The sequence below is a fragment of the Macaca mulatta genome, chromosome 13 (genome assembly GCF_049350105.2).
Source record: "Macaca mulatta isolate MMU2019108-1 chromosome 13, T2T-MMU8v2.0, whole genome shotgun sequence".
NCBI classification, from domain to species: domain Eukaryota; kingdom Metazoa; phylum Chordata; class Mammalia; order Primates; family Cercopithecidae; genus Macaca; species Macaca mulatta.
In genome coordinates, this window is record NC_133418.1 from 14,686,939 (window position 1) to 14,831,117 (window position 144,179).

The 144,179-nt window shown below is 41.5% G+C and overlaps 1 protein-coding gene across 3 annotated transcripts; it reads right to left on the minus strand.

Moving 5' to 3' along the window:
• Positions 1-25,964: 25,964 nt before the first annotated feature.
• ST6GAL2 (ST6 beta-galactoside alpha-2,6-sialyltransferase 2) lies at positions 25,965-111,631 on the minus strand. 3 transcript variants are annotated; one of them, XM_077960243.1, is made up of 6 exons: positions 111,422-111,631; positions 67,600-68,599; positions 58,624-58,721; positions 57,130-57,231; positions 54,620-54,794; positions 25,965-31,272 (listed from the first exon to the last, which is right to left on the minus strand). In XM_077960243.1, exons 2-6 carry the CDS (start codon positions 68,540-68,542, stop codon positions 31,001-31,003), a joined length of 1,590 nt encoding a protein of 529 aa, XP_077816369.1. In that variant the 5' UTR covers positions 68,543-68,599; positions 111,422-111,631; the 3' UTR covers positions 25,965-31,000. The 3 variants fall into 3 exon arrangements, with proteins under 3 accessions (XP_077816369.1, XP_014968550.1, XP_014968549.1); XM_015113064.3 differs by lacking the exon at positions 111,422-111,631 and adding an exon at positions 111,177-111,323; XM_015113063.3 differs by lacking the exon at positions 111,422-111,631 and adding an exon at positions 110,535-111,082.
• Between the last annotated feature and the right edge of the window lie 32,548 nt (positions 111,632-144,179).

Sequence of the window (144,179 nt, forward strand, 5' to 3'; positions counted from 1 at the left end):
ATATTGCAGGGGCTCAAGGTATGCCTCCCCAAAATATGCCACTTTGGCCTAAGGATTATTTTGAGCCATAGACAATTGAGAATCAACGGATGCAGGAAGAGTTCTCTTTCTTCCCCTTTTCTGCCAAAAAAGAAGGGCATACATTTCCCTTTGTGAAGTGTTTCTCTGTCCTATACCAGAAAGATGAGAGCAACTCATCACCAGAGACACAGTTGGCACTAACGAGTTTGCATAAACAGACCTAAGGAAAATAACATTCAACTTCCATTAATTTCGCACATAAGTTGGTGCAAAGGTAATTGCAGTTTCTGCCAAAGTAATGACAAAACTGCAATAATTTTTGCACCAACCTAATATTTCCTAGTCACTTTCCCGTAATTTATCACTCCTAGAAGCTCAAACCTTCTTTCCTTGGTTAAAATGGTATATAAGCCCCAAGTCTGCTTCTTTGAGTTTCTCTTCTTTTCTGTGAACTCCCATGTGTGCAAAACATTAAAACATATTGTGTTTCCGTCAATCTGTCTTTTGACATTCTTTGTTGTTGTTGTTTTGCTATTGAGACAGTCTTGCTCTGTTGCTTAGGCTGGAGGGCAGTGGCGTGATCTAGGCTCACTGCCACCTCCACCTCCTGGGTTTTACCAATCCTCCTGCCTCAGGCTCCCAAGTAGCTGGGATTACAGGCATGTGCCACCATGCCAGGCTAATTTTTGTATTTTTAGTAGACACAAGGTTTCTTCATGTTGGCCAGGCTAGTCTCAAACTCCTGACCTCAAGTGACCCACCCACCTCGGCCTCTCAAAATGCTGGGATTACAGACATGAGCCACCGTGTCTGGCCAATCTGTTTTCTTCAGTTAAATTTACAGTCACTGTAAATTTAAAAAAGCAACGACTCTTCTGATTTTTTTTCCTACCATAGGTTAGTTTTGCCCCTTCTCGAAATTCATGTAAATGGAATCCTACCGTGTGTACTCTTTGATAAGGCTTCTTTTACTCAGCATGATATTTTGAGATTCACCCATGTTGTTGCAAAGCACAACATTCAAAGGCTTTCCTCACTCAAACAAGCCAAAACAATTGTATTTCTACTGGACTAAGCATTCAGTATGAAATTTAACATAAAGACATAGACCATCATCAGAGTCCATCTTACCCAATATTATCTTTCTGATATTGATAATAGTAGAAAGAAATATCTGTGGACACCATAGTATCACTTCAAACGTTCATGAAGTACAACAATACTAAAACATTGTGTCTTCCTTTCAAGGACATTGGATAAATTCCTCAACCATAAATAGATCATAATGCTTCATTAATTTAGTGTATTCATTTCTTTTCTAATTTTTTATTGTAGTAAAATGCAAATAACTTAAAGTTTACCACCGTAACCATTTTTAAGTGTACAGTTCAGTAGTATTAAGTACAGTTAGATTGTTATATAACTATTACCATCATTTATCTCTAGAACTTCATCTTCCCAAATCAAAATTCTGCACCCATTAAACAATAACCCCATCTCCGCTTCCTCTAGCCTCTGAAAATCACCATTCTACTTTCTGTATCTATGATTTTGACTACTCTATCTGCCTCATGCAAGTGGAATAATGCAGTCGTTGTCTTTTTTTGACTGGTTTATGTCACTGAGAATAATGTGCTCAAGACTCATTCATGCTGTAGCATATGTTGGAATTTCCTTTCTTCTTAAGGCTAACTGATAGGGAGAGACTTACTTTTGTCATTTTGCTATTCGTTTTCTACATGGCTTATAGCTTTTCTGTCTTTCCTTTCTTGCATTACTGTCCTCTTTTGTGTTTAATTCTTTACAGTGAAATATTTAAATTCCTTTCTTATTTTTGTGTATATTCTATAGCTGTTTTCTTTGTGGTTACTCTTGAGATTATCTTTAATATTATAAAGTTATAGTGCTCTAATTTGTATTTAAACCAGCTTAAGTTCAATAACATATGAAAACACTGCTTCTTTACATCTCTGTCTCTGTCCCCTTTCAGTTGTTAATGTCCCATAATTACATCTGCATACTTTGTATGTTCAACAACATAAACCAATAGTTTTTAAAAGTGAATTAGTCTCTTAGATTATGTAAGAAACAAAATGTGGTTACAACCCAAAGTTACAGTAATTCTAGCTTTTAGACTAATTGTTTCTTATTTTGTTTTTTAAATAGTCTTTTACACACACTGAGGATCTTGTGAAGATGGTCATCTATATACCAAGTTGAATGGCCCTCAGAAGAAACCAACCCTATGGACAATTTGATCTTCAACTTCCAGTTTTCAGACCTGTGAGAAAATAAATTGCTGTTGTTTAAATTCTTTAAAAAAAGTCTTTTAAATCATGTATAAAACAAAGCAGTGTTACAAACCATTGTTATATTACTAGCTTTTGTAATTGCCTATGTGTCGATCTTTACTGAGATGTTTATTTCTTCATATGGCTCTGAGTTACTGAGTAGCGTCCTTTTATTTCAACCTGAAGAACTCCCTTGAGCGTTTCTTGTAGGGTATGTCTAGAGGTAACAAATTACCTTAGCTTTTGTTAATCTGGGAATATTGTAATTCTCCTTCACTTTTGAAGGACAATTTTACCAAATATAGAATTTGGGGTTCATATTTTTATTTCTTTTAGCACTTTGAATATATCAGCCCACTGCCTTTTGGTCTCCAATATTTATGATGAGACTCTCTCTTTTTAATCTCATAATTTATTATTTACTATTTTTAAATGTTTCTAGAGATATACAGTAATTAAACATATTTGTGGGATACATGTGATATTTTGATACAAGAATATACAATGTGTATGCTGTGTATTCAATATACAATCAATGATCAAATCAGGATGCTTAGGATATCCGTCATTTATCATTTCTTTGTGTTGGGAGTATTTTACATCTTCTCTACTAGCTATCATGAAATATGAAATATTTTCTTGTTAACTAGTCACCCTACTGTGTTATCAAACACTAGAACTTATTCCTCCTATCTAACTGTATCTTTGGACCCATAATCTTATTGATGATCATTTTATGTGATGAATCACTTTTCTGTTGCAACTTTCAAGACTCTGTCTTTGGCTTTTGACAGTTTGATTATATTGTGTCTCAGTGTGGATCTTTTTGAGTTCATCGTACTTGGAGTTACTGAGTTTCTTGAATATTTTTACTTACGTTTTTTATCAAATCTATAAAGATTTTGGCCATCAATTCTCCTAATAGCTTATCTTCCCCGTTTTATCTTCTCTTTCTGAGCCTACCACCACACATGTGGTTGTTCTGCTCAGCAGTGTTCCAGAAGTCCCTTAAGCTCTGTTCACTTTTCTTCAATCATTTTACTTTCTGTTCCTCAGATTCAGTGATTTCCTTTGTCCCATTTTCAAATTTGTTCATTCTTCTTCCTTCTCATATCAGCCTTTGAAAAATCCTCTAGTGAATTTTTTATTTCAGTTAGAGCACTTTTTAGCATCAAACTTATTTTTTGTTTCTTCATAGGTTTTCTATATGTCTACAAATATTTCTCTTTTGTCCTTAGGTCATTTTCTTGGCTTTTTCTTCATCTTTCTTTAGCTCTTTGAGTATCTTTAAGATAATTGTTTTTGTTTAGTAGATCTGACATCAGATCTTTTTCGGGAGCAGCTTCTTCTTTTTTCCATTAAAATGGTCCATACATTCCTTTTCTTTTGTATGTCTCTTGATTTTTTTTGTTAAAAATTGACATTTGTAGTTAATGATTTGATAACACTGGAAATTAGGTTCTCTCCCTTCTCTAGGGTTTGCTGGGCTTTTTTTCTTGGTTTTGTTTTTTGTTGTTGTTGTTGCTTACTGTTTTTGTTTTTTTAAATTGTTGCAGGCTGTCTCAGTGCTGAGGGTTAGCCTGAGGTGTAAACTTAAGGTCTTCTCAGGTCTTTCTGAGCCCGTACCTTTCCTTGGGCATGCATAGTCACCTTCCAATGTCCCCCATACATGCAGTCACTTTGGAATGTTCCAGTCTCTAATGGATGTCTCCCAAAAGGGGAAAAGATAAAAATTAAAGGGAGGAAAAATAATGCTGGGCTTTTAAGTACCCTGGAAGTCACTTCAGCCAGAGAGAGGCTAGCAATTATGAGGGTGGGACAACAGCAATGGCCACCTGCCTCTTTGTCTGTACTTCTGTGATGAGAAGTAGCAATCAGTAATCACAACACAGATATTTGGAGGACTGGGTCCTTATTGCCCACCCTGGCTCCCACAAACTGTATACAGGTTTCTTCACGTGATGTGCACAGCCGCCTGCCACAGGGCTGGAGTGGTCAACAGGTAGTTACTACTGTGCTGAGTCCAAGTTGACCAAAATTAACTGAAATTTACTTCTAAGACAGTCCCTGGAGGTTGCAATCCTTCAATAGACTCCAGAATTCCAAAATAGTTACATCAGGCAGATTCTGCCAGTGCAGTTGTTGTCTGGATGGGGAAACAGATTCCTGGAGCTTCCTATTTCAGCATCTTGCCAGAATCCTCTCCCTATGTGTATTTATTTTATCATATCTTGAGACAGTTTTTGTTTCAGAAGTTTGCTATCCACTATGCTAAGTAGAACTTCAATAGCTGCCCCTGTGTCTAATAGACTAGAAGTGGTAGACCGCAGCCCGGAAGTACACACTGTGGACACACCCAACCATATGGCAGGAAATAGTCTACTGAGTTTTTGGCTGTCATAATTCTTTGGCATTTCTGGTTTGGTGGCCATTGATTCCTAAATATTAAAGTGGTTCCTAGCATGTATCAGTTGTTTGTTTGTTAAATGACCTTAAATGTTCTGATACTTGCAGAAATGAAAAAAGCTAGTTTCTCTGTCAATAAGACTCTGATCTGAATGTGAATAAATATGCATGAGCAGTAACTTGATGCACATCTTGAAAATATTCCTTCTTAGAAATCTATCACTATTTTTTCTAATTTGGAGAGTTTTTCTCAAGAACAACTGAATATAATAAAATTTAAGGAAATGCATTTTATAAAAAAGTATGAAAGGCTTTATTAAACATCAACTCTTTACTTGAAGAAATAATGTTGTTTAAAAAAAATCTTGTGAATTGGCTCCTGGGAAGTTTGTCAGTGATTTCTTTCTTTCTTGTTCTTTTTCTCCTTATATAAAGTAGCCAAGCTTCATTCCTATAAGCTGTAAATTTTAATAGAAAGCAGACTCACACATATTTATTAACATTCCTAAATTCTCAACATCATTTATTAATCCCTTAAAAGTCATTCCTTCTTTATATTAAGATAATGGCAGCCATAAAGATATATAGTTTCATTATGATGTTCGTGTTTTGTCTCAAGTCTCTTCTGAAATGCCTCCACTGAGTTGGGTGATAATGACAGCACTCAGACATACAGCACAGAGGCAGGGGACAAAGGAATCCCAGGAAAGAAGTAGGAAAAGGTATTTGGTTAGAATTTAAAGTCAAGTGGAGGAATCAATGAGCCAGAAAACAGACAAGGGAAGCTGCTTGTTCATCTGGAGCCTACAGCAGAGCAGGAGTTGGAATTCACAAAGCAGATGACTGAGATGGGTCTGCCGGGGCGCAGGAGTGACAGACCAAGGTAGGATACAGCAACCTCTACTCTGGGAAGAAGGTGGCAGCCACTACTGGGCACCATCTCCTTTTAAGGGGTGGACCCACAGAGCATTTAAGGAGGAAGCCCAGTAGATCTAGTTAATTAACATGGTATTGGGAGTCCCTAGAATTTAAGTCCAAAGCATGGTGTGATTTTTCTTTGTTGAACTACCATATGTTGAAGTTCAGGAAAGAAACCATCCAGTTGATGTAGCAATAGGATACAAAACCTGCTGGATTATGAGAAATTTCCAACATTCTTTATTCAACAAGCAAACACTTTTAATGCTTACCTGTGATAGGTTTGGAACTTTTTTTCCCAAGTTGTCACACAGAAGGGAAGCAAGAAAGAAAGCATGAAGACCAATTAGAAGGATCCTTTAATATTTCTCAGAAAAGAAGATGATGGTTTAGACCAGTGGTGATGTTCAAAATCTCACAAAGGTAGAAGATTAGCAACATTTGTGACTGAATTGGATACGGGGGTGTGTGTGAAAGAGAAGAGTCAAAGGTGACTTTATTCTTCCTTTTCTGGGCAAATGGAGGAAGGGAGATTGTATTTATGAAGATGGAGGTCTGTGGGAGGTTTTGAGGGGAAAAATTGGGAGCTGAATTTTGGACATGTTAACTTTGAGATCTCTGTTAGAGATCTACAAGTCTCTACAAGTAGAGACGTCAAGAAAGCATTTCGATATAAAATTCTAGAATCCAAAAGGTAAAGAACTGGTTGGTAGTTGTTGGTATGTAGATAGAATTTCAAGCTGTGAGACTGGATTTGACCATCTGAAAAAATATTTAACTTAATATCTGAAATGTCTATTAAGTAGATCCAGAAAAAACGAAAGGACATATTAAAAAAAAATCAGTATTCAAGGAACAATAAAGATAGAATTTATAATTGGGCTTCTAAGAGAGGTGGACAGATTTACAGAAGACTGGAGCTGGGGAACACCTAACCCCAGCTAAGACTCACAGTGCTTGTCTAATTTATGCCTGTACCTCGAATGGGTGGCAGAGTGCCCGAAATATCACAGATGGCCATTCAATATCTGACAAATGATAAATGAATGGATGAATAAAGGAAGGAAAGAAAGCCTGGTGGAAGGGCAGTCAGGCTTCCTGGAGATGGGACTGGGTTGCGGGGGGTACTATGTAGCAACTGGGTGTCCCTGGGTCTTCCTCACACTGGCTGTTTTCTTGGTTATTTATGACTATTCCTTAGGCTATGACTCTTTGACTTTCTTGCCTGTGCTATGAAAATTAACCTTACTATCTACCTTTTCTTTTACAATAGGGATTCATGGATGAGTGCTCAGGAATCACTAGGCTGAGAAAGGGAAGGGTGAATAAACCAGATACCCCCTAGAGAAGCTCAGGGAAAGGCATTATTGTAGGGTTTACTTCCACAGTCACATTCTTTTATCTTGCAGCACAAGTTCTCAGCATAGAATAGCAATGAGCTGAGGCACATTACTAATTTGCCAGATCGACATAACCTCTAGGGAGAAAAGCAAAAAAGCATTCCTATTAACTTCAGCATTGGGATAATTTGAATCTCTCTTCTAAGACATCTTGTCTCTTTTTTGGTTAATTACTGTGGCAAACCTTATTTTCTCTTTAAATTAAACCCTGAGATGCCTTTAATTCAACTAGGCTACTACTAAAATGTGGTCTTCATGGGAAGGAATTAGGAGTCTTTCTTTTGAGAAAAAACGTATATCATGTTGACTGTTGTCTCTTTGCCACTGATCTTGGAGAGGATGACCTTTTGTCGCTAGCTTACACCTGTGGAGTAGCACACTTACTTACAAACCTGCTCCCCACAAGAAGGTAAGGATGCTTTCCCTGCACAGTCATGAACGTCTGCTGTTCTTCTTGAAAACCACCACCTCTTTCTCTTGTAGCATGAAGTGAGTGCTGTTTGGGAATCTCTTTTAACTTAGAGAGCTCTCAGGCACAGTATTGGCCCCTGGGCAGATTTCTGTGGTTGCTGCTCAGCAAAGAATAGACAGACCTCACATGTGTAGAGCATGCATTGTATTATGGCTGCCTCCCAAGCACTTTATCCATGTCCCCTCATCGAACACCACAACACAAAAGGTTGGGGATATGAGTATATCCTCACTGTAATATAAAGGAGAGACAAAGGGAGCTCCAGCAATTTACCAGCTGACTTGCTGCTAGTGGGGAGCAGGACTGGACAATAAACTTACCGTCACTACGGTTTGGTCCTTCCATGCTCTCTAATTGAACGGTTCATTTATTCTGTCATTTCAACTGTACTGCAATCTTGTAGAGGTCAGGGATGTTTCCATGGTGCTCATTCCAGGGCTGCAGGAAACCCCAGTGCTAACACCAAGCCAGAAAGCTGACTGCTGAGCCTGCCCTGTGTACCAGGCTTTGGCCAGGCATCCTACCCTGTGCCCCGTTCACGATGTAACATATATGCACTGTCCTTTCTTAAGGAAATGCTGATGGTACTACAATTCCTTTCTCTCCTCTAGAGAGAGCATTCCGCGAGAGTAGGAAGCATTGCTTTCCATCTACCAGCCCACCTCTTCTCCTAACTGACTCTGGGTGGTTAACAGAACATGCCACTCTTCAGGTTGCTGTACATACTGTGTCCTCTTACTTTTCCTGGATCCATGTTATTAACTAGTATGGGATGAACAAGAGAGAGAGAACAAGCGGTGGTGTCCATTGGGCAACTATTTGCAAATACTTGTCTCTCTCCTATGAGATGCCCAAAGAGAAGAGATCTTGTGCTTCTCTTTGTTGAATGCCCCACCTGCTAGAGTAGTACCTGATACGTAGTACATGCTATTTGAAGGCATCACACAAAAATCCACATAAAATTTTTTGGATGAATTCAGTGCTGATTATTTTCCTTTTCTGGTATTGTCTTTCTCCATTGTGAGTGATGAAAACTAGTATCCTATTCAAGAATTATTTTAAGAGTGTAGTTAGAGTGAAATGATCAAAAATGAATTCAAGACTGATGGTCTTAATTGGAGCACACTTCATAAACAACAGCAAATAAAATCTCCATGGCAATTTTAATTTTTTTTTCTCCTACTGTTAAAAATTGTGGCATGTCTTAATAGGCATGCATAGATGCAATAAGTGCTCATATAAATGCAAAACTTGCTCTGATAATTATATATTACTCAGTCACAGTGATTAGTGAAGTGCACAGAAAGAACACTAAGAACAATGCTATTTCATAATAGAGACTAAAGCTGCTGAACTTTTGCTATAGAACTTCTGATACATGATGAATGATATGAATAGAATTGTACCAATAAACTAAGCCGAGATTCTAGTTTGAGTCTTATTTTAAAACTCAATACACGACAATAAGTACTCATTGTGTACCTTTTGTGTGCCAGGCACTGAAGGTACAAAGTCAGTGAAACACACAAAAGCTAACAAAAAACTCAGAATGCTTAGATGTTTGACTTTCCATGATCATTTTACAGGTTGGAGTTATGTAACATAAAAGAGGCAACTGAACACAGCTCCTTTGGAAACAGCCAGGGCAGTGGTATTGTCTTAGTCTGTTTTGGGCTGCTATTAGAAAATATCACAAACTGAGCAACTTACAAACAATAGAAATTTATTTCTTAAAATTTTGGAGGCTGGGAAGTCTAAGAACAAGGTGCCAATAGATCTGGTATCTGGTGAGGACCCGTTTCCTGGCTCATAGAAGGCATTTTCTCGCTGGGTCCTCACATTGTGGAAGGGACAGGGAGTCTTTCTTAGGCCTCTTTTATAAAGTCTTTAATCATGTTCACACCGATAATTAGGACTTTGTGGGAAGGCACAAACATGCAGATCACAGCAGGCATTTATATGCAAGTAAAGGAGTCAATTTCAATTTCTTTCTGATACTCAGCTTTGTAGGAGCTGGGAGATAATTCTCCAGGGGCAAGGATCTTTTCAAATGTTCTTTAAAAACATGGAGGAAAAAACAAATGAACATTTACTGAGCATCTACTGTTGCCCAGACAAATAGCTCACAATGATAGTGATAAAGATTACTAAAAGACTTGTAAACAGTGCAGATTTCTGGGCTCCACCGCCAGAGGTTCTGACTCAGGGGGTCTAGGAATGTGGCATAAGAACCTGTATTATAATATGAGTGGCCTGAGGGCAGCATTATGAAAAAATGGATCTTGGTGGAGATGAGAAAGATGAATCTGAACCAAATATCTGCTATTTCTGGGCTCTATGAAGCTTGGCTGAGATCAACCAAATGTGGCTTTTCATTTACAAACTAGATAGATGTCTGGTCTCAGACTTCTGTTTCTGGCAATATGGGGAAATAGGTACCCTGGGAACCCTCACCCTACAAAATGCCTCTAAATACTAAGTCAAATAGAACAAACACCACCTACTAGTCTTTTATATGAATATTTAGCTCTTCTCAGTATTGCATAATACTAATGCAGCTTCCAACCTGATTACTGCTCCCAAGCCATTCTTATTTTAAAATTTCAGAGATTCTGGAACTACCTATAGTAGGTCTTTTTGCCTGACTTGACTGATTTACTGACTGGCTTGGTTCTGCCTCAGATGTCACCTCTGACTGTCTCCCACACTCCTTCACTGAGCTTACATGGGTCTTCTTCTGGCTTCAGGCAAAGAACAAATATAGGTTTGTCCCAAGAGAGTGGCTCCTAAGTCTCTAGGTTCCCACAGCTTAGTTATTTACTTTTTAAACTGTTTTCTCCCACATGCCTGCTACTCCTTTATGATTCTGTTTATTCCCAAACCTAGTTTCCTCATCCCCTCAGCTACCAGATGTCTGCTTTAGATGAAGATCAACTGTTAGAAATGACAACTGCCTCACCCCTTACTGGCTCTGCCATCGGATCCTACCACGGGTGCTTTTGCTGTGGTGTTTCCAGGCCCTCTCATGAGTCACAGGTTCAATTCCATGTCTGCTCCTTTACCCCAAACTCTCCCCATCTGGGTCCTCAGCTAGTCTTAAGTCATCCACTCAAGCATGGTGGAATCATACTCTTTTCACCCTTTGAAGGTGTTTACCCTCTTAGAATTCAGACCAGTCGTATTTTCACATGAATATGGGTCTCTTTAAGATAACAATAACAACCACATTTACTGAACATACAGAAAATGTACTGAACACATATGGAGAGGTCCAGAATACGCCACTTCAAAATATGCTACTTTGGGATGAGGATTATTTTGAGCTAAAGGCAGTTGAGAATCAACATGTAAGAAAGCTTCTCTGCCTTCCCCTTTCTGCCTAAAAGCAGAGCATAAATTTCCCTTTGTGCAGTGGCCTAAAATACCCTCAACCCCAGTCCCCATACCAGGATGAGGAGAGTGACTCTTATCACCACAGACAGAGGACTAGAGCTAAGTTTACATAAATGAACCTAACTAAAATAACTCTTATCTTCCATTAGTTTTCCCTACATATTAGCTAGTTCTCTTCCCATAATCTATTGACCCCAGAAGCCCAAACCCTCCTTCCTTTTTCTAGTCACTTCTCCACAATTTCTCACCCTTTGTTAAAATGATATATTAGCCCCCAAGTCTAACATTCTTTGGGTTTTTACTTCTTTTCTGTGAAGCCTCTCTGCACATAACAATATTATAAATATTGTATGTCTTTTCTCTTCTTAATCTTTTGTCAGTTAATTTACAGTCTACAGATTTGAACCTAAGATGGCAGAGAAAAAGCTTTTCCCCATTATGTGTATTGTCTATCAGGCACTGTGCTCAATACGGGCTAGATTTTATTTTAGCCATACCTCACATAGCCATGTAAGGCATTTCTGCTATTATCCACCATGGTTTTAAGACTCAGGAGTTTAACTGCTTTGCCTGAGACCAACAAGAAAGCAAACTGAAGAAAGTATCTCCAATAGAGGAGGTTTGGGTAATGGAGCGCAAAGGGGCTGTGTGGAGGAGAGAGAGAGGCCATTCAACTATTGGTAAAATTGTAATTAAATGCATATTTATATGTTCAATATTGATTAGTGGCCTAGGGAATTGGGAAAACAGAAGGGGACAATCAGTGTATTATTTAGAGTAACGTTAGTTGGAATAATACATCAACCCCAAAATATACATTGGGTTAAGACAAGCCTAAGCTTGTTTCCTGCTCATATTGCAGTTCCTAGTAGTTCGGGTCATTTGGGGAGCTTGGTTCCACGCAGCCATTAAGGAAAGAACCTGGAGCCTCATCACACATGAGAAGTGTTTATAGGCCAGCCCAGTAATTGGTACCTGTCACTTTCAGTCACATTCCATTGGCTAGAACTCAGTCATGTTGCCCCATTTAATTGTAAAGGAGACTAGGAGATACTGTCTTGCTGAATATACAAAAGGCAGAATAGAACATGAAGTCTGGTGTGATGCCAGCAGTCTCTGTCCTAGTCCATCATTCTGTTCCCCAAATATCCATTCATATCCTTTTTTCCATCTCTGCTCACATTCTATTGGCTAAATGCAGTCATGTGACTACCAACAGCTGCAAGGAAGGATGGGAAATGAAGTCTTTGTGTGTATCTTGAGTCAAGGCTCCTGGGAAGAAGGTTGAGAACATACCTTCTTCTCTCCCTAGAGGAGACAATTTAAGACCTACCCAGATACCACATCAAGTTTAAAGTCCAAGTTCTCCTGGTTATGTGCAGTCTATTCTACCAGGTCTGAAGGTAGCTTTGTATAGTTCGACAAACTAAAAGACAAGTTACCCTCTTCCTACCCTGCCTGGCATCTTCCATTACACTCACTCATAATGCCAAAGCAGGAATAAGATAACCACAACAAAAATGTTCCTATTAAAAAAGGGAATGGTTTTGCACATACAGCAGTCATTGGTCCGTAGCAATAATAAAATCCTTACAGGCAGGAATTGCAAGCCTCTGCCCTGGCATGGGGCACAGTTCTTGATACAATCCTGTTGCTTCTGTGTAGCCTAGAAGGAACTTCCCTATCCATCAATTTTTGTGCTTCCGTCCTCTGGGAGGGCTTTCTTGTTCTTTATTTTATGTGTTCACAGCAGAAGGGAACTTCAGAGTATTAGAAAGGATATCCTCTTAGGGACCATGAACTTTCACTGCCCACTTTCTGCTTATGTGAGTTTGAGGAGCCAAGGTTGCAGTAAGACTCAAACCATCAAAGGCGTTTGTTTTTGTTTTCATTTTGTCCGGCCTTCTTGGCAAGGTAATTCTTTCAAACCTCTGAAGGCTTCCGTCTAATCTGTGTGATTCCACTCTGTTCTGTGCGGGAACACAAGACTTTTCCTAGATGTAATTATCAAGCCTGAATTTATTTTCTTCCTGGACTCCATTATAGCCTCAATGTAATGGCAGCTGCTCTGAGGCCATTTGAACCACTGGTAAGGGTAGGGGAGAAAAAGCCCCACCCTTGATCTGATACTTGCCACAGGACAAGTCACTTAACTGAGAAAACTTAATGGGTCATTATTGATGGAAACCTTTTTTAGTCTTTTTCCTAAAAACGTGTGGTCTAGATATTTTCTGCTCCTTTTAACCCTGCCAGACCCTAAATTTATGCACATTCTCTATTCTCTCTCTCTCTTTGATTTTTTTTTTTTTTTGCTTACGAACTTGCCAGAATTTCCCAAATTCATCTCTTTCTTGCATCTTGTTAAATGCACCAGCAGGCAGCATTTCAACTGGTTTCCCTCCTTTCCAAGTTGTATTAAGTAACCATTTTACCAAAGTTTTTGTCTTGACCTAACAGGGATGTGTATCGCTGTAGAACTCAGGCTGATGGAAAGTCTGCCATTTTCAGAGTGGCTTCCCAAGGTTACATGGCCTTTGTCACTTGGTTGCAGGGGGGAAAGAACTTGGACATGCAATGTGGCAGGTTTGTAGAGGCTATGGGCGGATATGGTATGCACCATCTCTGCTCACATTCTACTGGCTAAACTCAGTCATGTGACTACTGACAGTTGCAAGGAAGGCTGGCAAATGAAGTCTTTGTGTGTATCTTGGGTCAAGGCTCCTGGGAAACTAGTCATGCCCAGTAACTTCCCACTCACTCTTACAAAACCCAAGACTGACTGCTTTTTAGCCCCAGGAACACATCCTTCTATTGCAGGATTCTCTCCGTCCTTGCACATTCCCCAATCTGAATATCTCATACTGACCTACTTGCTGGCCTCAGACATGCGAAACTCTATGAGAGCTCTGAGCTCTCACAACCCAGATTACCCAAAGTTCCCATACAATCCCCTCCACCCAGCATTTTCCTTCCTCTAGGATGTAACACCTTGCAAATAAAGACTGAAACGTATGTTTTAGCCTCAGAATAAAATTATTTTGTACTCCAAAAGAAAAGTCTGGATTTTGGAGAGCACTAACAATGTTGACCACAATAAGGAAAGAGAAGCTTGTTCGCAGCACTTTTGGGTAGGGTACAGGATAACAAAGAAGAGATTTTTGATCTCCTGTAGCCTTGGAGTTTTGCTTTTGTTATTTTTCTTTGTGGGGTGAGGACTGGGAAGGGGAGTCGTTTCTCCATCAAGGCTGTTCACATATATCAAGGTATTCCTCTCTGCCATTGAAGTACTGCCTGTAAGTAAAGCCTGGGGAATATAATACACTATCTGCTCACTCCTTTGGGAAAGGAATTATAAACTTGACATTTGGGCTCATGAAGTTTTTAATCTCAAATGCTGCCTTTTAGAAACTCCAGGGTCAGCTGTCCGTGTCACTATTACGCTAAGTCCCCCAGGAGCTGTGGCAGCATATTAACTCTTAACTTTCCCAGTGCTCCTTTCCACTGCCGCTAGCCAACAAAGAGATAAATCAAAATGTCAAGGCTTGATCCTGCATACACATTCCATTAGCACCTGCATCATTCTTGATAAGCATTTAATTGAGCACAATAAATGGTTTAGCACTGAATCATGTCAGACTGTACACTTGGGGTCTCCTTTAAGGTATCTGGGGAGGGAAGAAACATGGGCAAGGCATGGGTCGTGATTATAAGCCTGAAAAATCTTCAGTCACTTCTCAGTAATGTGCTAGAATCCACTGCCAGACTCTCACCTAAGGAGGAAGCATCAAGTCCAAATGGAGATTTGGGTGAACCATCTAGGCTTCTTTTGGTTGTAAGAATAAAGCTTCAGTAACAAAAAAAAATAAATAAATTGTGGCCTTTCCTTTAAATGCAAAATGTCTTTAATCAACAACAAAAAAAATCAGGTTAGAAAAATGCATGACTTGGACATATTCACATCTATGCATGCTCAATCGGCATCAGGAGTCCCATAACCAACGTCCAAGGTCAATGAGGTGGAAATGGGGAGCCAATATTTTGTTGGCGGTTTATGAGAAGTTCCTTGATCCGTGTATTCTAGTTACAGGAAAAATGACAATATATATTGGTCTCTGGTCACATTGCTGTTAGCTTGTTGATGCTACAATTTGTAGTGATAAAGTGTATGGTAAAACCAGTGGATTCCATGGGTATAAGGTCATCACCACACTTCCTGCATTGTAAAATGAGTTACCTGATTGGAAGACTTGTCCTGTGGAATACGACAGAGGATAAGGTCTTCTAAAAGTCCAATAGAGGCACCAGCAGAGGTATTGCAGGCAGGGAATGTGAATCCATATTCAGAGGAAGTGATAATTCCTCTGCCCCCACTTGCTGTGATGGGGGAGGGGGTCCAATGTATCCAACCAGCTGGCCAGCTGACTGCCAGAAAGAAAGTTGCTAAATTAGAGGGCTTGGTGTTACCCTCTGCTGTGGTCAGGATCAGCACTCAGTAGATGCTATGGCCGGGTCAGCCTTGGTGGGGGAAAGCCCATATTGTGGCGCTCATACTTGACCATCAAACCTGCCAGTACAATTACTTCACACATAAGTCTAGTGGGCCCACTTTGGGGAGGTGGCAGAAAGAGTGACTGATAGCCATTCATCAGGCTACCTATTCTGCTGTTTGATAAGAGCCACCTCTACCATAGTTGGGAAGAATTTCCAAGGGGCCCAAGTCCTCATGGTCTGTTACTTCAGAAAGGTCCATTCAAGCACTCTTTTCCCAGAGCATTGATTTTTTCACTTCCAAGTCCCTGAACATCCCATGATGCCATTAGGCGTGACCTCTCACTCAATGTGGTTCCATACCTCTGGCCCCTCTCTTCGCAGGTATAGAGAACAAACCTGGGAGGACCCCCCTTTCCACTGCCCTTGAGGTCACTCCCCTGTGGTGCTGTAGAGCTACAGCTGCTGGCTTTCAAAGATGCCAGTAGAACCATATGAAAATGAAGTCAAGGTTCTTTTGGTTTTTTTTTGTTTTGTTTTTCTTCTTCTTCTTCTTCAATCCAGTGGTGTGGCGTGAGTTGAGGTAAAGGTATCAGTGCAAGAGGACAAGCTGCACAAAAGTTGAAGCCACTTGTTCAAGCAACTTACTTGTGCCTTTAAGCCCAATTTCTCATATAGCAGTTTGACTTGATGATGGACAGCAGCTACCATACCCAGCTTTATGGCTCAGTGACTTACAGCAGGACTCCACAATCCTTGGGCCATGGACTGGTACTGGTCCGTGGCCTGTTAGGAACCAGGTCTCACAGCAGGAGGTGAGTGGTCTGTGAGTGTGCATTATCACCTGAGCTCTGCCTCCTGTCAGATCTGCAGCATCACTAGATTCTCACAGGAGCAGGAATCCTATTGTGAACCATGCAATCAAGGGATCTAGGTTGTGTGCTCCTTATGAGAATCTAATGCCTGATGATCTGAGGTGAAACAGTTTGATCCTGAAACCATCCTACCCCCTACAATCACTGTTTGTGGGAAAATTGTCTTCAACAAAACCGGCCCCTGGTGCCAAAAATGTTGGGGATCACTGACTTAGAGAAGATGCACCTCTCAATGTGCATCTTGAGTTACATAATGCTACCAGGGCCCAGAAGCAAGTCAGGAGTTATTTCTTAAAAGGAGAGGAGTTATACGAAGGAGCGGATGATCTTATTCCAAAATTTTAAGGGATTTTCCACATGTAATCTTCTGTCAGGGCCTGCTAATGCCCACATTGGACCTGCTAGACATATGGCCCCTATGTAAGGCCTCTTGCCCAGTAGGCTAGATCAGCTACAGAGCCTTCTGTAACTATGGCACCCATTCAAATCTGGCAACCTGATGGGTAACTTGGGAAACAGGTTGGAACAGTATGGTCAAATAGAGATTTGACCAGGAATCTATTTCAGAATCTATTTCTATACATATTCCTCAGGTTACACTCAATGTAAACCAATAAAATTTTGTAATTATTTTGATGCATATTGTATTAGTCCATTCTAACACTGCTATAAAGAACTATATGAGACTGAGTAATTCATAAAGCAAAGAGATTTAATTGACTCACAGTTCCACACACTGCACAGGAAGCATGGCTGGGGAAACCTCAGGAAATGTACAATCATGGTGGCAGGTTGAAGGGGAAGCAAGCACATTTTCACATGGTAGCAGGAGAGACAGAGAGAGTGAAGAGGGGAGTGCTACACACTTAAACAACCAGAGTTCATGAGAACTCACTCACTATCATGAGAACAACAAGGGGGAAATCCACCCCCACGATCTAATCACCTCCCAACTGGTGCCCCTCCCAACACTGGGAATTGCAATTTGATATTAGATTTGGGTGGGGACACAGAGCCAAACCATATCACATATAGAATCTCTTTTGAGATCACATTTTATACCTCTCCCCTGATGGTCCACGGTGAATCCATAGCTGTTATTTTATTTTATTTATTTATTTATTTTTTGAGACGGAGTCTCGCTCTGCCACCCAGGCTAGAGTGCAGTGGTGCAACGTTGGCTCATGGCAAGCTCCACTGCCCAGGTTCACGTCATTCTCCTGCCTCAGCCTCTCAAGTAGCTGGGACTACAGGCGCCCGCCGCCAAGTCTGGCTAATTTTTTTGTATTTTTAGTAGAGATGGGGTTTCACTGTGTTAGCCAGGATGGTCTCAATATCCTGACCTCATAATCCACCCACCTCAGTCTCCCAAAGTGCTGGGATTACAGGCGTGAGCCACCACACCTGGCCCATCGCTGTTATTAGACTCTAATTACAGATGTGAAAGCTTTGAGAGTTGGTGAGGTGGGTCTGAGGGAGAATCATCACCCCCTGCAAGCTAACTACTTCAAATGCGGTTATTACACAGTCTTCAAGTAAGAGGAGGCTCACTTACTTTGCTTGGGAAGAAAGGGCTACTTTGGCAGGGTGGGGCGCTTGCTGGGATGTGGGATTCTAGGTCCTCAGAATCACAGGAATAGGATCATATTGATCCCATTCTAATCTCAGGGACGTTCTTTCCTGATCAACACTTCAACTTCACGAAAGACACCAGACAACACTGCAATTTCAATTTGTATTATATTTCAGCTACTCTCAGGATTCAGTTTTGGCTTGGTTAGCTTCCCTGAGTCCTGGTTGTTCAGCTATGAGAAACAAGGGATTTCTTGAGGACAGCTGTAGAACCTCTCTATGCATGCCTTAAGATGAGAATTTAAAGTGACAAGCGTGTCACTGCCTTTTCCCCAAATCTTTGAGAAATAACCATTAAGCCCCACATTAAACCTTGGACTCTTCATTTCCATCAGAACATTCCATGTAGCAGCTGCTCAGTTTCCCATATTTCGCCTTCTATAGGCACTTGGTTCCAGGCAACTAACTGCATTTGAGAACTTCAATGGCTTTGCCACAACATGTCATGGGTGGTAAACATCCCATTTTCCACTGGCAATAAGGTCTCCACTACATTCATATCTGGTCAGATCTGAGGAATCCTTTGGTAAGAAAAACCGTGTCCTTCAACATTCAGATAGCGAACAGAAGCCACACTATGTGCTCAAGGTTTAGAGCTTTTAATGTAAGGAAATAGTGGCTTGCACAAACAGTTGGAAGAGGTATGAGTGAAGGTGGGGGAAGCTGCCACCAGTGATCTCAAGCTGGCACACCTGAGGGTTGTTCTTAAGTGCACCCCAAGAAGCCCCCATAATTCTCCAGAACTTATGGCAAGCTACTGCCATTCTCCCAGTAGAAGCAATGAAGTAGGGGGGTCTTCAGAAGTTGCTGGGAAGCTGCTGTGAATCACGCATCTGCTCACACCTTTGTCCCCAGTTGCCTCTAGAAACTCATGTCCCTTCACTCTCTTTGATCTTTGAAATCTCCTCTGAATGCCTCTGATTGACACTCTTACCCAGACCCACATGGAGTGAGGATTCCGGGGAGATGGGGTGCACAGCTTCTTTTCTGCATTGTAGAGGGGACCCCAGGGTGCAGCATTGGCAATAGCGAGTCAACTGCAGACTGTCCTGTGCGAGAACATCTCTCTGCTTTTCCATGGGTGGGAAATCTTGCTCCCAATTTGGATGAAGTCATGGGAAAATGTAAACACAGTGACTTGGGCAAGGAGCAATTGGCTTGCAGCAGAAGAAGTGAGGGCTCACATTCAAGTGTGGTGAGCTGCTCTACAGCCACAAATTGTCCCATCTTGACATATGTCCCTTTTCCAGGGTCATTTGGCCACCTTCTCCCTTTTACCCTCTTAGAACCCCACTTTGAGGTCTGCCGGAAGGGAGCCGCCCAGGCTGACTGGACCCTGGGCACCTCCATGGAGGAGAGAGGAGGGAATCCAGGCGATGGCCAGTGCCACCTGCTGGACATGTGAATGTGACCATCTCGAACCATCCAGCCCGGCTGCCTTTCCAGCCGAACGTGGCTGCTGGAGCGTGCCAGGAGAAGCGAGCAGAGGAGCTGCCCAGCAAAACCTCGGAAGCATGAGGAATGACACATCACAATTGTTTTGAGCCACTGCAGTCTGTTGTGCCACAAGATAACCAATAACCACAGTGGGAAAGCTCCAGTAAGGCGCAAAGCTGGAAAGAAGAGAGCGCAGAGGGTCGCTGTGCTGTTTACAACACTCCCTCCGTTTGCTAGCTTCATTTGTTTAGTGGGTGTGTGCATTCTGACAAGCATCATTTGAACATGTTTGACCCCGTCCTTGGGGGCCATGAATCGGAGACCTCTCAACAACAGGCGCAGATCCTCTATATGGAAAAAACAAAACAAACAAAAAACACAGGACAAGAAAAAATGTTGAAAAACATTTTTACCTGTATTTCTCATTTCACGAAAAAGGATTCCTGCAGAGTTTTGTTTATAGGACCTTGAAAACAAATCATCACCACAAAGACTTGGTTTTGTTTCACTTTTAAAAATTAAGTAGATGAAACTTCCCTGAAAAAGCAACCATCTGCAACGTCTAGCATTCATCAGTGTTCCCCTCTATTAATTATTTAGATATACTGGACTGGGGAGATCAAAATATAATAATGATAATACCACCACCAATTCATATTCACTAGGTGTCAGACTGTGTTAAATAATTTATATGCAGTGTCTAAATTAATAATTGCAATAAGTCAATGAGTAGGTACTGTCTATTCAGTATCTCTATTTTATGCATGAGGAAACTAAACTCAGAGAAAATAAGTAATATACACAAGGTCACATAGCTAGTTAGGGAGGCAGGGACTGACCCATGCCTTTCTAATCAATAATGCGATCCCAGGTGCTTGCCCCAAGGGCTTGGATATAGATGCAATTCTGGTCACCGTGTGCTATGCAGCCTGTGTTGCTGTGGACATCTGGGGCTCTGGCCCTCATCACGCTTGGATTAAAACAATGTATAAACAAAAATCAGGATGTGAACTTTCTTCTCTGATCAGTCACACCATTTATCAAAGCCCAGTCTCTTTTCACTAGACCCCAAGTCTTCCCTAATGTTTTTTAAACTTGCTTTTTAAAATTTGTGATTGTATTTACTGTCCTTCTAAACATGCGTGTGATATAAGATATTAGGACAAGATAGAAACTACCCTTTTCCCCACTGCCCAAAGATAATAACTATTGTTGTATTTTGACATCTTTAAAGATTTTGGTTTTTTGTTTGTTTGTTTTGAGACGGAGTCTAGCTCTGTCGCCCAGGCTGGAGTGCAGTGGCCTGAGCTCGGCTCACTGCAACCTCCACATCCCAGGTTCAAGCTATTTTCCTGCCTCAGCCTCCCAAGTAGCTGGGACTACAGGTGCCCACCACCATGCCTGGCTAATGTTTGTATTTTTAATAGAGATGGGTTTCACTATGTTGACCAGGTTGGTCTCAAACTCCTGACCTCAGGTGATCTGCCTGTCTTGGCCTCCCAAAGTGCTGGGATTACAGACATGAGCCACTGCACCTGGCCATCTTTAAAGATTTTTAAGTCATAGAAGTATATAGGTATGACTCATATACATATATCTGTGTGTAAATTTATAAGAAATATGTGTGTCTATATGAATAATAAAGAGATTACGATATAGATAGTTTTCTATCATACTTGTTTCCCTTAACATTACATCATATTAGTTCCCACGTCATGCACTTTTGTTTGAAGACATGGTTTTCATGGCCGCATGGAACTCCCCAAGGCTTTGTTGCAGTCATTCTATGATGTTTTCACTGAGTTAAGACATAAAAGAGCTAAAGTCTAAGACAATCTTCTTGGAAATCCCATTCACGGTGGATGTCCCCATGTTTCTGACACAGGCAAGCCCCCATCTTTATACCTGCATTTGCTTTGTTCCTTACGCAAAGAAGTGGGGGTGAACATATTAGAGACTTTGAGCAAAAGGACCTAGGCTGATATCCTGCCCTGCCACAGTGACCTTGATCAAGGAAGAGAGCCTCCTAGAGCCTCTATTTCTTTGTATATCAAATGGGGGTGATGATATCTATCTTCCAAGGATGTTGTGAGAATTAATGAGGCAATGTTGGTGCAGCATCTGCTACATAGTGGGTGTTCAGTCTCAACATGTATGTTATTTTCTACTTTCCAGGCTTATTTTCCTTAGGGAAGGCAGACAGAGGCTAAATTTTAAATACTAATTATTTGTCTCTCATACTGTCCATTAAGTATGGCTGTTTAGTATGTCTGGTGGCTAATAAGGCTTTGTGGCAGGCTCCTTTTAACAGTCGATAACACAGTAATAGCATAACAAAGGGATCAAGGGCTATGGAGCCAGCTACCCGGATTGGCTCTGCCCCTTACCAGCTCTGTAACCTAGGTTATTTCTCCATGTCTCAGTTTTCTCATTTGTCAAATGCAGAATCAATAGTATTTTGTCTATAAGACTAAATACATTCTTTCATGTGGTATGATACGGTAGGACATTAGGCAGAATGAAGTGCTTAATAAATATTAGCTCTTAACTATTCAACATCATCTTCCAAATCAGGTAATATACAAGGTCACATAACTAGCATGTGATTGATTTCAGCACAGTGGGCAGAAGTCCTGCATATCATCCCAGGCTAGGCCTGGAAGTGTCCAAGCGGTCCTGCAGCTCTCTCCCCATCTGGTGGCTCATGCAGAGGCTGCAATGGGGGGCGCTGCAGCCTTCAGGCAGGGGGAAGAGCCTCAAGGTGTAGAAACCTGTATCTGCATTCCCCATGTGGAAGGATGTTGACCAAGCACTCTATTGAACTATCATGGATGCACAACCCAAATTTTATACTTGGGAGTTGTTACAACAACAACTTGCTTTATTAATATAGTAATCATTTCCTAATTTGCAGGTGTAAAAACTACGATAATTGCTAAATTTTTCTCAATGTAAAGTATACCATCCATATTTTTCTCTTAAGCCGTTGGCCCCTACTGTTGTCTGCTAATGATGCCAGGAAATGACAAAACTATTAAGTCACAAATGAAGAAAAACTGTAAATTCGAGGAATAAATTATCATTCTTAGCTCAGAAATTTGCTTTGTTGATCTTCAGGCATACTGATGGTTATAATTACAGAATGTATCAGTAGCTTAGAAGAAAATTCTGGAAACAGTCATGGAGTGCTCTTTAAAAGTAGTGCATTGTCATTGCTTCTGATGGTGCAGAAGACAATTTGGGATAGAAAAAAAATCATAGCAATTGGCTGCGCACGGTGTCTCGTGCCTGTATTCCCAGCACTTTGGGAGGCTGAGGTAGGTGGATCACTTGAGGTCAGGAGTTCAAGACCAGCCGGACCAACATGATGAAACCCTGTTTCTACTAAAAATACAAAATTAACCAGGCATGGTGGCACAAGCCTGTAATCCTAGCTACTCAGGAGGCTGAGGCAGGAGAATCACGTGGACCCAGGAGGCAGAAGTTGTACTGTGCCAAGATTGCACCACTGCCCTCCAGCCTGGGCAAAAAGAGTGAAAACTGTGTCTGAAAAAAAAAAAAAAAAAAAAAGAAAGAGAAAAAGGAAGAAAGCATAGTAATTAATGACTTCTTCAAAAAGTGATTCAGAAGAGAACTACTGTAAGTATAAATGTTTTAGGAAAAATTTAAATCATTAGTTTCACACATATTGTGCTTTCCTTTGTAACCCTTGGTGATATGTAATGAAAAATCTATGCCTAAATAAGTCTAAAATGGTTTTTCAACAAATATGGAAGTTCGAAGCTACTATTGTTTGCTGGAAATACAATGTGAGCAGACAATTTTAAATCTTCTAGTAAGCATGTTCAAAGATATAAAAAGGAACATCAAAATTAATCTTAGTAACGTGTTTTTATTTGAAGAAATATATGGAAAATATCAGTTCAACATGTACTCAATATAACAAAGTTATTGAGGTATTTTACATTCACCTTTTCATACTAAGTCTTGGAAGTCCAGCCTGTATTTTCCACTTCACACCTCAATTCAGGACTGGCCACATTTCAACTACGCCAAATTCACATGTGGCTCATGGCTACTGTGCTTCACAGCACACACCTAAGTGGGACAGGAGACTCGTGTTCTAGTTTGATTACGTTTTTCTTTGTACTGGAGTGCAAAAGAATGGTGCATTTTATACTTTGCGATGTCTTAGATTAGATGAAATAGGGTAGTTTTTACCTTGCATTGAAAAGGGGTTCAAGGTAAGAAATAAATTTAGTTAGGGAAAAATATTTGTTTCTCACACATACCTACTATGTAGTTTTTAGAAGAAAGTCGTCCGAGAATGCAATTACTTGCACAATATTCCTAAAATGAGTTCCGTGAGTCACCATCACAGCTGGCTCTTCCTCTACTTGGGCCCACATGGGTGGCCAAGGTCCCTGGATGCCTTCTTCTAGGTTTTCTAGCACCCACCTCGGCTCTCCCACACCCTCTTTAACCTCTTCATGCCAGCATTGTTTTAAAAACTAAAGAGCATGTTGTTGTTTCTATCACCTTTTTTTCCCCATCCTTGGGACAGTAAGCCAGCAATGACAAGAGAAGACATATTTTCCAAAGTCATTGATTTTTCTTTTGCTTGACTTTTCTGATCAGTTTCTCAGGGGGTTCCTCATTCTTAAGTACTGCCTGTTTCTCCAGCATGATACAATTGAGCTAGGAGAGTGGCTGGGCATAGAGTTTGTGGAATGTCAATCTTTCCTGGCTGCGTTCTCTACACCACATCAGAGGCACTCTTTACATTGGGCTGTGACAATCATAGAGGCTGCCTTCTTATAACAAAATAATTGTACTTGACTGACTCATACAGTTCAGAAAGATTCCGGGGCTCTGGGGATTTAGAGGACTGGAAAAGCCTCTGGAAAAGCCCAATGTTAGTCTCCATAAATTTGAAAGCACAGTTTCTCACAATATTCAAAGTACAATGATCCTCTGTAGAATTTTTGAGTGTTAGGGCAGCATCCCAGGGCAAGGCTGCTGTTAGAAGACTAACACAATGCTTCTCACCAAAGGCTTTGAAGCCAGTCAGAGATTGCATGCCTGGCTCTGTCATTTCCTGGCTGTGTGTCAGAGGCTGACACCTAACCGCTCTGACTTCAACTTTCTTGGGCTAACATAATACCTATTTTAGAAGGTGGTCTTATGATGATTACATGTACATCATCTACCAAAAGACCAGCCTAGAGTTTTCTACAGATTGTATTCACGATCAGAGGTCAGCAAACTATTTCTGTAAAGGGCCAGGTTGGCATGGTGGCTGCAGAGTCTCTGTTGCAACTCAACTCTACCCTTGTAGGGTGAAAGCAACCATAGACATGTGAATGAATGAGTGTGGCTGTGTTCCAATAAAACTTTATTTACAAAAGTAGGTTGTGGGCCAGCCCCTGCTCTAGGCAATGAGGGGCTTGCAGAGATCTAGTGCAGGAGGGCCTTCTCCCTGCCATGCTGTGTGCACCAGCGTGTCTTGAACACAGCGCTTCAGTGCATTCAGTGGGGTTGCCTGGGTATGCCTTTGGTTGTGAGGTAGTTCTGTTTCTGAGTCGTTGATTTTGATATGCAAATGGCATCTGGGACCCCTGGACTTACTTTTCACTCCCTCTCACTTTAGCCGCCTCTCTCTATCCTGCTGTTCACTTCACCTCCTTCCCCTAGCTCCTGCCGTCTGTGAGTGCAACTTATCTTATACAATTCCTTTCTCTTCCTCTGAATCCTCCCAGCAGCATCTAGCGCTGACACCAAGTCTCCTGTATGTGCCCCTCAAAGTCCCTGGGGTTTGCACATGCCTGGCTTCTCCGAGAACATGGAATAGTATTCTTCCAGTGATCTACTCCAGCCCTTCCCGATCAGGGCTGGTGTAGCCAGGTCTACCTTTTAATTACCTGGAAGAAAGTGGTCATCTTGTGGGGAACGAAATATGACAACAGCACGAAGGTGGTGGGAGTTGTCTCTGATTCAGCACAGCTGTTTGAGGTGATGGAAGACTCTGAATTTCCTACCTGCTCACACTGTCCTCACACCAAAAACCCCAAAGACTTCCTTGATTGGAGGATTTCCTCACATTCTAAACAGAAAGCGCAAATGACCGAGAATTTCTTTCCAGGAGCCTAATTAACTGATTTTCCCTTCACGTCACAAGTGTGAAAATATCAAGGCTAATTTGACATTGTGGTGGGTTGCAGGTGACTCAGCTGTCTTTAGACTTTCCTCAAATAACTTATTTATGTTTTCCAAGACTGAATGCCCTGTCAAGCCGAGGAAAAGTCTCCCAAAGCCATGCATTCATCAAAATTCTGGCTTATTAAGTCAACATCAAGATTTCTTAGCCTCAATATGCCTTTTCCACTTGATTTCACCACTTTCATTCTCCTGCATGTGGCAATTAATCCCTGGAAGAAAAAAACTCGCCCACCTGTGGTTTCAGGCCCAGGCTGCGTCCATATTCATGGCTGAAGGCCTGCTGCTGTTCCTTCTGTTGCCACTCAGTCTTCTAATTAGATTTCAGCTTTACCATTTGTTTTCCTAGGGATGGATTGTTACTTTGCCACTTGCTCATTTGTATGTGTAACTTCTATGAATTAAAACAAGAAACTTCTAGACAAATGAAAACATGTTTTATTTACAAGAAAAAAGTCTGTACATTGTGTATACATAAAAATATACAAAACCAAAATAGAAAATATCAAAGTGTTAAAATGTGTACAAACACTTTTAAAATGTGACTCCTGGAAAACTTCAAGCCTTAATTAGTTTGAAGAGTACACATTTCATTTTAAAAATTATTATACAAAAGAATTCCCAAAGCTGTTAAAAAAGTTCACTGGTTTCCACTGGAAGAACTAAGTATTTCATCTAGAGTAAAACAGGATTTGTTATAAATGTTAGATTTTAACACTCCCAGTGCAATTTGTTTCAAATCTACCTAGCAAGAAGACTATTTTCCATAGAACCAGTAAATGTTTCTTCTAGTCTTTGAAAGCCATGAGCTATAGCTAAGCTTCCCTTCAAAGTTCAGTGTTAAATCAGGCTTCTGACTAGGATACAATATTAAGGTAGTGTTCTACCTACATAGTGCCTTTTAAATAATTCTGTCAGACCATTTTAACGTATCCAAGATGTGCAGAGTATGAGTGTGTGGGAAGCGGTTGGCGGAGGACTGAATTTTTTTTTTTAACAGAAGGACATATAACATTTGTTTCCTTCTCTTAAAATATTAGTGGTTACATAATTAAAATAAAATTTATAGTAAAGGTTTCAGTCAAAAACATTGATGAAAAAGCAATATGAAACCAACCATGTTTGTAGATATGTATATACACAATTATATAACTATATCTACTACATGTATGCTTTTTATACTAAGAACTAGATCATTGTCTTTACTCCTTTAAATTTCATTAGCTCAAGTTTGAACAGAAACATGTTAGATTACTTTTTTTTAACCAAAAGGCTTCATTCATTTAATAAAACAAGAACTTACATTTTATTTCCTTGAACCGACAGAGAAATACCTTTCATTTATCAAGTGTGTAAATAATGCCCATGTGACACAAACATGCATAATAATCTCACAATGAGAATATCCAGAGTATAAAAGACAAGTTGAAACTCAGGAACATTTTACCTAAACAATTAATTTCCAGATAGAGTTGCCTTGATCAGTCACGTAACCACTGGGTAAGAGTTCTAAACTATCAGAAAGTCAGAAATCGAAACAGACAATACAATAGAACAGACTTGGAAGCTACCTGGCCAATAGGTTCACTCATGTCTCTCTGATAATTCCCCTGATCCCACCTCACTCCCTTTCTCTGTCTCTTACCACAGCTAAGCAGAAATTCAACCAGGTAACTGACCACATGTACTGCGTGTTGATCGATAAGAAAAATTGGAGAGAGAACTTGAATCATGGCATTTGTGTGTATGAAATTCTTCTATCACATACTGGCACTCATCTAAGACTGATCGCACTTAATGCACCCAAACGGGATCTACCTAATTAATGCAGGAGATGTGTTACTGCTTAGAAGAGTCAATCAGCAGCATAAGTATGATCCGTCCCAGCAGAATGACCTGGCTCATACACATGTAAGAGAGTGACTCAGCTACTTTGATTTCCTAATTTTGAAAATGCGAATGATTATTTTAGCACTTCTTTTTGTGCAGATGCTATGGCTACAATGACTGAGGACTACTGGAGAGTCCGGGGTTGATTAAGTGTCTAGCTGAGAGACCAAGAGGACCAGACACACGGGAAGTGCTGTTCCTCAAAGCTCTGCCGTCAGGCAGACAAGGAAATACCTGGTCATTCAAAGATGTATAAAAGCCCCCCTTGCCCATTTTAATGCACAAGCCTGATGCTGACATGCAACTTTTAATTGACCATCCTTTGGTCCTGAGCACAAAGTTCTCTGTAGGAGCAGCTCTACAAGGACGTAGTGGGAAAGGTCAGCTCCCTGGGACGATCATTGGTATTCCATGAGAACACCAGGTCTGTTAAAGGTTACCTGCCTGCTTGGTGTGACGGGCTGGAGAAATAAGTTAGGGAGAGTCTAGATGTGGTTGAATTGTCACTGCTGGTCAAAATTTATTTCTTTGTGATTACAACAACAACGGGTGAAATTATCTTGAAATACAAAAGAATATTTGTTGGTCCGGAGAGTGCAAAAAGGAATCCTTAACAGCTTTGGCTTGCACCAAGAGGATTTTTTACCAGCTTCCCTTCATAAGAGAGGATGGAGGATTTTGGAAGAGACAGAACCTGGGAGAAATTCAGTGAGCTGCCACTTATTGTTAACTACTCCACAGAAGAACTGTGTGTTTACTGGAATTCAGTAAATGTAAGGATTTAGGCATGTAAAGATTTAGTCAATGTCTGGCAAAATACTGCCATTTAGGACCCATTTGGCTAATACTAGAAGTAGTCATCACGTTAACTATAACTGCCTAACATTTTTTAGAAGTTAAATAACTTAAACTTTTATAGAAGAATGCCCAGTCAATACTATATTAATATGTGTATTACATTTACTGACTGTTGAACAGACCCTGATTCCCAAGAGTCTTTAAGGCTATAATAAAAGCAAAAATTGTAATTAAATTTCCGTCGTACTCTTCAGTCTTTCTTGTAACCTCAGTGAAACTGAAAGTACTATTTTAAAAGTACAGTGATTACAACAAAATTCTATTTAAAAATCTTTTAAGTGTGGGGTTCTGAGGCTTTTGAACTTGAATACTTACACTGACCCCCATAAATTCTCCTCTAACCAAGTTCTCATGTCAGCCAAGGGGGATTGTGCTGGATAGTGAGGATGCCTACAAGTAAATCCACTCGCAAAACTATAAAAGGAGCTTCAATAGTCAGGGGCATTTAATGGCCGGGAAGATCTAGAAAGATCCAAGGATTGTAGGGAGTAATATTCACCCACCAGAGCCACCTCACCCACATTCCAGAGTTGCTGAACTGATTACACACATGTAAACATAAGGACGAGACCAAGTTCTTTCAAGAAATTAGAAAGGAACGGCCGGGCACGGGTGGCTCACGCCTGTAATCCCAGCACTTTGGGAGGCCAAGACAGGCAGATCACAAGGTCAGGAGATCGAGACCATCGTGGCTAACACGGTGAAACCCTGTCTCTACTAAAAATACAAAAAAGTAGCCAGGCATGGTGGCGGGCGCCTGTAGTCCCAGCTACTTGGCAGGCTGAGGCAGAAGAATGGTGTGAACCCAGGAGGTGGAGCTGGCAGTGAGCCAAGATGGCACCACTGCACTCCAGCCTGGGTGACACAACGAGACTCCGTTTCAAAAAAAAAAAAGAAAAATAAATTAGAAAGGAACATGGCTTAACCATGTCTATTTAGACATAAGTTAATACATAGGACAAAGTTATCTATCCCTTCTCATAGACTTAATAACAAAACTCTCAAAATGGGCTTTTATTGGATATTGTTGTGATTAAGACTTTCCAATTTTTCCTTCACTATTATAATAAGCTATAGGAGATGTCTTGTTATTCAGCTCCATATCTGCTGAATAGACTAACCAAACAGAAGCCGCCAGTCTCTGTAAGCCGTTCTTGCTCAAGAAAATAGTCCCGAGAACAGTCTAGAAACCAATCCTGAAACAAGGAAAACTTTTCCACTAAACTCTCCTGACATTCATACACTTTTCAAGGGAGAATGCCTTTAATTAAGCTGCTATTGTCACTGCAACAAGTCTTAACTGTACCATGGAGATACGTTTTGGTTATACATTGAAATCATAGCATGTTTAATTAAGGTATTACAAAATGTTTCTGTTTCACTATATTCTTGGCAGAAAATGTTCCATGTATCAGTGACAGTTGAGATAAAAAAAAAAAAAATCAACCCTGAATATAGCTAACATATTGGGATGAAAATTTCCCTCTAGGTGCCTTTCCCTCTGAAGCATCTAGATATTTTCCTTGTTAATAAGCAATGCTTTCGCATAAATGATTTAATTATATGGCTTTGTCATGCTGCTGACATAAAACATATCTGCGAAAGCAAGGATTGGATTCCTAAATGTCTGTAGGAAGATTTAGTGAAGATTCAGTGCTCATCACTGTTGAGCTCCCCCTGGCTGATGAAACCTGCCAGAAACTCATACAATAAAGACAGGCGTGCATCCCTAGAAGCACAGAGTGACGGCTCCGAAATCTTTCCTTCTAGTTTGGAAGGAGCGAGGTGTCTCCTGTCTTCCCCAGCATGGCTGTGCCAATTGTCAGGTGTGTCACTGACTATGCAAAAGCTGTGGGGTATATCTGCAGGTGAGGAGGTACAAGGCAGAACAGCCGGAACCGGGGAGTGTCCAGGGGCACCTGCAGCCCCGTGATTCTGTGTTACTTGCCAGTGATGTGCCTCCTGGTGGATGTGACACTAATGCTCCTGGTTGAAATTCTGCAGGGAAACAAAGGGCCTCCTCTGTGGTGCTATATGGAATGTGGCTTTTTCTTGGACCTTTCAAGGTGGATGTTTTCTGGTTTTAGAACTCCGTCTTGACGCACAGAAAGCAAAGCATTCAGTGGGCAATGGGAAGCAGAGATGAAGAATGCAACGGTTGGAAACACAAGCATTTACCAGGATGTGCTGGGAATTTTTGCTGTTAAACACATCTGAGTGATAATTTCAGTGTTTGTCATAAAACGTAGGCTATTTAATGATGAAGGCATGTATCAGTGATACACTTGATGCTGTAAATGATGTCCCTCAACTTGGATGTTTCCAAATATAAACCACTTCATGTGGCCAGGAGCATCACCAAAACCTATTACTGAAACCAACCCTGATGAGGGGTACTCATGGCAGAAGAATAAGTTGTTAACATTTCTGGAGGTACCATACCCATGGTCATACACGTTTTCTTTCTAGCTAGCCTTTGTTTTGCATCTTTCTTGTGCCCTACTTTTTAAAAAATCCGTTTCTATATTCAAAGCAGTAATAAATACTCAATGGCTTAGAAAGTGAAGAATTCTCATGACCACCACTAAATTACAGTTTAAAGACTCAAACCTACATTGTCTAAAATCTATCTTCAAGTATTCTTTTGTGACTTTGAGTACAACAGTAGTACCTTATTGCACATTGATTCCCAAGAAACCCTTTTTAAGAGTGTGGAATGACTGGACTCGGTGCAGGGCAGTGCACCGTCTGGAAGCCGGGCAGAACCACCTTGCCCTTGCGATGCAAATCCCCCTGCGTGCCTGTGTTTAGGCGCTGCACCAGAAGCTTCTCATAGAGCAGCGGGTGGTACGCCCCGAGGGTGCAGGCTGCGTCGTAGTACAGCTCGTGGTAGTGGCACAGCTCCGTCTGCCGCACGGACGGGATGTATTCGTACACGTGCACCTCTCTGCACATGGACATCATGATGAGGATTCCTGACATGAAAACGAAAAATTAGAACCTAATGAACAACTCCACGAGAGGGATGATTTTTTTTGTAGGGGGAGGTGGTGGTGATGGGGTATGACCATGGCAAGAGACACTTGCTTTGCATTCACTTTTTTGTTATTGTTACATTTGCAATGTTTATAACTTCCATTAAGTGGTGTGTATGCAGTTCATGGAGTATGGGTGCATATTAAAATGTAATATTATATATATATATATCTATTCACTCATTCAGTTTATCACTGTGGGCCTGGTAAGGAGAGATGAAAAGAAGTCAGTGAACTTAAGGGAACCACACTCTAGTGAACGACAGATTTGCAACCCCCAAATCAGAGTCTCCTATATCACGTTCTACACACATGTCCCATCTGGTTTGCAACAGTCCCATCTGGTGGGACTGTTACGTTCCAAAGAAACAAATGCCATAAAAACTAAATTATAAAATAGTTGCTTGATTATAAATTGACTATAATACAGTTGTTCGAAAAGTTGTAACATAAAACTGTACAATGGACCAGCTCTTATAAAATACTATAGTTCTCTGAATGGAAAGAAATGGAGTTAGAGGGACACAGAGTTTAAGATTCATATTAACAAAATTATTTTTCTCACTACACTATCACTGTTAAAGGTTTAATTTTTTCATGTTTCAAATAAACAGCTATAACAGCTAATCATCACTGAGTACATTTTTTTCTTTTTTTTCTTTTTTTTGAGACAGAGTCTCACTGTGTCACCCAGGCTGGAGTGCAGTGGCGCGATCTCCGCTCACTGCAAGCTCCACCTCCCAGATTCACGCCATTCTCTTCCCTCAGCCTCCTGAGTAGCTAGGACTACAGGTGCCCACCACCACGCCTGGCTAATTTTTTGTATTTTTAATAGAGACAGGATTTCACCGTTTTAGCCAGGATGGTGTCGATCTCCTGACCTTGTGATCCGCCCACCTCGGCCTCTCAAAGTGCTGGGATTACAGGCGCGAGCCACCGCGCCCAGCCTGAGTACATTTTATTCTTGATCTAGACTAATGGCTTTCTTTCTTTTCTCAACACCATCAGTGCCACTATTAACTTGAAAGTTAAAAAAAAAACATGCTTATCTGTTTTCTGAAAGGGATATCCCTTGTTATAAAAAACATAAAGCAGCAGTTATTCTTGTTATATAGCCAATATTTATCTGAAGATGACAGTAATATTCCCTAATTAATCAACCATGTGTGCAACACAAAAATCTCATATCAGAGGAGTCCTGTATAAGGGACACTGGGAGAGAAGAGAGAAGGGGCCTAATTTTGCTGAGGGGATCCAGAAAGGCTGCCCAAAGGTGGAGAAGTGTGAAGCTCAAGGGGCTGCCTGGTAGAAGGAAACAGGAGAAGGGATACTGCTCCAGAGACAGCAAGGATAGCTTGCATAGAAGATGTCAGAGTCATGATACGGTATCATAGTTGAGAGTAAAACACACTCTTAACAAAGAGAAGGGGATTATGCAGTTCAAATTCTATGCAGTCAAGTTGCTCTCAAGAGCGATGGTCAGAACCTCAGGTTACTGGATCAATTCCTCTTTTCTCCCAGGTCCTTCTACCACTTTCCTTCCTTCTTCCACGGCTGCCTGGCCGCTGCCGCTCCCTTAGGTTAGCCCAAAGCATGTGATTCAGGCATTCAGGTGGCACCAATTGAGAAGAAGGAAGCAGCACCCCCCAGATGCTCGGAGTGCCTGCACCCATGGAGAAACATGAATGCAGATGGTCAAAAGTTTGCCTCCTGATTAGTAATGACTGCTCTCAAACATTTTTTCTCCCCTGCATAAAATCATATACAAGGAATTCACATGGTGAATGACATCTGCCCATGGAGAATTAAATTCTTTTATTTCCAGTCACTTGCCGACGTGGTGAAATCCCATCTCTACTAAAAATACAAAAAACTAGCTGGGCATGGTGGCATGCGCTTGTATTCTTAGCTACTTGAGAGGCTGAGGCAGGAGAATCACTTGAGCCTGGGAGGTGGAGGATGCAGTGAGCCAAGACTGCACCACTGCACTCCAGCCTGGGCGACAGAGTGTGACTCCGTCTCAAAACAAAACAAAACAACCCACAGACAAACCTAAACAAACAAGAAACGCTCTGGTGTGAATGTTCTCTGGTGGCTGAAGTTTTCCCAGAGCCTGTGTCTGTGGAGCTGAGGACAGCTTCATGCTTTCTAATCAGGGGCTACAGACCAAGTTGCTGTGCATTGCCCAGCATCGGGGGCTCCCTCTCACCTGGGTGTGACATCTGCTTTGCCAGCTCTGCACAAGGAACCACATTGAAGGAGGTAGACTTCATCATGGGCATCATTAATCAATATATTTATTACAACACTTTCCTTGCACATGGCAGGGAGGTGGCTCCAAGGGTGTCTTTTGCACAAAGTCACTGTATAACCTAGCAGTGGAACTGTACCCAGAAACCACAATTCTTTGCTACTTGGGCATTTCTATGAGCTAATAACACAATGGCATCCATAAGGACTGGAGTCAATTGTGTTGGAGTTGTGACCTTTGCAACTCTGGCTTTTAAACTGGATGGTTTTCAAAAGCCAATCTTATACTTAGGGGAGTATGTTAGCCATGCAGTTGGTCCTCCCCATAAAGCAGTAGTCCTCAAAGTTCAGCATAGAAAAGAACGACACAGGCAGCTTGATCAAATGCAGGTTCCTGGGACTTGTCTTCATTTCCAGAAATTCAGGTTCCATTGGTTTGTGCTGGGGTCCAGGAATCTGAATTTTTAACAAGCATTCCCTTTAGGTGAAAGGCCAGTTAGAGAAAATCTCCAAACTATCACAGACCAATGCTTTTGTAAAACACCATAATGAGGAATTATGAGAAAAATGATCACCTATTTGGATGCCATGGCTATGGGAAATTGCTGTAAGGTGTGTAAATCCTTCCAGTTTCTACAGTAATCTAGTTGCAGAGCATTAAGACACGTTCCTGGACCAGTGCTGGTCTCGTCTCCTGCTTTAAAGAAAAGGTTGTTCGAACACACATTTTTTGAGAACTGCTGAGGAATCCCTAAGTTGTCTCATAGGCAGGAAGACATTCTGTATGTTGACAGCTAATCTAGATTTGAACTGCTACCAAATCCAAGTAACTCTGGGGAGTTTCCCTATACATCCTTGCTATCCTCTTGGACTCAGAGAGCTATCAGATGCTTGAATCTGATTGTTTTTCCAGAGACAAATTTTACTCTTGCTGCTAGTTAACCGTTATATCTTAAATCATGTTATCTGCTAAATATACAATATAGATTTTGTCACAGACTATGCAAATAGTTATGCTTTCAATATATGTAAATAGGTACACTTTTAGTATTTTCTTATATAAGTACTCTATATTTAAAAAGAACTTCTTCAGCTTCAGAAATAGAGGGATTTGTCAGTTAGCTCATGGCAGTCCAAATTGAAAGCCAATAGATGCTATGAGAGTGGGTGTTTGACCTGAGTTTTCTGCACAGTTCTTCCTGATCTTTGCCTATTGGATACAGATTTAGCAACAATGATTTCTCCATCTTGTTTTGTAGTCTCATGAACTTGTGCCTGCCTGAAACTATGAACCATGGCTTGGAGCATCCTAAAATTAAAGTAACAGTAGAATCTACCCTGAGTGTTTAAGTGGCAGCCAGCTGCAGCCACTGATATGGAATTGGTATGGAGGCATCTTCCAAAAAACAATGAAAAAATTAATTTAAAACTCACTACGGAGTAAGGCGTGCAGTGGCTCACGCCTGTAATCCCAGTACTTTGGGAGGTCAAGGCAGGTGGATCACTTGAACCGAGGAGTTTGAGACCAGCCTGGTCAACATGGTGAAACCCTGTCTCTACAAAAAAAAAATAAAATAAAATACAAAAATATCAGCCAGGCATGGTGGCTTGTGCCTTTGGTGCCAGCTACTTAAGAGGCTGAGGTGGCAGGATCACTTCAGTCCAGAGGTTGAGGCTGCAGTGAGCCATGATTGTGCCACTGCACTCCAGCCTGAGTGACAGAGTGACATCCTGTCCAAAAAAAAAAAAAACTAGTAATAAAAATAAAACTCATTGCGTTATGTGAAAGGTAGACAAGGAGATTTATGGTGTCAAAGATGTAGAATATTCTTTAATATTTTTCAGACAGCATGATCAATTCATTTAGCATATGCATACTTTGCTTTTTAATTTTCTTTAAGGCTGTTGTTACACATAAATTTGAGTTTAGATTCAGACTCTGTCATATAATAGTGAAAATTATTAGTATTAAATTTCATTCCATCTACACATCAATTTTCCTAAGAGTTAATAATAGTACTTAGCAATACACAAACACTTGAAGAATAAATTTCTTCATACTTTGCAAAAAAGAACTAGGTAGATGTCAATGTTTGGACATATACAATAATAGCTCTTACATGGTTCAGAATGGGGTATGTGGGGAGTAGATACTGCAGGCAGGCAGAACGGGGACAGGATTAGGGAAGAATAGAGTCTTTAAGTGCTGTTTGAGGCCTCCTCAATTAAATTCAACGTCTATCAAACTTCCCACGTTACTAATCATCAGAGATTTAGAGCACCTTTCTTTAAAAACAAAACGAAGTTAAACAAAACTAAAGATTTCACCTTTAAATTTAATGACAGGTAGAAAGCCCATGACCATTCTCAGGATGGCTTGAAGAAAGTATCCTAAACGTCATACTGAGAAAAATGTTTATGAACTCCCATGAGACCTCTTCCGCAATGCCCCAATGCTGAGCCTTGTCATTCACAAATGACTACCAACAGCACACAGCTCTCAAATGAACTCTGCGTCACCACCATTAAGTTACTGTCAGTTCCCAACACACCCTTAGGTTCAATGATTCAATAGGAAGACCCAGTATCTAGCACAGAGTTTTACTCACGATGATGATTTATACAAAATGATACAAAGCAAAATCAGCACAAGCAAAAGGTGCACGGGGTAAACAGTCCAGGGGGCACCAGGTGCGAGCCTCAAGAATCCTCTCCCAGGGAATGGCACAGGGACTGAATTCCCCCAGCACTGAGTTGTGACAACTGCTATGAACCAAATGCGTCTCCATCCCCCACTCACAGGTTGAGATCCTTCCTAATCCTTAATGTGATGGTGTTAGGAAGCGAGGCCTTGGGAAGTGATTAGGTCATGTGAGTGGAGCCCTCATGAATGGGATTAGTGCCTTTGTAAGAAAAGACGTTGTGGAGATGATTTCTCTCTGCAACACCACCATGTGTGGAACCAGCAAGAAGGCTCAGTCTCCGAACCAGGAAGAGAGTCCACACCCGGAGCCAAACTGACCAGTGCCTGCTCTCTAACTTCTCACCTCCAGAACCATGAGACAGAACTTTCTGTTGTTTAAGACATCCAGTCTATGGTATTTGTTATAGCAGCCAGAAATAATGGAGACAGCAACACAAATGAAATGTTGCCAACCAGGGAATCTTTTCAGAGACTCAGTACTCAGTGTTTTTATTTGAAACTGGTCATGTCAGCAGTCTCTGCCTGGCATGTACTAAAATTCCAGACTCTAGGAAGGAAAGCAAGTATTCAGCATAAAACACATTTCTTGCATAAACAGTACACACACAGTGAACAATGCTTATCAATTAGAGGGGTGGGAACCTTCCCAAAAAATCCAAGTTCCCAGACATCAGCCAAGGGCCAGTCTTGCAAGCACGCCTTCCTAAGGATAAGCAGTCAAGCTGGCCATGTTGTCTTTTCTGCCCTGATACCATATATGCACAAATTCAAAGTCTCACATTACTTCATAATCATTTCCCCATGCCAGATTGATGTGGGGAATTCACATCTGGTTATGCTAAAAATGTTATTGATTCTTTTTTTATTTCCTCTCTTATGTCTGCTCAGGACTACCCAAAATGCAAGAAGAATACAAATCATCTAATAATATGCAATTCAGTAAAGGACAGCTTTTAAAAAGCATTTAAGAAACTTTTATGTTAAGTAATTTTGTTTAAGGACTACCAAAAATTAACAACTTTAATCGCTTATAAAAGTTTCACTGCTTTCAACATGAGGCTGGACTTTTTGATAGGCAGATCAAGATTTAGACACTTTTTAATGTTATTTTTCCAAGCCAATCAAATGGGTGTGGGACCAGCTGTTTAGAATCTTTAAACGGTATGAATGTTAAGTTTCTTATATGGCCAGTTGTTACAAATGAGTCCATATGAGGGATTCATTTGAAGAAAATAAGCATTAGTATTTTCTAGGCAATTATGACTCAAGAAGCATTCATTTGCTAAACTGTATGCTTTTAAACGTTGTATAATGCAAGACAATTATCAAACCAATTAAAAAGCATTTCTACTGGTCTTTATAAAATGTCATGTTATATGATTCAGCATAATAAGCAGAATGAGCACTTATTTGTTCTAAAACCTGGATAAAAGGCAAACTTTGACACATGCTCAGATTATCACAAATTCTAGATGGCTGAGGTTTCCTTTATACATCTTTAATTGGCATATATAGATATATTTGATGTGTTATCAGAGCCTAGTATAATCATTTAGCATTTAGCTTAACTGTGGTTATGCCAAAACTATCTTGTTTTTCACTTGGCAGAATATTTAAAATAACATCCCAAATCATTGAGAAAAACAAAATTTTCTCCTTGATGAAACAGCCTTTCATTAAATAGCAAAATGAGCTATGGATATAAAACAGAACATAATACAAGTAACAGGAAAACTACCAGTTTAAATCAGTTCTAATAAACACTTGAACATAACTCACACATGAAGTAAATTAGCAGTTTCTACGAGTCACCAATAGAACACTGCAGAACACTTTTCTGAATGAGGGGTGAAGGTGAAAGGCTAAGTGTATTAAATATGCCAGGCTAATAAAACTCTAGCAGCTGTTCTGTGGTTTCTCCTTAAATTCAGTCATAAAATGGAAAATAATGAGAGCTACACCTGAGATTCTTAAAAAGATAAAAGTGACTTTTTAAGTGGCAGTTCTAGAAAATATTTGTAACTAAAAGATGTTTTGGAAATTTGAACCTGATGTCATTTAAGAAGACTCTACCACCCTAAACAAAATAGTATAATGCAAGAATAATACTGGAAGGTCAATTTTTAGCTCATTATTTCTTGTTATCACACACTCAGGATTCATTATTTACAGGAAAATACAAAAAGTTGTTCCTAACCAACAAAACTGTGACACATTTTACACAATCCGTAGTTTATCATTTTGTGCTAATGTTCTGAGTTTGGGTGACATATTAAAAAATGAGATTCCAAAAACCAATATAAAATGGAAAAGCAAGAAGTTATGACATGTTTTTAAGCCTATTATTCTTGTGCATATATAAATTAGCCTGAAATTACAGTGTTTGCACCTGTAAACTTCAGAAATATTAGTTATAATATTATGAGTAGTGGTTGCATTAAAAAAAGAAAAAAAAGTCAGGGTGGGGGTGTTGGTGGCTTCTGCAATGAAAAGAATTGGTAATTGTACCTTAAAAAGGAGTTCCACGTCCGTGTGTATGTTGGGCGGATCCCCTGGCTACAAGGTCTGTTTGCCTGTCAGCACTCAGGCTGGGAGCCAGAGTGGGTGAGGCTGGTGCCTGCTGGTGTGTCTGGATGCCCAACTGCATGCAGATGGCAAACCCATCCAGCCATGCTTGAAGACCCCAGGTGAGATCACTCACCTATAAAAATATGTCATTACGTGGGCAAAATAGAAGCTGCAGGACTCCAAGTAAATTATTCCTTATCCTCAGTCAGGCACATTTCAAAATGACTTCATTGCACTGAATAACAAGATAAAATCTCTACTATCCGACTAGGGATGAAAGAGAGAAATGCTCTTCATATGTGAACAAGTAGCTCCCATTGGGCTGAGTGTAAGGAAGCTAATGAGATGGAGAAGTTGTTCCAAAGAAACGAGTCCTTATGGATCATCTAAATTACCCTGATTCATGTTACATCTTTTTGGTTTTAAAAATACATGTGCAGTCCAATAATAAGTTTATGAATTCCTTTATTGCTTCTCTAGAGAAGGAGATAGTACATGCAATCCAATCCAATGTATCTACTAGTGTCCTTTCTTCTGTGAACCCACAGGACAAACATGGAGTCTAATTAGAAACTCAACTACATAATTCTTGGGAAAGCAATGTATCAGCTCTTATCAACAATCATCAGCATGTCATACCCTTTGCACTGGCACTAATACTCCTGGGAATTTATCTTAAGGAAATAGTTTAAAGAAAAGCCTCTATAGTCACATACTGCACATAATCTATATTAACACATAAATATAGTAATGACTTGTCAACATAATTGTTTGATAATATCAAGCACTCTGAAACAACCAGAATACTCAACAACTAACAAAGGCATACATTATGATACACCTGTTTGATGTAATTATATGATCTCTGTAATAGCAAAGAAAACAAAAGTCTATTTTCACCTTGATTATAGGTCTTAATGAAAGAACAGCCCTTTTCTATTTGGGAAAGAGTCTTATTTGACCTAGCATAAATTTTTAGATGACACACATTACAATAATAGCGAATAGTAAGTATTAGTTATTGTGCTTAGGCACATGATAATTCAAAGTTAAAGGTACTATCCGTATCTTCATTTTACAGATGAAGGAACTGGGCTTTAGAGATGCTAAGTAACTTGTTCAAGGTCATATAGCTATTCAGTGGTAGGGCCAAGATTTGATTCTGGTCTCTGTAGAATCTAAGGTCTTAGCCACAGTGCACACATAAAGTGACAGGTCAGGAGGGTGGCCACCCTTCTACATATGAGACCAGTTAAATCAAAGGTGAGAGTCTATAAGATGACATAAATTACAGCCTCCCATTCATTCATTTGTGTTTTCATTCAGGGAACACCGTGCACTGGGCTGTGGTGCTTCACAGTGAGGGAGCCTCGTTCATTACAACAATGCTAAGATCTGGATGTGGTCAAGATTTGGAAGAGTATTCACTAAAGTCAAGTCACGATGGCAGTACCAGAAAATGGGGTGGAGTTATTTGGTGTTTTAAAAAATGTGTAAGCATTTAGTTGTATTGTTATTTTCTTTCTTTTTATAAAGACTGCAAAGTTCTAGGGGATTATTCAAAAAAGTTGCAAAGAGAAACTAATGAAGTAAGGCAGAGTCATTCTCTTCCTTAAGGTTTGGTGAAAGCTTTGGACACATAGTTATGTGAGAATAAACAGCAACTCTAAACCTCCTCAGCCTTACATATGTTAATAAAATGGGATTTCTTAAAAAGCTATCAGGCTTTTACTGAATTCCAAGTAAGAATCTTGATACCAAAAGCAAAACATATTTGCAAAGTTATGGTTTAAATGTTTTGAAAAATAATTATCAATAATCGATATGCAACTTTGAGTCAGGTTTCCATGATAAATTGCAGTAAATAGTCAACTCTAATAATGATTCTTCAGAATATTTTGTTAGGTGGAGTTGCTCAGTAATAACAAAAATCTGACGTTAAAAACATAGAAAACATGATTTAAAAATGTTAATTTAGAAATTTGAGAGGGCTAACTTCAGTATACACTAGTTTTAAAACCTCAGTAAAGATATAGGGAGGCAGAGCAAGATGGCCGAATAGAATCCTCCACCAATTGTCCTCCCAGCAGGAACATCAAAGTCAACAACTATCCACACAAGAAAAGCATCTTTGTAAGAACTAAAAATCAGGCGAGTGATCACAGTATCTGTTTTTAACTTCCTATCACTGAAAGGAGCACTGAAGAGAGTAGGAAATTCAGTCTTACACTGCCAGCACCATGCCTCCTCCATCCACCAGCAGGGAGGAGAACCTGTGCACTTGTGGGGAAGGAAAGTGCAGTGACTGGGAGACTTTGCAATGGAACTCGGTGCTGCCCTGTTACAGCAGAAAGCAACACCGGGCAGAACTTAGCCAGCACCTATGGAGAGAGCATTTAGAAGAGCCCTGGCCAAAGGCAAATCATCCATCCCAGTGGTCACAACCTGACAACTGGGATGGTAGTCTGGCAAGCCTCACTACCAGGGGCTAAAGTGCTCCTGTGTCCTAAGTAAACTTCAGTGGCAGTCTAGGCCACAGGGACTTCCATTCCTGGGCACATCCTAGTGCTGTGCTGGGCTCAGAGCCAGTGGACCTGGAGGCATGCAACCCGGTTGAGACACAAGCTAGGGCAGCCAAGGGAGTGCTTGTACCACTCTTCCCCCAGCTCCAGGCAGCACAGGTTGCAGCTCTGGAAGAGACTCCTTCCTTCCTTCCTTGTGAGGAGAGGAGAGAGAAGAGTAAAGAGAACTTTGTCTTACAACTTGGATACTAGCTCAGCCACAGTAGGATAGGGCACCAAGTAGAGTCCTGAGGCCCCCGTTCCAGGCCCTAGCTTCTGGATGACATTTCTAGACACACCTGAGCCAAAAGGGAACCTGCTTCATGAAGAGGACTCAGTCCTGGCAGGATCCATCATCTGCTGACTAAAGAGCTGTCAGGTCTTGAATAATCAGCAGTGGTACTCAGGCAGTACTCACTGTGGGCCTTGGGTGAGACTCAAGAGCCATGTTGGCTTCAGGTGACACTCAGCATTTTCCCAGTGGTGGTGGCTACAGAGAGGAACTCCTGCTTGAAAAAAGGAGAAGGAAGAGTAAAGGGCACTTTGTCTTGCAGCAAAGATACCAGCTTGGGCAAAGTAGGGTAGAGCACCAAGCAGGCTCTTGGGGTGCCAGATTCCAGGCCTTGGCTCTCACACAGCCCTTCTTGACCTGCCCTGGGCCAGAGGGGGGCCCCCTGCCTTGAAAGGAGAATCCCAGGTCTGGTAGCATTTACCATATGCTAACTGAAGAGTTCTTGGGCCTTAAATGTACATTGGTGGAAGCCAGATAATGCTCACTGTGAGTCTGGGCTGGTAGTGGCCATGGGAGACACTCCTCTGCTTGTGAAAAGGGGAGAGAACAGTGGGAGAGGACTTTGTCTTATGCCTTGGGTGCCAGGTTGGCTGTGCTAAGTACAATATCAGGTAGACTCCTAAGTTTCCGACTCTAGGCCCTGGCTTCCAGATGGCATTTCAAGACCCACCTGGGGCCAGAGGGAACTCATTGCCCTGAAGGGAAGGACATAAGCTGGCTGGCTTCATCATTTGCTGATTGTAGAGTCCTGGGACATTGAGTGAACATAGGCAGTAGCCAGCCAGTGGTTACCATGGTCCTTAGGTGAGACCCAGTGCTATGCTGGCTTCAAATCTTACCCAGTACAGTCCCAGTGATGGTGGCCACAGAGGTGCTTTTGTCCCCCGTTCCCCAGTCTAGGCAGCTCAGCACAGAGAGAAAGACTCTGTTTGTTTGACAGAAAGTGAGGGAAGAAAACAAGTCTCTGACTGGCAATCCAGAGAATTCATCTGGATCTTATCCAGGACCACCAAGGCAGTACCTCCACAAGTCTGCAAGGGCCAGAGTGTTACTGGGCTCAGGGTGCCCCTTAATGCAGATACAGCTGAAGTGACCAAAAACTTAGATCATAATACCATACAACTCCTTTCAAAAACCTGGAAAGCCTTCTCAAAAAGGCTGGGTACAAACAAGCCCAGACGGTGAAGACTACAATAATACCTAACACCTGAATGCCCAGACACCAGAAAACATCCACAAGCCTCAAAACCATCCAGGAAAATGATCTCATCAAACAAATTAAATAAGGCACCAGTGACCAAACCCAGAGAGACAGACATACGTGACCTTTGAACAGAAAATGCAAAATAGCTCTTCTGAAGAAAGTCAGTGAAATTCAAGATAACAGAAAGAAGAAATTCAGAATCCTATCAGATAAATTTAACAAAGAGATTGAAATAATTAAATACAATCAGGCAGAAATTCCAGAGTTGAAAAATGCAACTGACATACCAAGGAATGCATCAGGGTCTCTTAACAGCAAAATTATTCAAGCAGAAGAAAGAATTACTGAGCTTGAAGACAGGCTATTTGAAAATATATAGTCAGAAGGGACAAAAGTAAAAAGAATAAGAAAGAATAAAGTACACCTGCAGGATCTAGAAAATAGCCTCAAAAGGACAAATCTAAGAGTTATTGGTCTTAAAGAGGAGGTAGAGCAAGATATAGGGCTAGAGGGTTTATTCAAAGGGATAATAACAGAAAACTTCCAAAACCTAGAGAAATATACCAATATTCCAGTATTAGAACACCAAGCAGATTTAACTTGAAAAAGAATACCTCAAGAAATGTAATAACCAAACTACCACAGGTCAAGGATAAAGAAAGGATCCTAAAGGCAGCAAGAGAAAGAAAAACAAATAATGATAGCATACAATGAAACTCTAATATGTTTGGTAGCAGACTTCTCAATGAAAACCTTACAGGCCAGGAGAGAGTGGCATGACATATTTAAAGTGCAGAAGGAAAAACAAATACACTTTTATCTTAGAATAGTATATCCAGCAAAAATGTCCTTCAAACATAAAGGAGAAATAAAGACCTTCCAAGACACACAAAAACTGAGGGACTTCAAGAAAACTAGACATATCTAACAAGAAATGCTAAAGGGAATTCTTCAATCTGAAAGAAAAGAATGTTAATGAGTAACAAGAAATCTGAAGGTATAAAACTCACTGGTAATAGTAAGTCCATAGAATATTATAATACTTAATTGTAGCCTGTAAACTATTCATATCTTGACTAGAAAGACTGAAAAATGATAAAAAAAAATAACTATAACAACTTTTCAAGACACAGACATTTAAAAAAAGATATAAAGAAAAACAACAAAAACTTTAAAACTGGGAGGATGACATTAAAGTGTAGAATTTTTATTGGTTTTCTCTTTATTTATGCAATCAGTTTTGTCATCAGTTTAAAATAATGGATTGTTAAGATATTATATGCCAACCTCATGGTAACCTCAAATTGAAAAACACACAACAGGTACACAAAAAGTTCCTTTTATTCCCACTATTTTGAAGGGATTTTATCATGAAACGATGTTGAATTTTATCAAATGCTTTTTTGATAAAAAAGGTTTTATCAAAGGTTTTACCTCACGGTAACCTCAAATTGAAAAACACGCAACAGGTGCACAAAAAGTAAAAAGCAAGAAATGAAAATACCACCAGAGAAAATCACCTTCACTAAAAGGAAGACGAGAAGGAAGGAAAGAAGGAAGAGGAGACTGCAAAAACAATCAGAAAACAACAAAATGGCAGGAACAAGTCCTTACTTATCAATAATAACACTGAATGTAAGTGGACTAAACTCTCCAATCAAATACATAGAGTGGCTGAATGGATGAGAAAACAAGACCCAGTGATCTACTGCCTACAAGAAACACACTTCACCAATAAAGACACACATAGACTGAAAACAAGGAAACAGAAAAAGACATTCCATGCTAATGAACCCACTTCCCAACTGAAAGCAGGAGTAGCTACACTTGTATCAGATAAAATAGATTTCCAGCCAAAAACCCATTAAAAAAAGACCAAGTAGGTCATTATATAATGATAAAGGGGTCAATTCAGCAAGAAGATATAACAATCGTAAATATATACTGGACCCAACACTGGAGCACCCAGATCCATAAAGCAAATATTACTAGAGCTAAAGAGAGAGATAGACCCCAAAACAATAAAGGCTGGAGACTTTAACACCCCGCTTCCAGCACTGGACAGATCATACAGACTGAAAATCAACAAAGAAACATTAGACTTAATCTGTATCACAGACCAGATGGACCTATAATTATTTACAGGACATTTCATCCAATGGCTGCAGAATACACATTCTTTTCCTCAGCACCTGGATCATTCTCAAGGATAGACCATATGTTAGGGCACAAAACAAGTCTTAAAAAATTTGAAAAAAACTGAAATTGTATCAAGTATCTTCTCTGACTACCATGGAATAAAACTAGAATTAACAAGAGGAATGTTGGAATTAAAAAGATGAATTTTGGAAACTATATAAACACATGAAAATAAAATGGTATTCTCCTGAATGACCAATGGTCCAGTGAAAAAATTTAGAAAAAATTTTAAAGTTTCTTGAAACAAATGATAATGAAAACACAACATACCAAAACCTATGAGATAAAGCAAAAGTAGTAGTGAGAGGAAAGTTTATAGCTATAAGCATCTACATAAAAAAGTAGAACAACTTCAAGGAAACAACTAAATGATATACCTTTAAAAAGTAGAAAAGCAAGAGCAAACCAAAACCAAATTTAGTGGAAGAAATAATAGAGATCAAGCAATATGAATGAAATTGAAATGAAGAAAATGATACAAAGGTCAATGCAACATAAAGTTGGCTTTTTGAAAAGATAAACAAAATTGAAAAAATCTTTAGCCAGACAAAGATAAAAAGAAAGAAGACTCAGATAAATAAAGTCAGAGATGAAAAAGGAGACATAATACAACCGATGTCACAAAAATCCAAAGGCTCATTAGAGGCTACTATGAGCAGCTATACACCAATAAATTGGAAAACCTAGAGAAATGAATACATTCCTAGATGCATACAATCTAGTAAGATTGAGTTATAAAGAAATCCAAAACCTGAACAGACCAATAACAATTAATGAGATCAAAATTGTAATAAAGTTTCCCAGCAAAGAAAAGCCCAGGATTCAATGGCTTTACTGCTGAATTTTACAAAACATTTAAAGAAGAACTAATACCAATCTTACTCAAACCATTCTGAAAAATAAAGGAGGGAATACTTCCAACCTCATTCTACAAGCCATCCTGATACTAAAACCAGACAAAGACACATCGAAAAAGAAAACTACAGGCCAACATCTTTGACAAATATTGACTTAAAAAATCCTCAATAAAATACTAGTAAATTGAATTCAACAACACATTAAAAAACCATTCATCACAACCAAGTGGGATTTATCCCTGGAATGCAAGGATGGTTCAACATACGCAATCAATCAATGTGATACATTAACAAAATGAAGGACAAAAAACATATAATCATTTCAACTGATGCTGAAAAAGCATTTGATAAAATTCAACATCGTTTCATGATAAAATCCCTTCAAAATAGTGGGAATAAAAGGAACATAATTCAACACAATAAAAGCCATATATGACAGATCCATAGCTAATATCATAATGAATGGAGAAAAATTGAAAACTTTTCCTCTAAGATGTGGAACATGGCAAGGATGCCCACTTTCATCACTGTTATTCAACATAGTACTGAAAGTCCTAGCTAGAGCAATCAGACAAGAGAAAGAAGTAAAGGGCATCCAAATTCAAATAGAAGCAGTCAAATGATCCTTGTTTGCAGATGACATGATCTTATATTTGGAAAAACCTAATTAGAACTGATAAACATTCAGTAAAGCTGCAGGATACAAAATCAACATACAAAAATCAGTAGCATTTCTATATGCCAACAATGAAAAATCTGAAAAAGAGATCAAGATGGTAATCCTATTTACAATAAGTACAAATAAAATACATAGGAATTAACCAAAGAAGTGAAAGATCTCTGTAATGAAAATTATAAAACATCCATGAAAGAAGTTGAAGAGGCCACAAAAAATATAGAAATATATTCCATGTTCATGGGTTGGAAGAATCAATATTGTTCACATGTCCATCTGACCCAAAGCAATCGACAGATTCAATACAATCCCTATCAAAATACCAATGACATTCTTCACAGAAACAGAAAAAACAATCTTAATCTTAATATTTATATGTAATCATAAAAGACTTATTCAATAGAATGACCCAGAATAGCCAAAACTATCCTGAGTGAAAAGAACAAAACTGGGGGAAATCACATGACCTGACTTCAAATTATACTAGGTTGGTACAAAAGTAATTATGGTTTTTGCCGTTTTTGCCATGCGGTTTCTCCATTAATAAGAATCTTATTAATATTGAAGTAAGCTTGTAATAAAAGCATAGTTTAATTTCATATTAGAATCTGTTTATATTGTGTCAAGAATATAATTGTTCACATGTTTTGGAATTCATTTATTATAAGGAAAACAATCATTCTTATCTTTGATAAATTTTCTGTGTTCGTAAATTGCAAACTTCTGAAATCAGGTGTTTTTCCAACAATAAAATGACTTTTGTTGAAGAGGTTCTTAGAGTTTGCTTTCTTCAATGCTAGATCAATGTGTTCTTAAAATTTGAAACCTATTGTTCTTTCTCTTTAAGCAGAAAAGGAAGCCCTGTTATTTTCAGAAAAACAGGAAGAATTTATTGGCTACAAACTTAAGTATTTCTGTCCAAATCTGATTTCACTAGGAAATCTGATTTTCTTTTCCATAGGAAATAGTGCACAGATCTTACAGCACCAAAGAAAAAGCTCAGCCCGGCCTATGGGGTACTGGATCAATGACAATTCTGATGTCAAAATATCTCCAGGCCTACTAACCAAGAAACATTCAGACTGGTGTACTGAACAGAAGTTGCTTCTATACTCCTTTTCCCTTTAATATTTATTGCTTTCCTTTTCTCAGCAGAAAACACACATGCATGCACGTGCACGTGCACACACACACACAGAGAGAGAGAGAGAGAGAGAGAGAGACAGACAGACAGACAGACAGACAGAGTTCTTAATCCAATAAGACAAGACCATGTGATGTATGAGCCATCAAAGAGACTACTGGTACTGGGCTAGGGGTTGCTAATGAAAGTGCAAAAAGTATGTTATGCTTTTTGAGAGGAAGGTGTTGGCTGAATGTTTTATTCCATTTGGGCTGCTGTACTGAAATGCAATAAACTGGGTGGCTTATAAATGACAATAATTTATTTTTCATAGTTTTAGGGGCCTGAAAGTCCATGAACAATATGTGGCAGATTCAATGCCTCATGAGGGCCTACTTACTGGTTCATTGATGGCCATCTTTCTGTTGTGTCTTCACAGTGGAAGAGGCAAATGAGCTGTCTGGGGTCTCTTTTACAAGGGCACCAATCCTATCCATGAGGGAAGTTCCACCTTCATGACCTAATCACCTCCCAATGGTCCCACCTGCTAATATCACCTTGAGGGTTAGAATTTCAACATACAAATTTTACAGGGAGAAACATTCAAGTCGATCACACCGAATTTCATCTGCCCAAATGTTAGTGAGAGAATGCCTTCCTGAAATCAACGAGAGTTGGAACTTTGCTTGCTTTTTACAAACTTATACCCCACTAATCAGTATATCCAAGAATCTGGGTCCCAACTTGATAGGAACAAACAAAAATCCACTTTTGAGGAAAACATTTACAGTCCACACTGTTATGTATGTCATTTCACAATAAGTTTTAAGGACAAAACCTGAGTTCATTAGTAAAGTGAGTAAATTTTATAGTTATGTCTTCCAAAGAATCAAAAAGAATAATTGTATTGATAATTAAAACATCCAGTAATGCTGGAATAGGCCAGGCACAGGGGCTCACGCCCATAATCCCAGGATTTTGGAAGGCCAAGGTGGGCAGATCTTGAGTTCAGGAGATGGAGACCATCCTGGCTAACGTGGTGAAACCCCATCTCTACTACAAATACAAAATATTAGCCGGGCATGGTGGCATGTGCCTGTAGTCCCAGCTAGTTGGGAGGCTGAGGCAGGAGAACTGCTTGAACCCAGGAGGCGGAGGTTTCAGTGAGCTGAGATTGCTCCACTGCACTCCAGCCTGGGTAACAGAGCGAGACTCCATCTCAAACAAACAAACAAAAAACACACACACACATCCAATACTGCTGGAATATAGGATTTAATGTTACAGAATTTCAAAAGGCAAAAATATATAAAAAGTTATATTTTTAGTAATATGTTACATTATTTTAACTAAAGACAAATAAAAATAATTATCCCACTTGGGATTGAAGATTGCAATAAGTACATGATTAGTAGTTATTCAAGATTCCTGAGTCCTCCTACTGAGCCAAATGCATATCACGTTGCTGGTACATCCATCAGTACAGAGACTGTGGACTAGATTTCTGAAGTTCTTAAGATTCCACAATTGAACAATAATACAACTGTGACTTAGAGATTTAAAAAATTATCTGCAAATGTTAACATTAGTCAATATGAAGACATTCACAGAAAGACAATGAGGAGATAACATTCCCTCTTTTCTGGAAAGTAAGTTTCTTGTCAAAATAAAGTCTTGTTTCTACTGAAAAAAAAAAAAAAAAAGATTCCACAAAGCTAAAAGAATGGTTCTGAAAGCGTGGCCCCTGAACCAACAGTGTCAGTATCACTTGGGAACTTGTTAGAAATGCAAATTCTCACAATCTCCAGCTACTCAAAAACTCTGGGAGTAGGCCCAGGAATCTGGTTTACAAAACTGTGACGGCCACCCTCCAAACTGACTCCATAACGATTGGTGCCTGCTATTCATGTTTTTTGTGTAGTTTCATCCCATAACAATGGTGCTGACTTGTGTAACAAAGATAATGTAGCAGATGTGTTAGCTTATGACATCATAAAAACATTGGGCCTTCCTCCCTGCTCTTTCTCAGATCCCCTGTTCTCTGGAAGCCAGCTGCCATGTTGTGAGGATGCCCAAGCAGTGCTATGGAAAGAGGTTCATGTGGTAAGGAACTGAGGCCTCCTGCCCTCAGCTACGCAAGTGAGTCATCTTGGAAACACATTATCCAGCCCGAATCCAGACAGTTTGATTGTAACTTTAGGAGACACTGTGAGCCAGAATCATCCAACCAATCTGCTCCCAGATTACTGACCCATGGAAACTGTGAAAGAATAAATGCTTATTATTCTTTTTAGAATCTAACTTTTGCTTTGCAGGAATGGTTTATTAGCACACAAACCTTTTGTGTGATTCTGACACATGCTAAATTTTGAAAAACATTGAGCTAAAACATTCATTCACTCACCAAGTAATTATTATTTGTATCTACTATGTACCAGGCTAACAGCAGAAATACAATGATGGGCAAAACAGACACAGAACATTCCTTGATGCATTCTTTTCTTTTCCTTCGTTGGACTTATCGTACTTTATAACGATTTTATTTATGTCTGTCCTGCAAGTTTTGGGTGGGCAGGACCCTTGCCTGGTTTCTTCACCACCAGGTTTCTGGGGCCCAGTCCTGTGTCTGGCACACAGGAAGTATGCAATTAATATCCACTTGAGTATGACCCTTACCTTCCTTGCTCACTACCTTTCGCCTATATGAAGGATTCAGGCCCCAGTAACGAGGCCTTGAATAGCACTAACAGCACTACATTTAAGGGGCTCAGTAACATCTCCCTGAGAATCCAACTGCCGCTGGATAATCTCCATACAAAGAAATGTCTTTTGTGTTCAAAAGAGTCAGCTTTTTAGAGTCTCTCTATTTCAAACATGCAGATTCCTAAGCATGTATAAAGAAAATGTATGCAGTGGATGTGTTAGTCTGTTCTTGCACTGCTATAATGAAATACCTGAGACTGGGTAAAATATAAAGAAAAGAGATTTAATTGGCTCATAGTTTCGCAAGCTGTGCAGGAAACATAGTGCTGGCATTTGCTTCTTAGGAGGCCTCTGACTTTGGAAGGCAAAGTCAGAGTTGGCGCTTCACATGTTGAAAGCAGGAGCAAGAGACAGAGTGGGCGGGAGTTGGTGCCACAACGATCTCAAATAACCAAATCTGTAGTCCCAGCTACTTGGGAGGCTGAGGTAGAAGAATTGCTTGAACCCAAGAGGCGGAGGTTGCAGTGAGCCAAGATCATGCCACTGCACTCCAGCCTGGGTGACAGAGCAAGACTCTGTCTCAAAAAAAAAAAAAAAAAAAAAAAAATCAGAAAACAACCAAATCTCATGAGAACTCACTATCATGAAGACAGCACCAAGCCATGAAGGATCTGTCCGCATGATCCAAACACCTCCCACGAGGCCCAGGTGAAGTGGGGATTACAATTCAGCATGAGATCTAGGTGGGGACAAATACCCGAACCATGTCAGAGGGTTTAGAAATATAAGTAATTGCATGGGAGACTATACGGATGGACACATTAGTAAAGGTTTTAGTTCAAAAATATTGGAAACCAAAAGCCCTATGAAGCCAACCATGCGTGCAGCTATGTGTATATATATGTATCTAATGAGCACATCAGTAAAGGAAGCGGGGCACACTGTTTCACCTCCAGGGCAGCCCCTTGTGGATCAGAACAACCAGAGGCCGGGGACACTGCCAGGGTGATCTTTTGTGATGGTGACCGTCCTGCTGACCGGTGGACCCAGGGCTGAAGATGGGACTGTGCAAACTGAAATGTTCTAATCCCTTCTAACAGCTCTTCGATGGGTTCTTTCGTTCAGCAGCTGACGTTAGAGGTTAGAGCACTTGGAAACAATGAGGTGCTGAGACAACAAGTCAATGCCTTCTCAACATGACCTCAGTACATGAAGGGGGCATTTGGAGAACATTTTTTTGATAACAGAAAAAAAAAAAAACAGTCATTGATTTTTAAAATTCTCATAGCAGACAGATTGAGATGTGGGTGACATCATTTTACTGCTATTTAAGGGTGTCGGATAAATTCTAAAACAGATTCTGGCTCTCAGCCTATTTATGATCAAGATCAAAGAAGAGGGGCAAAGACTACTGCAGTCTTGTGGGTAATCAGAAGGTGCTGGAGGTTTTCTGAGCAGAACTCATCCAAGCTGTCTCCACTGCCCATCCTTGGTGAGGGTTCTCACATGCTTCACCATGACAAGGCACAAGGGCCACAAATAAACTTAACAACGCCAGACCACATCTTCTGTTGCCTCTTCTATCCTCGCCCGACCCTAACCCTTACCCACAGAACACAGCCTGCCCAGTGGGAACTGCGGGATTTCTTATCAACTTGCTGTTTTTCATTCTTTTGTGACTAGCAAAACATAACAGTGCTGTCCTACATAACTTTCTGGGACAATGGAATTGTTCTGTCTCTGCACTATCCAATATGGTAGCCATCAGGAGCATGTAGTGACTCAGAATTTGAGATGGGGCTAGTGAGATTGAGAAACAAAAGGTTTCCTCTTATTTAGTTTGAAGTAATTGAAATGTAAGTAGCCATATTGGTCAGTACAGTGTTAGAAAATAATAATGATTATTAGTACTTCCATTTCTCATCTGTGGATATTCAGGGTCAGAGGATTAAGTAACTTGCCCAAGGTCAGCAAGCCAGCAAGTGGCCGAGGGGAATTCAAACTCAACCCATCCTCTGCCACCTCAACCTCTTGCAATGACATCAAACTGCAGCCCCTTCAAGTCAAAGAAGCCTTAAAGATAATCTTCAGCTTCTGAAACTTTAAATTCTCAGTAAAGAGCTTTAAAAGGAAGCTGGCTATACGTGGCATGATTTCTTTTAGCAAAAACAACATAGGAAAGTACTTTTTTTTCAGTTATGACTATCTAACTTGAATTTTTTAAACCACGTGTTGATAATAAGTGTATCTGACAGGCCCCTCTAACTGTGCTTTAAAACTTTTGCTCTCATCAAATATTAGCCACATGAATTTATGAGAGGGTGAGGATATGAAAAAGACTTTATTAAACTTCTGTCACATCTTGTTATGCTGTCTAGGCATTATTCTATCCTGTTTACTTTTTGCTGACAAACTAGATTATACTTTTTTTCCTAAATCAACAAGATCCTATGAAACCACACCAAAGATAAAGAACTTAGGATTTCAAAAGAGTGATTCAGAAACAAAGAGTGTCAAAGGCATGAGTTTAAAAGGGAGAGAAAAAGCTGAGCTTATGGAAAAGAGTATGCAGTCATATTGTAAATTTTTTTCTTAAATTATATGTAAAATAATTCACATTATTATGATACCAAAAACCCACTCTAAAATCTGCAAGCTTCAATTCAGGATACCTGTGTGTCCTGAATTCATAACCAAACCAGTGTTATCTCCACAAGTCTTTCCTTTATTCATGGCGAACCACTGTGCAGCCCAAGAAAGGAAAAGGGTTGTAAATTCATTGAAATTGGGGAAGAGAACATTACAGTTCTTTACAGACAAAACCAATATCGTTTGGTTCTTGTGTAGGTTTTCATATTGCTAAAAGGGTCTAGGATATTCCTTAATATTACCCTACTCAGGTAATATCAAAGAGACAATGGGGTGATGAGCTAAAACAAAGATAAAGAAATGAGGTAAAAACCAAAAACTCTGAGGATCAAAGCTTGACTAGAAGACAATGTAGGCCCAGTGTGATGCTCTTGTTACATAAAACCCATCTGTAGATGAAAGATACTCTTCGGTGAAGAGAGCTAAATGAGATACTGGAACTAGTCTCATCAAAGCCCATACCAACTCATAGTCTTGAAAACCAACACTCTCTCCTGTGGTCACAGATTGAACTCCACAACCAAGCATGGCATAAGCTACATGAACAGGCATGGGTGGTAGATTCACGATGCCGCACATTCCTGGACATGCCTCCCTCACGTCCCTCAAGAGGCGGGGTCTATGTTTTCTCCCCTGGAATCAATAAGCCCTGAAATGACTCTGGCCGATAGAATTGCACCTGTGATGCTGTACCAGCCCCTAGGTGTTGGCCTTAAGAAACTGGCAGTGGCAGAGAAGAATTCAAATTCTTGAAATTCAAATTCTTGACTTCCTGTGTTTTCGAATGTTCTCCCTGGGATTCATAAGCTGCCATTTAAGAAGTCCAGTTACTTTCAGATCACCTTGCAAGAGAGACTATGTGCAGGCACATGGTCAACTGTCCCAGCTGAGCTGGGCCTTTAGCCATCCCTGCAAAGGCACCGGAGGGATGTGGGAGTGAAGTCATCCCATAAAGCAGTGGAATACACCAGACGACCTCCATGGATGCCACATGAAACAGAAAGAACTGCCCAGCCAGGCCTGTCCTGACCTATAAAATCATGAGAAAAATAAAACAGTTCTTTCTTTTACACCTTGAAATTTTGGAGTAGTCTGTTACACAAGTGTTTCTTTTTTCCTTAGTTAACCTACCTTTCCTCCAAAACCACCTGTTAACCTACCTTTCCTCCAAAACCACCTCTTACTATACAGGTGGAACATGACTAATCTGAAAAACCAAAAGCTGAAATGCTCCAAAATTCAAAACTTTTTGTGTGTCCACATGGCACTCAAAGCAAAGGCTCATTGAAGCATTTTGGATTTTTGGATTAGACATTCTCAACCAGTTAAGTATCTATGAATATTCTGAAATCTGAAAAAAATCCAAAATCAGAAACACTTCTGGTTCCAGGTATTTCAGATAAGGTATTCTCAACCCATATAACATGACTGTATATTTGTTAAATATTAGATCTCATCCTGTCTGCCCCCCACTCATTCCAATTTTTAATATGACACCTACCAATGAAACCAGAAGAAGGTGGGTTTGGCTGAATCTTCTCTTTAGTGTTCTCCTGGATAATATCCCAGAGCTGCCATATAAATTTAGGATGAAGAATGTAAAATGGCTGATTTGGGTTTCTCTGACGATGCTGAATATATGGAGTGAACAGGTTGTAATCCGGTTTTTTGTACCACTAAGGAAAAAAAAAAAAATCAATGCAGTCAAGTAGAAAGAACTAAACCGTGAAAGGAGACAGGGCATGGCTGGTTGATTCGAGGCAGAGGGGCCAGGCTGGGGCTACAGGCTGGGGAAGGATCATGACTCACTCCATCTACAGATACTTCCTCATTGGGACGAGGGGATGAAAACAAAGAGAGACCAGGGTGCTATCCCTAGCAGAGGTAATGCTTTGTGCTTTAGTCAAGTGAGAAAAATGGACTAGGTCACGGATCAGCATCCCTCTTCTGCAAAGGGCCAGATAATCAACACCTTGGGCTTTGCAGGCCATAGAGTCGGTCGTCTCTACTCAACTGTACCATCGTAGCACAGAAGCAGCCATGGACAATAAATACTGAATGGGCGTGCTGTGTTCTAATAAAACACTATTTATGAAGGCAGGTGGTGGCTAGATTTGGCCCATGGGTGTAGTTTGTTGGCCCCTGGGGACTGGATCAGTGTATTTCAAAAATAAGTTTTCCAAATTTCATCTATAGTGACAGAAATTGTATTGCTGCTGCCTGGGCCTGGGTTGGGGCTGGGAAGATTGACTAGGATGGATTGACAAAGGAACTCTCTAGAGTGAAGGAAATATTCCAGTTTTTCATTATGATAGTAGATACATGAGTATATAGATTTTTTATCATTCTTCAAAATGTACACTTATATTTGTTTACACAATGTATGCTATTGTATGAAAAATCAATAAGGATGTTTTTCAAAAAGGAAGTTTTCAGAAGCGTCTCAGCTGTAACCATGACATGGATTTGGAGAGGGTGGGTGGGAAGAAGCTTAGCTCATAGAACTCCCTTTAAACAGACAGCAGCGGTGTATAGTGGGTATACATTAAGATCACAGGTAATATTTCACTAATGAAATGGCACTGTCACTTTAAAAGCTTTGAGAATGACTGGACCAGAGTATCTTTCATAAATGAAGCCCCAAGCCATGTGATCCTGGCAAGGGAGCAAGAGGAATGTGGGGTCAGAGCGAGAGTCGCTCCTTTACCCTCCCTCCTCTTGGGGCCTCACATGGCAGTAAAGGCCTTACAGAAAGCAGACTTGCCACTGCGATTTCAGCACTGCCAGGTGGCCAGCTCTGTGCCCTGGGTTGGGCTGCTTCCAACAGAGGAAGAAATAAGGTCCAACAGCTAGAAACTCTCAGTCTGTTCACAAATAGCAAGAAAGCTGCAAGAGTTTAAAACCAGGGTGCCTCAGGCTGGAAAGGAAGTTGAAAAGTTCAAACACCCATCTGATGCTTGATTCTCAGTGGAGGGTACATATGAGAATCAAAGAGCCCTCTCAAAAAATATACATCGAGGCTATATATATCCTACATTTCTGGAGATGGGGCTCTGACAGATTTTGAAAAATACTCTCCAGGTGATTTTGACTTGCACGCCAGGTCAGCAATTGTAAGTAATCATACGAGGTAAACGTCCAGCCTCAGTCTCAAGGTCAACAGTGACCAACATGCTCCTTCTCCAGGAGCTGCTTCTATCTTGGGAGGTTACCTCTCGAAGAAGCAAAGATCTTTCCCTGACACTCATCTTAAGAAGGTTGCATCCTCTCTGGTCTTCACTAAACAAGTCAAAGACACTCGTTTACAGAAATGACAGCATCTCTTACTAGGCTAAATACTATCCATCTTTTCCAGCCCTCATTGAAAAACAAGCATGCTGGCTTTTCATGAAAGGTTTCACCAAAAGTAGCTGGTTGCTTGTGTAGATAGGCAATGATTTACCAGAATATCCCAAATATAACCTGTTTGTGTTTTTATGGCTAGTAATAAACTTGTTTCAGCCCTATTGCATAAAATTAAGCAGATTCAGAAGCAGAAGCCAAAAAGGAACACACTCAAGAAAAGCCTGGAACAGGCCCCATTTAAATAAAAATGAGCTGTGGATTCACAAAGTTGAGATTCTCGTGCCAATCACTTTCAATTTATTTCAAAAGGTCTTCCAACTACTTGAAAGGTAATGTAGCCCCATCACAGTGAAACAATTCTGAGTGTAATCAGTCAACCCTTTAGTGTAACTAGAAATTTCTGAATATTTAGATATTCTACATTTCCCCCACCCAGCTGCCCTGCCCACCAATTCTGCACAAAAGTACTTTGGCATTAGATGACTAATGTTCACAAGTGTGCTACTGTAACTGGGTATCAATGTGGTGTTCACAAACATGCATGAAATTGATATTGATGGGTACTTTCGTTGTCTGTCAAAGCTTAATCCTTGCCTAGATCTTATGATCAATTAGTCAAAGCCATTGTCTGACTGTTAGGGTGGGCGAATCCAGGGAAACACTTACCAGGTTAAGATTTGCAGAATATGGTGCAGGATCCCAGGCCACCAAAATGACGTCTTTATACAGTGAACTGTCAATGAAATGATGGCTGGGGTTGGTCAGGATCTGCAAACACACAGAAAAACCATTTTGAAGCCAGGGTTTGGTTTTTAAAAATTGCATTTTAAAAAGAGGTGAAAATTAAAAAGAACTAGGGCAAGAAAAAGGTGGCTCAGACTTCGTAGTTTCTTCTGGGAGAGGGAGAGACGCAGGCATTGCATGCAGAAGCACTTAAAGAATGTTTAAGGAAATTATTATTTTATTTTTTTTAAAAAAAAAACACAAGTTCTGACTTTTCACCAGCAATGTACTCATGTCTGGTGGTACTGAATCCAGATCCTGAAGGATGCAACTCCCCAGCTAATTCAAGCCCCACAACCTCTTCTACAATTGCCTCCACATGTAATTTGGAGAGAGCGTTGCAGGTGTGGATGAAGTGAGTCCCGAAGGAGCCTCCAGGGTCCAGCCACAGCCTTCCCTCTGTGGCCCTACCTAATTCTAAATGAATTCTTCAATCTCAGCTGCCAATCATCTTTTAAAAATTATTGTTTCAGGAAAAAACAACGTATTATTTTCCCTCGGTTTTAAGACACATTTTTTTTTAACCATTATTACGATGTACTTTTTTCCTTCACGTTAAAGTTTCTAACTTAGAATGTATGTTACAGATGATATGTATTCTAATTTGGTGGCATTTATCTCCTCCTTTGCAAAAAGTTGTTATTAAATGAATGGCAGATTTTACAGTCAAATGACATCTCTGAATTAAGGAAATATGGTAATTGTTTCTTACCTTGAGGCAGGCTGCCTGGTGCAGTGAACTGTGCAGAAAGCTAATCTTTTGTTCTGTAAGCAACTCACCATAAATCACTCATCTCCTCATTTTTTCTACATATTTTGAAACTCCAGAAATTGTTGTGGTTTGTTCTGAGGATAATTTTGCTATACATTTGCAAGGTATTCTTATTAAGAACGTGAATAAACGAGGTATTTTCATTTCCAATTAAATAATTCCTTTTCATTTTTTAAAATTTCCAAATGGCAGACTAAAGTTGCAAAGATCTCCTACGAACTCTCAGATTTTATACTTTGCTTTCTCCCCTTTATCCTCTGCTATCTTTATTGTCATTTCTTCTAAGTTTAACTTTGGTCAGTTCACAAAATGCAACATGCTAAGTCTATGATTACAAATATATATATATATATATTTCTATTTCTACTGATTTTTCCTTTTAATCTGATTCATTTCCTCCTATTCATGTCATGTCTAAATTACCATTTCTCTGCAGTTTTCCTCATTAATGTGCATTAATTATAAGATTGATAGAAATAAACAAGTACCATGGTCATAATTAACCAGGTAACTTCTCTTCACTCATCCAGTTAAACTCATTTCTCTTCACTCATCTAGTTAAACCTAAGAAACATACATCCATGAAAACACTCCATCTGTCTTACCTGCGAATTAATGATGCGTACGGTGGTTTTATTCCCAACATCTTTCTCATAACCACGTGTAGGAGCAGAGTTAAATCTCAAAACTGCATCATGAGAATCTAAGGGCACATAAGTGACAAGCTTACTTTTGTTCTCTGTAGAATCACATAATCTAGGAAAAAATGTTAAAGCAAACCTTTCAATACCTGAAGCTAACGATACACCATCAATAAAGTTAAGATGTCCCCACATGATTTGCAGAGAATTTACTCTTCATGGAGAATGAGATCTTGGCTAGAGGAAACATCAATATGGATATATATATATATAATATATATATGGATATATAATCTGTTCAATTATGGGCGATACTGTATCATCTAAGTGATATTTAGATACCTGCTACCTTTACGGCATTCTTTACAAGTGTCATGCTTGATGCAGCCATTCTCCCAAAGCTTCCAACGCATCTTGAGGGAGACTCTACTGGAGCAGATAAAGACACCAGAAGGCAAGAGCTCCTTTTTGGTGCTGATGTATGCTTAAAAAGAAAGCCAACCCTTCAGCAGAGATTCTGCATTTAATGTCGAAGAAAGAAAGAAAGCCAGCCCTGACTTCCATGCAACCTTACATACTGCTGCCGATGGCAAGAATACCTGTGTGAAAGCAACCTTAGAGCATTCTGCGTTAGCAGCAGACCAGACTGCTGTAGCCCTGAGGATGGGCAAGATGGAGAGACCACCAATGCCACCAGCTGCCAGGGCTCTTATGTTCTATAACCACACACGGTGCTTCACCAAAGTTGAACTATGAATGCAACATAAATCTACATCTCACCTCATTCAACCTGACAGCCCGACTTGCCCAAGTTCTCTGAATGCTGGGCTGGGAGGACCTGGATGAAAACAAGTTACCCCTATCCTGGAGGCTGACAAGGTGGTGAAGAGTGGAACCCACAGGAAAGTGGGTTCACCTGATTTAGCACTGGGAAGAGGGGATATGTTCCCTTTGCATAAGGCAGTCTATAAACATACATGTGTCTTGAAATTCCTAGAAACCAGCCTGAAGAGTCAATGAGCAAGAAAGCAATTTTCTAAGGGCCATCTTTAGCTGCAAATATCTCATGCAGATTCCAAGCTCCGCCTGGAGCAAGGACAGTGCCTGTCTGTGAGGGAGAGGTGAAAAGAGGTATTTCTGTCATGCCCAAGGGGAGCTGCATGTACAGTCCGAGTCCCGCACAAGTGCCCAAGGCAGCCGCCTTCTTCCCCAGTCCCTGCTACCTGCTCCTTTGGAGTCTTCTTCTTGCTCCCCAAATAGCAGAAACTTACCATGCATGCCCCCACTAAAACAATGTGAAAAAAGGTGTCTTCATTGTCAAGCCCTGAACTAAAAGAATTCAAAGTCCAGCTTTAGCGCCAAAATTAATCCACTTTTGGAAGACGTGAATGCGTAGGGTGTAGGTGGCTATGTCATCAAAACCCTGCAACGTTCTTTTAGGGGAAATTTTGCAGGAGTTGGCAAACTATGACCTTCTGGCCAAATCTGGCCTGCCACTTGTTTTAGTAAATCAAGTTCCACCATAACATAGACACATCCACTGTACACGCTGTCTATAACTGCAGAGTTGAACTGTTGAGACAGAGACAGAAACATGGTTCACAAAACCTAAAATATTTACTACCAGGCTCTGTAAAAAAGTCTGCCAATCTCTAGATTCAAGGGGATCTACTCTGGGTACAAACGATGCCAACATACGTAAATGCCTCCAAGTTAAAACCTGTTCTTTACTTCGCAATTTAAGGATTTGTTCATACTTTATTGAGATAATGGATTTATTATTTATTTTTATTGAATAACGTTTTGTCAACAAATTCAAACAATATTTGAGGTGGAAAAACTAGATTACCCCAAACAGTAGACTCTTGAAATTTATTGATAATCCAAACACTTTTTAGGCATATGGAATATATCTACTGATATTTACCATACTAGAAAGTAAAACAGGGAATTTTTAAATGTCTATTAATTTATTTTAAAACAGAGTTTTTTCAATTTAAAAAAACCCCTGTATTTTCAAAAACCAAAAGAATACTGAGAAGACTGACACCGTTTTCAATGTTTGCAAGTCTCTTTTAGGTCTGGTTTTTTAGAAAGTTGGTTTCTCATATCTGCTTTCGAATTCAACTTGTTGCAATATGTTGTTTTATTTGAAGTATATGAAGGCTCAGACACATTGTTGAATTGAGAAAGCTATTTAAAGAATCCTTTCAAAGAACTGTGAATATTCTTCTTTGATACCTAACAAAACTCTACAAGGGCTAGTTTCTTAGGGTTGGTTATAATTTGGAATCTGAAACCTGTCAATGAACTTTTTGTGCTCTGATACATTAAAACTTGTGGTCTATTTTTCTCTTAAAATGGACCTTCCACTCATGCGTAATTGTATAATATTGTACAATGATCACCTGAAAACTATCAGCTAGGCATAGTTATATATAAGTTATATATATATATATATATATGTTAGGCAGATCTTCCAAATGGTGATGCATTTTGTAATAAAGAGTTGAAACACTGGCTGGGCGTGGTGGCTCATGCCTGTAATCCTAGCACTTTGGGAGACCCAGACGGGTGGATCATCTGAGGTCAGGAGTTGGAGACCAGCCTGACCACCAGGGAGAAACCCCATCTCTACTAAAAATGCAAAAAAAAAAAAAAAAAAAAAAAAGAAAGAAAGAAAGGAAAGAAGGAAGGAAGGAAGGAAGGAAGGAAGGAAGGAAGAAAGAGAAAATTAGCGAGCATGGTAGTGCATGCCTGTAATCCCAGTTACTCGGGAGGCTGAGGTAGGAGAATCGCTTGAACCCAGGGGGCAGACGTTGCGGTGAGCCGAGATCGTACCATTGCACTCCAGTCTGAGCGACAAGAGCAAAACTCCGTCTCAAAAAAAAAGAATTGAAACACCACATTGGTTAGTATCACCATGGAGTTCACCAGTTTTTAAAGTCTGGATAACTTCCAAGTTCATGGTTCAAAGCTTGAATTTTATCATTGGCAAGAAATACTATCATTTATTTTCCTAAAAGTGACACGCTCCCTTGATTCCTTTTTGAGAACATATCTGTCAAATATCCAAGTCTGAATAATTAACATTTCTTTTCAAGTTGAAATTGCATTTCATGAAAAAAGTGGCTAGTTCGGCTCACAATGCAATTACACAGGGGCTTTTCCTTTGTGAACTGGCACACATAAGCGCTTTTCTCCTATTTCCCCATGAGTCCCACTGAATCTGAAAAAACACGTATTCAAAGGTTGAGCTTTGGGTTCTGCTGCCCTGACTTGTGCTAAGAAGCCCAAGTCCCACGCATCATTGTGTTTGTACCACCAGTGCAAATGTCAACAGCTGGAAGGAAAAGAACTCTAAGTATACTTACCACAATAGTTTTTTCTCATGGACCCTCGAAAGGGCCTTGGAAAGTCTAAGGGTAAGCTTAGATCTCACTATGACAACTGCCAAGCCAGGGCAACCCTCTGGTTGCAGACAGTGAGAGGAGACTCCAGACAGCGAGGTGACTGCAGGCGCTGGGAGGGAGTCACCCCGAGCCTGAGGGGAAGTGTGATGCCAGCAATCCTCAACCCCAGTTCTCTCCAAACCATGCTGACAACCCCTGAGACACAGCCTAGCCAAGGGCCCCAAGCGGTGGGTGCATTTCTATTAGTTGACTAATAAACGTGAATTAATTGCATCACCCTTGAAAACATCCCAGCATTTAAATGCCCGTTGTCTTATTGTGGAGCTGTGCTCTAAGCCATCCAAGGACTTCACGAGGCACAGGGCACAGAAAGATAAAGCAGTGTAATTCCTTTGGAGGTGGTATTAGTCTGCAGAGTTAAGAGGCCACCTGCGTGCAGATGACAGGGAAGCAGGGTCATGTAGGCTTGTGGCTAGGCCCAGTGCAAGCCCTCTATGAACAGCCTGTATGAGCAGCATGGGGTGGGGATGGAAGGGGAGGGTGCACTGAGACTGTCGTCTGTCACACAGGCATGTTTTATAAACGTACACCTGGCTGTGCATGCCTTGATAATGCACTGTGAGAATAGAAGCTGTCCATTCCTATTTAGACAAAAAGGAATAGGTCAGACAGCAAACACAAGGGGAAGAAAGTCAAGTTTCATTTCTGGAGAAGGCATTCCCAGGCCAGAACCACGCTGTGTTGACCTTGAGAATGGAGCCAGACAAGTGCATCCATGGAAGGAAAATTAAAGTCCTTCAAGGAGCTGCTGGGCCAGCAAGCCCTCCAGCACCCGGTCACTGCCCTGCCCTGGGGCCCATCCCCCACATCCTCCTCCTCTCCTACGCTGATGAGAAAATTCACACAGCGGGAGAACAAGCCTCCAGTCACTAGAGAATGGCCTGCCTGGGATTGGACGAAGCGATGTTTTCCCAGCACCTTGGAGGCCCTGTTTTTCCCCAGGACCTGTAACCCTCACCTCCTGACTTACTTCCCTCGCAGCCTCAAGCCCAGGCTCTGGCGTGATCTCTATAGCAACTATCTGAGATGGCTGTGCATTGCCGGCACAGGGGTGAGAGCTAGTGTTTCTGGAGACCCACACTGGGGTTTGAACCCAGGCTCTGCATGTGTGACTGGTGGTATTTCCTTATCTATAAAATGGGAACAAACTTATCTATCAGTCAGGGTTGTAAGGTTTACAACAGTTAGCACAAAAAGAGCATTTTGGGCCGGGCACGGTGGCTCATGCTTGCCATCCTAGCACTTTGGGAGGCTGAGGCAGGAAGATCACTTGAGGTCAGGAGTTCAAGATCAGCCTGGTCAACATGGTGAAACCCCATCTCTACTGAAAATACAAAAATTAGCTGGATAGGGTGGTGGGCACCTGTCATTCCAGCTACTTGGGAGACTGAGGCAGGAGAATTGCTTGAACCTGGGAAGTGGAGGTTGTAGTGAGCCAAGATTGTGCCACTACACTCCAGCCTGGGCAACAGTGGGAGACCCCCTCTCGAAAAAAAAAAAAAAAAAAAGGATTCTGAACAGGGCCTTGTCTGTACTATAAGTGGTATCTATGATTACAATTGTTAAGTAAAGAATAATTTTCAGAGTGGCTTGCAAGGACATCTAGGAAGATGATCTGCCTTCCAAGTTGGCTTCTCTCTTCTGTCCCTATGAGCCTGTGTACTCCCTATAGCTCTCACTACCTGTATACCACGCTGTTTCTCACTTCCATATGACGCTGGGCCTTCAGCTTGGTCTCCTCTCCCTGGAGCAGTCTTTACCAACCTCTTCCCTCTGCCCCGCCACCAGCCCTCAGGGGAGTTAGGAATTCATCATCATTTCTGCCTTGTCAGCCTACATATCTCCCTGTCCTTCTCCAATCCACAACACGGGAATTGTCTGTTTACCACTGAAGTGTGCCAGTATGGATGCTCGGGCCCGTGACCTCTTCAGTTTTGTGTTTAGCACAGGATCTGGTGGAGAGTTAATAAATAACACTCATTGGAAGAGTATATGGACTGCTTTCTTCTTTCTTGCTTTTTTTAAAAGTAACAGGACACGTCAAATCTCAAGCCCTCTCCACTAGTCTATGCATCCCATCCCCAGTCTCTCCCTCCACGTCCCACTTCCCATGCACTTGCCAGAATCTGAGTTTCAAGTACACAGATCTTGGTTTCCCACATGAAGGCTATCACTGGTGGTTTACAGCAGAACTTTCTCCTCCGTAACGTGTTTCCACATGAATGCCAGTAGCACTGCACAGAAGCAAATTATTATTGCTTATATGCAGGGGTGAAAACAGATCATCTTATGACTCTAGGAGAGAATGATCCAGGTTTCTAAAACAATTAGTTGGTTTTTCAATAACATATTCATAGCGAAAGTGTCTACAAATGCTATACTTTTCTAACCAAAACCAATTCCTTTGTGTGACTCAGTTCCAACAGAAGGGTAGGCGGATGGGGGCCGCACTGCCAGTGGAACAAACACCAGGGGGAGCTAAAGGGCAGCCAGTAAGCAAACCTGAGACTGACTGGGTCTTCCCTGGACATAAGGGTGTGGAGGTAGCCTCCTGGCAGAGCGGAGGTAGGGCTGATGAGCACTGACCATCTGAGATACTTTCTAGCTCTGTCTTCAATTTTTCATAAGATTGTGATCTTCGGTAAGTCTTTTGATCTTCACTTAGCCAATTCACAAGTAGATACTTAGGGGCCAACATGAATTTAGCTACAGCTGCCCCCAATACTCTAAGCTGCCTAAAGGAATCTGCTGCCAGAGTTTGTTTGTATTCTGCAAGCCATTCATAACTACGTGGGTTTGCTTGCATATATTCAGGTGAACAGGAAGGAGCGAGGTCGGCACCTGGCATGTAAACTGCTGATGCTGAGATACCAACCTATACAAATGAAACTTTTTGTTTATACAAATTGAGCCACGCTATGGTTACATGTTCTTAAAATAGTAGATACACAATCTGATCCACAGGACCCTAGACAAAACAATAAAGATAATTTGAAAGAAATTTCCAGGCATGTTCTTCAGTTGTTATTCTACCGTTCTTAAAGGCATGCAAAATAAATTAGATTTGGATACTAGAAATTAACAAAGATATAACTGGCATTTCAAGTTTCCCAGAAACATGGACTTCTCAGTGTCTTTCATGCTCTCTTCCAAATTCTAGAGTTTACAAGACTCTGGTCAGGGATATTTACGCAGAAATAAAGGACAAGGGACTGCTCACTGGCATGCAAGAGCAATCCAGATCTTCACCTCTGATGCAGAGGTGTTTAAAACAAAACCAAACCGGAAGCAAGTTACTGCCTGCTTCAAGCATAATACTTAAATTCCTTCTCTACATTATTAATATTGGCCCTCAGAAATGAGAAAGAACTGTGGTGTTATTTCACCCCGGGGACCTCTAAACCACTGCTTCTTCTTAATAAATTGCAGGCTGCTCTGCTCTGGCTTTGGCTACAAGCTTATGTGACACATGGACTGTGTTATTACGAGCCTGCTGTAATGTCAGCACAGGGACACAGGGACCCCAGACCTTGATTCCAGACTCACTATCTTGTTTTTTTTTTTTTTTAACTTTAAAAATATTTCTCATTTAGCCTCACGCCCAAGGACTTCTGCTGAGCTGAGGTCTGGGCTTCTGAGCCTGCCTACAGTGGCTTCACCCTATCCTAAGACAACTCTGGAACATGGGCCACTCTTCCAGGACGCAGAACAACTAATGGATCCACTTAAAATGAAGACAACAAATTTTACTTATTTGCAAAGAGGGAGCAACATTCCCTGAATGTCGCTTCCAGACCAGTTATGACCTAACACTGCCTACTGTGAGAGTGTACAGGACACGATTGTCTTACATCTGGACTTGAGGCTGATGCTGTATTTGATTCACATTTGTTTTACTGCTCCTAGTACAGAGTCAAGCACATATTAGGGGTTAAACACATATTTGTCAAATGAATTAGCCTAAAGGGCCAAGCTGCTTGCTGACCGGTGCAGCAATGGAATTAGCCTGGGAACGGGGGCAGTTCTGGGAGCAAAGGAATCTGAAACTGCTGAGGGAGAAAGCCCAGCTATGGGAACACAAGAGCCTGGGTATCTCTGGCAAGACAAGGTGAGAGGCTGGGGCAGGTAGGGAAGTGAATGTGATCCAGCCAGGAAGGGGAATTCTGAGGAGGGCCAATGCTGGCCCATCTGGTGCAGAACCTACACCACTCTGCAGGAGGCAAATGTATTTGAACCCTGCCATGCCCCCATCAATCAAAAAGGATTAGAACTGGCATTTTACTTCAAAACTAGGAAGACATAGCGATGGCTCATGTTGTGTGCCATCTTGGCTAGGCCACAGTGCCCAGCTGGTTGGTCAAACACTAGTCTAGATGTTGCTGGGAAGGTGTTTTTAAGATGTGATTAACAGTGAAATCACTAGACTTTGAGAACAGCAGACAACTCTCACAATGCAGGTGTGCTTCCTCAAGCCAGGTGAATGCCTTAAGAACAAAGACTGAAGTTTCCTTAACAAGAAATTCTGCCTCAAGACAGCAACACAGAAGCTCCGCCTGAGTTTCCCATCTGCTGGCCTGCACTACCTATTTCAGACTTGCCAGCCTTCACGATTATGAGAGTCAAGTCCTTAAAATAAATCTTTCTCTGTATAGACACATATCCTCCTGGTGTGAGTCTCTGGAGAACCCTGACTGATACAGGAGTTGGGAAACAGATGTGCTCCAGCGCTCTTGACAGGGATGTGAAGACAGAGCCTGGCAGGGAGGGAGGAAGCCCAGGTGTTGTGTGTTATTTACCATCTTGGAGAAGGTCCCCGGTAGGTGCACTGGCAGAGCCCCAAAGGTTGGATATGCGCCAACAGTTGGGAGGCCAGAACTTATGCTCCCATGGGAAAGATGTTCCCAACAGCAGCTGGGCTCTTCTCAGAGCCCACAGTAACCAACATGATCTTCATGCACCCTGCTCTTTGGAGGTGATGCCCTGATTGAGCAGCTCTTGCTTTCCTGCATCCTCCTCCTCCTCCTCTTGTTCCCTTCCCATATTCCCACTGCAAGATGGGTTCACCCGGCTTTCGGGGGCCCGCCTGGGAGCCTATCCATGCAGACTGCGGTTTCTATGGGATACGAAGTCTGAACAGCGAGAAGGGCACCTGGGGCAAGGGGCGGCGCTTTCCTTCCACTGCCCACTGGCATCAGCTAAGGGGAGGACCCTTCTTGTTTCCCAGCATTCCCCAAATCCTTGCTCTAAGAGTCCCCCGAAGAGTACGTCCGCTGTGACCCCAGAGAGATTCATTCTGCGCCAGCAAGGGGAAATCACCTGAAGAATCTCCAGCTAACATAAGAAACACCTGGTGTGGAGACCCCAGCCTGCCCCGCCAGTGAGATCCAGAGGCGCGCACGGAAAGAACCAGCTCCCAGGGACACACTGGCTCAAGACAAGGCGACCTGGTCCCCGCACTGAGACCTACCTATTTCCTCGCCCAAGGAGGAGTTGAGGATTGAGCCTGCAGACATGACGACAGCGCAGCTGCGCAAGCCGCGCGGGTGCAGCTGGCTCAGGGGCACGGCGGGCACCAGGCGCCGCCAGCCCAGCGCAGAGAAGGGCGCCTCGGTGCCGTCCAGCGTCCGCACGGGCGCGCGGCTCCGCAGCTGGCACAGTAGCTGTGCCCTGCTCAGCCCGGTCTCCCGCTTCCCGCGGAAGCGCACCCCGTGCTTGTTGGCGGTCAGGTAATCCTTCATCGCCTTCTGCAGGCGCGGGTTCAGCATTTTGGAGGAGACGTTCCCCTTCCAGAGCCGGTACAGGAAGGCCCTGGACATGGAGGAGTACAGCCTGTCGCCGTCGTCGCCCTCCTCCAACACGTGGCTCCTTCTCTGCCTCCGGTGCCTCTTCTTCACCCGCCTCCTCTGGACCTGTGCAGCCGGAAAAGCCCCATCCCGCGGGCCTGGCTCCCTGGGGGAAGGGAATCCCAATGTCCCCTGAGTGTGGCTGTGCCACCCTGGCTGCCCAGCAGCAAAAAAGTAGTCGTCATCCTCCGGGTAGAAAGCACTTTGAGATTTTCTTCCCACCTGGGATGAAAAAAACTCTTCATGTTCAAACCCATGTTGGGACTGGGCCCATTTCTGCGGGTCTCCAGGCCCCGCGTGAAAGGAACTGGCTGGGTGGGCGCGGGACAGCCCCTGGCGTGCGTCCAGACCCCCAGGCGGGGAGGGCTCGTGCGCGGCGCCCATGATGGCCCGCTGCTTCCCCTGCACCGGCAGGAGCCTCCTGGTCTCCAGGAAGGAGAGGGAGCTGGGCACAGGCTCAGCGGGGTTGCTGTCGGTGAAGTAGATGAAAATCAGCAAAAAGAGGAGCCCCCAAGCGAATATTCCGAAAAGCATTCCTTGTCTCCATTGCTTCAAGTGTGGTTTCATGGCAGGTCTCTGCGGTCAGCACCTTGTGTCTTAAAGCAGATGGGTGGCAGAATGAACCTGAAAAACAGCCAGATGGCACAGTTAGCCAACATAGGGCATCTGCTCAGATGCTGCTGGGGACATTCTATCCTGAGCAGTGTTTCTGTAGGTGGTGGAGTGGGATTGTAGAAGGGGCACTAGAAACCAGAATCATCCAGGAGTTTTAGCTAAATCCAGGTGTCATATCTGTCCCTGCCCCAACCCCACCTCCCACCAACCTCTGCAAAACAAGGGATCTCACCATTTCAGGTGAGTCTTTGGAGAGAGGCGATGGATGAGTGTATATTTGCAAAATCTTCCCCATGGGACTCAGGGACAAGTCCGCCTTCCCACTTTGATGAGACAGTAGGGCCCCTGCCCACAAGTTCCCCCTACTTTTGAGATTATAAAATTCCAATTTGATAAAGCAAACCCAGAGAGGTAAGCATAGTTTGCCCTCTCTTGCCTGCTTATCAGACCACCAAAAGCTCACAGCTCATAGATATTACAGTAGCTGCTGTGCACTTCTAAGGAGTGACAACCATATCTGATTCTTCCTGTTCTCCCCAGTCTGGAAGGCTGCCTAGAACATACCAGAAGTCCGCCGATGGCACTGAATAAAACAATGCTCCACTGACTGTGTCTGCGGGTGAATGTTATTTCAGGGTGCCTGAACAATGTCCCCAAGACTGCCCTCCTGCTTCACCCTTACCATGAACTTTTGGTGAGATAAGAGGGAAGTACATTAAAACTTTAAATAGGAGGAGAGATGAGGAGAGAGCTTGCTGATTCTAGATGAGACTCAGAGAAAGGGTAACAAAAAGGGCAGAGATGAAAAGTAAGATACAATGAAAGACAGAATGAACCGTTCCTCTGTGCATCATTGCAACTAATATTGTATTGCTACGTGGGTAGCACAGCACTTGGTACCAAAGGAAACAATAAAACATTAATAAGAAATGCTCCTAACCTCAGGAACTTAAGCAAAGTCCTGGAAAGGGAAAATAACCTAAGGTATGTTTGTGGAATAATAAAATAATAATTAAGCTTGCTGGAACTTCAAGCTGAGTACAAAGCCCAGCACAGGCAGATATTCAATAAATATTGGCTGGGTAAATGATGTGAGCTTGTGTTTGTGTGTGTTTTGCAGAGGGCCTTGTGTGTCTGTGGCAATGCATGGGTGTTTTGGTGGGGATGCTGAAAGAAGAAGCAAGACCATTTGGGGAAAACATAATTGGAAAGCTATCCGCTTCCAGCTGTGGAGGGTCTGTAGTCCCTACCTGGATGGGTGGGACACATGCCGTATTAAGACACAGGAGGAGACTGAAGTTCTGAGAGCAAGGGCGTGATGCATTGGTTCCACGGGCTTTCAGGAGATTCCTTGGTGGCAGGTAAGGCAGAGAAGAGTGCAGGGAGGCAACACAGACTACAAGGAGGTCACTAGTAGAAATCAGATACTCAGAAAGTAGGGTGATTCTGAGGGGAGGGCCTGCCAGGCGAAATCTGTGACTCCCATGCTCCTTCCTGAGTACAGGCTGACCAATGCCAAAACACAGAGGCATGTCGGGCATGGCTGTAATACAATGGTGGTGTTTTCACTCAAAAAGAAGGAACTGAAAGCAAAATGAATATTCCTACCTCAATGTGGTCACCTTGGGAAATCATACAATGTCGCTGGTGGGAAAGGACATGCTAACGTAAGAAAACTACATTCCTTTTGTAGCTTTATGGCAGGTGAAAGGTGGACACAGATTCTTTGACCCTCCACCTAGAGAGAGGCAGGGTCTGTGTCTCCCCCTGTTAAATAAGGACAGGCTCAATGACTGCTTGGACTAGTAGAATATGGCGGTGGTGATACTATGCCAGTTACCAGGCCCAGATCTAGCATTTTCCACTTCCCGCCTCTCGGAACACTCACTCTGGGGGAAGCCAGCCACCAGTGAAGACACATCCCTAAGCTTAGCCCAGCATACATCTAGGAAACCCAAGCTAGGAGAGTCCACATGGAATGAGAGATACCCAGCCAGCCCCAAGCTGTTCCGGCCGTCCCAGCCATCCCAGCCCAGGCACCAAACGTGAAGCGCGAAGAAGTCATTCTGGATGTCCAGCCTGTTGCACTTTCCGATGACTCCATCCCCAGCCAACATCTGACTGCAACCCTGTGGAAGACCAGACAGGAGAACCAGTCTAGCCCAGTCAGTCCATGGTGAGTGATAATGATAGATTGTTGTTCTAAACCACGACGTTATTTTTTGTTGGCTTTGGTTTGAGATATGTATAGATGTGTATAAATACATTTATCTACCTATTTATGTATTTGTTTTACATTTTAGATTCAGGGGTACATGTTCAGGTTTGTCACAGGGGCATATTGCACGATGCTGAGTAAACTCCTACATTTTAAGGTGATTTGTTACATCAGAGGATCACTGGAACAGGTTCTAATGGAAATGTTAAATAAGTTCCCAGAATCATCAGTAACATATACAACTATCTTGGACCCATAATAATTAGAAAGAAAAATTAAGCAAAAAAGAAAAAGTCCTAAAAATGCTTCCAACAATTGCAACATTTTCAGACAGTACTCTAGCATCCCAGAGGGATTCTACAAAAAGCAACATTCCCTTATATGTATAAATTGTGGCTTTTAAACAGTGCTTGCTTTATTTTGTATTCACATGAGACCAAGGCCATGGATTTTATATACAGTAATACATCAAACCTACGTAGACAGAATATACTTTAACCAAGCCAGAACCACGGATGCCAAGAAGCGAACGTAGAAGAATTAATACCCACAGTTAACTTACTATATATACAGGTTTGTGGTTAGCATTTGTTCTGGATTATTTTATTTGGTCTTTCCAGCATCGAATTAGATAGGAAATACTGCCATATCCATTTTCTAGATGAGGGAACTGAGTCCCAGAGCAATTAAGTAACTTGCCCAGGACCACAGAGCTAGCAAGCAGCAGATATTACATGCAAATCCATCTGCTTCATCCTATGGCTCACACCTCTCACACTCAGTTCTAATTCCATCTGATCATACCAACCAAGGCTACATTTTCTAAATTTACACTCCTCAAACTATCTGTGGTGAAGGATAATTTTTTATCCAAACTGTCACTGTGTGATATTTTAATATTTCCATTTCTGAATGTCTTGGCATTGTCCAATTGCTATAAAAGTTTCTATATGCCGGCTCTCAAGTTCTGTAAACATCTTACCAGGAACTGGTAATGAACAGTTGTGGATGTGCATAGTCTGGGCCCACACTTTGAGGAGCACCTTCCGCATGATCTGTCTAACCTGTCCACCCAGGGACAGTGCTTTGAGCTGTAATGCTCAACATAAAGGTCTAGAAGCCGTTTCTAATATTTCAAGACTTTTGTAAGAAATTGCAAAATTATCCTTAATAACAGTTATTCTGTTGCATCCCACCGGGTGCACTGCAGTATAATTCTGACACTTGCTACTGGGAGTCAGTGCAGACCCCATGTGTTAAGGGCTCAGGCCTCCAGGAGACTGCCCTCATTTCACATGCCAGCTATGTGGATTTGCATGTAGTATCTGCTGCTTGCTAGCTCTGTGGTTCTGGGCAAGTTACTCACAAGTTACTCAAAGCCACTCACACTTTTACCTGTTCAACTACCAATCCCCAGACTCTAGGACACACTTCAGGTTGGATAATCTGCTAACATGACTAACAGAAGTCAGCAAAGTACTATATTTACAGCTATGGTTTTATTGTAAAGGATGCACACAGGGTGAGATCTGGGGTGAATGCAGTTCCACGTTCTTTCCCTGTGAAATCTGGGGGTATCACTCGCCCTGCACATCAGTGTGTTCATGAATCAGAAGCTCCAGTGAACCCCAGAATCTAGAGTTGTTATTAGGGTTCCATTAGATAGGCATGATTGATTAAATCACTGGCCATGTGAGTGAACTTAATCTCCAGTGCCGCTCTTCTCCCTGGAGGTCTGGCAGCCCAAGGTTCAAAAAGCTCAAATCCTACAATAACCCTGCAATTTCTTTTTTCTCCTTTTCCCTTCCTCCCTTTCTTCCTCCCTCCCTCTCTTCCTTTCTTTTCTTTCTTTCTTTTTTTTTTTTTTGACAGAGTCTCGCTCTGTCACCCAGGCTGGAGTGTGCAGTGGTACAATCTTGTTTTACTGCAACCTCCACCAACTGGGTTCAAGTGATTCTCCTGCCTCAGCCTCCTGAAACCCTGCAATTTCATCTGGTTGACCTTTCTGGTGATCAGAACCCAAGGTGAAGCTATCTGGGAAAGCAAAGTAAGTTTCCTCATTAGCAAAATGAAAACAGTCCTATCACTAAGGAAATTCCACAGGTTTTAGAAGTTCCATGCTGGGAATACCAAGGCTACAGCAGCTGACTTAAAAGCTAGTCTTTTTGTTTCTAACTGGTAGTCATCATTTCCTGGTTTCCCTGCACTGAGCAACAGCTCTGGTGGGCAACTGAAAAACGAGATAGGTTTCTGATTTCAGCAAATCAGAAAATATTTTTGCTCCAGAAAATATTTTTAAAAAACAGAGGCAAAGATGAGATGTGTGCAGAGTGATGGGAAGTGCAACAACAACAAAAAAGCGTTGAGCTGCTGGGAGGAGCTCAAAACCTCTGGCCTAGAGGGCTTGGAGCTGAGAGCCAGTGCCCCCCACACCACAGAAGCTAATACGACCTTAGTTTGATGAGTCAAGAAGCTGCAGGAACTCTAGCTGAGAAAGTGAACTTGGGAAATTTCATGGCAGGATTCAAATGATCAGATGTAAAATTAAATAATTCAAATTTAAAATAATTCAAACTTAAAGCTATTGGAACTTGAAAATATCTTGAGCCTTGAGAGGAATGTGGCTATGCCGCCTGTGTCAGACAGCTGCAACTTCTGCCTTTTGGTTCCTGTAAATAATTAGAAAGACCAAGCAGCACCAGAGATGAGACCCTCTCAGATCATTACGCCTCCTCATGGAATAGTAAAGTATTCTTGCTTAAAATGGAACAATCTGTAACCAATCAAACAGCTGTGGCATATATACCTGGTCTCGTATGGAAAATGCTGTGATCCTGCTGGAACTTCTCTGTCTCTGCCTATATAATTGAAACTTTAACTTCTCCGTTTTGGAAACACTGACCCCATTCATCTGCAGCTGGTGCTTTCCCAGGTGGCCAGCCTCAAGCTTTGCACTCAAATAAACTCTGTACTTAATCATATTTTCTGAAGGTTGACACAGATGTAAACTGAAAATAAACTCCTAAACCCCTCAACTGACCCGACAGACCCTTCGTGGCCAGACGGACCCCAGAGAAACCTGAAAAACTGAATTTCCAGTCATGACTGGAAGGGAAGTCAGACAGGCCTCCAGATACTCCCTCTCCCTTTGGAGTTTGGACACAACTGACCAGGATTAATATTAAAATAGACATCATAAACCGACCAAACTCTTCGTGGTGATAAGATACCAAATTCCAACCTGACTCTGGTATAGCATCACATGACAGATAGCAGACCCCGAAGGAAATAAAAATATTTTACCCCAAAATATATTTCTTTGACATATTTTGAAATGGCCAAGCAAAGCTGTCTTTGGTGGGGGAAATTTGCATTGGTAGAGAATCTCCATTAACGCAGCCTACCTTTCCCCTTCTAGGCCTTTCCTGGACCTAGGAGAGATTAAATATGAATATGACACCTTTAAAGTCCCAAAAGAGACATGTACATCTATCCTCTCTGAAGGATATTCCCTATGAGGCGTCATCTCTATAACAAGAACCTTGGCTTCCACAACCCCTCTTAACTCAGGCATGTATTTCTACTGACTTCAAGTCTTGAGACAAAGCTTAACTCTTTCAATCAACTGCCAATCAGTTGGTTGCCAATCAGAAAATCTTTGACTGTACCCATGACCTATAAGGCCCCATTTCAAAATATCCCACCACTTTAGGCTGAACCAGTGCACACCTTTCATGTATTGATTAATGATTGTATCCACAATTCCTCTCTCCCTAAAGTGTGTAAAACCAAACTGTGACCCAGTTGCCTCAGGCACATGTTCTCAGGACTTCCTAAGACTGTTCCCTGGGCCATGGTCACTCACAGTGGCTCAGGTTTAAATATTTTACAGGGCTTTTTTGTTTTTCATTACATCAACACAGACGTAGCCTCCATTATATGAAAACGCCTAGTTTCGAACCAGAAGGTGGGAAGCCTTGTCTGTCATGGGGAGATGACATACGAGAAAGGAAGGGAGAAGGATGAGAGGATGTCAGAGGACACAAATAAAGAGAAGAAGCACCTGGCAGGATAGAGGGGGCTGCGTCGGTGCCAGGGCGCTGTGGCAGAGTTTGCTCTCTCTGCCTGCTGTGCTGGGGAGTAGAAAGAGGCAGGATTTGTGAAGCTCTCTGAGCATCTTTAAAGGAGTATTCCAATGCAAAGAATGAAGACTCTTCATTAGGTGGAGCTTAAGTGGCTCCTAATGCACAAGAATAATAGGAAGGAGTGGATTTGCTGCACTGCCTCAATTTGTGATTAGGTCTCAACTTTTAATAATCCAAAAGCCTCCGCTACAGCCTCTGGAGCTGCAAACCTTCTGCTGCCAATTAAGGGAACATTCTCCAAAATGATTAAGTCTCAAGGCAACGTCAAATCCTCTGCTAGCAAAATGCTACAGAAATCACGATCTGTACCATGGGTCTCAGTCATCAGCATATCTGTAACGAATCCAGGTTAGAGAGAGGCGAGGGACGCCATCAATGTTACAGCCCTGGATCATTGTTTTCCTTGAAATGACCATAAGCCCAATAATAGGAAGGCTTAGCTAAGCAAGAGAAAACACGTCTTTTCCTCTGATATAGTATATCTGAAATCGTATAATTATGCAGCTTAAAGAAAGTTGTCGGTAATACTCACTGCCATATCCCATCATTAGCTGGTGTGATATAAATGACATCAGGGGATATAAGAGGCCCATCAGGCAAATCGTCTGTCCCCAGGCACCAATGGGAAAGTGCTCCTTAATCACACCTTCACATGTGCTTTCTCTGTGATGGTTTAAGTGACTGGGGCTGTCGAGTTCTTGCCAGTTTTCCCCTGGGAATAGCACTGGCAAGATTATACTCATACTGGATTGGGTGTGACTTTCTTTTCCTTTCCACTGCAATTCTAACATTATTACCTGGCAATGCAAAGGTCTGAATTCCCAGTGGATGTTCGCTGCCTATTTGGACTACTTTTCTCCATTTCCATTCTTTTTCCCTGTTCTTTGCCCTTTCTGGCCAGGCCTCTAGGGAACTTCTATTTTTAGAGGCAAAATCAAAAGTGCCCCTCCGCTGGAAATCACGGCGATTGTTCCACTTGCTTAGGAAGAAGTCAGTACCCATATCTTAGATACTAATTCCCAAACAAAGACACGAGTCACATTTCTTACGGATATTCGAACTAGCACAATAGAGTGTTTAAATTCTCCTTCAAATCGTTCTGAGAGAAATCCCACTTTCCAAAAGGCACAATTTATTACGAGTTGTCAGATGAAACTATGAAATGTAAACACTGCCACAGAGGAACATTACAATGCAGCTTAAGGTTAATGCAGCTAACTTCTTATTTTGTTCAAGGGCAAAGAGAAGTTAATTCTAGGTCTTACCACGTTAACGATGTCCCTCTTAAGCCTTGTGGTTGACGAGCTTTATTGCCCATTTTCTTGACTGCAGAGTGCTTTTCATTTTTTTTTTTCACACTTTGATGGATGTGTCTGCTATGAATTACCAGCTGCCCAGGTTTTCTGTGGGTCTGAGACACGTTCACGTCCTTTTTTGTGTCGAAGAGTTGTCTGGACTAATGTTAAGTCTAAGTATTTATTTTAATGTTGAAATAATAAAGAAGATTTAGCATGTGAGCTGTGGTGAGATACTTGTGTATCTTAATGGCCTTCAGGAGTCATTTTCTTTCAAGAATCATTTTTTCTAAAATTAGCTCTTGTCACATATCCAAGAAAACATCCAGTCTGCAGCAGAGAGGAAGATACCTCCCTCAGCTGGAATTCTTTTCTCTCTTAACACCCTTATTGGCACTTTTTACAAATGGGCCCTTCTCTTTTCTTTCTTTGCTTTTGGTAAATGTGAGAGTCTCCAGACTGCTAAAGCCAGAACACCAAGAAGGCACTCCCTCATTCATTCTCCCTGTAGTCTCTGTCTATTCTTAAGCCAATGTCCAGAAGAAAAGAAAGAAAAAGGTCGGCCAGGTCAGCGGAGCCTGGGGTGGGGGAGGCCGTCCCTCTCTCTAAGGAGTACAACCCTGCGGGATTTCAAGTCCTTGCCTCCTCAGAAGGGCAGCCCCCCTGCAGGCAGCGCCCCCTCCTTTTGATGGCGCTGTTTGACACCAGAATGCATGGGGCAATCCCACCTGCTAAGAAGGGCACCACTGGCCGACCCAGTGACCTCGCTTGGTTGAGTCATAAGTTTAAAACACTGGTGCCTGGGCTTCCGGTTAGTGTAAAATTCAGATGTTTGAGTAACCCTCAATGGGGATGCCTGTAAGGTTCCTGAAGGCGGGGACTACATCTTACTCAGTCTCGTATTCCCACCAACCAACGTGGGCTGGCCTGTGGAAGGCTCCCAATAAATATTCCTGAAATCAATGAATGTCTGGAATTAAGAAAATAAGTGGGGGAAATGTACTGTCATGGCATTGCCTGACCAGGGGCTGTTGGTTGGTTCTGGAGGGCAAGGGTTCCTCATCTACTGTGTTTCTCAGCCTGGCAGAAGTGTCTGGGTGTCTCCAGGCAAAACCACGGTTAGGCTGTTGTAGGGTTAGGTCCGAGTCATTAACAGCAGTCGTGGCAGGAGTCAGCAGGCTGGTGGGTACACGAGCAGCAAAGGTATCCCAGGCTGCCACTGGCCAAATGCCTGTGCTGTGCTGGGCACCGTATCTACCTCACTCACATTGTCTCGTTTCAATTCGTCGTCTCAGTTTAATCTTGACAACAAATTCCTTACTAAACACAATTTGTCTCTAAGCTTAGGCCTACGAAAGCTCCAACTGATTCCCTCTGGTTTACTGTCCCAAAGCCCCTGTCTTTTTTTCACTAGAACACGAAGCCAGAAAAAATTGCTGGAGTCAACTCAAGCACCAGCCTTAAAATTTTAATAAGATTTATTTTTCCTTTTGGCCACAAAGTACTATGTCTAATTTCACTCCAGCTCCCTACATTTAGCAGAACAAGTGATCCTCTGACACCCCTATCTTTGTTTGCTGGAGTAAATGACGTTCCCAGTTAGGCTTTACAATCCATACCTTCGCATGCCCCGCATTTGTCAGAGCTAGCTTAGGCTTGGGACACCTGCCAAGTGGATTTTGCCTGGGCAGAATGGGCTACCAATTTACTAACATTTCCGAAGAGACTACAGGCATTAGGCCCACGGTTGCAGGGGTTTGCTGCCTCGGCAGGAAGGCAAAACGGTTCTGTCTGCGTTGTTGCTTGGTCCCAGGACTGCTAAATAAATGACAAGCAATATGGATTAAAGTAAGCCTGGAAGCCTTCAAAGAAGAGGAGGTCCAGAGCTGGACCTCAAAGGATGCATGGGTGTGGAGGAGAATCAGTGGTTTCAATCCAGTGGAATGTCGGAGTCCAGTGTGCCACGGATGAGAATGTGCATGCTGGACAGACTCACGGTGAGCTGAGGCTGGACAAGGGTGAGCTGCTCTTAGAAAGATGATGCCATTATCTTTCTGGGTCAGGTCATTCCAGCAGTACAGGGTTTTTGCTCAAGAGACAGGGCAGATGGGAACTAGTTTAAAAGGCAAAGATTCACATATGTGAGCCACTCTGGGCAGCTCCCAGTTGAGGAAGGGGGAGGTGGAAATGATTCCAGACGTCTATCAGTGATTGTGCAGAGACACAACACAAGCTGCCTACTAGTTAGGGTCTGCTGGCTTCCAGAAACAACATTCATCTGCTTTGGACTCAGTGGCCTGTTTGTTTTACAATAATTAGCATTCAAATATTTATACTTCATATCAGAAATGTGCCAAGGCTCATGACTGGAGCTGTAAATTCGCTTCAATCCTGATGGCTGATACTAAGAAGATGGACGATGTATACCTGCCATTGAGACTTGAAAGGTTACGAGAACTCCTAAAATGTGAAGCGGGCTTTGAGGTAAAAGCATAGGTGGCCAGCAGGTGGCTTTTACAAGGAGGCTTCTGTACCAGCAGAGGCCACATTTCTTTCAGTGGGTGTTACAGAGTGAGACAGATAATGCTACCTCCTCTGAGGAGTAAAGGCCGTGCGCGGTTGACCAGAAAGCGCTGTTGGCAGCTGCCTAATTTTGGATAAGCCCTGATGTTGGATAAGCCTCAGTTTCATCAAATGTAAATTGTAAGATCATCACTGCTTGATGAGATGAATGAATACAGTAATGTGCTGAGCACTGTGCCTGGCCCAAAAAGAGAGCACAATAAGTATTTTTCAGTCCAAGTTTTGAAATTCTGTAAAAGTGGAAAAGATGGCATAACGTGCATGGATTTCATCGTATTAGTGTATTGTATTGTATATTACTGTATATTATACTAAATAATTTAATATCTATCACATACAGTAATTTGTTACATTATATGTATTATAATATACTGTATTGGTGCCATGTGTATAAACCTGAAGGTTTACCAGGAGGCACCTCTCTTTAACTGACCATAAACCGACACACCCTGGTTTAGATAAACACGAGTATCTGACTCAAGCTAATAAGCACTGAATAAGGGCTGCCTAAATAAAGCCCTCCCTCTCGTGTCTCAGTCATAAAAAGTAACCCTGTCAGGGACTGCATACCTGATAAATGTCTTCTAATGGGTTCACTGTGTTAATCAGCTTATTATAACTTATGCTGCTATAATTCAGCAAATATTATTAAGTCTATCATAAGGTGGCACATCAGCACATGATACCTTGCCCTTGGAGAACTGACTCTGTTCTTGGGAAGTATTTAAATTCTTGTGTAACAAGCGTGAACCAAAAGATACTGTAGATTCAAATTCCAGAGTCTCTCTTCAGTCCAGACCAGTGGGGCCTCTCACAGGAACCCAGGAAAGAAAAGGTGCTTAGGGGCACCCATTCAGAGGACTGCAAAGGCCCCACATGGCATCTGTTTCTCTCTTTGGAAGTGGTGTTTTATGTGATAAGAGCTACACCTAAAAAGACAAAGCAAAGCTAAATCTCTTAGCTCTATCTCTGTGGGCCAACTTCCTGTTTAACAGTTGAGAGAAAAATAGAGGCTGCAAAACCAACATATAGAACTGGGCTATTTATGTAAAATGTTTAAACACATAATATAAACCACCTAGTAGCTACCACTGAGGAGGGGGGAAAGGGGTCTGGATGAGTGAGAGAGGGGATGCCTGCTTCATTACTAAAGTATTTCCTTCCTTATAAAGAAAAAGTTGGAAGTAAATATGGCAAAATATTAGTATGTGTTACATCTAGGTACATAAACCCTCTTATATTAGTTTATCTATTTTACCACATAAAGTATATAATAATTTTAAACAATAAAAATTTATAAAAATACGGTTGTAATAAAAGTTGTAAAAAGTTCTAAAGTAAGAGAAATAATTCATATTTCATCTCGATTTCCAAATCAATCCCCTTAGGTAACAATTCTTGCTGATCTAGTAACACAAAACATACATCTAACATTTTACACTGAACTCCAGATTTAGTTAAAGCTTTCGTCTGGTCTTGACATGACCAGTCAAGACAAGAATTACTGAATGCTATCATGGCTTATGAAAGCGTCACAGAGTGCTGAGCTTCCGGTGGAACAATCCTGACTCCTACTATCCATGTAAACTTGGGCAGGTTTCTTTACCTCTTTGTGCCTTGGCTGCATCTTCTGTAAAATGAAGAGCATCCCAACCTCACAGAGTTGTCATAGAATAACATATTTTAAAAGAGAAAATGCAAATAAAGTGTAACTCCTATAAATAATAGACATGTAAAAATCCCAGCTCTGCCGTGTGCCTGCAGGCTGAGCTAAGCACTCACGTATTCTACCTTGGCTCCTAACTGCCTGGGATAATGGCATCTCTCCTCTTTCCATGTTAGGGGACAGCCCACAGGTAACATCCCTGGCTTCTCACTCCACCTTTTAATCCTTCCCACAGAAAAGGAGTCCCCAGTCCACTAAGAGACATGGATCATGGTGTGAGTCTCTGGAGACCCAAACTGTCCCTCAAATGGGTTTCTTCAAGATCTAGACTTGAGTGTGGAAGGGAAAAGGGAGGACTGGCTACCCAATTTGTTGCTCACCTCCAGGACACAAGCTTCACCTGGCTTTTTCACTAGCATCCTTGAGATTTTTACCCTCCTCTGTTTGACGTTCATGGCACCAACTACGGTGTTGAGCAGTTACTATTTCAGTTTCCCTCACATCCTATGACTGAGGAGCTATGGTCAAGCCCATTTTATGGATGAGAAAAATGAGTGATAGTGAGGTATTAATTACTTAAAAGCACCACTTGTTACTGTGTGGTGAAGGTAAGACAGGACCTGGTATCTTTGAAGGCAGTCAAAATAAGGACATTTGACAATGACATTTGCTCTCATCACCTCCTGGTATTATTGAAAATAACCAAGAAAAAATGCATTGGCAAGAACATTTTGAGTTTAGATGTTCTACCAGTTTGTTCAATTTTCATGACATGAGGAACAGTCAATAGATTTAATAATATGCCACCGGAATCTGGGTCAATTTTTGGTTTCATAAAATAAGTGTAAATGAAAAGATGATCCTGGCATGCAGAAAAATCACCTTGGCAGATGCAGAGGGGCCAGTGAAAGTCACAGACAGGTGAGCATTTTTCTGGGCATGTGCAGATGGAAGCTGTTTGCTTTGCAAGGCTATGAAGAGGCTGTGGTAGAGTAGTATTGACACTACTTAAGTTTGATTTCTGAGGATGGAATTTTAAGACCTTATTCAAATAAAATGCCAAGTTGCTAATGACCTAACACCTTGCCTTGTATGATGGGATACATTATCCGTAGAAGTCACAGGAAAAGTCAGCCATGGGGTGTTGATTTTAATAAAAGACTTGGGCTGAGAGAAACCCATTAATTTTTATATTAAAACACATATACGGCCAGGTGCAGTGGCTCATGCCTGTAATTCCAGCATTTTGGGAGGCCAAGGCGGGCGGATCACCTAAGGTCAGGAGTTTGAGACCAGCCTGGTCAACATGGTGAAACTCTGTCTCTACTAAAAATACAAAAATCACCTGGGCGTGGTGGCAGGTGCCTGTAATCCCAGCTACTCGGGAGGCTGAGGCAGGAGAATTGCTTACATCCAGGAGGCGGAGGTTGCAGTGAGCTGAGATTGCGCCACTGCACTCCAGCCTGGGTGGCACAGCAAGACCCTATCTCAAAAACAAAACAAAACAGAACCAAAACACACACACACACATATACACACGTTTTGGAGTCAAATATAAAATCAACTTGAAAATGTAATACAAAATATGGCCCTTCAAAGAAATTTCTTCGTGTGGGGTTTTCAGCTCTGTCCTCTGATCATCTTGAGCTGAGTGTTCTCTGTCTGTAGAGGGGCCTCTCTGGGCAGGTGTGAGCAGCACGGCCTTAGGAGGTTGCTGGGGTGACACTCAAGAACAAGGCCTCGCCGCTAACAAGAATAACCTACACACAGGTCACGTGTTTTCTCTCCAGTCTACTTGTCCAGTGTTCACTTTTCAATGCCAGTAAAAACAGATACTAGATTATGAGTAATTTCTGAATATTACAAAATAATTTTTGAGGTTTCTACCTCTGAGCACTATCTCGCTGTCATATCTTCTTCTTATCAATAAGCTCGTCATGGCCAGTCAGTGAGTCACTGTTCGCATGTGAACAGCAGCATAAAAGCTTTTTTGTGTATGTGCGCCATGTGTACATATGAGCACAGAACTGATCATGCATTACACATTCACTTACTTTACTCATTTACCGTTTTACTTGCTTTAGTCATGTTTTTTACTCACTTTACTCATTTTGCAGATATTTGAGCACCTGCTCTGTACTGAAGTCTAGGTAAAAATGCTGAGCAAATCAAAAAGAACTTCTCCCGCATTCAGCTGACAGTAATGTGGGAAAGAGAGAAATTACACAAATTCTTCAGGACACTGTGTAGTTTTACCTGATTTTTTTCCATTCCCTTTTACCACATGACCTTCCTCCATTCACGGTGATAAACTCAAGACTCCCCAGCCCTAAAGGATAATTGGGGCAAAGGAATCAGAGGAGAATTACGTCAATTCTTGGCTTTTAAGTTCAAACGCTGTGTTTCAAGGAGTGAAGAAGGGAGGTCAAAAAATGGAAAGAATACTTGCTAAGCCAGTTTTCTTTTGGCCAAGGGAAGATAAAAATTATCTCTGGGCTGATGGAAAACAAGAGTGGGAGTAGATGAGTTAGACACTGGCAAGTGTCTCCAAAGAGGATTCCCATATCCTGCCAACACCAAACCCTCTTGGGCTAGCACCAAGAGGAAGAGGACGCTAGAGCCCTAGGTGAGTTTGGGGGTTGAATGTAGAAGAGATCTTGACCCACTCTGCACCTCTGAATCTTAGATGTGAGGATCTTGCAGGAATTCCCTACCCTACTGGAAATGGAAGCACTGTGATGAATGTGTGAGCCAGAGTTGTCTGTGCTCAGAATGGCAAGGGAGGACAGCCAGATGGGCCCCAAAGAAGGAAAAATCTGCACAACTAAAGAAGAAGGTGTGCAGGCATGGGAGTGGGGGCAGGCAGCAGACGGCAGCACATGTTGTAATGCTTCACAGAACGGGAGACCAGGCTGGCTGCCAATGCTGGGACAGTACAACATATGTGCAAGTGGATGCTAACTAAGGACCAGACAATCTTCCTGATGTCACGAGGCTGTCTATGCCCTCAGGAATTAGAGGGAGAATAAAGAACCTACGTTTACAATGTCAACTTTATTTAATCACCTAAAAGCGTTGGCTGAATTGGCAGTAAAATTTCCCTGTTCTCAGTGGAATGTGGTCTCAAAATATAGCCTAAGTCGAACTTAGATAAAGTTGCATTTTTTGAATACTTGTGGAAGTGGATGGAAAATACACATCTGCTACACACATGCACAGTTATAATTGTGCTGTGTTCTCTCTATACTGATGTCGCCATGTTGACATCCATATCGTTGGTTTCTCCCCTGGACTGCAGATCCATATGATCAATAAAATATGTGATATCACTACTTAAATGTGTTCTGAGAATCTCAAACTTAACGTCCAAACAAATATCTGTTATTCTTTTTTCCTTCCTTAGTCTTCCCCATCCAGTAAATAGCACGGCCAGTCACTCAGTTGCCCAGGTGTTGTTCTTGATTCCTTTTTCCACTTATAACCATATCCAATCCCAACCACAAGCAAACCCTGACAACCCTAACTCCAAAACGCATCTAGACTCTGACAATGCGTTGCCTTCTCCACTGCCCCCATGTGGACCCAGTCATCTCTCACCTGAACTGTGTAAGAACTTTTGAACTGGTCTCCCTGCTTCCATCCTCTCTGTCTTCTGCAGATGCTCCATGCAGCAATTGGAGTGACACTTTTCAAATGGAACTTCAACGTGGAAAATTCCTGTGCTCAACCCTTCATTATTCTTCCTTATACTAAGAATTTAAAAAAAAAAAAAAAAAAAAGACCCTTTGCAGTGGCCTGCAAGGCTGTGTCCCTGCTTGTCTCTCTGCTCTCATCACTTACCCATTCCCTGGCCTCCTTGCTCCCTCCTACCCGGCCCCTTGCTGCCCCTGAGTCAGCTCACACAGCTTCTGGGCATTTGCTTGGGCCCTTCCCTCTGCCTGGGACAAGTCTACTCTAGAACCCGGCTTGCCTTCCTCCTAGTTTTGTTGAAGTCTTAGCTCAAATGCTACCTATTCGGTAAGGGTTTCCCTCTAGCACGTTTGCATCCCTTTCTCTCTACCTCTCTTGGTCATCTTTGCTTGGATATTTGGTACTGACGCCACCGGATATGCTTATTTGTTTACTGCCTTTCTTCTCTAGTGAGCCCTAAGCTCCAGCAGGGAGATCTCTCTTTCTGGCTGACCATACATCCTCAGACTGGAACAGTGCCTGGCACATAGTAAGAAGTCTGTCAGTCCAGGAAGGTGGTCGAGGAGGAAATGATTTAGGTGCTGCGGTGAGACAAAAGACTTAGGGCATAATTTCAATGGGGGAGCCTGGGAAGGTCTTTTGGAGGCAGAAAAATTTAAGCAGGGAACAAATGGCTAGTGAGGAGTTAGGTACTTGGGGACAGAGTGCATCTCACGTGCAGGAAACAAGAGCTACAAAAGGTAGGGCAGCTGAGAGCTGTACACCGTGTACTGCAACACGGGCAGGTACATGGCTGTATCACAGGTCCTCTTTATGAAGATCAAACCACCTGTTACTGACTCTATAAACACATTGTGAAAGAAGCTTCTATGAAATCGACTAACAACAACTTTTGAAATATAATTTTAATGTTTTTATCACATCTAAGTACATGAATAAGGTGCAATGGGTTTCAGCATCGACATCCGAGATCAGTAAAGGCCTTCCCTCACAAATGGTTTTGGCTAAAACTCAACCGTATACAATTGGGATATGAAAACTTAGAATTACGTGTGCAAGCTTATTTTGTGTTGTACGGAACTAGAAAAAGCGAAAAGTGAAAACAATAACATAGCTATACCCTCCCCGCTTCGATTCACTGCACAAAATTTTGCTGGCTTCAACAGTTTCACAGTCTAACATGCTTAGGAGACCTGCTAGAAATGCTAGAAACCTGAATCTGCTCTTGAAATGTCAGTGATAGAAATTAAAGGAAGAGTAGAAGAGTGAGACCCCAACTGTGGCTAAATCATCAGACTATGAACATAAAACTAACCAAGATGACACAGGAAAATAGCACAGCAAAGGGGAAGAAAAACGCTATCTAAAAATTGTGTGCCTTGGAGATGTCACCAAGAATCACAAAGCCTGATGAACTCTGCTTTAATATTCATATTAAACAAGTCATCTGTTTTATCTTCTCATCTCAGCCCATCCTGGCCCTTTTTCCTTACTGCCCTAACCTCTCTCTGACCTATGGAAATCTCTTTCTCCCAATTTGTAAATAAGTCATGGCATATAAACTGCCAACCTACCCCTTGATAAGAATACCCATTTTTATATATATTTGTGTGTGTGTGTGGATTAGACATTTATTATATATCCAGGCACTGTGCTAGATGGTGGGGATTTAAAAAGACAATACAACATGGTCTTATCTTTCATGATCCTATAATTTAGTGGAAATAACTGTTGAAGTCTTCATTGTGTGTGTGTCAGCCAAGAATATTTCATTACGAAGTAAAATCGATGGTCTTTTTTTTTTTTTTTTTTTTTTTTTTTTTTTGAGACAGGGTCTCACTCTGTCACCCAGGCTGGAGTGCAGCGGCTGTGATCTTGGCTAACTTCAACCTCTATCTCCCAGGTTCAAGTGATTCTCCACCTCAGCCTCCCTAGTAGCTGGGACTCCAGGTGCCCACCACCGAGCACCATGACTGACTAATTTTTGTATTTTTTGATGGAGATGGGGTTTCAGCATGTTGGCCAGGCTGGTCTTGAACTCCTGACCTCAAGTGATCTGCCCACCCTTGGCCTCCCAAAGTGCTGGGTTTACAGGCATCAGCCATGGCATCCAACCTCATTTATTCTTATTTCATACTCTTATGTAAATATACAAACGGAATTACAATCAGGGTATCTGCATCTAATCTCCACACTGATTAAATGACAGTTCTGTATCACAAAAGAAAGCACTAATCCAACACTTATTCACTCAACAAACATCTATTGTAAGCCACAGAGTCAGACATGAAATTGTGAGTGATGATTCCGTATATGATATGCAGCTCAAATGAAATGCTGATGCCGCTGCACCAGAGTAGTGAAGCAATACCCATCTTTATGTTGCCTCTCACTCCAGTGTGCTTTTGCTCATTTTATTTCTGCTCCTGGCAAGATTTAAATAAAGGCTTTTTTTCTGTGCTCTACAAATGTTTGCAGCAGCTATATTACAGTGACTTAACACAGCATTAACTACAGTACAAATACATACTCCCTAGATTGCTTTTCAAGAAAGGAAAATGTTTATGATATCTATCAAACAAACACTGAATTCATCAGTCTGAAATTTATTTAAAGTGTCAGACGAGTCTGACAAAAATCTATACCGAGAATTCATTTCTGAACAGTGTAGGCTTATTACTTTGATTTCAAAGAAAAAAAAATACCCTAAAAAATGTTCTGGCTCTCTTAGAATGTAAAGTTCAAGTTAAGCCATGTATGGCTACTATGGGTTTACAATGAATTATGAATTATTTCTGGCTTGGTTGCTTAACTTGCAGTAAAATTTTTAGTCCCAATTCTGCAATAAAACAAAGTATCAGTCTAAGTGAAAACAAGTGAGAAGCATGGGCTGAGAGGAATGTACTTTCATTATGCTTTACTTTATGACCCAGGCACCAACCTGAGGCAGGGCACAGAAAAAACATTTCTAGACAGAGACAGGGCAAATCAGCCAAGAAAATGACTAAGTGCTGGAGAAAACAAATCACTGAGCTATTTTAAATCTAATTAATTTGATAAAATATTTTTCCCAATCTAAAAATAAATGAATCAATAATAGCATCATGAGTGCATTGCTTACAATGTAAATGTCTTTTTTTTTTTCTATTAAAGAAGCCAAAGAACAGGGTATTCCTGGGGATATTTTTCTCCCTTGGAAGTTTGCCATCATGTGTGTTACAGCTGGGACAGGCCTTACAAGGACTCCATATTTCTTTCTTGTACAAATGAGGAGCCCGTGGTCTGGAGAAACGAGGCAAGTTACCTATGGTTACAAAGCTAGCTGGAGGAAGACACAGAATGAGAGGACAGGTTGCCTGGCTCACGTTTGCCCTCTTGTTCTCCATCATGAAGTGATGGAAAGGGACCGAAATACTTACAACCTACAGAAATCTATTCCACTCACGCTATGCTCCTTGTCACCCAATGATACAGAACAAATTGGATCATGGATTTTTGCTTCTTGGGTGTTTTGGAGTTCTGTAGCTAAACACGATGCTGCAGAAGCTGGGAATGAGGAACCTCAAGAACAAAACCCCTACACTGTAAAGTGTGTAGAATCATTCCAACAGAGTTCAAGATATTTTGGGGAGCACAGGTGACCCCTTGTCTAACGCACAATGTTTCTGAGGCTGGTTCCCAAGCAGACCGCCATGAGGTGGCATCGTAGAACATGTGGGCAGCAGCCCTATGGGGCACTGTGCAATCAAGGAAATACACCTGCAAAATACTGAGAAATCTGGGTCCTCCACTTGCTAAAGGTAGGACCTGGCACTACTTCATTAACCTCTCCTATCCCCAGTTCTCCCAACTGTAAAATAAGAAGAGTAATTAAGTGCTCTGAACATCTCACAAGGTAACTATGGGGATCGATAGAGACTGGGTATAAAAGATGATGTGGAGCTAGGAAGAGATATTATATTACATGCATGTTCTTTCCTCTTGAGAAGACAGCACAGAAGCTACAAACCAATATTATTTCTGGAAGTGTGGTGCCTGGTGCTGCCTCAGAACCTCTAAGGAGGTGTATTTAAAATGCAACTTCCTGGGTTCTATCCCAGATTCACTGAAATGAAATCTGGGGGGGAGCGGCCCATGATCCTGTCATGTCAAAACTTTCTTTTGGATTGCATGCCCCTAGAAGGGCTTCACTAGAAGAGATCCAGGGACTAAAAGCCAGAGGAGGCTGGGAAGATGGGCAACCGCATTCCACAGAAACAGTGTTCAACCCACTGGTTGGAATCTCCAGACTACCCACAGATGTCTGTGTGATTTCAATCCTGTAATTCTTGTTACCTCTACCAAAACCAAGCTCTCTCCCTGCAGCACTTCAAGCTCTGGAGACTCCAGGCACTGGCACACACACACCTGCAAGCCTGTGCAAGGGTTGTTTTCTTAAGCCTCCTGCTCTGATGGCCCCCGGTCTTCTCCCATGTTCCTGTAACACTTCACAGGTAACTATTCCTCCCCAGGCAGAACCTTTACATGACCAGTGACCGGCACATTTTACTTTCAGCGTGTGATGTACAAATACTTGAATGAAAGATAGAATATGGAATTCACAAAAATCTTACTATAGCATTTAACACTATTCTTTTTGCAAAATGTATTCACATTTCCGTTAGAGAAGGCAAAGCTAATAAGCATTTGAGTAACAAATACCTGGATTCAAATACATTTCCAACGTAAGTTTTTTTCTCATTTACTAGCTGTATCAAATTGGGCAGGTTATTAAACCTCACCCTCAAGAAACTCAAGAAACCATCAGTTTCTTCAACTGGAAGACAGATGTAATATCATACAACCTAGCCCGCCTTCGGAAGATTTTAATTGGGCTCCATAGGAAAGGCAATTAATGTATTGCCAGGCACAGATGCTCAAAGAATGTTCATTCTCTTCTTGTCCTTTTCCCTTTTCACACTTTCTAATGGGTTCTCTAATAGTCTGCAATAGCCACAGCTTGTAACAAATCTTCCAAAAGGAACTCCGACAGTAAATTTGATTCCTACTCAGTAGCGTGCTATTAAATGTTTTACAATCATCTCTCAGGGAGGGGGAGTGGAGGAAGAATCCTGATTGTCAGTGTTTGCGCATTCTATGGTATAAACGCTTTCACTATAGCCAATTTCAAACTACCAATGGGATGTTACTGAACAGAACTGGGATGCGATGTGCAAGAGCTCATTATTGTATGAGTATTTCCACCACACAGATACAGTAAGAGTAAATAACTTCAAGAGCGCAGATAATATGAAATAAATTGCAAAATGAAATAAAATAATCAGAAAGTGATGAGTGTGCAGCATTTGCCACCTTTGTTTTTAAAGTGGCTCATAAAATTCCTGAGAAGGTACAAGCCAACTCCAGCACACTACTGTATCTTACTCCATCAGGAGAACTCTGCCCTTAGGGAAGCATTAATTCCAGGCATTTCCGCCTACCTGGAGAGCTTTCTTGATGCAGGACCTTTTAAAGAGATGCAGAAAACACATGCTTAAGAGTTTCTACAGAGGTGAAACATAGCTACAAAACAGTACGTGTCTATATAATACTGACATGCTGTACATGTGCATCAGCTCTGCTAGGGAAAAGCCTTGTCTGGGGAGAAAGAAAGCTGCATAGGGCTTAACATATGGAAATACCCTGTCAACAGTAATAGGTAGTAAGCAAGAGTAAAATTTGTTACACCTCTTCTCTCCATCTCGTCCTTATTACGTACATTTATTTACGTGGCTTAACTTTTACCTTAGGTCCATCCTCGCTGTACGACACTAAGCCACGATGTAATAATTTTTAGGGTCCATGTGAGACATGTGTGCCACCCTCACTTCAGACACAAGGAAATGGAGGTACAGAGGAGGAAAGCAAGTTGCCCACAGTTAAAAGAGATGTAGGATTGGAATTCAGGCCTTATACTTTTATAAAATGGATTAGCTCTCCAAAGCCTTTAGGCTACTATATTTTATTTGCTTATTCATTTGTACACTGACTGTTTTCAAGAGATAATAAAATATATTTGTGACGTATACAATTTTGTTTGCAGCCTGCTCAGTTCTAGAAGTGACATTTAATGACCCTGACTTGCATTTGCATTAGGCTGTCTTTACCACAAGAGAGCCATCATGTTTGAAAACTTGCTCCGTAGAAGAAGTGGTAGGAATTAATTTTCATTAAAGGTTTATTAGGTACCAAGGATATCAGAAAATAAATTATAAAGATGGCTTCATTTAAACAGAAGAACCACCTACAAGTTAGGTCATATTATGGCCTCAATGTTATGATGAAGAAACGGAGGCTCCTTGAGGTTAAGAATCCATCAGGAGTCTCTAGGGCTGGCTTCCTGGGCATGTGACCTGTGTAGTCATGTGGGACCCCACACTCAGAAGAGCCACACTTGTTTTAATGCTCTCCTGCCACTGGCCTGAATTTCTCAGTAACTCTGTCTTTGACTTTGTGCGCTGTACCTGAATTTAGATGGGAGAGAGTGGAACGATGAAGCAGACAGGGGTCATATGTGTACCACATCCTGTCCACCGTTCCTTGCTGCCCACTTGCAGACAACATTCATGATGCCTCGTGAGCACAGGACTCTGGTGAGGCCACAATGCTTGGGAGTTCAGCAGGACCCAAAACGAGTGCAAGGTGAGTATGACACCTCTATGAGAAGTGGAGGATCCCACAGCTCCCAGAGGCCATGCTTTCTGTCAGAACCAGAACTAGCTTCAAACACAAAAATAAGGCAACTGTACTTTAAGAAACACAACCGACCAAGGCTCCTATCATGTCCTTTCTTATTTCCTTGTATTGGCCAGCCACCCTTGCTCCAAATGGTGACAGAGAAGGAAGTCCTGCCTTAGTCATCAGGAAGCTGAAGGTAGAATGTGTTGGTAAAACATGCATGTATCAAGAAGTGAAATAAAAACAACAGAATTAGTTTTTGGCAGCGTTTCCTCTGTTCTGGTCAGAAATAAATGCATAGGCATGTAACAGCTATGAAATACAAATTGTGTAACTTCAGTGATTATACAAACAAGTTAAATGCTCTTAAATTTGCAATTAAAATTGGCATTGCACGAGTTAATGAATAGAAAAAATCATACCAATAACTAAATTTTTAATATTTCTTTACTTAGAACATTTAAAATACTGTGACAATTCAAGAGGGAAGGAAGAGAAGGGAAAGGAGGGCAGGGAAGCAGTGGGAAGGAAAGGGCAAAACATTTTGTTTTAGCACCTTGGAGGGCACTTCTTTCCTGGTTTTTGAATAAATAGCTCCACATTCTAATCTCGCACAGGGTCCCACAGCCAGCCCTAGCTGTCATACAACTTGGAAGCATCAGAGTCAGTATCTGAATCCAAACTGACTCCAAAGCTCCTTTGCTTTGACCCCATTTTATTCAGCCTTTTATTTTAAGCAACAGGGCTCTTCAGTTTCAGAAAATTTTTGTCATGATTCCACTGTTGGCAATCTGGACATGTGACAATTGTTTATCCCTCTTCCTTTTTCTTAATTTTTTCCCTTTTCTCTGAATCATTTAACCTGTGCTTTCTCCATTCATTGAACAAGTATTCACTCTGTGCCAGGGACATCTAACTCTGTTACCCGGTGGTGCATCGGCAAAGCCTAGGATTTTAGAGACAACAAAGGCGAAGTCATTTCTAAGAACCTCCAAAATCCCAAGTGACGAGGTTTATGCAACTTCAAAGTCTTTCTGCTTTTTTTTTTTTTTTTTTCTCCTAATACTTGATTACGTCTCTAAGCAGAGGCTGCACTTCATGCAGGTCTAATCTTTCAGAGCACAGTGTGGTTACGGACCCACCCCCCACCCGACCCCCACTGCCAAAATAAGCACTGGCTGCTAAGTAGGCATTCAGTTTCAAAGAGGGTTTGTTCCACTGAACACTGAACGTGGACTAGAAGCAGCAGATTAAAATTCTGTTTGCTTGTGTCCTACGGAGGACTCAAAGTCAGGGGATTTCTATCCAAGACTTTCTGTTTTTCCTTCCTCAACTGCTCCCTCCCCCTGCAAAAGCCATTGTCTGGGTTGTAAGTTAAACCAATCATAAGCCATCTCAAAGGATAAGGTATTATATAAGAAGGTAAGGCAAGAGCGAAACTAACAAACAAAACCCTATGCCACTTACGCTGCTTAAGCAAGAGCCAAAACATGTGCTTGACATGCCGCCAATTCTATTTCTTTTAATTCTTCTATTGTGTCCTAATGCTAATAGCCACAAATGCTACCTTTGAGCCCAGCACAGGTGTGCTGGCTGGCAATTTAAAATACTGTTTGTCAAAAGAAACTAGACCATTTACTCTCACTTTACAGGGGAAGAAACTGAAGCCTGCAATACGGTTAACTTTTTCGTGGTTTGTTAAAACAAACAGAAGGAAAAGAAAGAAGGAAAGAAAAAGGTAACTCACACAAATCCCCGCAAGGTGCAGGGCCTGGAATTTAAGACTAAAATCTGTGGACTCCAAAGCGTCTGTCTCTCCTCACAGGCTGCCCCCTACAGGCTACAAAGTGCATTCCTGCACTGCGCATCTCAGTGCCATATGGATTTCGGATTATATGTCCAATTCTGACTTCAGTTTTGCTGAAAATAAACTCTTCATAGTTCATAAATTTTTAGAACCGGCCATAATAAACTAAATATCTGTGTACAAGTCCCAAAGCGAAGATCACTGCACTGGAAGCCTCTAGCAGTGCTTCAAACATGCTTGCTGCTAACACTTAGAACTGCCGTTATCAGAGACAGAGACGGGAGATGAGAAAGAAACGGACTGGGAGAATAGAAACTGAAGAATGCCAAGGAGAGAACCCAATATGACAAAACCGTCATCAATCTACCATCTGTGTAGAGTTTGGGGGTCTCAGAGACATCATAGGTCAACTTGTTTTTCAAATGTCTGAAATTTTGTCCCCACGTGTGAATTGTGGCTAAAAACCATGAATCAGGGAGTGCAATACAAAACAACCCCACTTATTAAATGCATTATTCATGGAGGGAGTGTCATTACATTCTGCTGTAAGCTGGTGGTAAGATTCAAAGTAGACTGGCGGTGGGCCATTGTTAGCTTGTAACAAACCCACTATGGTGAATGAAAGTAGCTTCTTTTATTTAACAAACATCTATGGAAGAAATTTGCTAACCACTGGGGATATAAAGGCAAATGAGATGAGCTCCCGTATCTTAAGAACTGGTGGCTGGGGAGGGGTGGTGGGCTTTGGAGGGGATTTTGGGAGTGAACAGAATATTCCACAAGTACAAGACAGGTACTCCAGGAGAGGAAGGCCTGGAAGGGAGCTGCAGACTCCCTAGAATTCTTCATTTGGAGGGGAAGGGCACTTTTCAAACAGGTGCAACCAATGGAGATAGGGGTGTGGGCCTCTGGCAGCTTCCTTGTGCACAGAGCTTGTCTTCTTCCATTGAGATATTTGGATGAAAACAAAAGTAGGGCTACTCTGTTAATTTTCTGCAGCAAACTGTAACACATCTTGTTTCATCCTTCCATCTTCTCCCCCAGGAACTTCAAAACACCGACCGCCCTTTAAACTCAGGGATAACTGCTCCCATCCTTGGAAGCCCGTGATTTGGCAATGGGGGCGGGAGAGGCTCTAGCTCCCACCCAGTCAGGGAGGGCATGGGCTGACTGTTCACAAAGTGCAGACGCCCCTCCCGCTGCTGCTTTGGCTCTCTGGGCAGAAGCAGGGCCTTCAAAGCTGTCAGTAAGACCTTTGAGAACATGAAAGAACCTGGGGAGAGAAGAAAGGGTTTGTTTGTTTTTAAGCTCTTCTCATTAAGTTGACTGATAGGGAGGCTCACACACAGCAGTGGGGGGCATTCAAATCTGATGTTTGAGCCCAGACAGCTCCAAGGGGACACCCCTTGGCTGCTCTCCCTCGCACCTGCCCAGGTGGCCGGGCCTCCGACTGTCCTCTCTGCACCTCACCCCTTCTGGACACCAAGCAGGACTGAACAGACGGCCCTGCCCACAAGGCACCTGACCTTTGAGCCAGGGAGAGAGCCAATCCTTTATTTAATTGTGGAGACTGTGATGAGGCTAGCCACTGTGCTGTGCCACTTTCCACTTCACCTGGGTGACAGACCAACACAGCTAACGAAGGTGACGTGCCTGGGGTCTGTCTGCAAGATGGCCAGTGAGAGAATGGGGGGAAAGCCAGCTCTGTACAGGCAGTCACCTAGGGGGTGGGAGGTGCTACACTCAGCCGCTTTTTGCACAGGAATCATCTGATTCCCACAGAATGAGATTTTCCCCACCCTTCATTGGCCAGAGAGAGAGTCCTGGAATTGTGCAGAGCCCCCAGCCTGATGCTAGTCTTCTGTTTCCTGACACCAAGAGACAGCCTTTCTTTCCAAAAATGAATAAAGATGGTTATTTTGATGTATAAACTGAATGTTTAATAGTAATTCACTAACAGGGTGAAAAATGTGAAAACTTCCACTCAGCTCGGATAGTCATGAAATGTAAACAGGTAAACCCAGGCCACTTCTTCTTTTTAGATCCATGTTATTTATTACCAGTTTTCGAGGAAGCCACAAAATTGTGTTTACTTTCACTGCCTGAGCGTACATGTTCTCAAGGAATATAAATCCGTTGAAAAAGCAATCTAACAAATAAACAAGCAAAACACCAAACTCATTACTGAAGGTGTGCCCAGGCCAGGTTCATTTCTTCTCCCAAAAGCTTGAGATCCTTTCAAATCCAGTGCCAATATCCAATAATTACGGGCTTCCTGAAGAGTGCAACATTCTTCAGTTTGACAGGTTGGTTTGGGCACAGGATGAGGGCTTCCTAGACATTAACATTCCGGAATACAGTCACAGACCTTTCTAACCACATCCAGTCATCAAAAAACTTCTCCAGGACAACAATATAATTAAAAAGTGCAGAGAAACCAACCGGCAATGTAAACCCTATTAATATGGCATAGCATGGCTCATAAGGAAAATGAAAAGGGCTTGGGGGTGTGCGGGGATCTAAGGTCATTAAGCAAAGTGAAAGAATTTTAACAGATTTTTAAATGTAATACAGTCACGCCTTGCTCATGACAGAGATACATTCTGAGAAATGCATCCTTGGGCAATCCATCGTTGTATGAAATCACAGCATGTACTCACAAAAAATCTAGATGGTACCGCCTATTGCACACCTAGGCCATGTGGTATGGCCTATTGCTTTGCTCCTAGACTGCAAACGTATACAGCATGTCACTGTACGGCATACTAGGCAATTGTGACACAATGGTATCTGTGTGTCTAAACATACCTAAACATAGGAAAAGTACAGTAAAAATATGGTATAAAAGATTTAAAAATGGTACAGCTGTACAGGACACTTACCATAAATGGAACTTCCATGACTAGAAGTTGCTCTGGGTAAGTCAGTAAGTGGTAAGTGAATGTGAAGGTCTTAGGACATTACTATATGCTACTGTAGACTTTATAAACACTGGACACTTAGGCAAATTGTAAGTTTACACGAAATTTACAAAAAACAATGGTTTTCTTTCTTCAAGAATACATCTTAGCTTAAGATTAGTAATTTAGCTTAGTAACTTTTTAACTCCATAAACTTTTTATTTTCGTGGAACTTTGGACTCTTTTGTAACACTTAGCTTAAAACACAAACCCATTGTACAGCTGTGCAAAATACCTTTTCTTTATATTTATTCTATAAGCATTTTTCTATGCTTAAACTTTTTTATTTTTCGCTTTTTAAGTTTTTTGTTAAAAGCTAAGACACAAACCCACAAATTAGCCTAGACCTACACAGCGTCATGGTCATCAGTATCACTGTCTTCCACCTCCCACATCTTGTCCCACTGGAAGGCCTTCAGGGGCAGTAACACGCATGGAGCTGCCATCACCTATGATAGCAACACCTTCTTCTGGAATCCTCCCGAAGGACCTGCCTGAGACCATTCTACAGGTAGCTTTTCTTTTTTATTAATTAGAAGGAGTACACTCTAAAAGAATGATAGTAGTATAGTAAATACACAAACCAGTAACACATTTATTATTGTTATTTTATTATCGTTTATAATCATTATCAAGTATTATGCCCTGTACATAATTGTATGTGATAGACTTTTCTATGACTGGCATATAGTAGGTTTCTTTATACCAGCATCATCACTTACAAATAACGCAGTAATGCACTGCAGTACAACCTTAAGGCAGCTACAAGTCTCTAAGAGATTGGAATTTGGTAGCTCCATTATAATCTCCGGAGACCTCCGTGTTATATGTGGTCTGTCATTGACTGAATGTTGTATGTGGCACATGACTGTATACTCTCTGAAATAACATCAATGCTGAAGTGCTCTAGGAACCAACTGAGTTTCCTAATAGAAGACCAAGTTTTCTTCTTTGCCTGGTGCATGAGTCCAGGGCCAAACCTGAGTTTGTGCTTACGTTGTGGAAATCAGGAACAGCCCCGGGCAGTGGTGGGGACTGCCAGGCTGACATAGTCAGAATGACAACCACTAACAGTCAGCATCCATGAAGTCACTGAAGTCCATTTCAGTTGCTTATGAAGGTGATTTAAAATGATTTCCACGGATGTGAGGACATCCACACTTAGGTTCTTCTTTCTTCACGTGTATGACAGGTCCCTTGTGTCTAACATAAATGGAGAAGTGACATCATTTATTCAAATGCCCCACACACATCCTTTTGTTATTTATTTATTTATTTATTTATTTATTTATTTATTTTTGAGACAGAGTTTAGCTCTTGTCGCCCAGGATGAAGGGCAGTGCCATGATCTTGGCTCACTGCAACCTCCGCCTCCCGGATTCAAGAGATTTTCCTGCCTCAGCCTCCGGAGTAGCTGGGCTTACAGGTGCCCGCCACCACACCCAGCTGATTTTTTGTATTTTTAGGAGAGACGAGGTTCCTTTTGTTTTAAACTTCATGTGCCTTCATTACATCCTGTGAAGTTCTATTTAACACTGAAGATAACTTAAGGTTCCTAACTTCATTTGCTGGTAGTTTTTCAAATTGTGATTCTAGTATAGATTCAGAGTAAGGAAAAGAGTCTTTTTAATTAACTGACATGTGCCAGGCACGCCCCTGATTTTAACCTCGCCTTTGGGAAGCTGCAAAATTTCAAAAAACAAAACTAAACAAAACGCTTACTCAGAAGGATGTGAGTCTGGGAAGAAATTCTGAAAATATACAAAGTTTCATATAAACTCTAATGACCCCAAACGCTCACTAACCCTTCATTTATCTCCGTAGATGTCCCCAGCCCTGTGGCCATCTCCTGCAGGGAGCGATGGCAGAATGAAGTCATGGCCATGCATCTGATACACACAGGCAGGGGACAGTGCAGCAGCTTCCCTGGGCTTTAAGCTAAAGGTGTGCGTTAGTTTCTCCATCTGCAATGGCGTTGGGCTGAACCCAAGATTAAGGCCCTGCATTTATAATTCTTCATGGACAACTGATGTTGTACACTCCCCTGGTGTAGAGGTACCTTTTTCAAATTTTAATAGCTATTCATAGACGATTCTTGGGCGGGCAGCATAATAGCAAAACACTGCTGAGCCCATTCGTTCTGGAACGGCCTTATTATCACACCAGGTGCTGAAAATGTATGTAGTTCTAATTGCAGGATTTGTACAACATTTATGAATCCAAGACAAAGTGCTTTTATAAATTCCAAATGGACATATCCAACCCAAGATATTTACTAATTATTTACTGATTACACATGTCCGTTAGTTCTGAATGCTTTGCTGAAGGAAGAAACAAAGATGCTGAACCTTATTTTTAATAATTTTCAAGAGAAACGTGAATTTCAGGGTTTCTCTGTGAGATTCACAAGTGGCACAAAAATTAGGAGGTTGAATGGTTTAGCAGTGATTTCCTAACATTGCTAGCAAACGTGTTTCTCCCAAGTGATTAGTGGCAACTCTGAAGTATAGGACAGTGTATGTGCAGAATGGCCCATCTGGGCCATGGTCTCTTGTCCTTAGAGAATACACTGTTTATAAATGGATCACTAGAATTTGAGGAGCTCTATTCACGGTGATTCAACTTGAAGAAAGAGGGAAAAAATCCAACCTACTCTCTTTTGTTTTAGAAATCGCATTTAGGGAGTGGATAGCCATCCTTTCTATCTAACAGGACTCTTAGATCCATCCATTCGACACAGATTCACGAAGAACCTCCAGGGCTCAGTACCACACAACATGCTTGATAGCTGGGACACAGAGTTCTGGAGGCTGCCTGCAAGGAACTTACAGTTCAGCAGGGATGGTAAGGCAGCAAAGTCAATTACAACAGAGTATAGCAAGTGTAGCAACAGAGGGATGACACTGTGGTGCAAGTAGGGACCATTAAATCATGTTAGGTGTGTGTGTGTCAGGGAAGGCTTGCTGGTAAGTTAACGGGAGCCAGTGGAAGTTAGGGGTTGGGAGGCGGTCAAAAGGAGAGGGAAAGAACCAAGTCCGTAACAATCAGGTCAAGGAGAGATCCTGAAGGTAACTGTGGCTAATAGTGAAGCAGGAAAGTGGAGACCATGAGCTTGGACCCAAGCCAGAAGCACATGATGTTCTAAAAATGGCAGACAATGTCCCGTATGTAATGGAGGATGACTGGGGAATCTAAGGAGGAGAGGATGCACACAATCGAGCTTAAGGTTTGGAAGGAGGACTCTTGGCCAAAGCGGCAAAGGGATGGGTGTGCAGGAGGGACGAGAGTGGATGGAGACATCTGTAAAACGAATTCTAATATAAAATGCTCCGTTAGCTATGAGCAGTGCATGGCTTCCACTCAATTTTTTCCTTAAAGAGTGCGATAAACACTGGATGCTGAAGCCCAAGAAACACTTCACCCTCTAAAACTGTAAATGTCACTGTTTCCATAAGGGCAGAAACTGTGGACAAGCACGTGAAGCATAATCACATAGTTTCAAGCCTCTTAAATAGCACATGCCCAAGGGCACGTTGTAGACAAGCCAGCATTTGCAGCAGCAGGTAGCAGAGGCAGTTCCTTTTCAGGAAACAGACACCAAATCATCAGAACCTTAACACTGTGTCAGCTGTGGCTGCCAAATATGCAGCTCCACACCAAACGGTACCATTTGCATCTGGCTGTGAATTTAAGCCAACTTCTTAGGCTTTAAGAAAATTCTGAATTTATACAATATAATACAAGTACATCTGACCTTCATTAGGCAGTCTGCCTGTTCTCCTTTTATACTTTTGAAATCACATTTATATTTCTTATTCTCTTCCGTTCTACTCCATTTTAAGATATCATTTTACTTTTTTTCTTTTCTTTTTTAAATGGGGTCCCACTCTGTCGGTCATCCAGCCTGGAGTGCAGGATGCAATCTCAGCTCACTGCAACCTCCGCCTCCCAGGGTCAAGCCATTCCCTCAACCTCAGCCTCCAGGGTAGCTGGGACCACAGGCAAGCACCACCACTCTTGACTAATTTTTTGTATTTTTGGTAGAGACAGGGTTTCGCTATGTTGCCCAGGCTGATCTTGAACTCCTGAGCTCAGGCAGTCCAATCATCCTCCCAAAGTGCTGGGATTACAGGCGTGAGCCACTGCGCCCAGCCCATTCTACTTTTTCTTTATATTCCTTTGAACGTTAGTTTTTGGTATCATGGACACATCTCTCAAAACTGGCCGGCACACTCCGAGTACGGACCAGCAACTGATGGCGTATGGGACAGGCCTGGACTGGGTTTTTATATTTACATTTATTATTTCCAAATTGCAATGCAGAATTTCTCTATAAGAACAAAAACTACCAGGAATCTATAGGACTTTAATCTTCCATGTCCTGATGAACTTTTCCTGATGAGCTAGTTCTTTGAAACATCTCTGAAGAGAATCTAATTATATTATGTATAAAAGCTTCTAGAACTGTCCATATAATAAGCTTCCATATTATAACGGGAATAGATATATATCATCTGGAAACAACAGAGGTTCCTTGGGCTAAGAGTCTTATATCAATGTCCACTTGCAATATTAAATTTTTCCAAATTCACAATTCAGAGGCTACAAGTTCAGTGCCAAATAAAATTGAATTCAGTTAGTAAATTTCTTTTTTTGTAAATAGACGAGGTCTCGTTCTGTTCCCAGGCTGAAGTGCACTGGAGCGATCATAGCTCACTGCAGTCTCGAACTCCTCTAGGCTCAAGAGATCCTCCTGCCTCAACCTCCTGAGCAGCTGAGATTAAAAGTGCAAATCACCATGCCTGGACACAAATTGCATTTTTAAAGTGTGTTTTTTCCATATAAATGTTATATGTCCAGCATTATTTTTAATAAACTGGAATATATTAAAATACATCTTTAAGATTTAGAGTAAAATGTACTGACTTGTACTATATTTTAAAATTTAATTTTGGTCTTCTGGTTATAGTCAACTGAAGGAAGATCTACAGCACTAAACAAATGGCAAAACTAAGCTCTTATGTTATAACAATCCTGGGGTTGTTAATAACAAAATGAACTTCAGACAGCATGAAAGTTTCAATGATGAACGAATATTGAACTTTTGTATTTTAATGGCACAACCAATACTTCATTCCTGGTTAAATTTTACTTTAACTTTGAAAACATAAATTGTTTAAAAGTTATTTTGTTTAAACTTTAAGTATAAGCTGGTGAGCAGGTGACACAAAACTAATCTACTCTGATATAAATCAGAATAGTGAGTACCCATTGGGGGACAGTGACCAGAAGAGGGCACCAGGAGGCTTCCGGGGTGCTGGTAAGAATTGCTTCTTGATATGCTGGTTATATAGGTATATTTAGTTTATGACAGTTCATCAAACCGTACACATGCTCTATGCAAGTTACCACTGGCAAAAGATTTAATAATTTTTTTTTTTCATGTAGCAATTTTCTGGTTAAGGCATACGGCTGAAGAAAACACGACAGGTAGAGTAACTGCATAAAAGCCAGAGTAAATCTGCACCTTGGAGGCAGCAGGCGCCATAACTTCCTCCCTCCGCTTGTGGACAGAAGAGGCACGTTGGTGAGAAAGACATGCTTTGAGAGGAAGAAAATGAGGAAGAGAAATCTTCAGGACTCCAAAGAGTCTATTTAGAGACAAAAAAGGTGGTAGGTGGGGGAAAGTAAAGCTGACATGTTTCTTTGCACCCTTTTCTCCTCCCAAATCCCATTTGACATCATGCAGAAATGTTCCTTTGACATTTCTGGTTTGAAGACTATGAGGGGAATGCATCCCATGGGCCAGTGGTTACTGACTACAATACCACCTTTAGAAAGTTTAGGAAATCCTCTTATGGCCTCTGTGATTTTCAAGCTGGGGATATAGCCAAGTTGGCTTCTTGTAGGCCTTCGATCCCACAAGGTGGTTTGGGGGCAATATTCCACCTCGATCTTTTGTGCTTGAAGTTGATGAAATCTGACAGGTGAGATTACATGGAGCTGACAATGTCATATGAAAGTAAATCTGGATTAAAATATTACATATATATGTACACACACACGATAGAAGGCCTGCGAGCTCCACACCTTCGTTGTGTGCAATGACGTCACTCACCCAAGCATCTGAACGCATCAGCACCTGTGAGCTTCCTTTGGTAAAATTTAGTGTCTACCTCCCATTCTACCATCACAAACAATGGGGCCTGTGAGTTAGTCTCTATTTCTCCCCCACCTTAGAGACTGTCAGTACCAAATGAAGAAAATTTTGTTTTGAAATACACAGTTGAACATGCCAAGAGGCTTAACCACATCTTTATAAAAATATTTGGTTGGCACCTACACAAGATAAACAAGAGTGCTCAAATACCTTACTGCATTCATTAATCCTTATTTTCTACCCACCATATATATATAAAACAAACAAAAACAGGCATGAGCACCTTCCTATATCCTGTTCCCTACAACCTCTCCTCACACACAGACTTGAATGTTACTGAAGGAGAAACAAACCAATCAATGTGGGTATGCCTTTCGGTTCAGTGAGGAACAGCTCTAAGGAACAGCCTTGTGACCAAGGTCTTACTGTCTGGGTTCAGGAGGGACCTGAAGGGCTGCACCCTGGTGCCTGGCTGGAGGTTGTGTCCACCACCCTGAAAATTCAGTGGCTATTGCTTAGGTGCTGAATGCACACAGTAATTCCCAAACCAAATCTGTATGCCAGTCACAGTTAACCCTCTGCATCCGCAGGTTCCACATCCACAGATGCCACCCACTATGACTCAAAAATATCTGGAAAAAGAAATAAATAAATAACAATACGACAATAAAATGAATACCAATAAAAATACAGTATAGGCTGGCATAGTGGCTCATGCCTGTAGTCCCAGCACTTTGGGGGTTGGGGTGGGAGGATCGTTACAGACCAGAAGTTCAAGACCAGGCTGGGCAACAGAGTGCGACCCTGTCTCTCCAAAAAATTTTAAAAAGTAACCAGGTGTGGTGGTGCACACCTGTAATCCCAGTTACTCAGGAGGCTGAGCGGGGAGGATTGTCTGAGCCCAAGAAGTTGAGGCTGAGGTGAGCCATGATCACACCACTGTTCTCCAGCCTAGGCAACAGAGTGAAATCCTGATTATAAAAGATAAAAACCAGGCTGAGCGTGGTGGCATGTGCCAGTAATCCCAGCATTTTGGGAGAGCAAGGTAGGAGGATCGCTTGAGTCCAGGAGTTCAAGACCAGCCTGGAGAGAACAGTAAGACTCCTGTCCCTCAAAGAAAAATAAAACAAAAACCAAAAAACAGCATAACTGTTTAGATAGAATTTACACTGTATTAGGTACTATAAGTAACCTAGAAACAATTGATTTAAAATATACAGGAGAATCTGCCTAGGTTATGCAAAGATACTATGCCATTTTATATCAGGGACTTGAGCATCCATGGATTAGGGTATCCATGGAGAATACTGGAACCAATCCCCTAAGGATACTGAGGGAAGACTATATTTCTACATTATTAAATCACCTCTCATTTTCAACACAGTGTGGTAAGAACAAGATTGACCTAACTTGGGCAATTGAAAGATAGGGATCGACACGGAGTAACATGGGTTTGTTTAGTTTTACCTGTAAAACATGCACATTAAGCCCTTGATTATACTCATGGGCTTCCAAATTGTAATTGGGATAGATATGCACCATCTAGAAACAACCGAGGTTCCTTAGGCCAGGAGTCCTTCCATTACCCCTTAAGAGGCACTTGTGTTATACAGTCTAAAGCTTTTCTTTCACCCATTTCTGGTTCTACAACTAATACTGTGTTTAACAGTCCTGAGACAATATTGAAAAAAATGCCAAACAAAAAAAATTAACCCTGCTTTTTCTGTGTATGTATCCAGTGGTGATATGTGGGGTATTATTAGGATATGATGATAATACAGCATGACGTGTTTTAATTCTGTGAGGCAACGTGTAGGGTGAAGCAAGTAACAAATGTTTAGATTTAACTTATGGAAGCAATCACATTATTTTAAAGCCATATCTTTCAGACACTTTCTTACTGCTAGCAAGTCAACTCTGGAAACTCTCCCACCTCAAATAGTTAATGAAATAACCTATTAATGGCACCCCATGAATGTTATTCCAACATATCAAGTATTGAGTCAGGCCAATTACTTAATTAGTTCAACTCTCCCAGCTACTAATTTTGAACATCAGGCAGAAGAATGTTTTTTAACGACACTGTCACTCAGAGGGGGTAAGCTGCCCTTTAAACAACAGAAATTATAGACCAATTATATGCATATCTATTATAGACCAATTATATATATATCTAATGTATATGATAGAAATTATACATTGTAGCTCAATTATACACATTACAGACCAATTATATACTATTATATAGACAATCATATACCATTATATAGAGAGACCAACTATATACTATTATACATACAGACCAATTATATAGACCAAGTATATACTATATATAGATAGTCTATATATAATCTATATATAAACTATAATTAATATACACTATATTATACATATAGACCTACATATATACATATAGACCAATTATATACTATTATACATATAGACCAATTACATAGACCAATTATATACTATTATATATACATATAGACCAATTATATACTATTATATATACATATAGATCAAGTATATACTATTATATATACATATAGACCAATTATATACTATTATATACACATATAGACCAATAATATACTATTATATATACATATAGACCAATAATATACAATTATAGACCAATTATATACATATCTAATGTATATAATAGAAATTATAGACCAATTATATACATAGCTATACATATATTGGCATACTTTTAAAAGAAAACCATATTACACTTGTCTATTTCCCATTTATTCATAAATTATTTAAAATTTACCTTAGAAATTAGAGCATATAGTTTTCTTTTAAAATAACTCTTAGGCTTACGCTCTTAATTATTTTGCCTATGTCTATAGTGATTAAAAGGCACTATAATTCAGGGCAATTCCAAATAGTTGCCTGGTCTCCAGAAAAAAGATTGAATCACCTATAGTATTTGGTGAACTTCTGGCTGACCTAAAATATCTCAAGTGGTTCAGTCTCTGTCATCACAGAGAACAGCTAACCAATATGTAGGATTCCAGTCATCAGCCTGGGCCAGGTTCCCGGAAGGACCTGCCTGAGAAGCCAATGTCAAAAGTTAGTCTCAACAGTCAAATGCATTCTGCATATCACCAAAGGGACCAAGGGAGTAGAGGTTCTTGCATGTTGAGCATGGTGTCTGCTGTCATCATAAAGAACATTTACACAAACATGCACACTCACATATATTTACATACATAAGTAAAAGTATGTTTTCCATATGTATCCTGTTTATAACAAACTAAGAGAAAGTTTAAACCTTAAACATTTTGGTTGGCTTCTCACAAGCCACATATAATTTGGAACATAAAATTTTCTCAGAGATAAGCCATATAGGAAAGAGAATATTCTTCCTTCAGTTGGAAGGGCTAGGCTCTTGTCCTGATTTTGTTAGGCAACAGCCATGAATCTCAACAATTAATGCTCAAGTATCTTAATTCAAGTTCCCACTCCTGATTGCTGATGTAACAACACATAATGCAAGAATTTATTCCTCTGGTACCTACTTGCAAGTGAGTGTGTCTGTGTGTGTATGTGTGCACATATGTTCTTTTTAAAGACAATCCTTTTTTTCATATGAAAATTTCTTTTATTTATTTCTTTATTTTCTGAGATAGGGTCTCACTCTGTCACCCAGGCTGGAGTGCAATGGAGTGATCCTGGCTCACTGTAGCCTCAAACTCCAGAGCTCAGGTGATTCTCCCAACTCAGCCTCCTGAGTAGCTGGGACTACAGGTGCAGACCCCACACGCAGCTAGTTTTTTCTTAATTTTACGTAGATATGGGGGTCTTGCTATGTTGCCCAGGCTAGTGTTAAACTTCTGGGCTCAAGCAATCGCCTGCAGCAGCCTCCCAAAGTGCTGGGATTATAGGCACCGCACAGGGCCCATACAGAGATTTCCAATGGGGTACACTTGCCCTAATTTAAAAATATGATTTACATAGCAAGATCCCTCTTCTAACAATAAAAACAAATCCATTCATTTAATCCTACATGTCCAGTTCCATTTTGTAACTATATTAACTGTACTTTTTTCTACCCATTTGAGGTCAGTGGCACAATTATGGGTTTTTAACACATAGCAATATACTTACATTTCAGAAAAGTCATCATTACACTTTCAAAGAAGCTACTTTTACATTTTACTTCTGAATAATGAAAGCTATTGGATTATCTAAGAGACCAACCCTTTACCATATTTAATTTAAAGAGAAGTCATTTTAGAAACAACAATTACCAACACGCAAGAACCTCTACTTGAAACATTTGTATAATTTGAACATGAAAAACCAATTGTTTTAAATTTAATAAAGCATTTTTCTCTTGGGCTCAAACAGTAGAAGCAGCCCAGAGTAGAATTTAATGTGTGAATTATAAACTTCTGAAAACAAGGGCTTATAATCAAGACATTGTAGAATTTTTCTTTACAGTGTATTCTCTAATGCTTTAGCCAATGTATTTCTAAATGCACCAGGAGACTACTTTTTGAGCTTGCTCTCCTTACCAACCCAGTAACTCAAAGCAGATGGATCATTTTCTTGAATCTTAGCCTAAATTTTTCCTTGGAAATTTCACTTGATATGACATGCTTCATATCAGCCCAAATCTCATTCTAATATTGACTGCCTGGATATTCCACATTTCATAGTCCATTTTTAAGTTGCAGCTTAAACCTTTTTCTGCTTCCAGGTTCTGATGAACACATGCTTTCTGTATACATGGGTTCCCTGACATCCTCTTCCATTGTATACAATTTTCCCCATTCAGCAGGCTCAGCCTGGTTTGAGGACATGAAACTTATAGTTGGTCTCTGACCCCACACAATGGCAGGAGTTGTCATTCTTGTTTTCCTCTGTTGAGTGGATCTCAGTCTAACAGCATGGGTTTTGGACACTGAGACACAGGTTCAAATCCCAGCTCTGCCAAGGCACTTGACTTTTCTGAGGTTCAGTCTTCTCGTCTGTAAAATGGGCGTAATGATACCTCCCAGGATTGTGGCTAAAGTGCACTTTGATAATCTGTGCAAAGCAAATGGCAGGATGTGGTACCTCATAAGTGCAAATTAGTTAGTACTATTATTCTTTGAATTACTCCTATCTCCTGGGGTTGCAGAGGAATTAGCTTTTAAGTATGCCAAAACTTACAATGATCAATTTTGTGGAATCTCACACCAGAAGACATGTTGGAAAGGGTTTCATGTCAGCCTTCCGTTTCCAGCCCTGGAAACTGAGCTCTGATAAGGCTGTCTTTCTCCAGTGCTGGTCACTGCAGGAGCACCGGCCAATAGCTTTCCTTAGCTCTCTAAGAAAGTCCAGTGCAAAACTACAAAACTAGACTTCACATGCTTCTAGCTTTGTGAAGCCACCGCCTGCCTTCAATTTGGACTTCTTCCCTAGACAAGACCACAGAGGGCAACAGAAGCCAGCAGGGCACACAACAGTTCTGTCCAGACAGAAGTCCCCCATAGTGGGCAGCATGCCTCTGATGTCATTTCCATGCACAGAACAATTCCCCCAACCAACCAGTAGGCACTGGGTACTGTGGGATAATCAGGAACCTGCAGGTGGCCAAGTGAAGATAATAGTCCCACAACTGCTGGGACCTTGCTTTTACCAGGGCTAGGACCAATGCTGGGGCTGGACCAGATCACCAACTCCTGCAAAGCCTTAGGACTGCCCCCGTCATACTTCATCCCCTTTAAATGTATTTCACCTGTGGACTAGGTAGATTCCAAGTATTCTGAATTGCAACCGTTCCCCTATCAATCCCATGGGAGGGGTGGGAGGTGGCTGGGACCAAGTAAGGGAAAACTTCAAATTTTAGAAGGGGCATAATAAATCCGTGTTTCTCTAACACTGATATCTTTGCACTGTGTACTTGGTAACATTTAGAAACAAATTTCTCAAAAGTTGGAAGGAGAGCTTTCGGGAAAATGGTAGCCATATTAAACTGAAAATGTGGTAATTGACTAACGGTGGCTGGTCATCCACAGCCCATTCAGTGTTTGGCACTGGCATCAACAATTGGTGTAAGAACATTGAAAATTTCTGTGCAAATACGCACCTGTGTTTCCCTTCCACTTTCCAAAATTAGTATATAATTATATGCAATTATTACTTTTATAGTCATTTGGGAATTTCATCCCATTTTTTTTAAAGGGATGGGCTTTCAGGTTTCAATGCTTAGAAAATCAAACCTTAACATACACCTGCCATGAGGGTACTATCTAATTCCCTTAGATATTTACGCATGTTGAATTAAGTACTTAATTTAATTTAAGCAATTAAATTTTAAGATCTTATTACAGAAAATCCAGGAGAAGAAAAAACTCAATCGATCAGGAATAACACAATATTCTTTAAGAACAAATGCATTAACAAAGACTGTCCTTATTATCATGCATAAGATATTTTTATTCAAAGTCTCACCAATGAGGTAGCAAATCTGCAAATTAATTAAGAGCTTCCCAGAGGACAAATATCTCCAAGTTTTTGGAAAGGAACCTATCATTTATTTACCTAAGCAGGAGGGGCAGAAGCCTAGAAATGAGTTTGTCATTTCAGAAAAGATTTAAGCACTTGAGAAATGCTTGGATAAATTCTAAACCTGGAGGGTAAAATTTCAATCAGTATCAGTATAAGCAATAGAACAGAGCCTCACACACTTAAGTCATCTCAGAAAGAGGAGAAGCTCGGGGTTGGGAGATGGAACCTCCAGAAATAAGCACGTACAGGAATTTTTTCAGCAGTCCTTCCACTGTTTAACCAATCTTTGCTGGCTGGATTGGCCACAACACTCTAGACTCAACTTATGTCTTCACCCCACAGAGTAAACCTTTTCCCTCTTAATTATCCTCATCAGAAACTCAACACAGATAACTGCCCTCTGCTGCATAATAAATCATTCACATATTTTCAAATGTTAAATTGTCTCAACCTTGAATCCTCTAGTCTAAATATCCTCAATTTTGTATCCTTGCTTCCTAGATCGTGTGCACCACATAGCAAACTCAACAAATGTTGGGCCTTGCTCTGACCTCTTTCCAAGAGTATCCATCCAAAACCTCTCTGAACTGTGGGGCTCAGTACTCCATATAAAGCGGTGACTCCTATCACAATCTCTACAAGAGATTTAACTCAAAACTGCAGAAGCTTTCACAGCATCAAGCAAAAAGGTTAGATGCTATAATTTATACCTATTGAAGTAACAATCGGAGAGAGAATTCCAAAAAGTCTGAGTACCTTTTTAACTTCGCAGTAAAATTCAAGGCACTTCACCTATGATTTTAAGGTTTCATCAGTTTTGAGCACAATATCCATTTACCTTTGCCAATAGTTTCTTTTAATGCGTTAGTATACAATTCCTCATGTGCTATAAAAATTTTGGTTGTCAGTTCCAGAAAAATAATGGGGGAAGGGGAGTAGGTAAAAACTGGTTCAAGGCCACTCATCATTTTTCCTTTTAAAAGAAGTTTTAACCCTAAATTTTCAGAGTTTTCAGAAGTTTAACCCTAAATTTGCAGCAACAGGATGATATATATATGTGTGTGTGTATATATATATCATCCTATGTGTATGTATATACATATACATCATATATATATAGAGAGAGAGAGCGCACTTCCCTTTACTGGAATTCTTCCTTAGTCATAAATTATATTTCAAGTTGGCAAAAAATGTTGATCAGAATTTCAAAAAATTGAAGCATCAAAGTAACCAGCATGCGGTTTTTCAAGTGTGCAGAAAGTTCTCTAAATACAAAATGTGCTGCCCGTCCACCAAAGATCCCCTCACCCAAGCAGGCAGTCTGCGGCGAGGAGGGCCAGCATGTCCCTTTATGGTCAGAAGGGCAGTGGTGCAAAAGACAATGATTTCAACCAAATATGGTTTGCCTCTCGCCAAATTTTTCGCATGTCCAATAACAATAAGTTCACAAAAATCCAGCCAAGCATTACTTTCCCCCCAAAAGTGCTTCTCAGATTACAAAACAGCTTTGAAAGTTCAGCCTGACAAAACAAATATGGTACTAGGAGGAGAGACCTGGAAGGCAATCACAAAAAGTCTCATTTAAATTCCTGGAAAGCACAGCTTCTCCAAACACAGCTATTCAGCTCTTTGGAAGGCAGCACTTGCGAGAGCCATGAGTTCCGTCCCCCAACACAGAACCGGCAAATCCGAATGAGATGGACGTCACACTCCCTACTCCAAAGAATGCATCAAATATCCACTCTGTACACCGCGGAAAGTAAACCCAAAAGCGGAGTTTGCCGCCTGCCAACTACATAAGAATTAACACTCGGGTATTTAGGATTCTAAAGATCCCTACTACCCCTAACATTATAGCTACAGAGAACCAGAAATCAACAGAACACACTTTAACCTTTAAGAAGTGCAGTTTTGTGCTGAAGAAAGACAAAAATCTTCACTCCCTTCCAGAGCCAAAAATAAAAGATCACCGTTACTGAGCCACAGGGGCACAACTGGATCCGCCCTTCCCCAAAGTGCAAGGCGTCCTCCTGTTCGCTTCTCCAGAATTTCCTGCTTCTCCCCAAACCACCTTCAATTTTCCCCACACACGGGTCTGGCCCCTAAACGGGAAGTGTAACTCCGCGCAGAGCAGCGCGCAGGCTGCAGAGCCACCGAGGAAGGTGTCGCCCACCCTCAGCCAGTGCCCTCTCTTACCAGCCTTCTGCCTAAACCGCGCCTCGAAGCGCACGACACCGTGGTGCTCGGCGCTCCCCCTGGCCGCGCGGCACTGGAGTCCGAGGCGTGCGTGTCACATTTTATTCCCCAGCAGCCGCTCGGGTGCGCGCGCCACGCGCTCCCACACTCACACTGACGCCCGCTAGAGCTGGGACCCCAGCCGGGGGCTCCCGACTCACGCCGCCGAACTTGGGGGCTGCAAAAGGCTAGTGTGCGGCTGGAGTCGTCCTCGAGTCCTCCTCCTCCCACTCCGGGGTCTTCCAGCTGCCCCGCGCTCCGGTCCCGGGCGGCCTGCGGGATCACCTCTCCGGAGCCAGCGCTGCTCCACGCCGGCGGCAGCTGCAAGCGCGGGCGGCTGGGCACAGCGGGTGGCTCGGCCTCAAAGCCGGCGGGGGGCTGCGCTCAGCCCCGCGCCGCACGCCTCATTGTTTCCGGCAACGCGGCGGCGGCTCCCGCGGCTAGAGGAACCTCGGCCCCGAGCCCCGGGGAGAGGCGGCGGCTCCCGGCCCCCGCACCGAGGCTGCGCCGCGCCCCGCCCCCGAGCTCCTCTAGCCCCCTCCGCTCGCCCCAGAGCCCCCTCCCTCTTTGCCATCCCTTTCATCCTCCCAGCTCCAGGCTCACCTAGCGGGCGGGAGCCGCGCACTGGGAAGTTGGGCTGCCCCCTCCCCGCGCCCCCGGCCCGGCAGCTCGGCCTGCCGGCGAGCGCAGGCGGGGCGCTCCCTGGCTGCGCGCGGATCCCTGCTTCTCGCGGAGAGTGATTGCAGACTTGGGCTGCGTGGGGCGGTGCGGGGCAGCACGGCTGCCTAAAAAGGCGTGTTTCTCCCCGGCCGCCGCCTCCATCCAGCCCTAGTTCTTCCGAGGGTTACCTGCACAGTACCCGCCTGGCACCGCGCCTGGACACCCCCGGGGCACTCGGGTCCCGGGCGGCGGCAGGGATGCAGGAATGCGCACAGGCTGTGGGCGGCGGGGAGGGAGTCCGGGCGCCTGCCCCGGCGGAAGTGAGTCTTTATGTACCCTTTCCAACCCTCCCTCCGCCAGCGCCGAAGGCCGGGCTACCTGCGCTCCTGGCAGCGCCTGGCAGCCGGCTGGGTGGGGCGCAGGGAAGCGCAGCATCCTCCCCAGCTCGCCTGCTCCCTTTGTTCCTCTCTCTCAGCCAGGCTCCGAGCTGCTGCCTGGCCCTCGCTCCCGGAGCTTCTCTAAGGATCTGGGATGGACTTGGGAGCGGGCCACCTTCCATTTGGAAAGGGTCGCTCGCCAAGTCCTGTAACGGTGCTCCCTGGAGACCCCCACCTGCCCGCCCTTCCCCACTGCCAGTCCCCAACCCCAAGAGGGACGGAAAGTTCTTGGGGTAGCGGCCTGCAGGACACGTGGTGAAGCCGCCTCGGGAGCCAGTGGGCGGCTGCGGGCCGGGCAGCTGGAGCCTGCGGGCGGGGCCGCGGGGAGGTGCAGATCGAGTGTCCGTCTGGTCGCGTGCGGAATGTCTACTTGTCACTGCGGCCCTTGCGTTTTCTAGAGGCGGCTGCAGCTGGTCTTAGGACCCCGAACCGCGCCGCCCTTTGTTTGCTGGTAAATACTCTCCTCTGAACTTCAACGTGGCTCTCCGCGCGCGCTCCTGGCATTGGGTGCCCCACCCCGCTGGTTCTCTCGCGGACCCAAAAAGCTGCTCAGGTGTAGGGGAGTGCCAGGCAGATGGGTAATATTGCTAAGGTTGGGCCCATTTCAGGGGGACTGATTAGTCACCCCTCACCCCACCCCACACCCTCAATCGCTACAAGGAGGCACATTTTGGAGACAGAGATCTTCCATTAAATGTATTATTTAAAAATCCACAATTACGTTAATTTAAGTAGTTTACGCTTTTTTGGGGGGTGGGGAAGCAATTAACTGGCTACCCAATTCGTTCAGCATTCATTAGTGCCTACCTTGAGCCTGGAACTCTGAGTTAGACAGTGGGCGCCCAAAACTCCCTCAAAGAGTTTACAGAAATGTAAAACAACACGGGAATTAAACTAAAATCGAGTGGGCATAATGCACTGTGTTCAAACAAAAGTGTGGGCTGAAAACGCTTACTCAGTATTTCCCCAATTGTATTAATTATGTCTGACACATGGAATTCTGCGGAAATGCCTGAATGAACAATGTGTTACATAGATTTCTTAAAAAAGAGAAATTATATTTTATAAATGTGAAATACAGTGTGGTTAAAAGTGACAAAAACAAAACAAAACAAAAACAAAAAAACAACCTGATAGAGACCCATGGCTGGTGGGGATAGAGAAAGGAAATACTGCAGACTCACCCTCTTAATAGCAGAGGGGCACAGAGGGCAAAGTCTGTGGGCTTCTGTTTCTCTTCTGTATAATGGGTATAATAGTACCTACCTTAAGCCCGACGCAGTGGCTCACTCCTGTGATCCCAGTACTTTGGGAGGCCGAGGCGGACAGGATCACCTGTCTCTACTAAAAATACAAAAATGAACTGGGCTTGGTGGCACGAGGCTGTAGTCCTAGCTACTCGAGACTGGACAGAAGAATCGCTTGAACGCGGAGGCGGAGGTTGCAGTGAGCCGAGCTGGCTCCACTGCACTCCAGTCTGGGCGACAGAGAGAGACTCCGTCTCAAAAAAAAAAAAAAAAAAAAAAAAAAAAAAAAAAAAAAAGGTACCTACCTTCAAGGTTTGTTGTAAGAGGTAGAGATCATGTGTTAAAAGCATCTCCCCCAGTGCCTGACACGTTATGTCTAATAATTTATAGTAATTAATAAATGACAGTAGCCATTATCTTGAAACAGAAAAAAAATTATACACTTCTTATAGTGTATATGTATTTTATACACTTTCTGCATAAACGTTGCCAAAGTTGATGTCTTAAAGAAATTTTAATGAGTTAAATAAAAGTATCCCAATAACAGTCAACTTTATAGAAGCAGAAAAACTACCATCTTAAGGAGAATATGCAAACTACTATTGTAAAATTTTAAGTGGATTGAGTTCATTACTTATGATCGAGGCAGTAAATACACAGTCACTAAACTGACTTAAATCTATTGCTTCCCAACAAAACCACAATGCCAGTTTATATACAGAAAGCTATATGCTGATGATTGCGTCTGTCAAATGTAATGGTAAATAAAATATTTTGGCACCCTTTAATTGCTCAGAGACACCAGGAGCAGATTATTTAATTATTTTATTGGTCTATAGATTCATGAAGAATTCCTGAGCTCCTCTGGCACTATAATATTATTTTCCTTAAAAATATCATCAAAAACAACAAACCACAACAAACTTACTCCTACAGATAGGCAGCATTCAGAAATCCACTTGCTGTTATCCATTTGCTCATAATAACATGAATTTCCTTTCTTTTTTTTAATTCAGGGTTTCTCAGTTCTCCTTTTCTCACCCCGTGTTAACTAACCAGCTAAGCTTTCCCAGAGACAATTCCTTCCCATATCAGGAATTTGAAGCACATCATGAACAATGAACCAAATCAGGAAGCTCAGTTACTCAGCTGAGAAGCACTCAGGTGGGCCAGGGATGAAGAGTAAATATTTTCTAACTCCACCATTGGTGAATCTGGGCTATTTTGTTTCACTTAACTATTGTTCATATCAATATATTTTTCTCCCATTCATTATGCTACTCGAATTTCGCAATAAACCTATATAGATTATTTTACAGATGAGAAAACTCACCGATAGAAACTTTTAGGATCATTTTCTCTAAACACGATTTCTTCGTTTTCTGATTTACCTGAGATTTTCCATCTGTAGCATTGCAGAAACACATTAATTTCTTCCCTTGCTTGGGAAATTAGTACCTCAGAAAGGAAAATCTTCTATATCTGGGCTCCTCCTATTTAATCAGTGAAACAAATTTTCATGTGGCCGATCAGTATATAAAAAAAAAAATTCAGATTCTTGCTTTTTGGAACCCATTATCCACTGCTAAGATTAGGTAGAAACATTTGTTTCCTAGCCAACTTGTAGATTTTTTTTTTAAATAGTTCCCTTTGTCTTTGGAAATATTCATAAGGAAATAGACCACCATTAGAAAAAAAACGCTTCAGGTATTTGGATATGTGTAGGGGCCAAAATCCTCGGCCAGCAGGAGCTTCTTCTACCTTTCTGTCAACATTTTCAGGTGGAGAGAAAAACAGTATTTTTTAGCATCAGATATAGGAATGATGCCATTTTCAGTATCAGCAGTAGGAAAGATAACACCACAATGCAATTGGTTGCCCTTAGGCTTGCTGACACCTGCGCTAGTTTGTGGGCTCCCATCCAGGAAATAGAGGCTGGTCTCAGAGGTGGGGTCCTGGGGCCACAACCTGACCTCAGCTGGCAATGAGCTCTACCAGAGAGAGCAATAGAAAAACGTGGGTATGTGAAACTATCCTTTCCCAAACTTCTCCTTGTAACCCACTGTCCAATATTAAAAAGACAGGAACTGAAAGCTGGGATCTCTGGGTTTTAGTTCTGACTTTGTCCCTTCAGTGATGTTATTTGAACTTTCTGAGTTCAAAGAACCTCACCAGCAATAGAGACAAAGGTCATCAGATAGCTGCACGCAAGAATCTGAGTTCATATCCAAGCTTACAGGCATTCTCCAAACCACAACACTTCACAGTTTATGTGAAGACTTTTCTATCCATATCTCATTGGAATTCTCCAAACTGTGAATGATGAAGTTCAGGGATGAGGGAATTAAGGATAATGGTTTATAGGCCAGATAGAGGTAGCCTTGCCACTTCTTAATTCTATGATAATAATAATTACATCTAATCATTAATATTTGAAGGTCTATGTTCTAAATCCTTTGTAAGCATTAACTCATTTAATCCTCGTAACAGGTTTAATTTTAATTTCTTTCACATTTAACTTTTTATTTTGAAATACTTTCTGACTTACAGAAAATCTAAATAATACCAGTTGTCCATATTTCCCAAATATCACCACTTTCCTGTGTTTGCTTTAGCATTCTTCGACTGTTTATGTTTCCTCCTGAACTGTCAGAAAGCAAGTGACATATAACATACCCCTTTAACCCTAAATACTTCATTTTGTGTTTCCTAAGAGCAGGAACAGTGTCTAATGTAACCAGAGTGCAGTTATCATAATTAGGGAAATAGCATAATTAAGGAAATAGATAATAATATTATCTAATCTCAGTTTATTAGAATTTCACCAATTATCCAACTAATGTCCTTTAAGCAAAAAACAAACCAGAAACCCCACATTCCGTTCAGGATCCAATCCAGAATCATGTGTGCTCGTTAGCTGTCATGTTTCTTTAGCCTATTTAATCTGAAACAGTTCCTCTGTGTACTGGTTACATGACATTAACATTTTTGCAGAATTCAAACTATTTGTTTTGTTAAATGTTCCTCAATTCGGGCTCATCTGTTGTTTCCCACGTGATCAGAGTTAGATTAAATTTAGGTTATGCTTTTTATCCTGTATCGTTATCTTTTTCACCGGGAAGGCCACTGAGTGTTATGTTCCTCTCAGTGCATACTTTGCAAAAGGCTATGTTTATTTGTTCCAACCCTGGATTAGATTAACTGGTTACTTGGTTAAGGTGGTACCTACCCGCTTTCCCCACTGTGAAGTTACTAGTTTCATTCCTTTCAAATTAAAAGGTAATGTACGTGGACATACTTGGAGGCTGTCTCAAAGAGAAACAGAAAGAAACAGTCACTGCTAGTTTAAGCCATCATTTATGGTTCCACTAGCAACGCTGGTGATTTTCTACTTCCATTGCTCCTTTGCACTTTGTGGTTGGTGTTTTGCTATAAAGAAGAGGTTTTTTTTTTTTTGTTTTTTGTTTTTTGTTTTTTGTGAGACAGAGTTTTGTTCTGTCACCCAGGCTGGAGTGCAGTGGCGCGATCTTGGCTCACTGCAAACTCCCACCTCCTGGGTTCAAGCGATTCTCCTGCCTCCGTCTCCCAAGTAGCTGGAATCATAGGCATACATGCACCATCACACCCAGCTAATTTTTGTATTTTTAGTAGAGATGGGGTTTCACCATGTTGGCCAGGCTGTTCTCGAACTCCTGACCTCAAGTAATCCACCTGCCTCAGCCTCCCAAAGTGCTAGGATTACAGGCGTGAGCCACTGCGTCCCCGCCATGTGCAAGTGCTTTTGGTCACCCTTTAAAGAGGAGTTCAGTTCTAGAGTTTGTGGATATAGATGTTAATAATGGAACAGGTGCCTGCTCTTACTATCTTGTATATTTTCCAGGAAAGAGAGTAAGCCAAACATACCCCCCCTAACCAATCACACAGGAGACCCTATTTCTAGTTAGTCACTTCCAGCTCCTCCACACCAACAGCCTCCAATCAGGGCATGCCTGGAGCCTTCCCTCCCCTCTTTCCACCAAGAAGGTTTCCCACTCCTCTGCCTGCCTTTGAGTCTCTGCCAACACAAGTGATGGTGGCCAACTCCCTTGCTATGGCAAGCTCTGAACAAACACCCTTCGTTTGTTCTTATTTCAGTGGTTTTTGTTTATTTTCACACAGGGAGAAGGGACACAAATCAGAAAGTTACCAGAAGGACACCTAGCTCCACTCCAAGACCTTGAGAGGCTTTGACGATGGACTAAAGAGTAGTCGAGAATTTTCCATTTTAAAAATAGTGCTAAGAGAACAAATAACCCATATGTGATGTTTCTTTGATTACCTTTTCAAAGACCTCTCCCTAACAAGCTAGCAATATAATTAATTAAAACCCACCTCAACTGCTGGGTAATTTTCCCTTGATTAGCCCTGCAATTTGTTATACATCTCTCACAAAACCCTCATCACTCTAAGGTGAAGCAGCCTGCACTGCCGCACAATTACAGCAGAGTTGAAAACACCATTCCATTTCAGAAGTCTAAATCCTACAGCAATTTAAATTTTTTTTTCAGTCAATGATAGAACTGCTATAAAATAGCTTTAGTTATAGAAACTAATGGATAATAATGACGCTAATTTAAGAGACATCAGAAGCATGAATACAAAGTAGAAACTTTGGACTAAATTAAAAAAAAAAAAACTTTACACAGTTTTTTAAAAGTACTACTAGATTGTTTCATATTTCTCTTGTTCAGCTCAAGTTATTCCCCCCAACATATTTCTAGGTCTCCAACACAGCTTAAAATCAATACATGTTTCCCAAGAGTATTCTTACATGATTGCAATTGATCGTAAGTTATATATTAAATAGCACAATTCAGATATCCATAAATGTCTTTTTTTGTTGTTGCTGTTTTGAGACAGAGTCTTGCTCTGTCACCCAGGCTGGAGTGCAGTGGTGTGATCTCGGCTCACTGCAAGCTCCACCTCCCGGGTTCACACCATTCTCCCGCTTCAGCCTCCGGAGTAGCTGGGACTACAGGCGCCCGCCACCACACCCGGCTAATTTTGTCTTTGTATTTTTAGTAGAGATGGAGTTTCACCGTGTTAGCCAGGATGGTCTCAATCTCCTGACATTGTGATCCACCTGCCTCGGCCTCCCAAAGTGTTGGGATTACAGGCATGAGCCACCGTGCCAAGCCTAGATAGCCATAAATTTCTTAATTCAAAAAATAAACAAAAGTGAAAAAAATACCAAAGTAAACTGCATCACATTACATGCAAGAAATAGTTTTTAAATTTTTGAGTGACTTGACTAGGGAAACTAATTATCTTGTGACATGTAGAAATGTTAGAGAGACGGAATCAATTTCTTCTACCCTTTTAGTTCAGATAACTTATGGTGGCAGTATTGATGAGACATAATGAATAATTTGTTCTGAAAAGGTTAGCATTTTTTAAAATGTGCCCTTTTGTTTTATAGTTTACATGCTGATAATGTTTTGAAGGTTGTCCCCTCTGAATCTCATGTTGAAATTTAATCCTTTGTGGTAGAGGTGGGGCCTGGTAGGAGGTTTTTGGGACATGGGGACAGATCCCTCTTGTTGGGTGCTGTCCTCTGATAGTGAGTGAATTCTCAAGAGATCTGTTTGCTTAGAAGTGTGCAGCATCTTCCCCAACTCTCTCTCTTGCTCCTGGTCTGGCCATGTGATGCATCCACCCTGTTTAATCTTCTGTCATGAGTAAAAGCTCCCTGAAGCTTCCCCAAAAGCTGAGCAGTTGCTAACGCCAGGCTTCTACAGCCTGCAGAATCACAAGCCAGTAAACCTCTTTTGTTTATAAATTGCCCAGCCTCAGACATTTATTTACAGCAATGCAAGGATGGTCTGACACACATGGGTGGTGGAGGATGCTCCGGATGCTCCTATCTATGAGTCATTGAGAGATGATAAGAGGAAAAATACATATACCTTCATGATTTTATTACTGTTGAGAATGGTAATGTCCATGGAAGAATGCTCTAGAAGTCATAGTCCAAACATGTCAGCGTAGGCTGGCCACATGCAGGCAGGTTCTTGGGGCCATGGGCCTCTATGTGTGGCCAGGGGCTCTGGGGTGCTCAAGGTCCTCTCGAAAGGGCTGGTGGAGTCAGATTTATTATTTTTGTAATATTACTAAGTGTTATTTGCCTTTTTCACTTGCTATCTCTTGTGAGGCAACGTGGATTTTCTTGAGGTTGTGGCATGTGATGCTGCAGCAGAGTGACTGCACATGCAGCCATGAGGACCTAACACATTTTTTAAGCCAGACATTAAAACAGTTTGCAAAAACGAGAAATGATGTGATTCATCTCATGAGATTTAAAAAAATAGAGTACTTTTCCGCCAAAATATGTGCTTTCAGTTAGCATGTGCAGTATTCCTCCCATAAACTTGGTTTTGCTTTTGGAGGTTTTAGTAACCTGCAGAAATGGTCTATCACTGTCTGAAAATAGTCAATGGAAAATTCCAGGAATAAACAATTTCTGAGTGTTAAATTGTGCACTGTTCCAAGCGGTGTGATGAAACCTTTGCTGCACCACTGTCTTGCCCAGGATGTGAATCTTCCCTTTGTCCAATGCATTCACGTTTGTCTCTGCCACCCACCCCCTGGTCACTCAGCTGTCTCAGTGATCAGATACACCGTCTCAATATTGCAGTATTTTTGTGCAAGAAACCATTATTTTACTTCATAATGGTCCCAAAGGACAAGAGTGGTGATGCTGGCAATTTGGAGATGCCAAAAAGAAAGCTATAAATTTATTCCTTTAAGCAAAAGCAAAAGTTTCTGACTTACTAAGAAAAAAATTAGATGCTGAGGTTGCTAAGATCTGCAGTAAGAATGAATCTTCTATCCATGAAATTCCAATGAAGAAAAAATTGTACTGGCTTTACTGTCACATCTCAAACTGCAGAAGTTATGGCCACAGTGAGTGCTAGGTGCTTAGTTAAGGTGAAAAAGTCATTAAATTTGTGGGTGGAAGACACAAAGGGGAACATGTTGGGACTGACAGCCATCAGGTTCTGTATTTTCCTTGGTTTCAGGCATCCACTGGGGGTCTTGAAACAGATCTCCCACCAAGATGGCAAGGCTACTGTAATAGCTTATTTTTGTTATTTTTAAATGAATTATTTTTAAAATTTCCCATTTTTGATTTCAAATACAATAAATATCAATAGATAATGCTGATAAAGCCCACATAAATAAAAGTTATTTGGGGGCCACGTGCGATGGCTCAGGCCTGTAATCCCAGCACTTTGGGAGGCTGAGGCAGGTGGATCTCTTGAGGTCAAGAGTTTGAGACCAGTCTGGCCGTCATGGAGAAATCCTGTCTCTACTAAAACTACAAAAATTAACCGGGTGTGGTGGCTCTCACCTGTAATCCCAGCTACTCCGGAGGCTGAGGCAGGAGAATCGCTTGAACTCCGGAGGCAGAGGTTGCAGTGAGCCGAAATTGCGCCACTGCACTCCAGCCTGGGTGACAGAGTGAGACTCCATCACACACACACACACACGAGATAAATTTAAAAAAATAAAAATAAAAACATTAAAGTTCTTTGGGATCTTCAGTGGTTTTTAAAAGTGGAAAGGAGTCCTGAGATGAAAAAGTTTAAGAACCACTGTGGTGCAGGATTGGAGCACGTTTTTCCATGAAAATGTTCTAAAATGTGACCAGGATGCTCAGCTCCTCCATAATAGCCAGAGCTCCACAGTCTCCGTTCAGCTTGAAAAAGGCCCTCAATAATTGCCTTCCCCTGCCTGTGAGGTTCACATGCAGTGGCTGTCTTGCAGCTCCCTCTTCCTGCTCGCACCCATCCCCACACTCCTTGCACAGGGCCTCCCTGCCCGGCCCCTGCCTGCTCCTCCCTGCCTGGTGCCTGCCTTCTGCCTCCTTGATCCCCTTTCTTCTCAACCTTCTGGTCTCAGTGAAGCGGGAAGTAGGGTGTGCGATGGGGGCGTGGCTCGCTTGTTCAGTGCCCCGCTGCTCAAACCTCTAGGGAAGCATACAGACAGGCAGGTTGTTGGGCTCCGACCCCACAACTCCACGGATGTACTAGTCTAAGGGTGCATGTTTACAGCTGAAACCCCAGTAGGCGTGTGTTACAGGATGCTCTTTTAGCTCAGCCTTCCATAGGCGGCTTGTGTTAGCTCAATTAGACCCCTGCCTTATTGCAAAGACAGGGCTTTCTGTATCCGGGGGTTCTTGCCTTGGTGTACTGCAAGAAATGGATCACATGCAGGCTTGGCGAATGAGTTTAAGTAGCTCTCAGCAGATGGAGAAGCCAGAAGGGCGATGGATTTCCCCTGGAGTCAGGCCCCTCAGAGACCGGGGCTCTCCCGCGCTCCCAGTCTCCGCGTCGTTCTGCGGGTGGATGGTCTCTTGGCCTGCCAGTGCCTGTTGGTGCTTGCCTCTGGACATCCAGCCGCCAGTGTGTTCCTCTGCTGATGTACTTCTCTCGACTGCCGGCCGCCTGTGTGTCTGCCTGCTAGGCTCTCAGGGTTATTACAGGCACAGGATGGGGGCGTGGCAGGCCAGGGTGGTCTTGGGAAATGCAACATTTGGGCAGGAAAACAAAATGCCTGTCCTCACCGAGGTCCTGAGCACAGGCCCGGGGGTGGATCCCTAGGCGGGAAGACACCCTTTCCCACTTCCATATCATTTAAAGGGACCACTCTTTTCCCTTCCCATCACTTCTCTTACCCGCTTCCGTATCATCAGCTTAAATCTCATTTTCTCAGAGAAAGCTTACTGATACCCCAGACCGATCATGTTAAGTTCTTTTGAACTACAACGTCATGGCATACAGTATTTTTTCTTGTTGTTGCATTTAACAAAACTGTAACTACATTCAGGAAATATTTATGGAGTGTCTTCTATATGCTAGGACCTATTTCAGATGCTGGAAAACAGCAGTGAAAAATATGATTTAAAAAAAAAATCCCAGGTTTTATAGGGTTGACATTGTTGTGTGGGGTGAAGAGGAGATAGATAGACAATAAGCACATTCATACATGAATTATATAGTTATATTAGGTGATGATAAGAGCTACAGAGAAAAATAAGACAGAGAATGCTGGGAGTGGGAGTTTTGCTATTTTTAAAGGGCTGTTCAAGGAAATCCTTGCTGAAAAGATGAATGAGAAAATCCAACTGGATCAAGCCCCAGGATATCAGGAGAAGAAGGAATAGCAAGAAGCAATGATCATATAGGTGAGCTATTTATTAAATATTTTAAGGCAGTAAATACTTTTAAAGTATAATTACATATATTCTTCGACATCTCTTTCCCTGCTTGAATCAATAATAGCGAGGATGTCATTGTTGTGTTCTGTGTTCTGTAAATATTTGTTAGGCGAATGCCAAATGATCAGTGCTAGCTCTGCCTCTTCACCTGACATTCATGAGGTAGCTTCCATCTAAGTACACTGTCCTCTTGCTTGTAAAATCTGGCTGCCCTTGCTTTAGTTTCTTTCCCTCAACCTACCCTGCAAATGGAGGCTTCCCTCAGTAGGGAAAGGCTTGGCCTGCTCAGCTCCTCGGCGGGACAGCAAGATACCAGCCCGCTCCTGAGATGATGTCTCCCTGTCTGGGGGCACCTACTGACCTCTTCCAAAGGCCAGATCCAGGAGTGTGTCTGCCCACTGGGCACCTAGAACTCCTCAGGCTTTGACTGTGGTCAAACTCACCCCAACCTCCTTCTCCTCTAGTAAGCCCTGTCTCTGTGTTTAATGGGCAGTGTTTGCAATCCAGAAGGAAGATAGATGTTAACTGTTACCCATGTGTGCTCATTGTAGAAAAGTTGCCTGGGTGCCTTTACTAATGGGCATAGGTTTGACTTAATAAGGCTTGAATTGAAAACAAAATCTCAAAATAGCCTGGAATGTATAGGCTTGGGCCCTTGAAACTCTAAAATTAGCAATATTCCTTGCCTTCGGCATGGAATATGGTTTGGCATTGATAGAAAATGAAACAGTGATGGACACCAGCAGTGATGTTAGAGATCACCTGACGCATGGACTAAACTGAGTTTTAATTTATCCACAGCTCACAGGAGTGGAAAGAATATGAAAGGCAGGTCAGGATATAGCTTAGCTAATAGCATCGTCTTCCACCTAGCTGCTCAATCTAAGAAGCCAGGAGTCCGAGGATACGTACACATCACTTTATTTCTAATAGTGAACTAAATCCTTTGAACCCTGTATTCACAAAATCTATTTAGTATATTCTTTTATTTACTTATTTTTTTGAGACAGAGTCTCACTCTGTCAACCAGGCTGGAGTGCAGTGGCACCATCTTGGCTCACTGCAACCTCCACCTCCCAGGTTCAAGCGATTCTCCTGCCTCAGCTTCCTGAGTAGCTGGGATTACAGGCGCACACCACCATGCCTGGCTAAGTTTTGCATTTTTAGTAGAGATGGGGTTTTGCCATGTTGGTTGGCCAGGCTGTTCTTGAACTCCTGACCTCAGGTTATCCACCCACCTTGGCCTCCCAAAGTGCTGGGATTACAAGCGTGAGCCACCACACCCAGCCAATTTAACATATTCTTGAAAAGAGTATTTTCCTAATGCTTTGGGTAAGATTCTTATTCAACTTGCACTAAAATTATCATATGGGCCAGTCTCTATGCCTATAATTTCTCCTGAATTCAATCTACCCCTCATGGCCACCATGTTATGCTCCTAAAACTTAACGATAATACACAAACACACACACACAAACATGCACATGCACACATAAGTTTATCTATCTCTATGCATAGATATATCTATATATAAGTATATCGATGTACAGATTTACCAATCCACTCTCTCCTCTTTAAAACTTTCTTTGAATCTCTGTTAGCTTCAGAACAAAAACTAAACACTTTCAAAGTGGTATTCATCTGCTAGCTCAAAATTCATTTTCCAGCCACATTTTTGCCATTTCTCATAAATTTTCTATGTTGGAAAAATAACCATATTGGTTATCTCTCAAACAGAATACAGTTGATCCTTGACCACAAAAATGTTATGAAGAAAACAATGAAAAAGAGAAAATACATTTACTATTGATTAAGTGGAAGTGGATCATCATAAAAGTCTTCATCCTCGGCATCCTCACATTGAGCAGGCCGAGAAGGAGGAAGAGAAGGTATTGGTCCTTCTGTCCCAGGAACAGTGGAGGCGGAGGAGATGGAGGAGGCAAGTGGAAGGGGAGGCAGGAGAGGCAAGCACACTCCACTTGTAATTTTTTAAAACTTTTTTTTAAGTTCTGGGGTACATGTGCAGGATATGTAGGTTTGACACAGGTAAATGTGTGCCATGGTGGTTTGCTGCATCTATCAACCCATAATCTAGGTATTAAAGCCAGCATGCGTTAGCTTTTTTCTCTAATGCCCTCCCTTGACAGGCCCCAGTGAGTGTTGTTCCCCTCCCTGTGTCCATGTGTTTTCATTGTTCAGCTCCCGCTTTATACGTGAGAAGATGCAGTGTTTAGTTTTCTGTTCCTGTCTTAGTTTGCTGAGAATAATGGCGTCCAGCCTCATCCATGTCCCTGCAAAGATGCATGCATGTGTATGTTCGTTGCAGCACTATTCACAATAGCAAAGACATGGAATCGACCCAAATGCCCATCAATGATAGACTAGATGAAGAAAATGTGGTACATATACACCATGGAATACAATGCAGCCACTTGTAACTTTTATTGAAAAAAATTCATGTATACGTGAACCTGTGCATTTCAAATCCATGTTGTTCGTTGGCCAACTGCATTTAATTTCACTCTGGCTTTATACTTTCTTTAATTAGACCTACAGTTCCCAAAGAGTGTGCTGAGGTGCCCAGGACATCACAGCACATTTACTAAGATTCTGCAGGATAGTTTAAATTTCCAAGGGAAGCACAGAAGACGCAATATTCCCGTGGGATAATGTAACTTGCCTATCTCATCATTAGAGCATGCAATATTTGTATTGAAGATGTTACATCTTCTTGAAATTGTGTTTCCGGCAATTGTTGTTATTAAATGTATGTGAAAAGCAAAGTGGAACCAGAAACGAACGTGGTGGTTCTCAGTCTGATTCCACGTTTGAGAACTTGTATAGCACTCAGCAAGAACACGCATTCTTAAGTGATTTGGGATATTTAAGAATGAAGAAAAGGCATGTTTTTCCTTCAATTTATATGTATTGTTTTTCAAATAACTACAGTTAATTCTCATTATCCGCAGTAGTTATGTTCCATAAAGTCACCTCGGACACTGAATTCGCTAATACTGAACTATTATTCCTAGAAGAAATACAGGAGTGGTTCCTGCGAGCTTCTGATCACAACAGTTTCATCAACCAACCAATACATAACCTTGCTTTATGTGAGCTTCTGTTTAAAAACACCCTATTTTATATATAGTGGATTTGTTAATATAGAACTCTTGGCCTACAGCACAGTAATGTAACTCCTGCCTGAACGAAGAATATCTAACAAATATATGTTCTCTGTAAGTTACATCACAGCCTTCCTGAGCTTAGGGACACTAGAAAGCACTCCAATACTATGTTTCGGGTCATTTTAAACAGCAAATTCACTAACGTAAAACACAAAAGATGAGAGAAATGTGGCACCAAACCACAGAAAGTACATTCACTTTAACAAGAAGACAAAGCAATGCGCTGTCACCTCTGCTGGGAACATGTGGCTCAAGTGACTCAAAATGTTCACTATCTTGTTCTTGTCCCTGAGTGACTTGAAAAAGCACTGTGAGGCTTGGTCTTGGGATTACAAACACATTGTAGCAAGTAGGCAAATAATGAGGATCCTCTGTAAGCTGTCAAAACAGATACTTTTTAAATTGTGCCAACTTAACTAATGATTAAATGGAGCTACACTATCAGATATTTCTTTTGGCCTAGATGCACCTTGAAGCATTTCTGAGATGTTAATGGTCATGATAAACTCAGTTTGAGGAACTTTCGTTTAAACTTCTCTCTTTCTCAAGTTATTTAGATCTCAGTTTTTTTCCCAACCCAATGGAGCTATCCCTTCCTGACATTGACCACTTCTTTTGACTCCCATATCATAACAGCTACTTCTATCATGAGACTGGTAACTCTCTGAAATCTAAGGAAGTATTTCTTTCTTTGCCCACCTTTAATTTTTTCCCCTCTAGGTCACAATATCCTAGCACCATCAACCCTAACAAGTGGAATTTTGCAAGCTCGTTTTCTGGTTCCTCATTGCTAGACACTTTGTATTGTCTCAGTCTCAGTCTTGCCCATTTTATTTCCAGGATTCCTGAATTTGGAGGAAGGAGGGAAGGGTAGGATCTCATTTGTGTTCAAAAAGCTTTCATGTGCTTCAGTCCTTGCTGAGCACTGTCTGCCCTTCAAGCTGTCGGTGCCTCCTTTGGGTCCTGGGGTTGGCACAACAGCTTGAGGGTGCTGCTTACTGTTGCCTCAGTACACCAAAGGTGCACCAGGAAGCATCCTCACCTATGGACTTCATCCTTCTTCCAAAACTACACCATCTTTATGGAAACATGGTAATGCCTTGGCCTCTCTCTTCCCTTGAAACAGGAAATTTCTCTATACTGTATAAAAAGGGTTCATCCAAAGACATTACTAAGAGAAAATGCAATTCACAGAATGGAAGAAGACACTTGCAACATTTACAAATGAAGAAGCACAGCAGCTCTATAGAAAGTAAGCAAGACTGAACAGGTGACTCCCAAAAGAGGACATGCAGATGACCCACAAACCTGAAATGATAGTCAACCTCCTTTGTAAGCACAGATATGAAAATTAAATCTGTAATTATTTTCCATAACAGAATTATTATAATTTAATAAAAGACTGACAATACTAATAATTATAAATATCATCACTGTATTATTTCTATTATCCCAATGTGCAAGCATTCGGAAGTCCTTCAACCATAAAACATAAATAATGATGTGTAATATTATACTATAATAAAATAAGTAAACTATAGCTACATGCAACAACATAGGTGAGTCTCACAAACATAATGTTTAGTGAACTAGTTCAGACACAAAAGAATGCATGTTCTTTGAGCATTGCTGGATCATTTTACATTCCCACCAACAATGTATGAGTGATCCATTTTCTCTGTATCCTTGCCAGCATTTGGTATTGTCCCCATTTTTAATTTTAGTTGCTCTGGTACATGTGTGCAGATATATCATCATGGTCGTAATTTGCATTTTTCTAATGGTTACTTATGTTGAACATCTGCTCATGTGCGTATTTGCTGTTCATATATCTCTTCATGTTGTTAGCCATTTTTTAATTGGATTATGTTTTTAATGTTGATTTCTGAGAGTTTTTTATACAGTATAGATTAGTCTTTTGTTATATATGAAATTTACAAATATTACTTTGTCTTTTCATTTTAACAGGGTCTTTTGCAGAGCAAAAGTTTCAAACATTGTTGTAGTCCACTGTGTCAAAATTTTTCTTTTATGAATTATGTTTTTAGTGTTTTATTTTAGAACTCTTCATCAAGACCTAGGTCCCAAAGAAATTCTCTGTTGTCTTCTAAAAAGTTTAATGGTTTTATGTTTACCATTTAGATCTACATTGAGTTAGATTTGACACTTAGGTCTAGGTTCACTTTTTGCCAATAGATAGCCATCACTCTAGCACCAATTGTTAGAAAGACTAGCCCTCCTCCATGTAAACGCTTTTAGGCCTTTGTTATTAGTTGGTCCTAATTGTGTGGAGCTATTTGTCAGTCTTTGATCTGAACCATGGATCTATGTGTTGTTACTACCCCAGTCCTACACAGTCTTGATTACTATAGCTATCTAAGTTTTAAAATTGGATTAAGTGATTCCTCCTACTTTATTTTCAGAATTGTTTTAGTTATTTTATCTAGTTTCTTTGCCTTTCCACATAAGTTTTAAAATAATGGTGTCTATATCTACAGAAATTATTCCTGGGATTGTGATAGGAATTTTGTTAAATCCGTTTATTGATTTGGAGGCAATTGACTTCTTGACTCTATTGAGTCTTCTAATCTATTAATTTGGTATGCCTCTCCATTTATTATCTGCTTTGATTTCTTTCATCAGTATTTTGTAGTTTTCAGCATACAACTCCTGTACAGGTTTTAGATTTATTTCTAAGAATTTCATCCGCATGTTCATTGCTAGTATATAAACATACAATGTATGTCTGTATGTCAATCTTGTATCGTGCAAACTCATTGAGTTCACTTATTATTTCTACGAGGTTTTTTGTAGATTCTTTTGGGTATTTTCTACGCAGACTATCATGAAATTTGTAAATATAGACAGTATTATTTCTTTGTTATAATCTGTTTATCTTTTACTTCCTTTTTTGTCTTCTTGCTCTGTCTAGACCTTCTAGTAGTATGTTGAATAGCAGTGTTAATAGTGGAAATCCATGCCTTTTCCTGGTGTTAAGGGCAAAGAATTTACTCTTTTACCACTATGTATGATATTAGCTGTAGGTTTTTAGAAATGTTCTTTATGAAGTTGAGGAAGTTATTCTTTATTCATTGCTTTCTGTATTGTCAGTATTTGTCATTAGTGAGTGTTATATTTGACTGTCAATCCTGTATCAATTGATATGATCACGTGATTTTGCTTCTTTAACCTGTTAATATAGTGGATTACATTTATTGCTTTTTGCATATTGAACCAGTCTTGCATCTCTAGAATAACCCCTACTAGGCCATGACATAAAGACCTACCTTGTCTTTATAATATCAACAATTCCATTTGCTAATATTATATTAAGAATTGTCACATCTATATTATTAAGGGATATTGGACTGTGGTTTTGTTTGTTCTGTTTTGTATTTAGGTCTTTAACCTGAACCAAAAGAAAAGTGATTCCTTCTCTTTTAGTTTTTTGGAAGGTGTTGTTAGAATGGTGTTAATTCTTTTTAAAACATCTGTTTGAATTCTCCATTCCCCTTTGAGCCTGGAGATTTTAATTGAATTAAAATTAAAAATTCAATTCCTTTATAGTTGTAGGGCTATTCACATCAACTATTTGACATTGAGTGGGTTGTGATAGTGTATTTTTTGAGAAATAGGTTCATTTCATCTCAGTTGTCAAAATTATATGTGTAGACCTCTCCATAGTATTGTATTTTTTAGTTCTAAACATTTTTCTGGTACTTCTTTATATCTTCAAATCTTTTCTGAGATTTTTCATATTAAAAATTGGTTTTAAGTCTTTTTATAATTGGCAATTGAAGCATCTTTATGATGACTTCTTTGAACCCTTGTCAGATATTTCTCACGTTGATTTCATCTTGGTGTTGGTGTGTATTATCTTTTCTCATTTAGTTTGAGATCTTCCTAGTGTTTTGTATGACAAGAGATGTTTTTTATTGAAACCTGAGTGTTTTGACTAATATAAGATTCAGGATCTTATTTAAATTCTGTATTTCAGAAGGGCGCATCTGACACCATTCCATTGGGGAAAAGTGGCAGTCAGTTGGTTATTCTCAAGGTGGTGGAGAAAGCCCCAGTTCTTCATTTGGCTCTGTTGATAGCTGGGATCAGGGTTAGACTCCCTGGTGTTGCTAGGTAGGGAGAAAGTTTAGGTATTCACCTAGGCCTCCCCCCGCCCCATGCCACCTTAGTACCCTGGCATATTATCCTTTCTAGGTATATTAAAAATGATAGATCTGAAAGTATTTCTCTGTCAACAATTAAATCGTAAGGCAAGAAGGAAAATGTGAATTTAGACCAGATAACTACTCTGGTTGAGCTTTTCTTGAAAGAAGGAGAGCACACTTCAACAGAGAAGGTTTTGGAAATGCAAAGCCAGAAGTCATTTAGGCAGAAGAGAGGTTCTCCCTACAGACAATTTTGCCAACCCTCCTAGTTTGGTTTCCCCAGAATCAGACCTTGAGACAAGCGTGTGCTTGTTTGGAGCTGATCTCAGGAAACACTAATAGAAAGGAAAAGGAAGACAGGAAAGGAAGACAGCCAAAAAGAAGTGCACCGTGAGGCAAATGACCAACCTGGGCATTGGACCTTGATCTTGCTGCTATGCTGTGGGTACCAGCACGGTACCCATAGCTCAGAATGTGGAGGAGCTGGGGTATGGATACATGATTTTCTGTTCCTGTTAGGAGGAATGCTTCAGAACAGCTGGGTTTTGGATGCCTGAGTCTCTGTTCAAGGGCTGCCTGGGGATAAAGGGGGTGTTACCAAGCTGGAGTGACAGGACTCCAGCTGCCAGAGGATGTTCCCTGGCGCAGAGATGAAATACTGGCATTTGGGCTGGGTGTGGTGGCTCACACCTGTAATTCCAGAACTTTGGGAGGCCGAGGCAGGTGAGTCATGAAGTCAGGAGTTCAAGATCAGCCTGGACAAGATGGTGAGACCCCGTCTTTACTAAAAAATACAAAAATTATCTGGGCATGGTGGTGGACACATGTAATCCCAGCTACTCGGGAGGGTGAGGCAGAGAATTGCTTGAACTCAGGGGGCGGAGGTTGTAGTGAGCCAACATCATACCACTGCACTCCAGCCTGGGCATCAGAGCGAGACTCTGCCAAAAAGAAAGAAAGAAAGAGAGAGAGAGAAAGAGAGAGAGAGAGAGGAAGGAAGGAAGGAAGGAAGGAAGGAAGGAAGGAAGGAAGGAAGGAAGGAAAAAGAGTGAAAGAAAGAAAGAAAGAGAAAGAAAGAAAGAAAGAGAAAAAGAAAGAAAGGAATAATGGCATTTGAAAGTCAGCCTGGTGCACTGCAGTGGCAAAGCCTGATACAGGGTGGCACAGTACCACAGCATCAACAACATTACCTAGAGGGTACCTGTAATGCTCCACTGCCACATTTTGGTAGCCAGCATAAAATACCTGGATTTTAAAAAATGCCTCCTTTAGTTGCATCCTTCTTCTGTGATTTTTGTTTCTCTGTGTGGTGGGAGCATTATTTAGGAGGAATGCTTCAGCATCTCCACTGCCCTTTGTGAGAACTTTCCCTGTCCCAGTCTTCTTCAAGAGCATCCCCATGCTCTCAAGAACCCCATGCTTCATCTCTTTATATGGCATTGGACAAATCCATGCTGAAATGATAGCAATTGAGTGTGTTATCGCTGCAGGCTGAGTTGCATTCTGAGAGGCGAATGAGGATCTAATGGCAATTCAGGCATCTGAGCCTTTGAGAGTGGCTGCCTGTTGTGGGGTGGGAGGGAGATGCCAGCTTCGATTTTTTCTGGCGTTGATAACAGACATAAGCAACTGCAAATGGATAGCCACCTACAGCTATTCTGGAAGCAGCTGTTCTGGAAGCAGTGCACACCTGGCTTCGAACTAAGGACAAGCAGTGCCTCTCTGAAGATTTGACTAGGCAGGTGAGCAATATGGATGATTAAATGAATACTTAGGACCCGGTGTTCTAAAGCAAATGCCTGGGAGACAGAGCTCTATCCTGAGCCACTGCAGGCTGTGGGGAAAATCATTTAACACTTCAGTTCTTCATCAAGAGATTGGAAAAAATATTGAACCACCACACTGGGGCATTGTAAGAATCAATTAAAATATAATTGCTTAATTTTCCTTACAATCACTTAGGATGATTTCCTTGCTGGGGACCCTATGATGCTTTCTAAGAGGGAGGTGCCATTTCTGCTCCTTGGTTGCTACAAGCCTTAGAAACAGGTAAACATATGAAGAAATGTATGGAAGAGACTGTGTCCCCTATTTCCTAAAGGATAACAGCAACTTTACCCTTTCTGCGTGTTTTCTCTTAGCCTGAAATGTAAGATTATGGAATCTGACAAGGAAAGTCCTTTTAAATGCCATAAGTGTATCTGTCAAAATACTCACATGGTTAGAAACGTCTTATCCTATATAGGAAGTCTGAAATTTATTTAAAGATAAAGGTTCTCTTTTAAATTCTCTTTATCTGCTACCTCTAATGGCAGTCAAAAATGACATGGATTTTCACTTAACAAATAGAATTCAAAGCCCATCTGTGAAACCAAGCCAGGACTCTCCCCAAATCTGGCTTAGCTTGAAAGAAAATATTTTTGGATACACACCAAACATTTTATTGAATTTTCTTTTAATGTTAGACCAAGAATTAACACAAACAGGAAGCTGGTTTTAGGTATATACCTCCTAAAGCCAAAGTTTTGAGGTATATAGCTCCTAAAGCCAAAGTTTTGAATGATTCAGCGAACCATGGTTTTTATATAACATTTGTATTAGTTTTCTAGGGCTGCTATAAAGAATTGCCAAGAAACTGTTGGCTTAAAATAATAGAAATTTACTTCCTTCCAATTCTGACAACCAGAAGCCCCAAAATCAAGCTTTTGGTAAGAGGACCCCCTCTGAAGACCGTTATCAGGGAGAATCCTCCTTGTGCCTTTCAGCTTCTGGTGGCTCCAGGTATTCCTTGGTTTAGGCTGTATCACTCCAGTCTCTGCCTTCATCTTCACAAAGCATTCTGTATCTCTAGGTCTGTCTCCTCTGTATGTCTCTTATAAAGATACTGGTCATTGAATTTATGGCCCACCTTGGTAATCTAGGGTGATTTCATCTTGCAATCCTTAATTCCACCTGCAAATACCCTTTGCCCAAACAGTGTCACATTTATAGGTTCCAAGGGTTAGGACTCAAATATATCTTTTAGGGACCATCATTCAATCCACTTCAGCATTTTTTTTTTTTAGATATACTTCCCAGAATTAAAGTTATAATAACATTAGGCTATATTGGAAAAGCAAACATCTTTCATTCTCTATTTATATTTTCCCTTTACAGCATTTCTGCTCTCCGAAAAAACAGCATTAGTAATCCACTTAAAGGTTTGCAAATTCCTCTAAAGGTTTCCAAATGCCCACTCTTCTCTGCTAGAGCAAGAAGCTTCCTCCACATGGCAGGGGACAGGGCTTCAAGAATTGAAGTTAGCTTCTCATTTGGTCAGCTCCGCAACTGCAGAGATCAGAGGTCTCTGGTCACCTCCCACCCCTGGCCAGCTCCAGACAGACCCATCAGGCAGGAAGATCTTGATTGGCAAGACCAGGGTCCTGGAACCATCCATCTCAGCCAGTGCAGGGGAGTGTGGAGTGGCAAAAACAAGAGCTAACATAATGTCTTAAAACAAGTCTCTGTTGGGAATTTTAGTGGCAAGGATTGAGTCAGTGGCCGAAGAAAGAGTGAAGACAAAGAATGTTTCACTGGCTGACCAAAAAACCAAACTTCCAAAATGGGTCCATTTCTCTTTTCCACTGTTGAGGTCCCTGTTTTCGTGGCATGTCTAGACAGCCTGATGAGTATTCTTTCATGTGTGTGTGACAGTAGCCACTCCAGGCCACCCCAGACTACTCTTTTCAAATGGAATAACTGTAATGCCACACAACCCTTTCATGACTGGGTTGCCCAGGGAGCTTGTCTATACCAGAGCAGCTAAAATTATGTCTTTATCAGCTTAACTGTAGATGTCAGAGTTGGCATGCTGCATTCTGGTTGCAGACCTCTGTGTCTTGTGACTTTTCCAAGGGAGGGCCAACACCTGGTGAACTTTCAGGATTCATGCTTCTCATTCCCACTCAGGTTGAAAACTGGTTGTTTCCCACAAACATCCTGACACCCCCTACTCTTCCCTCCACTCTCACTATGTGGTCTCTGCACACACAAGCTCCCCATCAGCTTCCGCCATGAGTGGAAATAGCCTGAAGCTCTCACCAGAAGCAGATGCTGGTGCCTTGCTTCTTGTACAGTCTGTGGAACCATGAGCCAAATAAACCTCTTTTCTTTATACATTACCCAGCCTCAGGTAATCCTTTATAGCAACACAGATGCACTAAGATGGAAGTCTTCCCGATCCCATCAAATATGGCTAAGAGTTTGGGGTCACACTTTACAAAAATGGCTGCTATGAGTCAACTCCTGATCTGAGGAAAACGAAGGGCAGGTCATTTTTCATGGGATGGGTAGATACCTTAAAAAATGTCTGCCAGGCGCGGTGGCTCACACCTGTAATTCCAGCACTTTGGGAGGCTAAGGCGGGTGGATCACGAGGTTAGGAGATTGAGACCATCCTGGCCAACATGGTGAAACTCCGTCTCAACTAAAAATACAAAAATTAGCCGGGCATGGCGGCATGCACCTGTATTCCCAGCTTCTTGGGAGGCTGAGCAAGAAGAATCACTTGAACTTGGGAGGCAGAGGCTGCGGTGCTGAGATCACACCACTGCACTCCAGCCTGGGTGACAGAGCAAGACTCCGTCTCAAAAAAAAAAAAGGTCTCTTTTATCTTACTCACTCTGTTAACTAAGCTTAGAGACATTCTTCTTTTGAAAGTATTGTTTTAATACCTAGGAGAAAAATGGGCCTTAAATGTTTTAAAAAGTAGATGGTTAAGAAAAAAACAAAAAACAAAAAAACCAAAAAATGAAGAAGTAGATTATGATACATTTTTCCTCCAAAATATTTGTGGAGTGAATGAGTTATGATAGTGAATATCACACTATTGTAATTATTCATTTTCATCCCATGTTCCTTCAGTCGCATGGTAAGCTTTGTGAGGCTATAAATGGGCCTTGATAATCTCTATATCTTTGGTTTTTGCCACAGAGAAGACTGAACTGTGCTTATATGTGTTACCGCAGGTCAGTGCTGCACAAGCAGACCTTCCGTGAAGATGGAAATTCTCCTATCTTTGCACTGACTGATATGGTAGACACTGGTCATAGGTACCTCCTAAGCATGTGAAAAGTGCCTAGTGTGACTGATGAATCCAATGTTTAGTTTTATTTATATTTAATTTATTTACACTTAAATTTAAATAGTCACATATAAATCAAGGAGGATGGCAAATATTAATACACAATGAGAAAAATAATTTATGTTTAAGGTTTGTGGTAGAGATGATGGGTTCCTAATCTAAAACCAGTCACTAACTGTGGCGTGTCTCTCTTGCTTCTTCCTTCCTAACCCCAATTTTGTTTGGGTATCAGGAGGCCTGTGCTTCCAGAAAGGCCAGGCTCTCTTCCGGTTTTTAGGGTGTAAATCTTAATTGATCTAATCCAGAGGTTCTTAACCTTGGCAGCATAAGACAAACATCCTGGGAACTTTTAAACCTCCAGATGCCCAGACTGCATCCCAGACCAAGAAAATCCGGATCTCTGGGGATGGGACCTGAGCATCAGTATTTTATAAAACGCACCAGGAGCAATGGTTAATTTTATGCACAAACTTGTAGGGTAATTTTGATGAGATTAACATCTAAATCAGTGAATTTTGAGTAAGCAGACTGACCTCCATAATATGAATGAACCTCATCCAATCATTTGAAAGCCTAAAGACTAACCTCCCTAAACAAGAGGAAATTCTCCAGCAGACTGTGTTCAGACTTAATCTGCAGTATAGGCTTTTCTGGGCATCCAGCCTCCTGGCCCACATTGTAGATTTTGAACTCACAAGCCTGTGTAATAACGTAAGCCAATTCCTTATAATAAATTTCTTTATATGTATGCGTGTATATATATGTGTGTGTATGTATATATGTATGTTTATATCTATCTACAGATACATGGATGTGTGTGTGTATATGCATATATATACACACATATAGATACATATATACAAATATACATAGAGAAAGAAAGAGCACTATAGGTGTGTGTGTGTGTGTATATATATGTATTTATCACTTATAGGTCTTATTTCTCTGGAGATCCTTGACTCGCAGGGATTTTGGAGCCAAAAAGAGTTATAGAGAAATATAATTTTAAGTATGAGTTTTCTGAATTTGCTCTGGGGTTTCTGGAATTTGCTCTGTATTTGAATTAGACTAAAAAATTCTGATGACTCTGTTTTCAGTACTAAGGAGAACTCTGATTGTTCATGGTGTGATCTGGCAATAATAATACACAATATATCTGCATGGGTACTTTTTATGAACCACTTATAAGAAGCAAGAAGCTGGGTAACTGTACGTAATATTTTGAAACATTTTTGGAAAACTAATGAACATAGTAAGGTTGCCTAATTGCTCCTAATGTCACTGGATAAAGTGGTGAAAGAAAAAGTTGAGCTCAGGGAGTTGAATTCGTGGCTCCAGTCCCATACAAATGATTTAAAGGCTTTAATGTGTGCCTGGAAGGAAATCCTTATCTCCTGTAGCGGCAGAGCTGAGACTGCTGAAAATCAAATGCAGAATCTCATCTTGTCACTGGTTGAAATGAATCCCCTGCCTCACAGTGTTCTGTTATTAGATTGAGAGCATTGACTGAGAAAGAATGGGACTCTATAAGTTGAACTGGAGACATGTAGGAAAGTACTGGTGAAGTTGTGGAAATTGAGCCCCTACATTCTTAGTCTTCTTTGCTAGTGAAAGAGGTCTCCCCACCCCTGGTGGAAGACGCTACTCTATCCCAATGGCAGCAGCCCACCCCTAGTGATATCTGCCTTTACACCCCATTTGAGGGATATAATTGTGCATTGCCTGAGTAAAGTGGAATGGTCTCTCCTCAGGCAGTTGCTATGCAAGACAGCGCTGTTTCTCCTCAGTACCCACCACACCATCTCTCATTGTTCCTAGACCATTACTTCAAATCCCAGAAGACCCCTAATGGTACAAAGTATGACCCATGACAAAGTGTGCTTTGACCCATGACAAGATATGCTTTGGATCTTTGACCCAAAGGTACAAGGTATGATGCATGACTAGGTGTGCTGCACACCAAAATAACGACTTGAATTTTCTGATCTAGGGAAAATGTATGGGAATAGACGCTAAGAGTGCGGGCTAAGGGTGGAAGGAAAATAAAGTTGAAGCAGGTCAAATTTATTGATATGAGCTCACTAAGTAGAGATTTGGCATTAAATATTGTAGCTTGCAGAGTCATAAAGGGTTCTAACTCTCTGGTTGGTTGGCTGAAATACAGACCAAAAGATGTCCCATGGTGAGCAAATTGGAAATGTCTAGTGCATCCTAATTTAATGTGGAGGAAGAGATTCAAAGACTTAGAGTGGAATGTTACAGTGGATACGTCATTTAAGACCTACTCATCCACACGGAGGATAAAGAAGACTTGCTTTCACCAATACTGTGAGAAATGTATTTGTGGAGGGAGCTGCATTATTGTTGAAGAGCTCCATAATTACTCTTCTCTGTAGGCCAGACATCTCAGTGGGAACTATGGCCACTTAATTGGGAAACCTAAATGCAATGGGTGCAACTGAATCCCAGGGTGGCAAGGGCCAAGTGGCAGCTGCACTCAACCATCAAAGGCAGGGTGAGCATGACTAAGTCAATGGACAATAGAGTCAAAGCAGCAAGCAGAAGGATTTGACTACTGCAGACCCAGGACATGGGCTAGCTGATGACCATGTTCCTAGAACCAAAATAGAAAGCCTACTCAATGTTTACTTGATCTGTATAAGCAGAAAGTTCTAGGTCAAGTGAACAAAAGTCTAACCTAAACTATAAAAATAGAGAGTCACAGTCCCTGAATCGATTACAGACTTGAGTCAGTTCACAGACCCAGAACCTCTTGGATGAAGGGGACGCTGCATTGCATTCCGTTGAGGAAGGACCCTTAAATACTATCAAACATTTATATTGTTAATCTTTCTCCTATCTTTCCTTCAGTTTTTTATTAGGGTAACAGTGCATTGGGGAAAAGGAAATAACCGGTCATTTTGGGAACTGCTGGACACTGGCTCTGAACTGACACTAATTCTAGGAGACCCAAACATCACTATGGTCTATCACTCAGAGTAGGGGCTTATGGAGGTCAGGTGATCAATACAGTTTTAGCTCAGATACATTTCAGCGTCGGCCCAGTGGGTCCCCAAATTCATCTTGTGGTTATTTTTAGTTCTGAAAAGCATGATTTAAATACATTTAATCAGCAACTGGCAGAATGCCCACATTGGTTCCCTGAGCTATGGTGTGAGGGTTATTATGATGGAAAAGGCCAAGTGGAAGCCACTAAATAAACCTCTGCCTAGAAAAATAGTAAACCAAAAACAATATTACATTCCTGGAGGGACTGCAGAGATTAGTGCCACCATCAAGGACTTGAAAGATGCAGGGGTGGTGATTTCCACCACATCCCCATGTAATTCTCCTATTTGGCCTGTGCACAAGACACATGGATCTTGGAGAATGACAGTGGATTGTTGTAAGCTTATCCAGGTGGTGACTCCAATTGCAGCTGCTACGCCAGATGTGGTTACATTGTTTGAGCAAATTAACACATTTCCTGGTGCCCGATATGCAGCTATTGGTCTGGCAAATCCCTTTTTCTTCATCCCTGTCCATAAGATCCACTGTAAGCAGTTAGCCTTAGGGATTTATCAGCTCGCCAGCCCTGTGTCATACGTTATTTCACAGAGATTATGATCACCTTTCCCTTCCCTGAGATATAACGTTGTTCATGACATTGATGACATTATGCTAACTGTACCTAGTGAGCAAGAAGTAGCAACTATTCTAGACAAATTTGTAAGATATTTGCGTGCTGAAGGATGCAAAATAAATCTGATAAAAATTCAGAGGGCTTCCATCAGTGCGATTCCTAGGGGTCCAGTGGTGTGGGGCACGTTGAGATATCCCCTCTAAGGTAAATGATAAGTTGTTTCATCTGGCCCCTTCTAATACACACACACACACACACACACACACACACACACACACGCACACACAAAAAATAGGCACAAAGCCTAGGGACCCTCTTGGGATTTTGAAAGCAATGTATTTCCCATTCGGATATGTTGCTGTGGCCCATTTGTTGAGTGAACCAGAAAGCTGCTAGTGTTTGCTAGTGGGTCACTAGGGGTAGGAGTGAGTGGTGGGACCCAGAACAGAAGAAAGTTGTACAACAGGTCCAGGCTGCTGTACAAGTTGCTCTACTGCTTGGGCCGTGTCATCAGCAGATCCAATGGTGGTTGAAGCATCAGTAGCAGACAGACATGCTGTTTGGCACCTTTGGCAGGTCCCTACAGGTGAATCACAGTGCACAGATAACTATTTTTCTTTTGAGAAGCAGCTCTTGGCTTGCTACTGGGCCTTAGTGGAGACTGAACGTTTAACCATTGGCCGTGGAGTTACTATGAGACTTGTCTTGCCCATCATGAACCAGTGTAATCTGATCCACTAAGCCATTAAGTTTGGCAGGCACAGCAACAGTCAAATAGAAGCGGTATATATAAGACTGAACTCAAGCAGGCCCTGAAGGCACAGGTAATTTACATGAAAAAGTAGCGCAAGTACTCATGGCCCTGCTCCTGCTATACTGCCCGCCCTCTCCTAACCTGCATCTGTGGCCTCATGGGGAGTTCTTTTGGATCCATCTGCAGAGGAAGAGAGGACTCAGACTGGTTTACAGATGAGGCTTCACAATATACGGGCACCAACTAGAGGTGGAAAGCGGCAGCACTACAGCCTGTCTCTGGGACATTCCTGAACACTGATGAAGGAAAATGCTCTCGGTGGGCAGAACTTTGAGCAGTGCACCTGATTGCTCACTTTGCTTGGAAAGAGGAAGAACAAAAAGGACAATTATATACTAATTCATGGGTCGTGGCCAGTGGTTTCGCTGGATGGTCATGAATTTGGAAAGAACATAATTGGAAAACTTGGCCACAGAGAAATTTCAAAAAGAGGTATATGGATAGATTTCTCTGAATTTGGCAAAAATATGGGGACATTTTTGTGACATGACTTCAGCAGAGGATTTTAATAAAGTGGATGTGACAATCCATTCTGTGGTACGAGTCAGCCTCTTTCTCCAGCCACTCTAGTCATCACTCAATGAGCTCATGGAAAAAGTGGCCACGGTGGCAGGGGTGGAGTCGACGCATGGACTCAGCGACATGGACTTTCATTTACCAAGGTCAGTCTGGCTATGCCGCCACTGAGGGTCCAATCTGCCAGCAAAAGAGATCACACTGAGTCCCTGACGTGGCCCCATTCCTTGGGGTGATCAGCCACGTACTTGGTGGTGGATTGATTACATTGGACCATTTCATCATGTAGGGGGCAGCAATTTGCCCTTATTTGATTCAATATTTATTCTGGATAAAGATTTGCCTTCCTTGTATGTAGTGCTTTGGCCAAAACTACCATCTGTGGACTTACAAAATGCCATATCTGCTGTCATGGTATTCCACCCAGCATTGCTTCTGATAAATGACTGAGTTCACAGCAAGAGAAGTGTAGTGATGGGCCCAAGCTCATGGAATCTACCAGTCCCACTATGTTCTCTGCCATCCTGAAACAACTGGTTTGATAGAATGTTGGCATGGCCTTTTGAAGACTCAGCTATGGTGCCAGCAAGGTAGCAATGCCTTGCAGGGCTGGAACAATATTGTCCAGGAGGCTGACTATGCTCTGAATCAGCATCAATATGTCATCCTGTTTCTGTCATAGCCAAGATTCGCAGGTCTAGAAATGAAGGGGCAGAAATGGGAGTAGCAACACTCACCATTATCCCTAGTAACCCACTAGCAAAAATTTTGCCTTCTCTCCTCATGACTTTATTCTCTGCTGATCTAGAGAACCTATTTCCAAAGGAAGAAATTCTTCCACCAGGAAACACAAAAATGATTCCACTGAACTGGAAGTTGACTGCCACCCAGCCATTTTGGAATCCTTATGCCTCTGAATTAGCAGGCAAAGAAGAAAGTTACTGACTGGAGCAACTCATCCTGACTACTCCGCAATGGAGGTTAGGAAGAGCATATCTGGAGTTCAGGAGATCCCTGGGGCCTCTCTGAGTATCGCCACGCCTTGTGATTAAAATCAATAGGAATTGACAATAGCCCAAATCAGACTCTGAATGACCCAGACTTTTCAAGAGTGAAGGTTTGAGTCACCTCACCAGTTAAAGCACCATGGCCAACTGAGGTGCTTGCTGAAGGTAAAGAGGATATGAAATGCCAGTCTGGGCAACATAGTGAGACCCTGGCTCTACAAAAACTACCAAAATTAGCCAGGCATGGTAGTATGTGCCTGTAATCCCAGCTACTCAGGAAGCTGAAGTGGAGGGATCGTTTGAACCCAGGAGGTGGAGGTTGCAGTGAGCCAATATCATGCCACTCCACTCTAGCCTAGGTGACAGAGCAAAACCCTGTATCAAAAAAAAAAAAAAAAGAAAAGAAAAAAAGAGACAGACAGAGAGAAAGAGAATATGAAATGAATAGTGGAAGAACATGGTATGAATACCATCTGCATGTAAGTAACCTGTTACAAAAATGAGGACTATAATTTTTGTGAGTAAGTTCTCCTTATTATGTTATAAATATGTGTATGTGTGTGTTTGTGTGTGTGCATGTATACAGTCATATGTTGCTCAATGAGGGGAGTATGTTCTGAGAAATGCATTGCTAGGCAATTTTGTCATTGTGTGAACATCATCGAGTGAACTTAGACACATGTAGATGGTATAGCCTGTTATACACCTACGTTACATAGTACAGCCTAATGCTCCCATGCTACAAACCTGTACAGCATGTTACTGTACTAAATACTGTGGGCAACTGTAACACAATGGGAAGTATATGATAAAAATACAATATCATAATCTTATGGGACCACCATTATGCATGTGGCTCATCACTGACTGAAACAGAGTTATGTGGCACAAGACTATATACATATACATACATATATAACAAATATCTTCATTTTCTACCCTCTCTTTTCCCCTTATCCAGTAACATAAGTTGTATTGGCTTTTTAGGTTAGCATTTAAGTTATAAGATATCAAGAAGAGTAAACATCATCAAAAATATCGAAAAAGGACTTTTAGTCCTTTTTAAAGAGATGCATGCGAGTGCCAAGTTGACAAGTTTAGACTTGTAGTGGATAATTTTCTGTGTCAACTTGGAGGGTGTTTTTGGATGAGGTTGACATTTTAATAAGTGAACTTTAAATAACCAAATTGTCCTCCATAATGTGTGTCAGCATTATCCAAACAGTTGGAGACTTGAATAGAAAAATAGAAGGATACATCCCCTTCCCCCAAGCAAAGGGGAGATTCTCTATCAGAATGCCTTCAGACTGGAAGTTCATCACTGGCTTCTCTGAGTTTCCAACCTACTGGCCCAAATTGCATATGTTGTAACCCCCTGCCTTCATAATCATGTAAGACAATTCTTTATAATAAATCTCCATATTCATCCCCGTTTTTCTGTTTCACTGGAGAATCCTGACTAGTAGGTCAGATGACTCAAATGTCAGGAGAAATTTGATAATCAATAGTTGAAACCAATTATGGTCAGTCCATTCTTCTTACCAGAGATGGTTGTAGGAATGCAAATGTATTTCTGCCCATTCCTACAGCAATCACTGATAAGAGAAATAGAATAACCGTAATTGCAAAAGTCAAAACTATAAAACTTCTGAAAGATAACAGGAGAACATCGAGGTGGCCTTGGGTTTCTTGATGACTTTTTAGATACAACACCAAAAGCATGATATGTGAAATTAAAAAAAACGAATAGGTTGGATTTGATTAAAATGAAAACGTCTGACTCTGTGAAAGACCCTGTAAAGAGAATGAGAAGACATCCATGGCCTGGGAGAAAATCTCTTCAAAACACATATCGGATAAAGGACTGGTATCCAAAATATTGATAGAACTCTTAAAACTCAGCAATAAAAAAAACCAAATAACCCAACTTTTAAATGGGCCTAACATCTGAACAGAATTCAATATTGGTAGTAGCAGTGCTGGGGCTCTCTAAAAAGGGTTCCTTCATTATTAAAAGGTGGCATGAAGAAGGACCATTCTCTTTGTAGATCTTGGATGTTGCTATGTGAAGATAGGATGTTTCGTTTTGCTTCAGCCTTCTTGCAGCCATGCGAGGGAGAAGTGAGGTGACAGAACAAGAGGTGGACAGAATCTGAGTCCTTGGGGAAGTTGGTGTGATTCTCAGCCAATTGTCAAACTACGTTGCACCTGGACTTCTCATTATATAGCGTAATAAGTCTGTTTATTGTTTAAGCTAAACGGCTCAAAGCATTCTGACTCAGTCTTTTTTTTTTTTTTTTATTTTAAATTGCTTGTGCTCCTTGGATTTTAGCAGTTAAATTAGAAAAGCGTTGTAATTATCATACAGCAGCAGGTTCAGAGATGTGGCCTGGGTTTAGTTTCAACCCCCAAATCCTCTTTGGTGAACTGATTCTGGGGACAATTATCTCACCATTCTCCTGATTTATTTACAGATGGGGACAGTGGATGATATTCTTAGTGTTCGGTGATGCTAACTAAAATTCTTTACTTGGCCTTGATTTACTTGCTAACTAAAATACTTTACTTGGCCCGGTTGATGATAGTGAGCTGAAATACTCTACCTTTTCCAGGTAAACAAGCCCACACGACTTCCTGTTCTCAGCTTTGTGTGAATCATGAAAAACGTAAGGATGACAGAAATACCTGAAAGTCATTTTCGCTTAGTGTAAGTCTGAAGGGGAAGTCAGGGCAGTATAATGAAATATGTTTCTTTTTTTTTCTAAAAGGTCAAACCAAAAGATCTCACCCTTAAAAAGAAGGAACTTATATTAATATATTATAGGGTAAGACACATGCATAGTAAATATTAGAGCACTGCCTGCTAACATTTAAAAATGTATGAGTTGTCAAGATCACGGTGAATAAAGTAAGAACCAAAATCCCTCTCTTCTGTTGATTTTGCTGTGTCTTTTTTCAATTTATTCAGTACTGTTAATAATTGAGTAAAGGAGCTCTGACTGCTGAGCTGTATGAGGACAGGGAGAGGAAGGAGAGACGAGATGAAATTATGTGTGGCCATCAGATTGTTCGTAGATGCATTTATATGTAGGACCCTTGAAAACAACCCATAACGAATGTCCGGGACCCAAAGGGGACACAGGCTCAGTCTGATGAGACACAAACGGAGACACCTTTGAGGAGTCCTACTTGTAACTTGGTGTACTTTAAATCTTTTATTGTCTTGGGGGTGTGTGTAACAGGATGCTCTAATTCCATTATTGGAGAGAGAATTTTATGCTTGTTTATGCCCCTGGATACATTAAACAGGAGAGAAATATATGGACATCTAGGAATGAGACAGTGTAAACGTGGCACTTGGCAGAAACAGATGACAAATTTGTGGACAGTATTTTTTTTTAAATGAAATGATTTTTAAAGTTCTGCAATGCTTAAATTAAGAAATAGACTATAGTATACAAACACGTGTGGAAGAACATATGAATGCCAAGGGGGACTTCTAAAACTAGGGGTCTTCATAGGAATAGACAACACGTGAGTAGCATGGAGT

Excerpts from the sequence above, each read along its gene's own strand:
- ST6GAL2 (XM_077960243.1), bottom strand. The coding sequence starts at position 68,542 with ATGAAACCACACTTGAAGCAATGGAGACAAGGAATGCTTTTCGGAATA. Across the intron at positions 57,232-58,623 it reads TACGCATCATTAATTCGCAG|ATCCTGACCAACCCCAGCCA; the intron begins GTAAGACAGATG and ends GTGTGTTTGCAG. Across the intron at positions 31,273-54,619 it reads ACCTTCTTCTGGTTTCATTG|GAATCCTCATCATGATGTCC; the intron begins GTAGGTGTCATA and ends TTTTCATGTCAG.